The 109894-nt window shown below is 50.7% G+C and overlaps 3 protein-coding genes across 8 annotated transcripts; 1 reads left to right on the forward strand and 2 right to left on the reverse strand.

Annotated features, from left to right (window-relative positions):
• Nucleotides 1-4021: 4021 nt before the first annotated feature.
• On the reverse strand, nucleotides 4022-32499 carry GLYR1 (glyoxylate reductase 1 homolog). 6 transcript variants are annotated; one of them, XM_056866513.1, is made up of 17 exons: nucleotides 32427-32499; nucleotides 28895-28931; nucleotides 27860-27939; nucleotides 20395-20533; nucleotides 19654-19869; nucleotides 16153-16230; nucleotides 15473-15529; nucleotides 15259-15297; nucleotides 15068-15141; nucleotides 12580-12648; nucleotides 11416-11515; nucleotides 10028-10138; nucleotides 8786-8887; nucleotides 8444-8606; nucleotides 6578-6757; nucleotides 5702-5826; nucleotides 4022-4212 (listed from the first exon to the last, which is right to left on the reverse strand). In XM_056866513.1, the coding sequence occupies exons 1-17, from the start codon at nucleotides 32489-32491 to the stop codon at nucleotides 4138-4140; spliced, it is 1710 nt and encodes a 569-aa protein (XP_056722491.1). In that variant the 5' UTR covers nucleotides 32492-32499; the 3' UTR covers nucleotides 4022-4137. The 6 variants fall into 6 exon arrangements, with proteins under 6 accessions (XP_056722491.1, XP_056722489.1, XP_056722490.1 ...); XM_056866511.1 differs by having other exon boundaries at nucleotides 15247-15297; XM_056866512.1 differs by having other exon boundaries at nucleotides 16144-16230.
• A 5541-nt stretch (nucleotides 32500-38040) lies between these two features.
• UBN1 (ubinuclein 1) lies at nucleotides 38041-58173 on the forward strand. Its single transcript, XM_056866485.1, has 16 exons — nucleotides 38041-38325; nucleotides 39419-39505; nucleotides 41119-41214; nucleotides 42091-42225; nucleotides 43724-43827; nucleotides 44642-45080; nucleotides 45753-45823; nucleotides 46347-46476; nucleotides 47360-47478; nucleotides 47919-48047; nucleotides 48967-49110; nucleotides 53291-53341; nucleotides 53945-53987; nucleotides 54398-55636; nucleotides 57011-57263; nucleotides 58082-58173. Exons 1-16 carry the CDS (start codon nucleotides 38077-38079, stop codon nucleotides 58132-58134), a joined length of 3342 nt encoding a protein of 1113 aa, XP_056722463.1. The 5' UTR covers nucleotides 38041-38076; the 3' UTR covers nucleotides 58135-58173.
• Nucleotides 58174-62871: 4698 nt separating this feature from the next.
• On the reverse strand, nucleotides 62872-102940 carry PPL (periplakin). Its single transcript, XM_056866521.1, has 22 exons — nucleotides 102864-102940; nucleotides 84448-84547; nucleotides 82805-82959; nucleotides 80641-80761; nucleotides 80397-80522; nucleotides 79365-79406; nucleotides 78227-78388; nucleotides 76963-77070; nucleotides 76759-76854; nucleotides 76051-76173; nucleotides 75624-75770; nucleotides 74957-75108; nucleotides 74707-74804; nucleotides 74140-74297; nucleotides 73429-73607; nucleotides 71548-71686; nucleotides 70293-70486; nucleotides 68880-69030; nucleotides 68176-68259; nucleotides 67619-67735; nucleotides 67082-67174; nucleotides 62872-65555 (listed from the first exon to the last, which is right to left on the reverse strand). Exons 1-22 carry the CDS (start codon nucleotides 102923-102925, stop codon nucleotides 62892-62894), a joined length of 5271 nt encoding a protein of 1756 aa, XP_056722499.1. The 5' UTR covers nucleotides 102926-102940; the 3' UTR covers nucleotides 62872-62891.
• Nucleotides 102941-109894: the final 6954 nt, after the last annotated feature.

A 109894-nucleotide genomic window follows, 5' to 3' on the forward strand; every position in this document is an offset into this window, starting at 1 on the left:
TCCCCCACTTTTACAATAAACCTTATAAAGTCATTTTGTGGCTGTCACTTAGTACAATCTATTTCTCTGGGATATTTCTCTTAATCTCTTCCCCATGTGCTAGGCTGCACTGATGGTACCAGGTTATAAGTTATGTTGTTAGTGCACTAGTACTGTGCTGGGAGACTACCTTCTCAGCGGGTCAGTCTAGATGTTCTCAGGAGGTTTTGAGTGGTGGCAGCTGGTTACCAGGGTACTTTCCAGGGAACCCTTGGTCTAAGGGAGTTTCCCAGCAAGGAAAGGCACCGTTTCCCGCTCCCCCCCCCCGCCTGTAGCACTAGGTAAGGTGAAATAATGAAGAATTAAGCTTTGCTCCTCATAAATAAATAAAATAAATACTGCCTCTTGCTTAGAAAGACCTGTGCACTTCTTCCAAATGCACTGGGAAGCATACTCTGCAGGAGTAGGAACATTTTATTTTGGTGGGAGAGAAATGCTAGTTATGCCCTACTGAGAAATTCTGCAAGGGGGAATTCCTTTGAAGAAACTCTTGCTTAAACTGCCTCAAGTATCTATTTCTGGCTATGAGAAGGAAAGGTGGGGGGACGGATTAGCCACTGGACTTGATGCTTTCTGGCTTTTGTGCTACCACAAAACCAGCCTAAAACGTGGCACAGAAAACCTAGTGAAAGCAAGCGGGACCTTTAGTGAGATTGGATGCTGAAGGATGGCACTAAGTTACATAAAACCAGCTTGGGTCTTTGCAAAAGATGGCCATGGTGTCTGCTGTATGTTCTCAAATCGCTGCCAAGCCATGCCAGGTTGCTCTCCGAGGGGTGCTGTGAAAAATGTACTGGATGCATCCAGTATGCTGCACCAAAGGAAAACTATCTCTGTCATAAGGAGGATCACCGTTCTGCAAACTGATAGCTCGGCAGTGAAGTGAAGTGAGCTCCCAGTGAGGTCTAGGTAGTCGGAATACGGGAAACCACTGGGATTCTTTAGGTGTCATGCCCGGGGGGGGGGGGGAGAAGGGGCTTTAAGGAACAGACAAGTGGCGTTGTGTTACCAAGAAAGGTTTTATTTCCTTTAAGCCAGTAGCTTTGTTAATTGCACAAGGAAAAAAAATCATTTCATCGGGTTTTGCCATTTAATCATCACCACACATCCTATTTTGAATGACAAACGTTAATTAAAAACAAGGCAAAACATTTAAAAAAATTCACAACCTTAATTACCTATAGATCTGTGATTGAAAGAGGGGAGGGAGATGGGGGAATTTAAAAAGAAAACTGCTTTTTTTTTCTTACAAGCTTTTCACAAGTGTCACATTATTTTTTCCTCTTTTAAAAATGGAAAGGAACAAAAAAAAAGCCTTTGCTAAAACAGAAATCCTCATTTAAAAAAGGAACTTTACAATATTGCCAACAATATTAAGACAACAATGACTAAAGCCCGTTCCATTGTTTTCTTGAAACCCAAACGTATCCTCTTCCCCTCCACCCTGAAACCTAGTGGGATCTGAAGAGACCCAGGCCCAAGAATGCTGAACACCCGCCGGCTTTCTTTTGAAATGGCATGAACACCAGCCCACCTGGAAAAAACTAACAGGTCTACTAGGTAATTCAGAGCCCACGGCTGGCCCACAGGAGTTTATGCCGACACGTACCTGCTATCCTTTCAGGTGCCACGGGGGGGGGGGGAGGGACTTGGCTGCAAAAGGTGAACCCAGCAAAAGGTGAATCATTCTGAGGCAGCCCGGTACTTCGCAGGGCACTGTTTTGGACTCCCGGGCTGTCCTTTCTTCTCAGGCTTATTGGGTTTTGTGGGAAACACCTCGCCTGTCAGGCTGATCTTTATTCTCCTTGCCCAAGGAAGCTGCAAATCCCTTATTCGTTTTCTTGAGGGGGAAAAAATAATAAATTCACCCGGCCTTCACAGAGATACACTTGCTAATGGATCATAAGGCATCATACGCTAGGACTGCAAAGGATCACTAATGTAAGGATTGCCTGCGCCTGAGATGTCCTGGTAAGATCTCTGCGGAAGTACAGCTCCATTCTCCTGCAGCTATGTTACTTTCCCCCTCTGCACACAATAATTTCAGCGTATGAAATGGGCAAGACCCCCAGAAGGCTGGATTCTTTGTTTGCTTCCTTTTCCAGATGGATGGCTGAGGGGAGATTTCAAAAACAGGCCGGAGGAAAAGGAGGAGGGAGAGGTCCCCTGCAAGATCAGGCCCAGTAATCAAGATGGCTTGTGCTCACCAGCACTTCCACTCAACAAGCAAGAACCCTCAACAAGCAAGAACCACTCAACAAACAAGAACAGCTAGGAACGTACGCTCTGGCCCCACCCTGGGACACCAGCACTGTTCCTAGACCCCCCACACACCTGATGCACGCTTGCGTGTGGCATAAGCAGAGCTGCCTGCCTGCAGCCCAACGCAGGGAGGATACAATTGGCATGACGGGTAACGGCGCAGGCAGGGCTGATGCACGCCAGCGCTCGGCAGGCACCCATGCAAATGTGGAATTCAGCACATGAATGTCAGGCGGGGAGAGGCTCTTTGCAAAAATTAATACTGATGTGAGGGTTTCTTCTTTTTAAAAAAGACTTCTGAGTTTGAAACAGCATCCCTGTTTCCTCTGCTCGGAGTATATTTCTTTCCTTTTCCTTTGGGGAGTTAAAGGGCAACCACGCTACGGGGCAGCGTGATGCCTTCCACTGGGCCAGCCGTTCTGCCGGGGCAGGACACTCCCAAATTCCGTATGGCATTAAAAGTCTTCTGCTACCTGACGTGAGCTGAAGTTTTCAAACTGGTCGTCTGGGCCCCCAGTTTACTTTTTCTACAGGACCGACAAAGTAACAAGGCCTTAAAAAGCTTGACCTTAAAACAGCAAAGGCTGCACAGCATTTACTTCCGTTAGATGCCGCCCCAGACTCGACCAACTCGGTTGAGCCAGCTGACAGGAGAGTTCCCCACTGCACCAAAGAGACCGTGCTGCACCAGTGCAGAGGCTGCCGGGTATCGGACTGGCGGGTAGCTCGCTAGTCAACGCTCGCTAAAGGGGTTATCGCTTCCAATTTCAGCGATGGAAAAACTTGGGAAGTTGAGTTTCCAGCTGAAATCCCAGAGCGCCCTCAAGCCACACCTTCCCGCCACACGACTCCAAGAATTCTCCCGCCCAACAGCCTCAGGAAATGCAGGGAGTTATTGCACGGGTCTCAAAAGGATATGAGAGCTTACTCTTTCCCTCATCTAACACACCACACACACAATTTCATTGCCTGAATGTTTTAAAAACGCAAAACTGTTTTACAAATGATGCTTGGGGCAGATCAACCTTTTGGGAATCTGTGCATTCTCGGTGCTCAAGCTTCGCTGTCATACACCAGGGACCACATTCTTTAAAAACCAAGCTGCGTCGGGTGGGGAAGGCAAAGATCTAATTCTGCCATTCTTATGAGAAATATTTCCTTTGGGATGTTGGGTGCAGGGGGCACGGGTGGGGAACAGCTCCTGAAACACTTATGCCGAGTCTAGGGCCGCCGCTCTCCTGACCAATCCATTCCTCCAGGAAAGAAACAACCACACAGGAAACAGGTATCCCATCCCAAAGGCGGCCTGGAGCCATCTCGACGTTCGCAGGCAGGTGGAACCTCCGCCGGTCGACCATCCCTAGCGCAGGAGGGGGGCAGCGTACACATTACCCACGGCAAAAAAAGCAAAACAGCAGTTTAAAAGAAACAGGAACCTTGGGACACTCGTACAACCAAGTAGCAAAAAAGAAACCGAGCAGCAGATACCCCTACAAGAGTCCGGGGATTCGGGGGATGACCTGTCGCCAATTCCATTCTGTGACTCTCAGAGCAGGGTAACGGATTCACCGTCCAGATGGCAACGGCTGCGTCCGTCCTCACCTCCGATTCTTGCTCCCGCCGGCATGGGGAGGCTTGGCTGTCACCTGCTCTTGTGGCAGATACCAAAGAGGGTTTTTTATTTTGTATTTAAAAAAAAAAGAGAGAGAAGAAAATGGAGGGGGCGGGAGAAAGGAGAGAGAGAGACAGACAGAGATGGACTGGTCCAGAGTTGAAAACCCAGTATTCATCATCATAATTAATAATCATGGTATTAACAATAAGAACGGAGTAGCCCTAGTGGATGTAGGCCCTGTACACAGCGGACATATCGTTGTCTGATTGGTCCAATGCTTTCGCCCTTTTGTAGACCTGCGGGAGACACAAGGAGGAACAGAAGGGGGTCAGCCTCCCTTTCCAGAATCAGCACCGTCAGCTACCATCCAGCAGATGGCTGCTTCCAAAGAACAAGAAGCTTAAGAACCTCCAGAAAGTGGTCAAACACCTCCTCTGCAAGCGTCAAACCAGGGAACGAATCAGAACCCGTCCGTCTACACAGAGGGTAGCAACGTGAGGCCTCTGCAGGCCGTATCCTACCCCACGCACCTTGCCCCCGGGGGGCTTTTCACCGCCTGGCAGCAACAAGGCACTGTTCGGGCCAGATTTAGCCATAATCCTTGCACTGCCTCTCTCCGAGCAACGCAAAATATCAATAGGGGAGTGGTACCCAAAGCACATATATATAAAGAGAAAAAAATACTACTATACACCTGAATGTAATGGGAAGATGATCCTGAAGGAGCGACCCTTTCTCCAAAAAGAGTTTTACACAAAAGGTTTTTTGTAAGTTACTCGACCTAACTAACTTATATGCAAATTTAAGAGAGACCACTCTTTTTCTCCATGGGGGTGGGGGAACCCCTGGCCTTCCTTTCAGGCAAGCAGGGTAGTTTTAAACCCATGCAACAGTCTGAAGGACACATGATGGAGCAACAGGGCTGAGTCCAGATGGGAGACTGCCTGGGAACCTGACACAGAAGAAAGGTGGAAGAAACAGAGCAAAGATATAAATTCAATTAACTAGCAAGTGATATGTCAACATGCAATCAAATCCAATTCTGACGACCAAGTTCTACAGGCTTAATGCTAGCCTTGGGGAAAAAAACCTCCACCTTAATTAGAAAGTGCTTCTGGTCTAAACAAATACTTGAATTCAGAGAATGTGGCAGGTCAGCAAGTGGAGAAAAGTCCACTGGCTGCAGAACACCGACCTATGTGTGCTGACTCCCTAGATAAGGTGTGCAGAAGCAACTATTTCTTATTTTCGTTTACAGTCTGCCTGTCTCACTGGGGCCCAGTGCGAATTACAAGTACGATTAAAAAAAAAAAAAAACCCTTTTCCGTCAATCATAAAGATGTGATAACGTTTGATTCTAACAGCAAGCGGATGCTCTTGGCCTATCTTAAAGGCACAGGTGGTCACAGCCCTTTGAGTAACTACGGTATTTCCCGCTAGGGGGTGGTAACAGACCCAACCCTCACAACAGGCTCCCTTCCTCCATCTGGATGCTGTTTCAAGCCACCAGAACGACTCCAGAATTCAGTCCCTTTGCTTGACTTTGAGCCAGATAGTGTCTCTCATACTGCCTTGGAAAGACCGGAATGAGCAAACGAATTGACGTTACCATCTGAAAAACGCTTCTCTCTCAGAGAGGTGCGCATGGGGAAAAATGCCTTTGGAGTTCCAACATCTCCAAGACCACAAACAGAGTAGGCCTGCAGCCAGACCCGGAGATACTCTTTTTTCCAGAAGTAGACCCTGAGACAAGAATGAACCGGGGTGGTTCTGGACAAGCCCTACCTCGTTGGCGGCAGCTGCCATGGGAGTTGGGTGGTTGACGGAGTCGCCTAGTGCAATGGCTAATCTGAGATCCTTCTGGATGTATTTCAGGTAGAAATCTGGTTTAAAGTTTCCTTGCAGGATGTCTGGAAAAGAAGAAGGGAAAGGCAGCGCTGATGAACCCGGGGAAGATTTTTTTTACATTCCACTCTCCCAACTGCTGTCGACTGCTTTTCGCCTAACGGATTTCACAGCCACCTCCAAATCCCACCCACTTAAAGGCCACCTGACGGTGAGTCACGCTGCTGGTACACATCGCCTGCTGTTTAGTGGAAGGGACAGGCCTCATGTGGAGGTCGTTGCCACTACTGCTGAGGCCCTTTTCGCTCCAGGTGCCGAGGGCTGAATCTCCTCCTGAGCAAAGCACACCGCCCACTGCTGCGCTACGGCCTCTGTCATTACCTTGCCCGTTTAAGGCCCCAGCAGAGGCTGCTGCCCAGGGAGCGACATGCGTGCCTGGCCAGCAGGGTCCAAACAACACATCTCAACTTGGGCTTGGGGAGACCCAAGTTGAAGTTTCACTGCAACAAGTCTACCCTGCACCTCTGCTGGGAGCAGGGTTGCCAACTGCGGGGCTTGAGGAGGGGTGGAAACTTAGTGGGATACGAGGCCATAGAAGTTCACCCTCCACACCAGCCATTTCCCCCGCCCCCAAGGGAGCGGATTCCTGTAGCCTGGACATCAGGGTATCATTTCAGGAGATCTCCAGGCCTCACCTAGAGGCTGGCAACCCTAAGAGCCCCACAAGCAGTCTTTATTCCCCCCCCTTTCAATGCTACTCTGCAGCTGGCCAGTGACACTGGCCGAAAGAGGAAGAAGGATGGGAGGGGGTTTTACTTTGGCACTTCTGGTCCAAGAAGATGCTGGCGAGCTGTCCTTGGTTCAGGATGTCCAGAAGGGTCTGCTGGGACTGACCGGTCACTTGGGCCAGAGTCAGGCCTTCTGCTATGGTGGCCATGAAGCTCCCCTGGACCATGTTCACGATCAGCATCATCTTGGCGGCGTTGCCCACTTCCCCTGAGTGGAAAGAAGAGAGGCATCCTGCAGGACAGCCTTCCATAACGCCCCTCAAAAGGGTGAAGCCGCCAACCCATGCCCAGCTCGCTGGGATCCAAAAGCCTTTGGAAAAGTATCCAGTCGTACCCACTCTTCTTCCTCTCGTGAGTGAGGAGAGAGAGCCACTGAGATGGCTTCTCTCTTCCCAACGCTTTTTGTTCAATGAAATTGCCTGGGGTCAGTAGGAGGAAGAGATTAATGCCCAAAATTGTTTGAAAACACAATTCCTTGAGGCATTTATTAAAGCATTCCATCCGTTATAAATTGTTTCACGTTTCTTCCCATGGATCATAGATTTATATTTCCCTTTTGATTGGAGAAGATCCCAAAGAGATAGAGAGTTATGGCAACTCCTAAATCTTCGATGTTTGATTTGTATAACTTTTTTCATGGTCCTGCATTCCTTATTGAGCCATGGGCTATAGAAATTCTTGGTTCTTGATTGTGTGCAGGTAAAAGCTGGCCTTAAAAGTTCTAATAATTTGGCCAAAATTACAGGGGCACTTTCTATTTTCTGCCTGTTTTCCAGTACATTAACTAGTGCCTGGGCATTGGGAGCGGCTACTCTAGCTTCACATGGGTAGACCAACGAGCTGGCACTTTGGGGTCAGGAAGCAATCTTCCTCCAGGCTAATTGGCCAGGGATACTGGAGGATTTTTTTTTTTTTTTTGCCATCTTCTGGGCATGGAGCAGGGGTAACTGGGAGTGCGTGTGTGGGGGAGGTAGTTGTGAATTTTCTGCATTGTGCAGGGGGTTGGACTAGATTACCCTGGTGGTTTATATCTGGTATGTTTTTATGCTGGTCTTGGACCGTATTAAACTCTCTTTGTACTTTGTACCCTGGTGGTCCCTTCCAACTATGATTCCTCACTGGTCTTCAGCAACCCCAGTATACCCATCCTGAGCTCCTAACCCTGGTTGTCTCTAACAGGGTGGATTGTGGTTAAGATTATGATGACCGAAGGTACCGAAGGCCTAGATTACTACAAGCCCTTTGGTCTGTTCAAGACCAGCTTGTGAAACATCGTGGTTTTCCCCCCTCTCAATTATTTTCATGTATGTTAGAACCCTAGTTCACAGCAGCGACTGGTTCCATAAGCACAAGACTGCTTTCTTCCTCAGAAGAATGCAAAAACAGGTGGCAACATAATAATAATAATAAGAAAAAGAGTTGGTTTTTACATGCTGACTTTCTCTACCACTTAAGGGAGACTCAAACCGGCTTACAATCGCCTTCCCTTCCCCTCCCCACAACAGACACCCTGTGAGGTAGGCGGGACTGAGAGAGTGTGACTAGCCCAAGGTCACCCAGCTGGCTTCGTGTGGAGGAGCGGGGAAACAAACCCAGTTCACCAGATTATCCTCCGCTGCTCATGTGGAGGAGTGGGGAATCAAACCCGGTTCTCCAGATCAGAATCCACCGCTCCAACCACTGCTCTTAACCACTACCCCATGCTGGTGTATGTGTGGGGAATATTCAATTGCCTTCGGCCCACCGGTTTGAAAGAGCATGAGTTGAGAGCACTGAGTATCAAATTTGACCTTAATTCTAAGCTAAGTTCACGTGCACCCAAACAGAAGACTTTGTGGGCAAAGGAGCTTTGTTGGCATCTGAGCAAGACCTGCAATGGAATAGAGGGAATTACCTAGGAAAAAAGAGGTCTTCCCCATAGCCTGGAAACAACTACTGCAGTCCTCATACAAGCCTCTGTCCCCAGCAGCTAAGATCACCAGCATCCCATCGTTGGATAGCTGCTGATTCCCTGAGACGGGGGCTTCCAGGAAGCGGCCACCCCTGGAGACGATCACCTGGAAGGGGATGACAGAAGGAGATGAGTCACAACCCACTTCGGAGTCCTGACTTTGGAGTGAGGAACTGGAAGTCGCAACGCCTACAAACGAGCATTGTGTCGGCTATGAGCAAGGCCCACGAACAGCCACAAGGTCCACCCCGGGAAGCGTCAGACGTTCCAGTCCAGCATGGTTACCTGGGCCAGCTCCGTAACTGTTTCCGCGTCCACGGTGGACATGTCCACGTAGCACTTCCCCGGACGTATCCCCTGGAGCACCCCACTAGGACCAAGCACCAGCTGTGGGAACAGAAGAGCGGTAAAGCAATAGGGTGTCTGCAGAGCAAAGCTGACCTCACCACTGCCTAACGCGGATTCAGGTTCCTGGGAGTCTTACGTGCTCTCAAAACCAGAAGGCTGAGGCCGAAGGAATTCGGAGGTTAGATCAGGGGGTCCCCCAAACGTTTGAGCCTGCGAGCACCTCTGGAATTCTGACGCAGGATTGGGGGCACAGCCACAAAATGGCTGCTGCAGGAAGTGAAGCCACATACACAAAGGAACGTAAGGAAAGCCATACTGGATCAGACCAAGGCCCATCAAGTCCAGCAGTCTGTTCACACAATGGCCAACCAGGGGCCTCTAGGAAGCCCACAAACAAGATGACGACAGCAGCATTGTCCTGCCTGTGTTCCACAGCACCTCATATATTCGGCATGCTCCTCCGATCCTGGAGAGAATAGGTATGCATCATGACCAGTATCCATTTTAACTAGTAGCCATGAATACCCCTCTCCTCCATGAACATGTCCACTCCCTTCTTAAAGCCTTCCAAGTTGGTAGCCATCACCACATCCTGGGGCAGGGAGTTCCACAATTTAACTATGTGTTGTGTGAAGCCCAAGTGAAGGGGAGAAGGGGGGTCATTAAAAAATCCACCAGGAAAGAGGGGTGAGATTATAAAGCAAATGCTATGGTAGCAGCTGCCACTGAAATGTCATCTCCGTCTGCACAGAGAAAGAGATAGACACTGCACAGGACCTCCCACTTTTCAGTCACCTTTGTTAGAAACTAACTGAAAGCATGCAGCTGCCTTCTACTGAATCAGATCATCAGTCCATCGAGCTCAGTATTGTCTACACAGGCGGGCAGTGGCTCACCAGGGAGCTCTACCACCAAGCCGTGGCCCCTCCGCCAGTTTAAAGCAGAACTCTCTATTCCCCCCCCCGACTTTATAAAGATTTATTTCAATTGGTTAAAAGAAAATGGACTCTCAAATTTTTGGGACTGACATTCTGCAACATTAATCATAAAAAAAAGCACCAGAGAATTTATTCATCTGTAGCCAACAACTGCTGGAAAGGGTTTGGGAAAGACAACGATATTCCACGTTAACATCCTGAGACAGAGAGGTGCGCACAAGCAAAAAGAGGTAATCCTTACATCCTTGGCCGCCTTGGGATCGGAGACGCAGGCGAAAGTGATGTCACAGGTCGAGACCACTTCTGCGGGGGTTCTTCCCAAGCGTGCCCCCTCCTGGATGAACAAATCACACTGCAACAGACACAACAGTCAGAGGCAAATGGCACCAGGTCATCTGAAAGGGCCACTGCTAAAAAGGAGCGTGTCCTCTCTCTCCCTCTCCCTCACGCACAAGATGCAGTCCTGCATTTGCCCCTCCACAAGGACAACCCTCTCCAGTGAAGCCCCATCAGGAAAACCCACAGATTCCCAGGGACTGCTGGGCTCCAGAGCAGCTTAGCTGGGCCACAAGCTCAGCAGCAGAGACTGCGGGCAACCTTCTCCTGCGGGCACGGCGGGCAAACCACTCCCAGGGGTCGGGCCTCAGCTCTCAGGCTGCGGTGGTGGTGGTGGAAAGCACTGTCGAGTTGCAGCCGATTCGTGGTGACCCCGTAGGGTTTTCAAGGCAGAGGTGGTCTGCCATTGCCTGCCACTGAGTAGCAACCCTGGACTTTCCTAGTGGTCTCCCATCCAAGTACTAACCGGGGCCGGGTCTGGCCATCCAGGTCAGGGCACTCGGCCTGTGGAGCACCTTATCTGCCCTGACCGCTGGGAGAAGGCAGCCTGCTACTTTCCACTGCTACTTTCTCTCCAAAACCTTGGCGCCAACACAACGTGGGGGCAGCTGCTGCTGAGATCAGAAGGCAGACCTTTTGCTACCCGCCAGCATGAAAAATCGGGGTGGGGGAAAACCAAAAATAAAATAAAATACGAGGCCGAGGGAAGGAAGCTGTCGCCATGGCTACTGCGAAAAAGTGTGGCAATTTAAGCTAGCTTTGTCACAGCAGGCTCAGAAGCACACAACTCAAGCAGCCATTCCCAGCGCAACGGGCAGAGAAGCAAAGACAAGTGTCTCGAACTGTGGCCAATCGGCTTGTCTCATATCACAGCCCCCCTACGGGATCAGCTCAGTAAAACCCACCGGCCGGGCTCAAACACACTTGCGCCCGAGCCAGCGTGGTGTAGTGGTTAAGGGTGGTAATTTGGAGCGGTGGAGTTTGACCCGGAGAACCGGGTTTGATTCCCTACTCCTCCACATGAGCGGTGGAGGCTGATCTGGTGAACTGGGTTTGTTTCCCCCACTCCTACACACGAAGCCAGCTGGGTGACTTTGGGCTAGTCACAGTTCTCTTAGAGCTCTCTCAGCCCCACCTACTTTCACAGGGTGTCTGTTGTGGCGAGGGGAAGGGAAGGTGATTGTGAGCTGGTTTGAGTCTCCCTTAAGTGATAGAGTCGGCATATGAAAACCAACTCTTCTTCTTCTTCTTCTTCCTTGGCAAATGGAGGCCCCGCTTTGGCTACAAGCTTACCTTCTCTGCAGTCCGGTTCCAGACGGTGACGGTGTGCCCCATTTTCAGCAGGTTGGAGACAATGCCGCTCCCCATCAAGCCAAGGCCCAGGAACCCTATCCTAGGGAGGAGAGGAGACGGTTAGTGCTGGAGATCCACCTCAAGAGGCAGGGCACACACAGGGCTGCCCTTTCTTTCAAGACAGAAGTTCTTGGGGGTCCAGCGTCAGGAAAGCAGAGAGACCCACTGCCAGAGATCCCAGCCAGAAACCAAAGGGTGCAAAAGTAGTGCTTTTAAAAAATGATTCAGGAGACTTCCCACCATGCAGGCCTCTCTTTCAGCCTGGACAGATAAGTGAGCGTCCTCCAAGAAGAAGAATGTTTGTTTGTTACAGAGAACCACCAGCTCAAGGAGAGGCCTGGGATCAGCAGAGAGAGGAGTTACTTCAAAGCAGGGTCTTGGACTTGCTCGGGGGAGAAATTCGGGTTCAAATCTAGCTGACTTCTGGCTCTCCTTGGCTCAGAAATTCAGTGCGAGGATTATTTTTTAAAAAACCCCACCAAATCCACGTTTTGCAGGCTGAAAACTGCAACAGAACTGACTAGCATGCCCATAGGCAGCAGCCTCGAATCCCCTTGTAAAAAACTATAGTAAAGAACAAGAATTTGAAGGGGTGGTTCTATAGAAATTTGGCCCTTTCGGAACAGGATGTGACTGACGCACTCTGAAAGTTGTATTATGGGCCTGTGACTGGGGGTGGGGAGGGATGTTCCAAGATGCACACTAAAAGGGACCGACCAGCCACTGCCAAAACATACTGGTCTCACTTCTCACATACAAGACGTTCCCACCCCACACCATCTAGCCTTGACTCTTCTTCCCATTCCTTCATCGTTAACACCAGTCACTAATCCCACAGGGCTACGCAGCCCTCCCAGTGCAAACTCAGTCTCTTTGTGGAATATTACATTCTGTGCACAAGACTGATTGGAGGGGTACTGTTTTTCAATGAAATATCTGTAATCCTCCTCCTGTTATCCTATGTAAGGGTAACCGGAGACTCATTCCAAGCTTCTATTCACACCTTCAAACCAAAAAGAGCCTTCTAGCTGCTTAAAGATTTTTTTAAAAATTTTTTGGCTTTTGCTCCTACCGACGCACACGGGCCGTCCCTGCGGAATTCACCTGTTAGTGGCCACTCCAGGCTGGGGGTCAGGGAAAGGCTCCGCTAATGGGTCAAATTCCTTATCCAACCTAGCAACAGAAGAGAAAGGTGTGCTGTTGCACTCGGGAGGGACTTGCGTGCGCTTTCCAGTAAAAACGTAGGCAGGTCTACAAAAGAGGGCACCCGACTCAGACGCAGGAAGTTACTCTAAGAACCTCGCAGACGGGATGTGCTGCTGGTTGTCTTCTCATTGATGCCTCCAACTGGATCTGGACGAAGCGAACCACGGGCCCACGGAAGCTTCCTGTATGGCTGCCGCTCGGCTCACAGCCGGCTGCTCGTGCTGAGGTTACGCAAACCAACGGGATGGTAGTTGGGCAAGTCACTCCGAGGACAGCTCTGTGGCTGGGACTCAGCCAAGTTTTTCAGTACATCTTGAGATCCTCCAGGGAGCTGTGGTTTTTTTTGGGGGGGAGGGGGGCTGGTGCATTGTTCTCCCCTCCTCTGCAAAGTAAGTGAGGCTGAGGAGAGGAATGACTGAACAGCGAGCTTCGCGGTGAGTCGAGATTCGAACCCAAGCCTCCCCAAGGCTAGCCCAACTCTGTTACATCAGGCAGGCTGTCCATCGCCCTTCGTTGCCAGCTTATGGGTCGCTTGCTTTGTCCCTCCCTGTGCTATGGGGGGCGGGGGGAAGGGCTTACCTGAACGCCTTCATCGTTACTTTGGTTTCTCTTCAGCAGGGCTGTAAAACCGACATCCTGAGAGTCGGCGGCTGAAGCAGCAAAAAAAGTGGGTGGGGTCTGCTATTGTCGGCACAGGCGGGAAATCGCCTCCACGAGTGAAACAGGAAGTCTGGCTCCTGTCACTCAGGGTAGGGGACAGGAAGTGCCTGAAGAGTGAAGTGTAACAGAGTGTAACATTCCTGGAAGGTACAAGGAGGACCACCTCTTCCTTTGAGAGTCAGCTCTCTGACACACCGAGGGGAGGGCAGGGGCGGCAAGTTTGACAAGGCTCATGTCAAACGGAAGCTCCTGGCAGGTCTCTGCAGAAGAAAGCACACGGTGGCGGTTTTTATCACTCGCAGGCCTTTGTCGGTCCAGGAGGGGAACTCCCTGGAATAGCGCTCATGGGATTGCGATTATATCCTGCCCTTCTCTCGAGAGGCCCAGGGAAGGCAAACACGGGGGCTGCTCCAATTTGATCCACGTGCCTACCCCTGCGTGGCACAGTTTGGGTGATTGGCCCAAGGTCAACCAGAGAGATTCATTACCTGATTCTGGTCGATTTCGTCCAACCCGAGCCATTTTCAGAGAATGAGGGAAAAGACCATTGGAGGGGGGGGGGCAGATTACAACGGTAAACTCTGCCCATACCTATGGCTCTTCGCTGTTCCAGGGCTCTTCACAGCATACAGGAAGCCAAAAGCATGCCCACTCGTAAGGCGTAGTCATTTTTTTTGCCCGCGCTTCGCCAACCAAGGACTCAAAGGGGGCAATAGTGAATTCTATAATGTCCCATTTACAATAATCACACATGTGGTAAGCCACCACACCACCCACCACCACAAAGGTCAACTGTCAGTCCCTGGAATCATTCAAACACTAGCCCTCCACCCCATCCCATTCTAAAGAGTGTCACCTTGTATGATTTCACAGAAGCCAGCAATAAGGATGTCCCTCGTTTAAGTATTTGGAAGGAACAAAGAGCTCTAGATTGAGCAGTGACCAGTTTAACAAGCTTACAGGCAAGAATGACAAGGAGATCCTGACTGGGACCGTACTGGTGGAGATGCACGAGCCAATGGATGGGGCTCTTGCTGCCGCAATCCACCCCCACTCCGTGAACATGCATTCTCCCCATTGACAATGTCCGAAAAGGGCTGCTCTACCTCTGGGCTGTGATGGTCTCTCGACACAGAGAAAAGCCATTCCATCCAGGTCTCTCCAGTGAGGATTGGAACTGTCGTAAGGCCAGCTGTTGGGAGGGGGGGTTAGGCATGACCCCCGGCCAAGGAAACCACTGTGTCCATTATGCATGCAGATGCTCGTTGCCAATACCCAAGTGTAGCCAGGAGGTCCTGGCCCTCCAATGGCTACAAGGCGATGTAGTCGCGTGGCTAGTTCTGCATGCAAATTTTCTCAACCCCAGGAAGCCCGTCTCCTACCGAGACTGAAATCTCTGAGCAAACGTCCACGTCAATCGCCTGCAAGATCTATGCAGCAGAAGTCTATGGCACATGGACGTTGTTCATGCTGCAATGTTAGCTATCAAACACCTCTCCTTTGAGCTGGAGGGACGGACGCTCGGGAGTACAGCTGCCGGGGGCATCCTCCCATACGAAGTAGCACATGCTCAACTCAGAGTTCAAATGGAGGCGGGCAAGCAAAAACACGGGACCGTACTGAAGTGGGTTCAGGCCACTGGCTGCCTCCCCTCCCCCACCCGTCAAAAGCAGGCCTGGAAGGGTTAAGAAAACCCCCCACACACACACAAAAGGGAGGCTCTCACTTCTTATCTGTAGGTGTGATGCTGCCGTTGATCGCTGTGCTGTCTGCTGCCTGTATGGAGGTGGATCCGGTCTCCTGGCGGGGGGGAGAGAACACAAAAGAACCGTTTCACTTCAGAGCAAGGAAGCCGTCTATCTGGAGACGTCAACAAAGGCGGGTCAAAAGCAAAGTCTGCTGTACCTCTTCACACACCTTCAGCTTCTTCGAGATGGCTTGATAGCAAACAGCCGGCTGCATGGCAAGAGGGGGAAGGGAAAAAACACATTTTGGAGGAGTCCAACAAACATCTTTGCTCTGTCAAAGGCTGGCGGTTCGTATCCTTTGCCCCTAAGAACAAACCGGAGACCCACACCCCAAGCCTACTTGCCTCGGATTCTCATTCGACATCGCCCAAACCTGTGCTCACCTTTTCTGTCTGGCTAAGCAGGAAGTGATGGAAATGCGGGTCGCCGTCTTTCACAGGCTGTAATTGCAAAGAGGAAAACATGGCATCATCCTTTGTAGCCTAAGTTGGTATATGTAAAAGGACAATACAAAAGGATGTGTACCAAGGAGTCCACTGACTGAAGAGGGCAGGGACACAGCCAGTCTGAAAAAGGGATCTTTAGCATACGGCCCAGAAAAACCATTGAAAAAGGGCAATTAAATCTCAAGTGTATAAAGATTTTACATAACTTTGGACTAACCAGAGAATCCATATAGGAAGGAAGATTACCCTTAGACAACAGGCCCAGGGCAAGTGCAATCAGCTACCAGAACGGTTACCCACAGGAGTGTTCAGTTCAAGCATTTTCCCTGCAGGATCTGCCCTGCTGGAGGGGATTTAGTGGAGGGTCTGTAAACTCACGTGCGCTCCCCTGAACCGCTACCTGCCTTGGCTGGGCAATTACTGACTAGCAAGAATAAGGGAATACTTTTTGTTGGAAAAAGGAGGCAGGAAAGCAAGGAAGCGGGGGGTAAAGTCTCTTTCCCCATCCCCCAAAAAAACCCAGGCTTCCTGAGAAGGAACTGCAGCCTGGGCATGGCCCCTGGATAATTGGGGTCTACGGAACGGGGATGCTGATAGCACTGAATCACCTCGCTGACGCTGGGTGGCCATTTGAAGCCCGCCACGGTCCCCGTCATCATTCGCTTCACCGTGCTGGATTCTGGGATGGTCAGGTCCTGCAGAGAAACAAGGAAGGCAATCATAGTGGCTGCGTGGCAACGAGGCCTCAAAAGCTGGGGATGCTGATGAGCAAGTGAGCAAGCAAGAGTTGCGCGGAAGGCCGCAAGAAGTTTATCTCCTGTGCATTGCCCAAATCCCCTCTTAAAAGAGATTGCTCGGGGGGGGGGGGGGAGAGAGGAAGGCTATCTCCCCAAAACAGCAGAGGAGTAAGAGGCTTGCAAAACAGTACAAGAGTTGGGGGGACGGACGGACTCGCAGTATGACAGGTTATGACCACGGGGGAGAATGGCTGGACTGAACGTAAGGAGGGACTTCCATGCGTCAGGCAACCCAGTGGGAGGGGAGGGTTCGCCTGTACACTGTAACATGAGAACATGAAGAGACCTCAGTGCTGCAATATTGCCTTCCCCACATTTCCGGGTTTGTTCATTGGCCAACATGTTACTGATGCTGGCTTCGACGGCTACTGGTAGGCAGGCAGGAAATCATTTTCATCCTGATACTGTACTTCACTGTTTTTGTTTTTCTTTAAAGAAGTTAATTGTACTGATTTTTACTGAATGTGCATTTTAGGTACTGTTCCCTGCCCCAAAGCCTCCGGAAACAGTGAGGCAGAAAGCCTGCTGGATCAAATCAACTAAAATTAAGAAGAGAGACAAAATGGCAGCTTCAGATCGACGAAGTGATCCAAGCGAGGTGAATCCAAGTGCGGTCTTGTCAGAAGCGAGCCCCGTTGAGACTTATTCTCTCGTAAGGTTGCTTGAGACGGTGGCCCCAGCGTCAACACACTAACATGTGGCGGGGGTGCAGCGTCCGCTTCCCCAGCCGGGGTGTTGCTTATTCCCAGGCAGAAGGTAACGACTCCCTTGATTTTGCGCTGCGGTTTTTTTCTTGGCCACCATTGCCACGAAGAAATTTCTGAAGGCATCATGCAAGCAGGAAGAGGCAACATTATTCAAGAACTCCCCATTACGGACAAATCACATCCTGCTCTTCATTCAGTTGCTAAGGCCAGCGGAGGGGATGGGGTGAGCCTCTTCTGAGGGATGTAGGTTGACCCGGGTGGTGGTGGTGGCTGATTGGTGGACGACTTTAGGGGGAGGGGCTGTGGCTCAGCGGCAGAGCATCTGCTTGCCATACAGGTTCGATCCCTGGCATCTCCAGTTAAAGGTACCAGGCAAGTAGGTGATGTGAACGACCTCTACCGAGATCCTGGAGATCCGTTGCAGGTCTGAATAGACAATACTGACCTTGATGGACCAAGGGTCTGCTTCAGTATAAGGTGGCTTCATGTGCTCATGTGACCTTACAGCAAGGAGTCAGAGCAGACTGCCTATTCATCCCTCCTGGACCCAGTAAATGTCAAACCCGCCCACCTTTGCCACTGGAAGCCAGTCGCCTGAGACCCGGACAGGGCCGCGGCAAGCAGCAGCAGGAGCCTGCTCTTCTTGTTCTTCCCCCCTCTGGGGGTATATGTGAAGTTGCCCCCCCAACACAGGGCCCAGGGCGGCAGCCCGTCGCCCACTGGCTAAGACCCCCTCCGAATTTGAGGAATGGGGTATGTCTGTCTGGATGCCGCCTGTTAAGAGGTCACAAGTCACAAGGTTGGGGCGGGGGAGAGAAGAAAACAAGGCTAGGCCCAGAGTGTAGGGGAAGATGTCGGTGAACGCATCTCACTCCCAGACGTTGTTGACGTCACCTTGGCTGGGAGGTCCATACCAGGAGCTCCCTCAAGCTCCTCTGCAACACTGCCTCACTCCTTGAAAGAAGATGGGGCCCATTACTAGCTCAGCGGGTTTTTTAAAAAAAAGATCACCCAGTCGCTTGAGCCAACTTCCGTTCTTCCAGGGAACAGAGGGCTACGGTTACTAGGTTAAAGCCCGGACTACCCAGAGATGTATCCCTTCTACGAAAACAAGGCCGTGATCTGCACGCCGAGACTCTGGGAGGGTCAAACCAAAGCACAACTGCCTTTAGAGAAGGGGCGTTTCAGAGGGCAGTCGTGTTAGTCTGCAGTATCATAAGAACATAAGAAAGGTCCTGCTGGATCAGACTCAGGCCCATCAAGTCCAGCAGTCTGTTCACACAGTGGCCAACCAGGTGCCTCTAGGAAGCCCACAAGCAGGACGACTGCATCATTATCCTGCCTGTGTCTCACAGCACCTAATATGATAGGCATGCTCCTCTGATCCAGGAGAGAATAGGTATACATCATGACTAGAAGATAAGAAAGGCCCTGCTGGATCAGACCCAGGCCCATCAAGTCCAGCAGTGTGTTTACACAGTGGCCAACCAGGTGCCTCTAGGAGGCCCACCAAACAAGATCACAGAAGACTCCAGCCCAGCAGCACCTCAGAGACCAACAGGATTTTTCAGGGTGTGAGCTTTCGAGCTCCCTGATGAAGGGCACCTGACAAAGGGAGCTTTGACTCGCAGAAGCTCATACCCCCCAAAAAACGTGTTTGTCTCTAAGGTGCTATCGGACTCAAATCTAGAGGAGAGTTACAGAACCCCAAACGCTATCTCAAGCAGGCAAAGTACTGCTTCGAGGGTCACAGATAATGCATCGCAGTCCACACCTGAAAGAGCAATTGGAGATCAAAAGCCACAATGTCACAGGGCAAGGGGGGGGGGAAACGAAGCACAGGGAACAAGCTGACCGGGAACAGGCAGCATGTAATTCCTGCAAACTGTAGCTCTCCTATCATGTTATCTTTTGCCCAGATTTCAGGTTCAGCCCTGAGGAGCTCATTTATTCGAGTCAGTTCTTTGTACTGGTAAAATCCACAGCCAAAGGGCAAGCTTCCAACTTTCTGGAAAAGAACAGAGGCAGCAAGATGCTGGTGGTGGGTGGAGCCATCCAAGAGACCACAAAGGGGAAAATATCCGTATCAACAGCAGCCAGGGAACAGGAGCCCTCGGAAACCTCGGTCTTCTGGCTGGGCTATCCGCTTTCGCAAGCATTTCTTCATCCTTGTCCATAGTGCGGCTCAAACAACCGGCCCCACTCCATGTGACAGCACTGGAGGAGGGAAGGGGTGGGGGACCATAATCGGATCACACACACAGATGAGATGGACAGGCTAAACACCAAGTTTCCCTATGAACAGCCGGAATGACATCCTCTGGTTTCCTCTACTAGACGGAAGCCACCCCCAAGATGGAAACACAGGAGATACTCCTTGGCGGTTTCCCAAAAAGAAACAAAAGGGAGCGGCTCGAGAGCGATTCATACCCTGGCACTCGGCAAGAACCGACAACCAAGGCCACAAAACGACGTGATCGGCCGGTAAGACGTTCAGAGAGTCGAGCACATGCAACAGCCTCAACAAAGACGTCGTCCGCTCAGTCGGCTGATGAAGTTTATGTTCCACCCGGGCAAGCTCACGGGGAGCGGAGAGGAGATGCCAAACACAAACCTTCTCGTCTTTGGGGGGGCGCCCTCGCTTCCGAGGGCTCTGCTCGTACGTTCTCTTCAGCGGGGACTTGGAGCCTCGCTCCGAGGAGACCGAAGAGACTCTCTTTTTTGGCTTCCCGTCGGACAGCCCGCCTTTGCGTTTCTCTTCTCCTGACGATTTGCCCCTTTCTTCGCTGGAGTTCCTCCGGTTCTTCTCTTCAGCGGAATTGTGAGATGCCTGAGAGATTACAGAACAGAAGGGTGAGGGAAGAAAGGGGGGGCGCAAGCAGCAAGTGATCTCCTCCCTCTACAATGCAAGGAGGAGGAAATCTTGCCGGGCAGCTGAAGCACACCGAGCCCCCAAAATTGAGCGCAGACCAGGATCAAGGTACTAGTTAAGAAAGGAGATGGAAGAGAAAAGCAAAGCACAGCTATGTTTCCCCAGGAAAGGCCTGCTTTAAACAGGGGTGGGGGGGAAAACAGGCACAATTCTAACTCCAGAGGGGCACAGGCAAATTCCAAGACTGGGAGGATACATCTACTGGCCCTTCTGTCTCAGTGTACTGTAAGTACATCAGGGACTTTGCAGGCAGCTGCAGAACTTGATAGCTTCACAAATGTGATATTCGCCACTGTTGTAAAGAATGAATCCTGGAGACAATCGCCAGTCGCTTGCCCTCTCTAGCAATCCGCCGAAGGTCATGCGGAACTTAGCACCCGCCTCCATTGCTCCAAGGGCCCAGACTCCCTGGGAAACACTCACCTGGTCCTTGCCTTTGGCTTTCTTGAGGAATTCTTCCACTGCATCCACGGCCTGCTGGAACCTCTTGCCTTTGTTGATTTTGATCATCTCCTCTTTGTGGGCATGGTAAGGCTTCAGCTGCTCCACTTTAATCCAAGCACTGGGAAGAGAAACCACAAAATGCAGCGCTGCCCATCAAACACTCATCACTGGCGTTCCTGGCGACAGCAGAAACCCCTCTCGATCCAGCGAATAGCCTCCTCCTCCCCCCAAAACCAAGATTCTTGTTTTCATAGACAAGTGGCTATTCTGCTTAGCCGTTAGGGTCAATGCAGCCTTCTGCAGGAACACCCTCAGGCAGACAGACTTCAGCAAGCAACCTGCTAACAGTGCAGTCCTATGCAGAGTCACTCCGGCCCACGTCCACTGAAATCTATGGGCTTAGACTGAACTAACTCTGCATGGAACTGTCCTACAGGGATGAGCCCATGCTACACTCTCTCCTTAGCAACACTGATGCTCTGCCAGACTCCTGGCTTCAAGAAAAACCCAGGCCCTCAATCGCCTTTTCAGTCGAATGGCCACCCAACCCCCCAACATCTCTGTCAGGGGTACCGGTTTTTAAGCCCGGTCGCAGGCATGTGCAGCTTGGCTGGGCCAAGACAAGTCACTCTTGAACCAAGCACAAGAATGATGGGATGGAGGAAAACTCACCTCAACAGCGACCTCTTATTCCCCCCCCTCAATATTCTCAAGAGTATGACTATCATTAATGTATACCACCTCATCAAAATATCGTATTAAAAAACTCCTTCAGTGCCAAAGAAACTAGAAGCATGTTCTGGCACTGGAATATTCCGCTGCCTTCATTAAAATGTGCTTCTTCTACGTTCACTACTCCCCATTTTCTTCTTTAAATTATACATGCCGCTTCTTCTACACGAAGGAGCTGTCCTCTTTGGAAGCAAAATCTTTACAGCCAGCTTGCAAGACGTGAGCAATCTGCCACTAACCAAGACAATAGCCACAGAATTCCCAAAGACTTTTAAGCACTGCAATTCGGAAAAGCCACATCAATTAAATTCTGTAATGCCAGTGAGATCATCTCATCCTCCACCTGCTCCGAGCTTCTGGTGACAGAGGACTACAAATGCCCATAGATGTCTGGCATTCTTCTGTTAAAAGCATCTTTTTTAGAAACACACACAGATCATTTAACCTCGCAGTCAACAGAGATTCTACGGTTTTCCCTTCACCTTCCTTGGCAAAAGAACTCTGCAATCATCTGTTCCACTTAGCGCTGCCCTTGGTTCAGTCCCCTTCACAGGCGCAGGGACTGTGCTATATAAACTGGACAATCGCACATTCTGCTGTTAACACTGGCACAATCGTGCCTACTAACAACATTTCGTAAAGCCTTGGGAACTAGCAAATATAAAGACAAAGCATGCCGTTGAGCCGCAGCCGACTCAAGCCACCCCATAAAGGTCCAACTCATGGAGTTTTCAAGGCAAGAGATGAGCAGAGGTGGTTTGCCATTGCCTGCCTCTGCAGAGCAACCCTGGACTTCGTTGGTGGCCTCCCATCCAAGTACTAACCAGGGCCGACCCTGCTTAGCTTCCATCCAAGCTAGACTGGGCCATCCAAGCCAGGCTTAATAATTGGGTGTTGCCAGGTCGCAACTGACTCATTTGTGACCACAGGACCATGGGGTTTTCAAGGCAAGAGAAGAGCAGAGGTAGTTTTTGCACTGCCTTCCTCTGCATAGCAACCCGAGTCTTCCTCTGTGGAATCCCTGCTTAGTTTCCAAGTACTTATGAGACTGGGCTATTAGGGTAGCTACACTAGCAGATATGCTACCTTATTATCTTAAAACGTTCTTTCACTTCCTGATGTACCTCAGCACAGAAACCAAACACCTGCACCAAGAAAAGCTGAATTCTGAAGCCTGTGCCAACTCCAAAAATTTGCACCCTCCTTGTTATTTTGCATATTTTATTTAGTAAAAGAGGGCTTCTGAGATTTCCCAAGGCATTGGCCACAAATTTATCTTTGCAGACATCAGAGCCAAAAACTTGGTGGATTTTTAAAAAAAAGCAAACTAAGCTGTACAGGTTGAGTATCCCTCATCCAGACTGCTTGGGACCAGCAGTGGTCTGTATTTTGGATCTTTCTGTATTTTGGAATTTTTGCATATACATAATGAGATATTTGGGGATGGGACCCAACTCTAAACACGAAATCCATTTGTGTTTTATATACACATTATACACATAGCCTGAATATAATTTTAAATATTTTTAATAATTTTGTGTACAATGAACCATCAGAAAGCAAACTGGTATGTTGCTGAGGGCCTGTGAGGCAATGCCTGTATGCCAGCTCAAAAAAGTCCAGTTTTCGAGTCACTCTGGATATTGGATGACTGGATAAGGGATTCTCAGCCAGGAAGCTGAATTCTGTGGCAGATGCAACGTTCTTCAGTCCCTCTGCACAGAAACTGTACCTACGTACGCTTGAAGTGGGCATGGTAATTGCTGCATTTAACTGTACCGCGAGTTAAACTTCTCATACATGCTTACGGTGAGTTTTTGACATTTATATACTTTGTATAGCTTGACTAGAGACTGCCAACATCTCTTCCATCCATCTTTCTCTCTCCACACATTAAACTAGGCCACCGCACAAATGTTTTTCTCCTATCATATCCTTGAAAGATCCTTGACAGCTTCCACAGCTTGCCTGGCATTTCACAATACCCAGAACATTTATGTTTCAGAAATGTCACAGCCGGGAATGTTCAAAGGAAAGTCCCAAATCCTCCCAGGTTGCCGGCTGCTACTTAGTAGCCACTTGAGTCTCTAAACAAACTAAAGCTCTTAAAAAATTGCTTCTGTAGCCTTTGATAACCAAAGAGGCAGCCTAAGTTTTAAAGTAGATGGCAAGAACAAGGAAAATGGATGAATGAATCTGGGCTCAAAACCCTAAAAATTCAGCTGTTTGCCATGAGCTGAGTCATAAGAGCATAAGAAAAGCCATGGTGGATCAGACCAAGGCCCATCAAGTCCAGCAGTCTGTTCACACAGTGGCCTCTAGGAAGCCCACAAACAAGACAACTGCAGCAGCATTGTCCTGCCTGTGTTCCACAGCACCTAATAGGCCTGCTCCTCTGATCCTGGAGAGAATAGGTACGCATCATGACTAGTATCCATTTTTAACTAGTAGCCATGAATACCCCTCTCCTCCACGAACATGTCCAGTCCCCTCTTAAAGAAAACCAGTAAACAAAATGCAGCAGTGAGAACCAGAGACAGACCAGGTGCAACTCAGGTTGCTTTGAGGGGAGGCTCCAGCACCTGGTCTGTCTCTGGTTCTCGCTGCTGCGTTTTGTTTACTGATTCTCTTTGCTGCGAGTTTCTGAATTTTTCTCCCTGCTATTAATGTGATTGCTTATGTTGTAACTGTTCCAATTGTTGTTAGCTTCTGTGTTTTTTCAATAAGATTTTATTTTTGTTCATTAACAGAAATAAAAAAACAGAAAATAAAAACAGAATACAATTTCCTCAAAAGAAAAATATATATAAATACCATATGCTAAACAATAAATGATAATAACAATAATATTTAGGAGTAAATGGTGGTATATTAATAAACATTGAGCGGTGATGACCATAATAATAAAGCTAAGCATAAATTTCTGAAAACAATTTCCAAATATTGGGAAATAAATCCATATATAGTTGTCATCTACCTATTACTCATTCAAATGTGTTTTTTTCCTCTTAAACGCCTTTTAATAAGGTATAAAAAAAATAAACGAACAGTGCATTCTTAAGGAGAGTTACTCCAGTCTAAGCCTATTCATTTCAATGGGCTTAGACTGGAGTAGCTCTCTTTAAGAACATACATGAACATACATAAAGCTGCCTTATACTGAATCAGATCCTTGGTCCATCAAAGTCAGTATTGTCTACTCAGACCAGCAGCGGCTCTCCAGGCTGAGGTCTTTCACATCACCTGCCTGCCTAGTCCCTTTAACTGGAGATGCCAGGGATTGAACCTGGGACTTTCTACATGCCAAGCAGATGCTCTACCACTGAGCCACAGCCCCTCCCCAAGAATGCACTGTAAAGAATAGTACACAGCATATGACAATTCAGCTTCACCCTCCTCCACTCCCCATTTTATAAGAATAGCATGAATAACACACTTTCCATTTACGTGTCAACACAATGGACAGACAGAGCCATTTCAGCATTCGAAGATCTTTCTGGCTGGCTTTCACGCTGCGTGTTTATGGGTAAGCGGTTTCTCACTGACAGCAGTTCTTAGCCAGCTGAAACTCCTTTGGTTTCCCCCCCGCCTCTTGGTGGTGACCAATTTGAGCTCAGGGTGGAGTCGCTCCACTGCCTGCCTCTTCAGTTGAAGTGTTTCTTGGCACACACACTAGCTGGAGCTGTCAAGCCAGGATTTAATGCAGGAGGGCCCTAGACACCCGGGGGTTTTCCAAGGGGGCAGCGGCCATTTAGAGGCCGCTGCTGTGGGGAGCTGCTCGCGTTCTAGGCAAGCAGGTCAACACCAACTTCAGGCACCAGGGAAACACTCCAGGACTTTCGTTTCATCGACCCATGTTTTTTCTAATCCAAGAGATACCCGCTGTGGTGCCCATGAGTGCCATAGCACCTGCTGAAACTGCTCTTGGTGCCCCACCAAGGGTTTTTAGAAAGTGGAGTGGGTCGAGCAGGGCTCTTGCCCAGAAAGGCTTCTGATGGGCTGTGCCACTTGAAATAACATTGTTTCAGCGGCAGCTGCCATCAGTGTGTTGGATTCTATTCTCTCTTGTTCCTTTCCCAATGTGTTTTTTAAAATTACCCCTCTTCTCCCCTGCACTTGGGTTTCCTCCATGTGTGGGCTCAAAAAGATTGGGGATCCCTATTCTAATCCAACTAAGGCCATGGCATAGCCTCTGCTCAGCCATGCAGACTTCAAGCGTGTCAGGACCTGCCCTGTCCTAAAAGCACAGACACCAACTGTGCCCCTCCTGCCTGAGAAATGGCATCACCTGGCAAACGGAAGATCACGCAGGGCTGCCGATGCTGCGTTTCGCTTCCAATGTAGATTTGGGCAGGAAATTAAAGGCCTTTTATTACTAGCTTCGGTGCCGTGACAATTAAGCGTTTGAAAATTAGAAACTGGCCTCGGCAATGTTCAGTGCCACTGCTGTGGGCATGCGCCTCCCCCTCCCAGCAAGAAATTCTCACTGCTTTTGTTTGGTGGTTTGTGGTTACATCCCGCATTGTCACCAACCAGGATTCCCATCGTAGCCATGATCCTGAAGCTAAAAGACCACCCTCTCCCTACATCCACCCACCCAATTATTCAGAGCGGCCCACTAATCCCTTCCAGCCATGTCCTCAATCCACCAAGCACGGCTGGCTTCAAGGAGAGCCGCTTCTCTCTGTTATGCCTCCGACGCTGTGGAACAGCCTTCCAGAATGCACCCCCCTCCCTTCTGTCATTCCGCAGCGCGCACAAATCTGTACTCTCCCCAGAGGGCATTTGACCTGAATGGCATTAATCTCCAGCAGTTTTTGATTCTCTGCGTTGAGTTGCAGGACCGGGAGCGCGCATGGCACTTCAGTCTTACTATGGGTTTCACTGAGTGTACTTCAACTGCTTTCCTGAAGCTACTTCAAATTCTTTTGTACAAGCAAGGCTCACTCCCGCCGCCCCAGCAAGTCTTGGTTAAGAGAATGCTGGATTGGCATCAACCATGGTTAGTGTCGAGAAGCAGGTAATGGAGAACAAAGGAGGGGGAAGGAAGAAAGTGACACAATACATGTATTTTTTGCAAGATGGAAGCCGACCAGCTGGGATGCTCTAATCTGTAAAACTGTAATCCCTTTAGTTCAAAGCCCGAGACCACAACACCAGTAAAATGGATCCTAAAGCTCGATCCTCTGCATATTTAAAAAGAAGTGCCATTAAATTTATTGGGATTTAATTCTAGTCAACATGCATTGGGGGGCATGTTCCCCCATTGTTCTTGCTAAACTGCATGCTTTACTCTTTGCATAGGAACAGAAACCACTGATGAGGTTATCGCTGCAGTAGGAAACAGTAACGCACATGGAAAGAATCTCGTTCACTCCCTCTCGTACAAACTGGGGCAGGGATGGTGCTCGGGTCTGAATACAGAACTCATGTACACTACCGGACTTGGTCCCCGGAGACTGGGTTACAAAGACTTACGATTTATAACTATGCGTTTCATGTAGAACTGCATTCTGAATATGTACATCCGTTTTCAAATCACTCTCCTTCCTTCAAGGCTAACATTACTGTTTTTTCTAACAGAGCGGTTCCTCGGTGGAGCAGGTTTCCTCGGGAGGTGGTGGGCTCTCCTTCTCTGGAGGTTTTTAAGCAGAGGCTAGATGGCTATCTGTCAGCAATGCTGATTCTATGACCTTAAGCAGATGATGAGAGGGAGGGCATCTTGGCCATCTTCAGGGCATGGAGTAGGGGTCACTGGGTGTGTGTGGAGGAGGTAGTTGTGAATTTCCTGCATTGTGCAGGAGGTCGGACTAGATTACCCTGGTGGTCCCTTCCAATTCTATGATTACATGCAATTTCCAGCTAGACCTCAATGTTCGACATTGATTCAAGTCCAGGAGCACCTTAAGAGACCAACAAGTTTCTTGGGGCATGAGTTTTTAAGAGTCAAAGCTCCCTTTCTCAGGTATCTGACCAAGGGAATCTTGTCGGTCTCTGAGGTGCTCCTGGACTTGAAATCCAGCCGTTCTACTGCAGAACAACACTCCTACTCTCTGAAACTATGTTCAGCAATGTTGCTTTAACAGCCAACTCATGCTAAACCAGAAGCCTCAATTTGCTCAGCCAACACTATTTAACATTTATACAGTGCTTTAGATTTTCCAAAAAGCTTCATGTACACTGTTTCAAACTACGTTCTTTGAGGCTTCCAAAGTAAGATTTCCAGATTTCTCTTTGCCTCTCCTTGGCTTCCAAGGTCTCAGCAGACACCACTTACACAGATATCTTTAAATATAACTTTTCTAACCTTAAGAATGAGAAACTGGCCTTTTTTTGTTTTGTTTTTAAAAGAAAATAAAAACAGCTGTTCTCAGGAAGTTCAGTTCTTCACCTAACACAGTGTTATTTGCTCCACAGAAATGACGAGAGCCCTGCTTACATCCTGCTTTGTCAAGTTCGCCCCCAGAAAGAAACAAAAATGTATCATTGACATGGCACCTTAGGAGGCTGCCGGAGGTTTTTAGCTAACCCAGACTCCTTCAGTCCTGACCAAACGAGCTCTTTAAAAAGGTTCTTGCAGCTGGTTGATGTTTAAGACAATTTTTTGCAGGAAGCTGCGGCAGTGCCAGCCAGCACAGATCTTTCCCACAAAGGCCCTGGAAGTTTTAAAAATAGACATTTTCCCTAGGCAGAAAAAGATGTGGGTACATACTGATCTTCAGTCCCAAAAAACTTGACAAAGAAGCACTTCTTCCCACGAGGCTTCTTCAGGTCTTTAGGCGGATTAACGATCTGAGGAGCAAAAACAAGAAGCGGCAGTTAGATACCGTCCGGAGGAGGTAAAGCCTGGATTTCTCTACTGATCAACACTCCCACTGTCCTCACTCTCCTCCCACCTGCCCCAAGGCCTTAGAATCACAGAATCTTAGAGTTGGAAGGGACCACCGCGGTCATCTAGTCCAACCCCCTGGCCAATGCAAGAAATTCACAACTACCTCCCCCCACATCCCCAGTGACCCATACTCCATGCCCAGAAGATGGCCAAGATGCCCTCCCTCTCATCATGTTTAAAATTATAGAATCAGCATTGTTGACAGATGGCCATTTAGCCTCTGCTTAAAAACCTCCAGGGAAGGAGAGCTTACCACCTCCCGAGGAAGCCTGTTCCACTGAAAAACCGCTCTAACTGGTAGAAAATTCTTCCTAATGTCTAGATGGAAACTCTTCTGATTTAATTTTAACCCACTGGTTCTGGTCCGACCTTCTGGGGCAACAGAAAACAACTTGGCACCATCCTCTATATGACAGCCCTTGAAGATGGTTATCATATCCCCTCTCGGTCTTCTCCTTTTCATGCTAAACGTACCCAGCTCCTTCAACCTTTCCTCATACTTGTGCTATTTTGCTAAAAACCATTTTGGAACAAGGTTAGGAAGAAAAGCTTATAGAAAACACCCCGCGAGTAAAGGTGCACTTCAAAAAGCAAGAGCAGTTTGTGTTGAGCAAGCCAGAGGTCTAGATCCCTGGCTACCAGTCCTATTACTGCCCGAACCCCCTTGCCTGAATCTAAACCACGTTCAGTTTTTGGAAGTGCCTGAACAATTCTGATAGGAATTGCGAATGTGGCTTCCTGCAATCCATGGAGTGAGTACCACTGGATCTGGCACTAACGGAAATATCCATCCCAACCAAAACGCTGTGGTGAACACAAAAAAAGCAACGGAGGTACGTATTTAGGGAAACTTACCTTTCCTGGCCAAGGAGGATATCTGCCCAGCTTTCCCCTGTGGAAAAACCAGAAGTCAGCCGACGACTAACAAAAAGAGCAGCAACTCTTCGATACCCTTCCCCTACTCCGTTCTGCTAGACGAGAAAACCAAGAGCTATTAAAATCAGAGAAAGTGGAAATTCAGGACGTGACTCCCTAAACTAACGTGGCTGAGCCATCCCTGGGACAGCTGGAGCCTCCTCAAGGCCTTCCTGGATGCACTGGCCTCCCAGGGAATCGAGAAGCCTTGCAAATATGTCTGGGGGAAAAAATACACAGGCCCACGCACGTTTTTACTAGCTTGCCAGCTTGCACATCCCAGTGTTCATCATTTGAGCACTCAAAACACAAACCACTGGGAAGAAAACACCAAAACAACCACTCCCCCCCAAATGTTTGTAAAGCTGCTTATGCTGGGTTTCTGGAAGGCAGTTCAGATTTGCCACAGGCAATCAGGGCAGCAGATATCTGCAGTCCTGGTGACAAGCCTCCTAAGGAGCAGAACCAACAAGAAAAGCCAGCGGCCCAAGGATTCTGTAGCAAATGAGCCTTTTTCATACTTTACGAATAGCTAAAGTGCTTGTGTTCCTGTTGAGCTTAATATGGTTGGCTTCAGGATCACACAATCTTGAACAATCTACAGGCCAGTTCACACGGGACAGCTTTCCTATTAAAAGAATCTGCCATGGAGAGAAGGACCACACACCATCATGGCGGGCAGGGGAAGTCACACAGATGTTTGTGACCCCAATTATGAGCATCTGGAAAATAGTGCAAAACACATTTAATAGTGACCAGGTTGTCACGTGACTTTCAAACATGAATTCGGACATGAGGGAGGCAACAAAAAAAAAATCACCAAATCATGCCACTTATACATCCTGCACAGTTTTACAGGAAGGCAGAAAATCCCTTCAGGTGGTACAAGGTGGTATCACGACAACCTGGTAGAAGAGTTACTTGCAGAATACCACCGATCTGGGATTGTGCTGGTCACTTCTAAGTCTCTTCTCATCTCCTTCCAAAGCCTGAACTGTACGAATCACTTGACATAAAGCTGTGTTAAAGCAATGGTTTAACCAAAGAAAATGCCCAGGCTTAAAAAAAAATCTCAGTGTTGGTTAAGCTGGCACATACAAGACACGATGGAGACAGCCTGTTGCTGTGACACCCCAGGCTGGCTTACACAGAAGCAACGTGACTATTTACCTTGAGTTTAGACTATGAGAGATGCTGCACAGAGTCTGGCAAAGCGACCTTTGACTCACAAAAGATCATAACCCGAAAATCTTGTCGGTCTCTAAGGTGCTACTGAACTCGAAACTACCAGCGCAGGATGTTTACATTTATGCTTTAAGAGATTTATACATGTCCTTTCAAAGCTCAGGGTGTTTACAATACTTAACAAAACACACAACAAGATGTAGTTTACATAGGAAACCAACATGTCCAAAATGTCAGGTATCAGCCTTCAATAACCTGAAACACACTAAAGAGTCATTTGTAATGCAAAACAATTCTGAGGAAATAAATTCCAAGCCCTCAAAGGACTTTCAAAAAAAGCGCAGCCTTACAAGCCGCCTGAAAGGCAGAAGGGATGGGGCCTCCTCAACCATCTCGGGAAACCCAGTCTCACTTCCAACTACATGCACACTGCATGGCCTCAGGGGGGTTCACAGCCGCTCATCCTCAGACACCCAAAACACGGGCGGCAAACCAATGCACAAGATTATTGCGAGAAATCAAAATTTCCAACAATTACATATCAGTATATAATGTTCACATTCACTCCCTCAAGAGTCACAATTTTGCTGTAGGCACTTGCTGAAACTAACAACAATTAAATAATGATAACCCTGATAAAGGCAGTGATAGACACACAAAACAATAGCTTACAGGACTTATTTACTCTCACTCATGTTAGTTAACCTAACGAAATCAACAGCTAAACCATTTTGACTCCTGCCCGCAGATTCATTTAAAAGAAGAAGAGTTGGTTTTTATATGCCGATTTTCTCTACCTTTTTAAGGAGAATCAAACCGGATTACAATCTCCTTCCCTTCCTCTCCCCCCCCAATAGGCACCTTGTGAGACAGCTGGGGCTGAGATAGTTCGGAGAGAACTGTGACTAGCCCAAGGTCACCCAGCAGGCTGCGTGTGTAAAAGTGTGTAAGGAAACTGACCCGGTTCACCAGATTAGAGACCGCCGCTCACGTGGAGGAGTGGGGAATCAAACCTGGTTCTCCAGATTAGAGTCCACCACTCATGTGGAGGAGTGGGGGTTCTCCAGATTAGAGTCCACCACTCATGTGGAGGAGTGGGGAACCAAATACCCGGTTCTCCAGATTAGAGTCCACCGCTCTTAACCACTACACCACACTGGCTCTCTTGTTTAACAATACTATCTCACACTCACATTAGCCATTCTCACAACTAAGTGGGTTTTGGATCTGTTTGCGGTGATCCTAACAGCCATGCCACCATGTCACGCCAGCACCATTCTCCTTGATTTAAAAAAAAATTCCTTGCCTAAAGCCTTCACGTCTAGTTAGTGTTCAAGTTTTCCGGCTGAAGAAAACAACACGAGACTCAAGCTTTTTTAATTCTAGCGTTTACTTTCGTGGAGTTGACTGGAGTAAACCCACTCCACAGTACTCAAGGAAATGGTCTTTAAGTCCAAAAAAGCCAACACTAGAACGCACACGCGAGCTTGACAAAAATCGCATCACCTTGATTTGATTTTAAGACACAAAAGGCTTTAGAAGAAGGTTTCGCAGGCTTCGGCCTACTTCCTCAGCTGCAGAAGGCGGATCTCCCTCTGGCCCCGTCCACAAAAGCTCGCTCTGGAACGGAAAAACCTGCCAGCATCGCTACAAGTCGGCTGCGACTCAACAGCACTTTCCACGACCACCATCTTCCAGCTGGTTTTTGTTCCCTCATGGGGGGGGGGGCGGAAATCGAGAGAAAGGGAGAATAAAAAAAGAAGGGGGGGGAATCCACTCCTGCTCCTCCTGGAGCTACCAACTACAGCTTCTGAAAAGAGCAGCGACTCCATGCCGTAAAGGCTTGAGCTGGAACAAAATTGTTGTTAAGTTTACAAAAGGGGGCTGCAAGACTTTCACTTTTCTCCCCCCCCCCGGTTTTACCCCTTCCCTAAATTTCACAGCCCTCTCCCCCCCCCCATCCTTGGAAGGAAATATGTCCCCAAACTGACATTATTATTATTATTTACTGGTCCTTGATTGTTATTATTATATACTGGTCCTTGTCCAGTATAGCCAAAATTGACTTTCCTCCCCACTCCCTCCACACGCAGACCCCTCCTCCCCCCCCACCTCAAAAAAACAAGGCCTCCTAGTACTACTGCCTTGGCCTCTCCGACTGCCCGCAGGTTGATCAGGCCCGGCCCGGCCCCTTCAGGGCAGCTCCCTGCCCCCTCAGAGAGGGGCCGCCGCCCTTCACCCCGGCACCAGGCCTCTTTCTCGCTCGCTCCCTCCCTCCGGAACTCACCACACCAGATCCCCCAGCCGCAGGTTCACAGGAACCGGAGGAGCAGCCGCGGTCGCCGCCGCCATCTTCCCGAGCCAGCCGGCGTCGTCGTCGTCGTCGTCGTCGCTGCTGCGGACGCCGCCACGCCCCTCCCCCCCTTCTCTTCCCTCAGCCGCTCCTCCTTCCTCCTCCTCCTCAGGCGCAAGGGCTACCGGGAGGCGGTCTCGCGCTGGCGGGCTGCGCGCGCACCAACGGCTCTGCGCTCGCGCGCGCGCTCTCCCCCCCCTCCCTTCGCGTCAGGGACAGAATGATGTGACACAGAGAGAGAGAGAAAAAAAGAGAGAGAAAATGACGGCGCGCGTTGATTGGACGAGCCTCCGCGGCTCCTCCTCTTTCCCCCCGCCTTCTTAGGAAACGTCACTCCGGAGCCGCGCGACGCTCCTTTGGGGGGGGGAGAGGGAGAAGGGACGGGAGTGTGCGCGCTGATTGGTCGGCCTCCCGGGCGCGTGACCTTTTATTATTATTATTATTATTATTATTATTATTATTGTGTGTAAAGTGCCCTCAAGTCACAGCCGACTTATGGCAACCCCTTTGTGGGGTTTTCATGGCAAGAGACGAACAGAGGTGGTTTGCCAGTGCCGCCTTCTGCATAGCAACCCTGGTATTCCTCGGCGGTCTCCCATCCAAATACTAACCAGGGCTGACCCTGCTTAGCTTCTCTTAGGCCAGAAGCTTCTCTTAGCTTCTGAGATCTGACGAGATAAGGCTAGCCTGGGCCACCCAGGTCAGGGCAATATTATTATTATTATTAATATTAATATTATTATATAATAATATTAATTATTAATATTATAATAATAATATTACGTGACCAATTATTCTTGCTTCCAGCCTACCAAGTGAAAGCTGAATTTAGAACCAAAGTCTAGATTATGACACCTGGCAAGGTTGGGCTGGAGGCTGAAGATCTTGTAAAGCTGTCAAAATTCATATAGTTCCTTATGATTCATATGGTCCCTTCCACATCCCAAGCAATGATGTGGCTCCGTCTGTGGTGTGGATTTATTGCAGGTCGGTGCGTTTCAGTGCAGAATCGACCCTTTCCTGAGAAGAAGTATGTTATCTTATTCAGTAAGACACCTAATAAGCAGGACTCAATGCTTCTTACCGAAGTAACCTTCCTCTTGAAATGCTCCAATACATTATGAAAAGGATGTAAATGTATGTACAGTTTATTTTACAGAGTATATATGTATGTAGATGGTTACAAAGTCTTAAAAGGTTAAAACACCACAGCGACCGTTGTTTTTGCGTATTAACGCAAAAAAAACCCCTCCCTTTACGACACTACGGTAAGACTTTACGACACTACAATAAGATCCCGCCACCCCGCGCGCCGGATATGGTCCGCTGTCCCCATTCAGAGGCAACGAAGCCCGATTGGCCGGCCCTCGTCACGTGGGGCAGCCCCGCTCCCCCTCTCGTACTCCTGTCACGGTGGCTGAGGTGACGGGAGGGCGGGGAGAGAGGAGAAAGAAGGGGTGGGTGGGGCGCGTCGTCTCCGTCGTCACCGTCACGTGACACGGGCCACGCTCCCTCTCGCGGCCGTTTGCCCCCCCCCTTGTCCCCTTCCATGTGACGGGGGAGCGCGAGAAAGAGAAAAAGGGAGACTCGGACTCGGCGGCTGTCGGCCAGCGCCGAGTGTTGGCGCCAAGTAGACCCGGCGCTGTGAGGGAAGGGAGGAACAAACGGCCGGTAAGCTGCGGCCCCGGGCTCGGGTAAGGGGCGGCAGGAGGGACAAGCCTTCCCCCAAGGCGCTGCTGGGCGCCTCCCTCGTAACCAGGGGCAACGGGGCCTGCCTCGCCGGCTGGCCGCGCTGGGCAGCCCTTTCTTAGCCCCCCACCCCACCCCTCGAGCCGGGCCTGCCCCCCCCCTTCTCCTGCCCCTGGGTCTTCTCGCCCCCTCGCAGAAGGTAGCAGGGGTCGGGCTGGGTCCCCTTCTCCGCCTTCCCCCTGGGATGGAGCCCGTGAGGTTGGCGGGCGGGAATAGCGCTGGTGCATTGGAGAGCGAGGAAGTCCCTTGGGGGTTGTTAAGAATGGCCAAAAGGTGATGGGGGTGGTGGTGAAGGACCTGAAGGTGTTCCGTGGAGCCTCCATGTGCAGGGGCGGTGTACCTATGAGCAACGTAGGAGACAGGGCTGTCATTTTCTGTGGGTCTTAAATGGAGCCTCCAGCTGTAGAAGCAGTATACCAGGTCCTGAGGGGTGCAGGGTAGGATTCTGGTTCACGAGGAGCTTCTGAAAGGGAGTCTGGTTGGTCGTGGCCGGAGTTTAGCTTAATCAAAGGCTATGGGACTGGGGGTGGGGAGAGGATCTGAAGGTGTTTTGTGGAGCCTCCATGTGCAGGGGCGGTGTACCTTTGAGCAACGTAGGAGACAGGGCTGTCATTTTCTGTGGGTCTTAAATGGAGCCTCCAGCTGTAGAAGCAGTATACCAGGTCCTGAGGGGTGCAGGGTAGGATTCTGGTTCACGAGGAGCTTCTGAAAGGGAGTCTGGTTGGTCGTGGCCGGAGTTTAGCTTAATCAAAGGCTATGGGACTGGGGGTGGGGAGAGGATCTGAAGGTGTTTTGTGGAGCCTCCATGTGCAGGGGCGGTGTACCTTTGAGCAACGTAGGAGACAGGGCTGTCATTTTCTGTGGGTCTTAAATGGAGCCTCCAGCTGTAGAAGCAGTATACCAGGTCCTGAGGGGTGCAGGGTAGGACTCTGGTTCACGAGGAGCTTCTGAAACGGAGTCTGGTTGGTCGTGGCCGGAGTTTAGCTTAATCAAAGGCTATGGGACTGGGGGGGGGGGGAGAGGATCTGAAGGTGTTTTGTGGAGCCTCCATGTGCAGGGGCGGTGTACCTCTGAGCAACGCAGGAGACAGGGCTGTCATTTTCTGCCGGTCTTAAATGGAGCCTCCAGCTGTAGAAGCAGTATACCAGGTCCTGAGGGGTGCAGGGCAGGACTCTGGCTTGCGACGAGCTTCTGAAAGGGTGTCTGGCTGGTCGTGGCCCGAGTTTAGCTTAAATCTGGCTGGAGGGAATGCCCAAGGAGGAACCTGGGTATGTTTATGTACAGGGATGGTGTACTGAGTTGGTAAAGCTGCCATTCATGCAAAGCACTATTTAAAAAAATTCCACAATCTGATTAATCCAGCACCCATCTATCCGACGAAGCAGGCTGTGACCCATGGAAGCTCATATTGAAATAAATGTTGTTAGTTTTTAAAGTGATGCTAGATTATTGTTGTGTCGTCTGTTCTCAGTCTGGATATCCAAAGCTTTAGAAGGGACCACCAGGGCCGTCTAGTCCAACCCCCTGAACACTGCAGGAACTTCACAACCACCTCCCCCCCCACACCCCCAGTGACCCCTACTCCATGCCCAGAAAATCATCCAGAATCCCTGGCCAATCTGGCCTGGAGGAAAATTACTTGATCAACATTACCCTGGGCATGTAAGAAAGGGCCATGAGAGCCAAACACTGGCACAACCTTTCCTTTCCTCCCTCTCATGAACTGCCTAAGTTCATAGAATCAGCATTGCTGACAGATGGCCATCTAGCCTCTGCTTAAAAACTTCCAAAGGAGGAGAGCCCACCACCTCCCAGGGAAGCCTGTTCCTCTGAGAAACCACTCTGTCAGAAAGTTCAGGGGTTGAGTCCTAAAAGCTTTTCAGGGGTTGGGACCTATAAGTAGGGTTGGCCATGGGTAGTGCTTGGGTGGGACCACCTCTAAGGAAGACTGGGCTTGCTATGAAGAGGAAGGCAGCGGCAAACCACCTCTGCTCATCTCCTGCCTGGAATGCCCGTGGATGGGGTCTCCGTGAGTCAGTTGCTGCTCGAGGGCTTGTTCTCCTTCATCAGCCCTGAATGGAGCTTCCATATGCAGAAGCAGGGTACCTCTAAATACCAGGCGGTTCGGGGATAGGGTATGGGGAAGGACTGTTGCCTGAAAGGAGCTTCTTGGAGGGTGCCATGATGGAGATAGTTGGAGTTAGACTGAGTCTGACTAGAGCGATATGGTCTGATCTGGTAAGGATTTTTACTTCGCTTTCTTACAAAGCATGCTTGTGGATGGACAGTCTCCGTATTTATTTAATTATTGCCATCTCTGCACTCCTGTCTTCACCCCCAAAGTCCTCAAAGTGGCTTATTTTTTCAGAAAGGGGCTACTATTAAAGTGTTGTGAAAAGGGCATGAGCTAACATCGAAGAAGACTGTGTGGTTGGCCTGATGGTGGTTGGAAATTGAAAGGTGGGGGGCGGGATAGCTAAACGGAACCTCCATTTTAAAAGGCAGTCTACCCTTGAGCGCTAGATGGGGCACACAACGAGGAGGGGCCATCAGATTCATATCTTGCTTCTGAACTCGCAGGGTCTACCGAGGATGGATGATTTTCTCTAAGACTGTGAGTCTGAATGACACCTAGGTGTTCTGTGAATACTGGTTTCTATTACAGTTGTAATTGTTTTCCAAGGCTGGGTTGGGGTGCTTGGGGTGGGGTGCTCTGCCTGTTGACTGAGCGAGCAGCACTTCCAAGTGTCTCTTACGGTCTGAAATCAGTGCCGTGAAGCGGATTTCTTTTTCGATGGGCGCAGACGCTTTCTTTCCACTCCCCGGCTCCTGCCTTGCTTCTCAGGGGTTAATCGTTCTGAAGTCAGTAACCCCAAAGGAAACAATGCGTGCAAATAATGTATTCTCCCAGGTATGGTGTTCGTCTGCTTTTTCGTTTCCGTGCCTGGGGAAAACAAGGGGCTGTGTATTTGCTCTGTCTGTCCAGAGCACCGTTGTTCAGGGTGAAGTCCTCACTGCAAATATTTTGTCTGGGTGGGATTCTACACTGTAAATCTCTCTTGTCAACAGTACTAAAGGATTCCCCCTTTCGGTAAAGGATGGAACTTCTACATTGTTTTCTTTTGGCATGATACATGGCGTAAACGCTATATATAGATGGGGGGGAGAGAGAGAGCGTGTGTTAAAAGGCCTGTCAGATACTAATGCATCCCTGGATTGTCCTATACCCTGTGTGTCACCACTAGCCGCATGTTCTGCTTTTTGGTGGCTGGAACTTTTTGGTTTTCTTTTCTAGGTAAAAATATGAAGGAGCACCTTTGGAAGGACGTTTCAAAAGCCGTGGCCTCCGGGCAGTGAACCAGATTAATTTGGACTCGGATGTGAAAAGCCATGTATCTGTGCCTAGCGGACATCCTGAACACATGCGTTCGGGGTCCTTTACGTCATGCTCCGCCCCGGTATGGGAAATGCTCGAAGGCAAGGTGACGTCGCCCAGACTGACCTTTGTGGCCAAATTTGCACGGGACCCTGTTCTGTAAAAGCCTCTCCGTTCAGGAATTTCTTTCCCTTCCTTTTCTGCTGGGTTTTCTGTACTTTATTAAGGCTGTAACATCCAGGAGCACGCAGTAGCACACGAACAGCTGCTATGGGATTCTCGATCTTCGACAAAGCCAGGGGTCCTTGTCTTTTCAACATAAAAAGAGGAATCTAGCACCTGTGTTGGCTGCCGCGCTTGAAATCTGTCTGTGTGCTTCATGGTGAGATCCTCAGGACTACGCGTACGTGTGGCTGTTGATGGCCATGCCGTGAGAGTGACGTCGACGTCAGTGTAGCCATGACGGAACCCCACAGGGTCCAGCTCACTTCTCTGCCAGGCCCCCTGGGCACCACTCTGCTGAAGAAACCTCGCCGAGAGGACATCGCGGGACCGGAGCCCCCCCAGGAACCTGAGCCAGCGTCTGCAGCCGTCCGCATCGCCCTCACCCTTTTCGAGCCAGACCACAAGCGTTGCCCTGAGTTCTTTTACCCCGAACTGCTGAAGAACACGCGTGGGAAAGGGAAAAGCAGTTCTGCGGGAGAAAAGGTACGTGAGGTTTATTTGTTTATTTTGTGGTTTCTAGCCCGCCCTCTCCGGTCAAAGCTGGCTCAGGGCGGGTTACATCATTTAAAATTATACCAGCAATATTGAAACTGATAACAATAAAACCCAATTAAAACCAACAAAATTCAAAGATGGTGCAACAGTCCAGACATATTGGCCAAGCAAACGTACAGGCATCCCCTCAAGTCGATCTTATATACACACAGGAGAGGAGGAGGGAGGCCAGAAGTTGTAATATCTGTGGCCGCCCTCAACTGTAGGTTTGGTGGGAAAGCTCTGTCTTACATGCCCCGTGAAACTCCTTAATGACCCACAGGGCCCTGGTGTCCTCAGAAAGAGCATTCCACCAGGCCAGAGCCAGGGCCGAAAAAGCCCTGGCTCTCGTCGAAGACAGCCGCACATTCTAAGGGCCGGGGACCACCAGCAGATTATTAGCGGATGATCTTAATGCTCTTTGGGGGGTATACCGGGAGGGACGGTCCCAAAGATATGACGGTCCCAGACTGCGTAAGGCTTTAAAGGTCAAAACCAGCACCTTGAACCTGATCCGATACTCCAGCTGAAGAAGACATGGGTGGGATGAGGTCCCAATCTTCTCCCCCTTCTGCCAGCCTTGGCTCTTTCTGATACCAGAGCTGCAATCGGACAATGTATTAAACCGTGGTTTGATTGAACTTGGGTGCACTTTGATGTTCTTGTACCCAAAAGCTTCCTGGCTGGCTTCTGAGTGAGAGCCCTGGCCTCTAACTCCTGGAGCTGAATGTTCCTGTTCCAGTGCACACGCATACCCCCCTCTTTGCCAGTTTGAAGTCTGTTCTTCTTGTGCCTGTCTTCCCACACAGCGCCATCTGGCCTTCCTTTAAAACATCCTTCCCGGCAGCTCTGGTGTGTCTCTGTGTTTCTCCTGGCCTGTTTCCCTAAAGGCAATCATTTAAATTTGGAGCATGAAGTGGAACTTGTCTGCTGAGCAGCTCAGAGCGTTTCTCTCGCCGTCTGGGTGCAAATGGCTACTCTGTGCGGTAGCACAATGGATTTCGTTCTGATTCGCTTTCTGTTTTTCCTCCCCATCCTCCAGAAAAAAGACCCTTCTGATCCCTTCAACGATGAGGAAAGAGAGCGACACAGAGTGGAGGCGCTCGCCAGGAAGTTTGAAGAGAAATATGTACGGTTGTCTTTTATGCCTACGTTACCAGGGGAAGCTTCTTTTCTAAAGTTCTTTTGATAACTGTTGTCAAACAATAAAAAAAAGATTGCGTGTATCTTAATGGTGGTATCTTAGCAGCCGCAACAGACTGTGAGGTGTTAGGGTGGCCAAGATTATGATTCTGGTACGGAGGGAAGGGGCTGTGGCTCAGTGGTAGAGCATCTGCTTGGCACGCAGAAGGGCCCAGGTTCAATCCCTGGCATCTCCAGTTAAAGGGACTAGGCAAGTAGATGATGTGAAAGACCTCTGCTGGAGACCCTGGAGAGCTGCTGCCGGTCTGAGTAGGCAAGACTGACTTTGATGGACCAAGGGTCTGATTCAGTTTAAGGCAGCTTCATGTGTTCATGTGGAAGTGGTGCGTGTAGCCCCCATGTGCAGGGTCTCCTCTGGCTGTGTAGGGTGGCAAAGGCCTCTAGGGTTGTTTGTGTAATGTTTATAGATTATCAACGGTGGTTTTCCAGAGCAGATCATTTCACAGATAGAGATCAGGCAGGGAAATCATTCCCTGTCATCTTTGGAACTGATGGCGTGACCAAGGGGGACAAAAATCACCCCTGATGGTGATCTTTACCCAGCCACGGTAGCGGATTGCCTATGTGTTGGAAGAGGATGCCATCTTGTAAAATCTGTCCTCTACCAAAAAGCTCTGGCATCATCTGTGAATGTGTGCAGTTGCAGGTGAAGAGTTTGCCCCAGGCGAAGGGCCGTGGCTCAAACGGAGACCATCTGCTTGGCATGTAGATGGTCCCAGGTTCAACCCCCGGCATCTCCAGTTGAAAGGACCAGATAGGAGGTGACATAAAAGACCTCTGTCCGAGACCCTGGAGAGCCACTGCTAGTCTGCATAAACAATATTGACCTTGATGTACTGATGGCCTGATTCAGGATAAGGCAGCTTCATGTGTTCCATCGCGACGATATCTCCCCATTCTTTCAAAGAGCATGCGGTACTCAGGGCTGTCTCTAGTCCTCGCAGTAATCTGGTGAGGTTAGCCTAAGAGATAGCATCTTGGCCAAGGTCTCCCACAGCAGTGTGACTGAGTTTGAGGTCTCAACCTGGTTCTCTCCCATCCCGGTCCATGCTATGCCATGCTGACTCTCACCAAATAGATCGTCCACAGTGCCCTGGTTCAGCTCAGAGAGAACAGTGGCTCAGTCTCTTGCCTCGGTGCTGGAAGGAAGCTCTGTTGTTAGCAGAACAGTGCCCTGGGCCCCAGCCCAATTCTAACCAGAGCGACAACTTAAGTCTCTTGGCCTCGCTGGGCTAAGAAGAGTGTTGTTCTGCTAAGGTTTGCATTCCAGGTCTGTTGCCCCATGCAGATAACTCTGGGTAAACAGTAAAACTTACCTTTTTTTCCACTTGAAGACGTTTGAAGCCAAGCAATCCTAGAATGTAGATGGTGAAGGATCAGGTGGACGACGGTGTCCCAGAACTCCCATTCTAGGAATTTACAGCTCTCCTAGCTGCCAGCCCGGGGTTCTAGGGGAAGCACGTTTAGTGGCGGGGCGGATTCTAGCTTGCTTTGTTCTGTGCAGTGTCCCTCTGTAAAGGGCGGCCCGTCTCGTTTCAGGGTGGGAAGAAGCGCAGGAAAGACCGCATTCAGGATCTGATCGACATGGGATACGGCTACGACGAATCCGACTCCTTCATTGATAATTCGGAAGCTGTGAGTAGTGAGTGGAAGCCTTGGACTTCCGAAAGCAGCCCCCCACCCAAGTGCAGGTGATGGGATTGTCTGCCGTAGCAGCAGGGAGAGTTCCAGGTAGGGCCTCATCCACTGCCGCGGAGGCCTGGTACCATGGGAGCGTTTCCTGCAGCAGCACCGTTTCGCCGGTCTGTTTGTCCGCCAAGCAGAATCTACCCAGATCTTGGTTCTACATGGGCCAAAACTGCAGCTTTCCTCCTGCCCCAAGCAAGTTGAGCCCAGCGCCTGCAAGAAGAGGATTTTGGCAGCATGGGCTTCGAGCCCATGCTTTCATTTCCTTGTCACCAGCCTTGCAGCGTCACATGCCTGGATATAAAAATTTGATGGCAGGAGCTGTGGCAGCATTGAAAGCAGGGGGTCGAGGCAGGCAGTTGGCACCAGAATCGGTGGTTCTGGGCTCTCGTTAGCCAAGCCGAGGAAAGGATAGCTCGGGTTCATCGTGGCACAAGATGATGTGCATGTCAGAATCTGGTGTTGGGTGACGTCACGAGTGATTTCAGGCCTGTCCCCTAGCAAACGAGGTTTTGCTGAGTTTCTGCCCCCAGAGAAACATTGCAAGAACATCAGCGGATCTCTCCTTCCCAGCGTGGTGTAGTTAAGAGTGGTGGTTTGGAGCTGTGGAGTCTGATCTGGCAAACCGGGTTGGTTTCCCCACTCTTACACACGAAGCCAGCTGGGTGACCTTGGGCTAGTCACAGGTCTCTCAGCCCCACCCACTTCACAGGGTGTCTCTTGTGGGGAGGGGAAGGGAAGGTGATTGTAAGCCGGTTTGATTCTTCTTTAAGTGGTAGAGAAAGTCAGCATATAAAAAACAACTCTCTCTTTTTTTGTCCCCAGTATGACGAGCTCGTTCCGGCTTCTCTAACAACCAAGTACGGAGGGTTTTACATCAACTCTGGGACCCTGCAGTTCCGGCAGGCTTCGGAGTCTGAAGATGACCATATTAAAGAGAAAAAGAAGAAATCGCCAAAGGTAATGGAAGAATTCTAGAAGAATCGGGCGTCCTGTTTTGATTAAATAAAACTTAAACTACAACTAAGTAAAGTGGGATTGTGGTACATTGGAGTTTATTTGGGGGGGGGGATAGTAATAATAACTGGAGTAGCAATATTCAATGATATATTTAAAGGATATATGATATAGTTTTTACGGAAAGGTAAATAGAGAACGTTAGCTGACTGAAGATCAAGCGAATAGATAAGAATGATTAATATTATTGGCATAGTGCAAGATTAAGCAGTGTATTGTAAGATAGTTGAAAAGCCTTTTTTCCCCCTTTACCCTTTTCTTTTATTATTACCATTTTTGTAAGCTTGTAATGATAAAATTAAAAGGACGCCCATGGAGCCCCGTGGCGCAGAGTGGTAAGCTGCAGTCCAAGCTCTGCTCATGACCTGAGTTCGATCCCGACGGAAGTCGGTTTCAGGTAGTCGGCTCAAGGTTGACTCAGCCTTCCATCCTTCTGAGGTTGGTAAAATGAGTACCCGGCTTGCTGGGGGTAAAGTGTAGATGACTGGGGAAGGCACTGGCAAACCACCCCGTAAACGTCTGCCTAGTAAACGTCGGGATGTGACATCACCCCATGGGTCAGGAATGACCCAGTGCTTGCACAGGGGACCTTTACCTTTTAATGATAAATTTAAAAGGACGCCCCGGGAGGTGGACTATACTGTATGTATGGGAATGACTGAGTTTGTTATGTGTGGTTTTGTTTTTGAAATTTCAATAAAAATTATATAAAAAAAAAGACGTCATCAAAAGGTTTGGGATTATGAGCTTCTGGATGTTCTCAAACGGTGTTACGTGCAACCTAGTACATGTCTTGTAACTTGTATTTTTGTCAGCCGCTTTGGGAAGTGTCTGACCGGCGGGGAGGTGGTTATAGATCGCCAAATAAAGGGCATAGACAGCCTGGCCCTGCGCAGGTTTACTTGGGAGCAGGGCCTGCAGTGTTTGACAGGGTTTACCGCTAAGTATGGTGGTGTAGGAAAGCACAGGAATGGACTGCAGACAGGCGAGCAGCCCCCTTTGAACAGGCTGGGGAACGGCAAAGTAAACAGAGGCAAAGGGCACTGTTTGCTGTCGAAGGCGTAAAGTTCATCCATGTCCCCAGAACAGATCAGGAAGTGGAAGTTTGGTGCTTAACGGGTGCTCAGCTGGCCTTCTTCTGTTAAAGTTTACCAAAGAAAAATTCGAGGGCACCGACTTCAATTTACCATGTTTATCACCACATTCAACGTTTGGGGATTCAGGATATGAGAGGATCTTTCTTTCTTTTGTACTTCACGTCCCGCATGCCAAGACCTGTGTTAGAAGAGCCTTTTTTGCTCTCCTCCCTGTTTGCTTGTGGGAAACATTTCCCCTCTTTTGACATAGAAGTTAGTCTTTTAATGGCAAATGTCTATATGAATAGCCTTCCAGGCCTCTGCTAGATATCCATCTGATCCCTAGCTTTTTCTGGAATCCACAGAAACGAAAGTTAAAAGAAGGGGGTGAGAAGATGAAGAAGAAGAAGAAAGATGATTCGTACGACAAGGAAAAGAAATCTAAAAAATCCAAGTTCCCCAAAACCGGGTAAGAGGTTGCCATTTTGTACGAAAGTGGCTGTTTCAGCAGTAGGTGTGTCCATCCTTCTTTCAGCAGGGACAGATGAACCTTAACAAGGAGAAGAGCAGGTTTGATTGGCAGGTGGGGTGGAGGAGCGGAAGCTCAGATCCCTGTTGTAGCTCTGAAATCTACCTAGAGTGGTCTTCACCTCCACCAAGTGGCCTAGCTGATAAGAAAACGGGGGTGGTGGTGGAAAGGAGATCAGAGCTTTCCACGTGATGTGGAAAGGAACGCTACCGCTAATAAATGAGCTGGTGAGAAGGACTTGAGTGTCAGAACCAGTTCGTGTGTTCCAGCAGCCCTTTTCCTTGTGCAAACGTTGCTCACACCCGTAATCTGCTGGTGTCTCCTTCGTTGGGGACACACGGAAGGTAACCGGTCTTCCTCGAGGAGCAAAATGGGGTGGTTTTCTCCCTCAAATGATGGAAATAGCCATTAATAGCCATTCCGGTTCCCTACTTTAAGGTGTTCATGCAGACATTTTAAAAAAAGCAACGGTAATTTTCCTTGGGGTCTTTTCCCTTTTGGTTAACTTGAAAAGTCGATGCTGTTTCCCTTGCAGAGAGAGACCCCTGCCTGCCTTATAGATGGCCCTGCTGCACAATGTTCATTACCCACACAGGGGCCAGCTAGTTTGCTACTGAAGCGATTTTTAATTGTCCTGAAAAACGTAAGCCTCGTGCCAAAGTTAGACCTAGGGGACAAAGGACCACGAATCTTGCATCTCTCTTGGCCCGTTCTCCCTCTTTGCAGGCACCCTAATGCCATGTCCTCCTTATAGTTTCACAGCCCTGAATGCAAGCAAAGAGAAGAAGAAGAAGAAGTACTCGGGGGCCCTGAGCGTCAAGGAGATGTTGAAGAAATTCCAAAAGGAGAAGGAAGCGCAGAAGAAGAGGGATGAGGAGCCGAAGGTGGCTGTCCCCGCTCTGGCCGAAACCCCGGCTCCGCGTGAGGTGGAGAGCGTGTCCGACCCCCTCCTCTCTCTCTTCGGCCACGCCAGCGATAGCGACCTGCTGCAGGCGGCCAACGCCATGGACTCCCTGACAGACCTGGACCTGGAGCAGCTCCTCAACGACTCCCCGGAAGAGAGCCCGTTCCAGGACGTGGAGGACGGGAGCGACCCTCTCGGGGCGGCCCCGGAACAAGACATCAAGCAGCCCCTGGCCCTCCCCGACGGGCTGCCCGCGCCACTGGAGAAGCGCATTGAGGAGCTGATGCAGGTACCGCCAACCCGTGTGTGTGTGTGTCCCCAACCTTTTTTCAGCCTGCATATACCTTTGGGATTCTGACATGGAGTGGGGGATGCAGCCACGAAATGGCCACCACGGGAGGCGGAGCCAGCCACAAACTGACCACCATGGGAGATGCGCGCGCTTACACACATTGAGAGCCCTAGCACAGGGGAAAAGAGAAGAAAGTTAAAAAAATACACTGGGAAAGAGAAGTGAAAGAATAAAACCAACACTGTGGCGGCAGCTGCCTCCAAAACAGTGTTATTTTCATCTGCATGGCCAGATCTCCAGCTGCCACTCAGAAGCCCCGCTGGGCATGAGCCCCACTCACTTTCTAAAACACCTGGAGGGCGCCAGGGAAGATGCCGGCAGGCACCATGGTGCTCACAGGCACCAATCCCTGTCCCAGTAGGTGCGGTGATCACCTTGCCCATTCGTGCGGGAGGAGTCAGTGTGACTCCTTTGGGCCGGAAGAGGGATTGCCCTCTTGTTCTGACCCAGCAGGGCTGCTCTTACTTCTCGGTGTCAGTGGTGCTGGTTCTGGAGGCTGCGCTTGGCTTTGGCTTCCGCAGAATGTCTTTGTGCTTCAATTTTCTATTCCCCCCCCTCCTTTGTATCTCTCTGGCTGCTAACCGTTCTGCGCCATCTCTTGCCAACCAGGCTGCCAGGGCTGCGGAAGGCGAAGGGAAGCACAAGTTCTTCAACCAGGACATCAACAACATCTTGCTGGAGTGAGTCCTCTTCTCAAATCTTTGGACAATGAGCATAACCTGTGCCAGGAACGACCAGTTTTCAATCGCTTAGGAAACCCTGTCATATACACCCGGCCTTGAAGTGTGACTCCCTTGCCCTGCAAATCCTCCTCCTCCATGCTTATTTAGGAAGTGCATCCAGCAATCTGGTCCCTGTGCATTTCTTCCTGGACAAGCCCCCCGTTGTGGGGAGGGGAAGGGAAGGTGATTGTAAGCCGGTTTGATTCTCCCTTAAGTAGCAGAGAAAGTCGGCATATAAAAACCAACTCTTCTTCTTCTTCTTCTTCTTCTTCTTCTGTGCAGAACTCAAGTTAGGAGTCTGCCAGGTTCACTAGAGCCATTTTCACAGTGCCGGGAGAGAAGCCAGCACAGATGTAACTTTACCTTCCTAACCAGCAAAGCGCTTTTCAGTATCTCTGCCCTGGACTCTCTCATGATAGCATGGGAGGGGGTAGGAGGGAGGGGGAAACCCGTGCTTAAAAAAAAAGTCTGTCATTTTCAGCATCGAGCTGCAAACCCGGGAGCTGAACAGCCAGATCCGGTCGGGAGTCTACGCTTACCTGGCCGCCTTCCTTCCCTGCAGCAAAGACACTCTGGTCAAGCGGGCCCGCAGGCTGTACCTCTATGAGCAGGTGGGGATTGTGGATGGTCCATGCCGTCGGGCATTGCAAAGGACGGCAGCCCTAAACAAGGAAAAGCATATCTTGAGCGGTGCGAGACATCATGGCCATGAGCTCTCGTGCTATGCAGTTAGTGGCTAAGAGCGGTGGCTTGGAGCGGTGGACTCTGATCTGGAGAACCTGGTTCGATTCCCCATTCCTCCACATGAGCAGCGGAGGCTAATCTGGTGAACTGGATTTGTTTCCCCCACTCCTACACACGAAGCCAGCTGGGTGACCTTGGGCTAGTCACAGCTCTCTCAGCCCCACCTACCTCACAGGGTGTCTCTTGTGGGGAGGGGAAGGGAAGGTGATTGTAAGCCGGTTTGACTCTCCCTTAAGTGGTAGAGAAAGTTGGCATATAAAAACCAACTCTTCTTCATCATCCTTGCTGGCCCTACAGTGAGAGGAAAGATTGCTGTAAGGATTCCCACTTGCGAGGGCTGGCCTGGACTTCTTTTCCCTTTACCTTTGGGGGAAAGCATTCTTGTTGAAGGAAGGAGACTGATGCCAAAGGGCTGCTTCCCTCCCCATTACAAAAGCCACTGGGTCCTGTCCTTCATGATGGACTGTGGGTGGCCTCCCCCCCCCCCCGGGGAGGAGCTGTGGCTCAGTGGTACAGCACCTACTTGGCATGCAGAAGGTCCCAGGTTCAATCCCCGGCATCTCCAGTCAAAAGGACCAGGCAAGGAGGTGATGTGAAGGACCTCAGCCTGAGACCCTGGGAGAGCCGCTGCCGGTCTCAGTAGACAATACTGACTTGGATGGACTGAGGGTCTGATTCAGGATAAGGCAGCTTCCTGTGTTCATGACTCGCTCGAGTGTGACAATCGCTTTTCCGCTGTCCTTTGCACAGGGGGGTCGGCTGAAGGAGCCTCTTCACAAGCTCAAGGAAGCCATTGGCCGGGTGATGCCGGAGCAGATGGCCAAGTACCAGGAGGAATGCCAAGCACACACCCAGGCCAAATTCGCCAAGTAGGCTTCCAATTCCCTCCCCCACCTTCTGTGCCCATGCCTTCCAGACTCTCGGGGTTTCCCTTGCGGACCAGAAACCGTCGACGTGCCTGGCCCCTTTTTTCCTTCCACTGTCCGTCTCCATGAATTGCAGGCAAAGCTTCCTGTTGATGGAATCGAGTTGATGGAAGTTGCGTCGAGGGTTCTAAAAACATCCTTGTTGACTTCCTAGAGAAGACAGTGGCTTAAATGGGTTCTGAGAGAGCACGTCCCTGTTTGCTGGTGGGGGTGGGAGGGATGGGGCGGTCATGAGCTGGAGAGGGCTGCCTGTTTCCTGTCCTGTGTTGAGGGCCTCCCCCGAGCTGCCCAGCCAACCCCTGCAGGAAAACGGGATGCCAGGGCGGGGCGGCCGTCTCTCTCGAGATCCAGCGTGGCTCTTCCTTCCGCCTTTCTCCCCTCAGGATGCTGGAGGAGGAAAAGGACAAGGAACTGCGGGAGCGGGTCTGCTCCGACGATGAGGAAGATGACGACAAAGGAGGGAAGCGCATCATGGGGCCCCGGAAGAAGTTTCAGTGGAACGAAGCGATCAGGTGGGCCAAGGGGAGACGTGACAGAGGTCTATAAAACTGTGCATGGTTTGGAGAGAGTGGACAGGGGAGACATTTTCCCCCCTCTCTCATAATACTAGAACGCGGGGGTCATCTGCTGAAGCTGGAGGGTGAAGGATTCAAAACTGATAATAGGAAGTATTTCTTCATGCAGCGCATAGTTAAATGGTGGAACTCCCTGCCCCAGGATGTGGTGATGGCTGCCAGCTTGGAAGGCTTTCAGAGGGGAGTGGACATGTTCATGGAGGAGAGGGGCTATTCAAGGCTTCTGGTCAAAATGGCTACTAGTCATGATGCATACCTATTCTCTCCAGGATCAGAGGAGCATGCTTGTTATATTAGGTGCTTATGTTCTTATGTTCATTGGTCTGCTGAGGTTATCAACTTCAAGGGGATGGCTAGAGTTGTTGGGGCAACTTTGTCTATCATCAAAAATAAAGGGAATTTTGGAGGTCCCTCCTTAGCCAAAGGAAGAAGTAGTGTACCCTTAGCAATATGTAAGTCAGTAACAAACACTGGGTCTACTGCGATGGATTGTGCCAGTAAAATCTGACCTCAGAGAATTTTACAAGCATCCCTCAAGTAGCATTCATCAACCTGTTTTACTTGTTCAAGTATCTTTCAGCCTACGTAGTGGACATGTTCATGGAGGAGAGGGCTATTCATGGCTACTAGCTGCACTTAAAAGCTTGCCGGGTGACCTCAGGGCAGTCAATCCCCCCCCCCCCCAGCTTTGGAGCCGGCGGGTGCCGGACAGCTCCTGGAGGAGAACCTTTAGAAAGCTCAACTGTGTGGCGTTACAGACTGGATAACTGGGTGACAAATGCCCTGCCGGACCAGGTGAGCGGAGCTCTGTAATCCCGAGTCACCCTCGTCGCGAACCTTTTCTTCCTCCCTGCAGGGATTTGCTGTGCCAGGTGGTGAAGCTGAAGCTGGACGGGCACGAGCTGGAGAAGAACAAGGTCCAGCCGATGGAGGATTACGTGAAGACCTTCCTGGATGCCGAAGTCAAGCCTCTGTGGCCCAAGGGCTGGATGCAGGCGCGGTGAGTGGGGGCGGGGGGGCCAAAGAAACTGCCGGGCACCGGCTGTTCCCGCTAGAGAAACCCCCTCCCGCAGTTGGCCCCTCAATTCTGGCAGAGCAGCTTTGGAAGGGAGGGACTGGGAGCCCGAGTGTTAAATCTTGCAGTTGAGAGGAGAGGCCCGCCTGTCTGAAGAGCTCTCGTCCTGAAGGGCCGGCAGGCAGCTGGGTAAACACGCCCAGGATGGGGAAGGTGTCCAGGGCGGGGTGATAGGCTCTGAGAGGGGGGGCAGGGCTGTGGGAGACGGTGCCTCGTGTGTGGCTCGTGCAGATGAAGTCTGAAGGAAGAGTGGAACTCCCTGCCCCAGGATGTGATGATGGCTGCCAACTTGGAAGGCTTTAAGAGGGGAGTGGACATGTTCATGGAGGAGAGGGCTATCCATGGCTACTTGTCAAAATGGATACTAGTCATGATGCTTACCTATTCTCTACAGGATCAGAGGAGCATATCTATGATATTAGGTGCTGAGGAACACAGGCAGGATGGTGCTGCTGCAGCTGTCTTGTTTGTGGGCTTCCTAGAGGCACCTGGTTGGCCCCTGTGGGAACAGGCTGCTGGACTTGATGAGCCTTGGTCTGATCCAGCAGGGCTTTCCTTATGTTCTTAATCTCTGTTTTTGTTCGGCATTTCACAAGCCCCAAGATGCCCTAGCGGGTCTATGAGCGCTCCAGAAAAATGATATATGACAGAGCGGCTGTATTCCTTCCTCCTGTGCTGCTCAAACTGATGTTCTTTGTATTGTCGAAGGCTTTCACGGTCAGAGTTCATTGGTTCTTGTAGGTTATCCGGGCTGTGTAACCGTGGTCTTGGAATTTTCTTTCCTGACGTTTCGCCAGCAACTGTGGCAGGCATCTTCAGAGTAGTAACACTGAAGGACAGTGTCTCTCAGTGTCAAGGGTGTAGAAAGAGTAATATATAGTCAGAAAGGGGTTGGGTTTGAGCTGAGTATTGTCCTGCAAAAGTATTGTCCTGTAAGTATCAAGATAATGTGCTAATGAGGGTATGGTATGTTAATATGGAACCATTGTATCCTGAAGTGATCTGTTAATGTGTGTAATCCAAAACTAATCTGTATGGCTATTGTTGAATGTTGTCTTTGTCTGGAGGTTTTTCAGGGCAGGAAGCCAAGCCTTATTCATTCTTAAACTCTCCTCTTTTCTGTTAAAGTTGTGCTGATGTTTGTGAATTTCAATGGCTTCTCTGTGCAATCTGACAAAATAGTTGGTAGAATTGTCCAGTCTTTCAGTGTCTTGGAATAAGACCCTGTGTCCTGTTTGTGTCAGTCCATGTTCAGCCACTGCTGATTTCTCAGGTTGGCCAAGTCTGCAGTATCTTTCATGTTCTTTTATCCTTGTTTGTATGCTGCGTTTTGTGGTCCCGATGTAAACTTTTCCACAGCTGCAAGGTATACGATATACTCCTGCAGAGGTGAGGGGGTCTCTTTTGTCTTTTGCTGATCGTAGCATTTGTTGTATTTTCTTGGTGGGTTTAAACACTGTTTGTAGGTTATGTTTTTTCAAAAGTTTCTCCATCCTATCAGTGACTCCTTTAATAAATGGCAAGAATACCTTTCCTATGGGAGACTGTTTTTCTTGAGTTTTCTGATTTTTGTTTGGTTCAATGGCCCTTCTGATTTCATTCTTGGAGTAGCCGTTTGCTAGCAGTGCGTGATTTAGATGGTTAGTTTCTTCCTTGAGAAACTGTGGTTCACAGATCCGTCTTGCACGGTCCATTAATGTTTTGATTATTCCTCTTTTCTGTCGGGGGTGGTGGTTGGAGTTTTTGTGTAAGTAGCGATCTGTGTGAGTTGGTTTCCGGTAGACCTTGTGACCTAACTGAAGGTTTGATTTACGGATGACAAGGGTATCAAGAAATGGGAGTTTACCCTCAATTTCCTTTTCCATGGTAAACTGAATGTTTGGATGGATATTATTAAGATGGTTTAGAAAGTCCATTAATTTTTCTTCACCATGGCTCCAAATGGTAAATGTATCATCTACGAACCTGAACCAGACTGTAGGTTTGTAAGGTGCTGATTCTAATGCTGTCTTTTCAAAATATTCCATGTAAAAGTTTGCTATTACTGGACTGAGTGGACTTCCCATAGCTACTCCATCAATCTGTTCATAAAATTCTTGATCCCATAGGAAATAACTTGTTGTCAAACAATGGTGAAATAAGGCTGTTATATCTTCTGGAAAAATCTGGTTAATCAATGAGATTGTGTCTTTTACTGGAACCTTGGTAAAGAGGGATACAACATCAAAACTGATTAATATATCCTTTGGATTGAGTCTTAACGGATTCAGTCCGTTAAGACTCAATCCAAAGGATATATTAATCAGTTTTGATGTTGTATCCCTCTTTACCAAGGTTCCAGTAAAAGACACAATCTCATTGATTAACCAGATTTTTCCAGAAGATATAACAGCCTTATTTCACCATTGTTTGACAACAAGTTATTTCCTATGGGATCAAGAATTTTATGAACAGATTGATGGAGTAGCTATGGGAAGTCCACTCAGTCCAGTAATAGCAAACTTTTACATGGAATATTTTGAAAAGACAGCATTAGAATCAGCACCTTACAAACCTACAGTCTGGTTCAGGTTCGTAGATGATACATTTACCATTTGGAGCCATGGTGAAGAAAAATTAATGGACTTTCTAAACCATCTTAATAATATCCATCCAAACATTCAGTTTACCATGGAAAAGGAAATTGAGGGTAAACTCCCATTTCTTGATACCCTTGTCATCCGTAAATCAAACCTTCAGTTAGGTCACAAGGTCTACCGGAAACCAACTCACACAGATCGCTACTTACACAAAAACTCCAACCACCACCCCCGACAGAAAAGAGGAATAATCAAAACATTAATGGACCGTGCAAGACGGATCTGTGAACCACAGTTTCTCAAGGAAGAAACTAACCATCTAAATCACGCACTGCTAGCAAACGGCTACTCCAAGAATGAAATCAGAAGGGCCATTGAACCAAACAAAAATCAGAAAACTCAAGAAAAACAGTCTCCCATAGGAAAGGTATTCTTGCCATTTATTAAAGGAGTCACTGATAGGATGGAGAAACTTTTGAAAAAACATAACCTACAAACAGTGTTTAAACCCACCAAGAAAATACAACAAATGCTACGATCAGCAAAAGACAAAAGAGACCCCCTCACCTCTGCAGGAGTATATCGTATACCTTGCAGCTGTGGAAAAGTTTACATCGGGACCACAAAACGCAGCATACAAACAAGGATAAAAGAACATGAAAGATACTGCAGACTTGGCCAACCTGAGAAATCAGCAGTGGCTGAACATGGACTGACACAAACAGGACACAGGGTCTTATTCCAAGACACTGAAAGACTGGACAATTCTACCAACTATTTTGTCAGATTGCACAGAGAAGCCATTGAAATTCACAAACATCAGCACAACTTTAACAGAAAAGAGGAGAGTTTAAGAATGAATAAGGCTTGGCTTCCTGCCCTGAAAAACCTCCAGACAAAGACAACATTCAACAATAGCCATACAGATTAGTTTTGGATTACACACATTAACAGATCACTTCAGGATACAATGGTTCCATATTAACATACCATACCCTCATTAGCACATTATCTTGATACTTACAGGACAATACTTTTGCAGGACAATACTCAGCTCAAACCCAACCCCTTTCTGACTATATATTACTCTTTCTACACCCTTGACACTGAGAGACACTGTCCTTCAGTGTTACTACTCTGAAGATGCCTGCCACAGTTGCTGGCGAAACGTCAGGAAAGAAAATTCCAAGACCACGGTTACACAGCCCGGATAACCTACAAGAACCAATGATGTTCTTTGATTTACCTGTGTTAACACATTGCTATGCAGAAAAGCTTTTAAACTGTTGGGAGGGAGGGGGGGGAATACACTGCCAGCACATTTTTTAAACAGCCGTGGAGTCTGGAGACCATGAGGTCTAGAACTTTGGCTGTTTTGAAACTGACAGCTGGGATTTTGGGGGTTCCACTAGAGTGGCCCCAGGAGCTTGGACTGGACAGATCCTTTCCATTACCTGGAGGACTGGCCCCTTGCTGGCTGGCCAGTGCAGCCCCCCTCCCCCAACCGTTCACTTCTCCTTTTTTAGGACGCTGTTCAAGGAGAGCAGACGAGTCCACGGTCACCTCACGTCCATCCCGTGAGTATTGCGCGGCATTTGCCACAGCGTTCCGCTCTCTTGCCCCGAGTTGGGTGGTGACTCTGCAGATGTGTGTGTAAAGTGCTGTCAAGTCGCAGCCAACTTATGGCGACCCCTTTTTTGGGGTTTTCATGGCAAGAGACTAACAGAGGTGGTTTGCCAGTGCCTTCCTCTGCACAGCAACCCTGGTATTCCTTGGAGGTCTCCGATCCCAAGTACTAACCAGGGCTGACCCTGCTTAGAGATCTGACGAGATCAGGCTAGCCTGTGCCATCTACAGATGGCATTGCGTAAAAGAAGCATCCGTCTCAGGGCACGTGCCCTCAGGTGGGGCTGGAATGGGGCAGCATTGGTCTTACCCAGCCCAGCGATCGAAGGTTGTGCATGGGAGATGCTTGGGGTTGCACTGGGGCTTCACGCATGGGCCACTATGTGCCCATGGCTTTTATCATGGTTCTGTCTCTCGCGCCTCCTCTCTCGGGACTGAGGATCCCCTCGGGGGCATGCCAGAAGTCATCTAGCTGGCGGCCGCTTGTCCTGGCCTTTCAGTGCCTCCGTGGAGGGTAAAGTGAACACCTCTCTCCCTTGTGCCCCCCTCTACAGAGCGAAGAAGAAAGTCATGGCTCCTCCAAAGGTGAAGGGGAAGGTGAGCAATTTCCTTCATTACGTCAGGGAACAGCTGCAGTTAGTGAGTACCAAAACATCTGTCTCGGCCAGGAGTTTCTGCTTAGGGAGTCCTCTCTCCTTACCTGCTGCTTTTTGGGGTAACGTATGCAAAATTCTGGTCCCTGCCCTGAGGAACATGCAGTCTACCTTTAGGAATTGGGGGGGGGGGTGCGTCTGGCACCGGCATCTGTTCCTCCATGGCTGTCAAGGGCAAAGGAGGTTGAAACGTGTCAAATAAACCAAATTTAGGTAGTAAAAATATACAAAATAACACCAAGGTATATTTTATCCAAAATATCTGTGTGGGCAACACACTGGCTGCAAAGTGAACAGCAGGGAAACAGTTTAAACGTACTGCGCGTCTAATCATGACTTTGCGCTTTCTCTCAGGAGCCATCCGGCAAGCCGGAGAAGAAGGTGCCCCTTTCCATGCCTGTGATCCACGTGAGCGGCACGGTCTCGCTCTCTCCAGAGCCTCAGGGGATCACCGTCGGCCTCAGCCCTCAGACCAGGGAGCTCTTGGCCATGAGCGCGCCTTCCGCCCCGAGCAGCACGGCGGCCCAAGCCACCTTCAGCATGGACGACTCTCTGGACGAGGACTTGATCCAGAACGCAGCCTCCTCCTTGGAGGCCGTCTCAAAGGAGCTGGCAGCGCTGAACAGCCGCGCAGGGGACAGCCCCGACTTCACCCTTCCTGCCCCCCACAAGGCGCCCGCCGAGAAGCCCCCCGGCCAGGCTGCACCGGAAGAGAAGAAGAGTTTCGCCAAGCTGGGCCCCTCGCTTGCCCAGTCGCCCGCCGGCAGCTCTTTGCAGTCGCCCCTCAACTTCCTGGCCGAGCAGGCCTTGGCATTGGGCCAGACCCCGGCAGACAAGAAGGCGGAGGGCGCCGCTTACAAAGAGCCCCCTTGCCCAACTCCCCCCAACAAGCTGGAGGCTCACCTCTCCAAGCCCAAGCACCACAGCGCCCCGCGTGCGGCTCATGGGCCCCAGACCTCGACCCCGGCCCCCCCAGCGAAGGCGTTTCCTGTGGGAGGGCAGCAGCCCAAACCTTTCCCCCTTTCCCCTCCCTATGTCAAGCTGCAGGCTCCCAAGGCCACCTCCCCGCTGCCCCCGCGCCCCCTCCTACCGCAGCAGGTCAAGGGGCCCGCCAAAGCACCCGGCTTCCACTCTGCCCCCTCGCCATCCTCGTCGTCCTCGACCGTTTCCCTGGCGTCCGGCAGCTCCCACAAGACCCCCAGTTCCTCGCCTGTCTCTCTGACCTTCCTAGGGAAGCACTTGAGCGTCTCTGGCTCCTCGACGCCGTCCTACAAGTCGCCCTTCGTGGCCCTTTCCCGGCACTTGGCTCCTCCCAGCGGCTCCGCATCTGCCGGGGCCGCGAACCAGAGCCCCTCTGCCGGCAACCTGCTGCCTGGCACGTCTCTCCCCTCTCCCGGGCAGGCCCCCAGCCGCTCCTCGCCCAGCTCCGCCGCCGCCAAGAAGACGCCCGTCTCTCAGAAGCTGACACTGGTGGCTCCGCCAGGAGGCCCGAACGTCAGCTCAAGTGGGGGGACGCAAGGGGTGGCCAAGCTGCTGACCTCCTCCCTCAAGCCGGCGGTGGTGACCAGCGCGGCATCTTCTACCTCGGTGACGGTAAGTGGCCCCTTGGAAAAGCCAGGGTGTTGGTACAAGCATGGCTTTGGAATGTAAGGCCCTTGGGAAACGACTCGGCTGTCTTCTCCCTAAATCAGAGGTCCCCAACAAGTGTTTTAAAAAGTGGGCGGGGCCAGGTGGGGAACTTGCCCAGCAAAGCTTCTGATTGGCCACTGGAGACTGGATCAGCTAGGTAGATTAAAATGGCGTTTTTTTTCAGTGATGGCTGCCACCACGATATTGGTTTTATTCTGTCTCTCACTCTTCTTCCCAGTGTATTTTTTTTAAATTACCCCATATCTGACCTGCCCTTGGGCTTCCTCTTTGTGTGGCTCCACCTCTTGTGGCAGCCATTTTGTTTTTGCGCCACCACCCTGTGTCAGAATTCCAAAGGCGCCCCTGGGGTTAAGAAGTTTGGGGACCCCTGCCATAAATGATCACTGTATATAATACAGGCTCTTCCATAAACCTCCCTAGCCTTGCATGCCTCTCTGCACCCCTGCTTCTCTTGTGCGCCCCTTTTGTCCATGGGATATGTTGCCAGACCACCGTGGTTTGCTCTTGAAAATCCAGGCATCTTTTCCAGAGCTGGGGCTCTGCCGCAGTTCTGCGGGAGCACAGCGTTGGGTGGAGGAGTCTGCATCCTGAAAACGTCGACTTCTCTTGGCCGAAAATGGTGGCTGGCCATTTTGGCTGTTCGAAAGCACGTAGGGCCAGGAAAACGGAGATCTCAGAAGAGCGGCTCGTGAGCTGTTTAGTAACTTCTGGGGACTTGGGAGAGAATGTCCTATGGAGGCAGAACAAAATTCAAGTCCAGTAGCCCCTTCGAGACCCCCAGAATTTTCCAGGGTGTAAGTTTCTGAGAGAGAGCCCCGTGGCGCAGAGTGGTAAGCTGCAGTACTGCAGTCCAAGCTCTGCTCACGACCTGAGTTCGATCCCGACGGGAGTCGGTTTCAGGTAGCTGACTCAAGGTTCACTCAGCCTTCCATCCTTCCGAGGTTGGTAAAATGAGCACCCAGCTTGTTGGGGGTAAAGGGAAGATGACTGGGGAAGGCACTGGCAAACCACTCTGTAAACAAAAATCTGCCTAGTAAACATCGGGATGTGGCATCACCCCATGGGTCAGGAATGACCCGGTGCTTGCACAGGGGACCTTTACCTTTTTAAGCTTCTGAGAGTGAACGCTCACATGGTCAGATGCGAAAGCTTATGCCCTGGAAGATGTTGTGGGTCTTGAAGAGGCTACTGAATGTTGTCCTACTACTACTGATTTACGGCGGCTTCCCACCTGAAGCTGTCCTGCGGAGACGGGCTGTTTTCCACGGCCGCCTCCCCTGCTCTGCTGTCCTAATGGATGCTTCCTCCCCTTTCCAGAAAGGAGCCAGCGGGGCGGTGCTGCTGACCAGCTCGTCTTCCTTGAGCGTCCTGCCTCCCCCCTACAAGGCCGGCAGCGCCAAGCTGCCGCCCGCCCTCGGCTCCACCCCGCTGGGCATCCTCTCGCCCATCCACTCCTACCCTCTCCACGTCATCTCCTTCAGCTCCGAATCATCCCCCAAGGCCGGGATGTCGAAGGATGCCATCGTCACGGGACCGGCCCCGGGGACTTTCCATCACGGCCTTGGGCACAGTAAGTGCTTGGTGGGAAAAGGGAAGGGGGGGGGGGAACGGGGACTCGTGTTTGCCCCAGACCGGGATGTTAGCACCGCAGCGATCTCTCACGCACATGGTCGCCCTGGTTGCAAAGAAGACACTCATGGCCCTGGTGCAAGTTCTTTTTTCTTTCTTTTTTTAAATTTATTTTTATATATAAGGATACGGAAAAAAGAAAACAAGGGGGGAAAGAATGGGGGAAAATCAGAAAAAGAAATATGTCTGTGCCCAAGCTTCAACTTACATACACTTTCATCAACTTTAGGCTGAAATTATTGGCTTCTAATCCTAGTTATTAAATTAACATTCTTCTATACTATACAATAAAAAGCAAGGAAATTGTAAGCACTTATTTGATAATTAATAAAGTAATAGGTGGTACCATAGAATACATACATAGGCCTTTCTGTATCCATTGAACTAAAACTGCAAACTTCGAATGCTAAATACAGATTTAGCATACTGCCTCACTGTGTACTAAAAAAAACAGAAGCACTTAACGCACGTGGTGTAGTGGTTAAGAGCGGTGGTTTGGAGCGGTGGAGTCTGATATGGAGAACAGGGTTTGATTCCCCACTCCTCCACATGAGCGGCGGAGGCTAATCTGGCAAACTCTTAACAGAGCTGTGGCTTGCCCACGGTTCTCCAGATCAGACTCCACTGCTCCAAACCCCCGCTCTTAACCACTGCGCCACGCTGGCTCTCGGGGAAGGGAAGGCGATTGTAACCTCCTTAAAGGTTGAGAAAAGCTGGGTATAAAAACCAACTCCTCTTCCTCTTTCTGATCTCTTCCAGATACTCCCCAGCTTCACGGCAAAGGGTCCAGCGTGCAGCCGCGGAAGTTGTGACGGCCAGGAAAGAGGGCACCGCTAGCCCCGCAGGAGACCCAGACGAGGGTGCCCTCTGCCTGCTCGAGAATCGAGCCCCCATGTCCTTGGCCGCTTCAGACGTGTGGCTTTCCGTGGAGATGTGCGCCATGCTGTTGCGGGGGTGGGAGAGAAGCACTTAACCGGGCACAGCTCTGGAAGCCACTGGCACTTCACCCAATTCCGGGAAGTGGGGGGGGGGAATTAGATCCAGGAGCCAAGCTCTACGGTCTAACTCACTCCTCCTGTGGGTTGTCCTGCTCCTGGGCTTAATGCTCGGCAGAGATCCTATGACTCGTTCACCTGTATAGGCATATATTTCCCTCCCCCAAAAAACTGTACTTATAATTCAGCTGTGTTCATATTGACCAGGAAACCCTTCCTTCCTCTATGGCAGCTTTGTAAAGTCAATCAGCTCATCGGGCGTCCGGGGAGGAGAGAGGCCTGGGGACGCACCCGTTGACATTGGAACTGAAACCTGCAATTTCTTTGGTTGCTCCATTTTGCCTCCCCCCCGCCTTTTTTCTCTGTGTTTTTTGTTTCTCTATGTGCGCTCAGCCATCCACCCCACCCGTCATTGCCACTGAAAGCATTGGATTGGACGAGGCCCCTCTCCCCCCCCCCTGCATGTCATTGTGCATAGAAAAACCGTAATTCCAGTGCCTTTGATGGTGGAGCAAGAGAAAGGAAACCTTTCAAGCTAATTTGGGGGGGGGGGCTCCCTGAAGCTTTTTTTTTGGGACGTCGGTCCCTGGAGCTCTTTCGTTTTGTTTTTCTTAAACTGATCTGTATTTAAGATGCATTTGGCTCTATTTAATAGAGCTCTTTTTTTTTCCCCTGAGGGGGTGTACGTTACTGTCCACATGGAACCCGGGGAGGTGGCAAACGCCAAGCCAAATCGCACGACGTGCCAGTCTGCGTGAGCTTCCTTTTTAAAGCCATGGGCCCTGATCCGTGCAAAGGTTGTCAAGGGCTTCCCCCCCCTTGCTTGCTTCACACTCTTCAGACGTGAAGCTGCCCTTCTGTTAACCTGAAGGGGGGGCACCCATCCCGCCGTGGGGGCACCCCCCGTGTTGGTTTGTACCTGGGTCTCTGCCTGGGCATGGAGCCAGTGGATCCGGGCCCGGCATTGGATAACCAGCAGGAATTGGGCTCGACCCTCTTGTGTTTCAATGGCGCTTTGGCAAGAGATTTTCCCTGGTGGAACCTGCCTGACCTCTGGGGAGTAAGGGAGCGTGGCCAGTCGGGATTGCCTGTGATCTGGTGGCATGCTCTTCTGCGGCCCCCGGCGGACCACAGCGATCATGTTTCAGCAGCTCGGCCCCTTGAACGCCCCCCCCCCTCTTTCAGCTCGGTGAGTCAGGAGGCTGATTCAAGTGCAGCACCGGATGTAGTGGGGGGGGGAGACACAAGCCCTTCCCCTCTCTGCTGTGCCCCTTGCTATTCCCTAGAGAGGGAGAGGGCAGAAAATGCAGTGTGGGGGGAGTGGGCAGCGGCCCATGTGCTGGAGATTTCTCTCCCTTTTGCTGCTCACAGCCCTGTGGATGAGGCTCCTATGGCCAGCAGTTCCTTTAGCTACCAGAAAAACCCAGATGGGCCGAGGGCCAGCGAGACTAGGCCTGCTGGCTGCCAGTTGCCTGCGACTCTTAAGGTCTCCAGTGGCCCATCAGGCAAAAACTCAAAATCTGAAAACCTCAAGCGTAACTCAAGGGCTGTTCTTTACTGTAAAACTCACAAGGATGAGGCCCTTTTCCATCTGAAATGCCAGTCTGCCGTGCCTTCTGTCAAGACAGAAGCGCTTGGTTGGAAAATTATTTTAACTCAAGGTGGGGGGTTTTGTGGGCTTTTTTTATTAAAAAAAAAACCTGTTCTGGATGGGGGCTTCCCAACCGAGTCTAGAACTGGGTGCTTGCTCCCCCGACTGGGTCTATCCTGGATTCCAAGTATACTGGAGCGAAAAAGTAATGTCTCTTCCTTGCTCAAAAGAATGACGCTTTCAAATTCATTAACCACAATCAAATTTGTTTTTAGGGGAAAGAATGAATGGTAGGATGTAGCCGAAGAACAGCCAAAGATCAAATTTTGGGATGCTGATTTTGAAGCACGGGAGTCGAATAAATGGGGAATGGTTTCTTCCCCCGCCCTTCTGCTCTGCTCGGGTGGGTCCGGCTCAGTCCGCTTGGACATTAGTCGCCTTTTGAGGGCTGTTTCCCTCCCCCCCCCGGCTCTGGTGCTCTGCGCTTGGCAGGATTTGGGCCTTTCTCAGGACGTACCCCCGGGACGTCCCTGCCGTGACTGCCACCCAGAAGGGGCTCCTGCAGCCACACCTTTGCTCCAGCCTGTTGTTCACAAAACCTCTTGCCTCAGGGAAATGATGTGACGTGGTAGAAGTTCTGTGTAATTTCTTCCTCCCCTGCTTTAGTTCCCTTTCCCCATTTCCACCCCCACCCCCCTTTTTTGGTGTGTGTCGGCTAAGCGAGAGAACGGAATCAACAGAGAGCCACGGCAGGACGAAAAGAGCGGCGGTGGGCTGGTGTGCCGAGACAGCAAAGGGCCCGTGGTGTTTGTTTCGGCCTTGCCAGGAGACTTTCTTTTACGGTGGGGGCCTGCGCCCCACCAAATGGCACTTAACTTAGAAAAGCAGTTTCTTTTTTTCTTGCGTGGGAAGAGCTGCGATTTATTTTTTGGGGTGTGTGTGTGCGTGGCTGGGGGAGGAGGGGATAGAAGGGAGGGGCCTCTCTTGAGGAGGAAGAGGGGCATTTGAAATGGTTACTCTTGTATACAGCAATTGAATAAAATTGTTTTGCAGTTTCCAGAAATGCTTTTTCTTTTAAAAAAAAATCTCTTCCCAAAGGAGACCCTTTTTTTGAAGGTGGGACAAGGCAAATGCAGTAGCTGCTTCCAAAGTATCTAGGACAAACTCCACCACGGCTGTCGTGGAGATTGTCGGCTGACGTGTGCCACTTGGTGTTTTAGAATAGAGTTGGAAGGGACCACCAGGGCCATCAAGTCCAACCCCCTGCACAATGCAGGAAATTCACAACTACCTCCCCGCTCCACAACCCTAGTGACCAGAAGATGGCCAAGATGCCCTCCCTCTCATCATCTGCCTAAGGCCACAGAATCAGCACTGCTGACAGATGGCCATCTAACCTCTTCTTAAAAACCTCCAGGGAAAGAGAGCTTACCACCTCCCGAGGAAGCCTCTCAGAACCAAGCGGAGATCAGTTCTGTACCTGGTATACCTTTTAGATGCATTTGTATAATTCTGTTTGTGCAAAAGGACCAGGAGCTTAGGAGAAAACTCCCCAGCCCACCTCTGGAAGTCCTGCTGCATCTCCTTCTGGTTCCAGGCATCACAAGGACTAGAAACTTGGTCTTCTTTTTTTTAATGAATGAAGGCCAGCATTCTGTGGATTCAGGCAGCCTTACAGAGCTCCCCTTCACCCTGTGCCATTTTATATATAAAAACCTTCATAGCAGATACAGCAAACCTGTGAACATTTTCATCCTTTTATATGAACTAAATGGAAGAAATATCAAAGGGAGGGACTTCCGAGGCTTAGATCACTGCATTTTTATTATTATTATTGTGTTGGGTATAAATAAAACTTCCCATTCCCTTCTACAGCGAATACTTGAGAATACATAACAGTTGAGTAGAACTAAGTCAGCAAAAACCACCAGCACAAGTATCGTACTACCGTGATATGGGAAAGAAGATATTGGGGTTAGATATTGTGACGCTATTTCTTAAGTCTTCCACCCTTTTTAGGGAGCAGGGAAAATCCCTTCGAAGGTAAAACTTTGAAGACCTAAACAGTCATCTTTAAAAAAAAAAAAAAACTGGCTATTTTAGTACGTTTCTTTTCTTTTTCCTGCTAGGTAGGATAGACGAAGGCACTCCACTAATCCAAGATTCCTCATCTTTTTGACTTCATTGCTAGTGCGAGATGCTGGATTGTACTGAAAGACCATAGGGTGCTTAGAGGTGATCTTTCCTTTGAAGCTGCTACAAAGTCATCCAGTAACCAAAGCTAAAAGCCCCTGGCCTCAGACTTTTTAGGCTACCACCCATACTAGCAGATGGTTATTGTGCTCTCCACCACTGCTCTGAATTTGACTGCGTCGTCTTTTTTTCACGCAAGCTTGTCTGTGTCTTTGGAATAATTCCATGGCTTGGGGACGAAAGGAGAAGAGGTAAAGGGCTCAATGCGATAAGAGCACTTAGTTTCCAAAACGTTTCACGTACACCCCTAGCCTAACAACAGCCCTAGAAGGTAGGCCAGTATTATTCCCAAACTGGTGACGGAGGAGCTGAGAAAACTCGCCAACTTCATGAGATGGGGGGGCGGTACCACAGTTTAGTACCCAAACCAAGGGCATGTGGTGGTGTGGAGGCTGCTTTGAGCTTGGGGGAGGGTGTATAAACGGGGGGGGGATACACATTCTTAAAAGCATATCAGGCAGCAGATGGATATTCCCCACTAGCTCACCCTCCTGACTGCATAAGGTAGTTTGACGTCACTGGCGGGTGGTATTGTGTGACCTTGAAAAAATGCAGCATTTGAGGGTGGGGAGGGGGAATTAAGGCCTTAGATTTTGGGAATGAACCCCTGGGAGGCAGGCAATAGGCAGCAAATGGCTGAGTTCGTAACAAGCAGTGCGGCTTCAGGCCGCGGACCGCTTCACAACAGTTTTTCCCCCCCTTCCCCTTCTCTCTTGGAGAAGAAAGCAAGCTATTTCTGTCCAGACACCAAAACGGCCAACTCCTGGATGGACATCTCCTTGTTCAGGTAACCGTCGTACTGAGCAGGGGTCAGCCTTCCGCTCTTCAAGGCGTCTTCGATGGAGAACTTCCTCCCCGACTTCCTGTCGAGGATGACGGAAGACTCGCCGCTGGGCCCTTTGACGGTGATCTCTTCCCAGTCGCACTCCTGGTTCTTCAGCTTGACGTACAGGCTCCACTCGATCAGGCCGAACTTGTGGGCTTCCTCGGGGGACATCTCTTTGCCGGTGTCTGGGTCTATGACCACGATGGAACGCCTCAGGTGGTTCTCCCGCTGCTCCCGCTTGATGGCCACGGTCTGGAGGCGGTTTTGGAGCTGCTCGATCTCCCCGTCCTTCTCTTGAGACAGCCTCTTCAGTTCTTCCAATTCTCGTTCTAAAGACTGGAAGCGGGAGTCCAGGTTCAGGTTGCTGTCCACCTGCGACATGTTCCGCAGATCTCGGGCTTCCGTCATGGTGAGCTCGATCTCCGACTGCAGCCTCCTCGTCTCCAGCAAGAGGTTCTTCTTCTCCAAGTGCAGCTTGTGGTTTTCTTCCCTCAAAAAGTCCAACTCTTTGGAAGACTTGGAGTTGTTGAACTCCACTTCGGACAACTTGGCCTCCAACCTGTTGATGTCTGCGTCAAGCTCCATCTTCCGCCGGTTCTCCTCCTCCAGGTTATTCTTCAGCTTCTGGATCTCGTACTCGGTGTCCCCTTTGTCCACCTGGACGCTCTCGGAGACGACCACCTTCTCTTTGACTTCCATCTTCTCCAGGGCCTGCAGCTTCTTCCGCAGGGCCTCCAGCTCCGCCTGCAGCACCTGCCGCCGGTGCTTCTCCTCCTCCAGCTCCAGCTTGAGTAGGGCGTGCTCCTTTTCCTGCTGCGGGTCTTGCTGGAGGATCACCTTCTGCTTCACGGTGACCCGCTCCGTCGTCTCCCGCTCCTGCTCCTCCAGCTCGCTCAGCCGCATCCTCAGCCGCTGCACTTCCAGCTCAGCCTCTCGGCGGGCCTGCCGCTCCTTCTCCATCTCCTCCAGCTGCCGCTCCAGCTCCGACCTCCTCCGCTGCAGCTTGCGCATCTCTCCGCGGAGCGTGTCGATCTGGTTCAGCTCCTTCTCGATGCTCTGGGAGAAGGAGGCGACCTCGGCCTTCAGGGCGGGGTCCTGCTCCAGCTTCACCACCTCCTGCTGCACCACCTTCTCCTTCACACGGGAAAGTTCTTCCTCCTTCTGCTGGATGATCTCCTCCTGCCGCCTCCGGTCCCGCTCCAGGTCCATGTGCTTCCGCTGCTCTTCGGCCAGCTGGGCCCTCAGCGACTCCACCTCTTCTCGCGTCTGTGGGTCTTCCCGGAACTGCAGCACCTCCTGGACTACTTCCTTCACCTGGACCTGAGGCGGGGCGCCCTTTAGCGTCTCGATCTCCTGCTTCAGCTGGTAGATCTCCAGGTCCGCCCGCTCAATGGCCCTGGTCCGGTCCACGATCTCGTCCCGGAGCTGCTGCAGCTCCGCCTCGGTCTCTGGGTCGTTCTTGTACTTGATGACTTCCTTGATGACCTCCTGCACTTCCACCTGGGGCCCCCGGTTCCGCAGGGCAGCCAGCTCGCTCCGGCAGTCCTTCAGCTGCTCCTCCCCGCCTCGGAGCTTCCCCTCCTGTTCCACCAGCTGCAGGCGGAGGTTGGCCACCTCGTTCTCCGCCTGGGGGTCCGGCCGCACGATCTCCCGCACCTTCTCCTGGACGATCACCTTGGCATTCTCCTCTTCCAAGGCCTGGATCTTGCGGAGCAGCTCAGCCTTCTCCCGCTCGTTGGAGCGCCCCTTGGCCTTCTCCTCCTCGTATAGGCGCCGCAGCTCGTTCACCTCCCTCTCCGTTGCCAGGTCCTTCTCCACCTTGAGCACCTCCTTGACGGTGATCTTGCCCTCAGCCATGGCCCGCTCCTTCTCCAGCCGCTTCAGCTTCTCCTGCAGGGAGCGGAGCTCTTCCTCCTGGCGCTGCCTCAGGGCGCTCTCCCTCTGCTTGCTCTCCTGCAGCAGCTGGTACTCCGTCTCCAGCTGGGGATCGTTCTGCAGCTTCACTACTTCCTTCTCAGTCACCTTCTCCTGCTCCACATTCTTCTCCTCGGACAGAGCGGCCACCTGCCTGCGCAGGGCGGCTGTCTCGCTCTCCCGGGACCCTTCCTGCCGCCTGAGCTCCTCCAGCTCCTCCTTCAGCCTCAGGATCTCCTCCGCCTGTGCCTTGTCGGGCTCGATCCTCAGGACCTCTTTGACCACGTACTCCTGCCCGCCTTCTTTCCTCTCGCGCTCCAGGACCCGCAGCTTGAGCTTCAAGCCCTCCACCTCGTCCTGCAGTGCCTGGTTGTGCCGCTGCTCCTCGGCCAGGCTCTGCTGCATCTTGTGGAAGCTCTCGTCCAGCTGCGGGTCGGGCACCTTTTTCACCACCTCCTTCCTGACTACCGACTCCTGCGGCTTCTGGTTCTGCAGCAGGACGATGTTCTGCTGGATGGCCTTGATCTCCGCCTCTAGCTGCTGCCGCCGCTGGCTCTCGTCATCCAGCTCCTTCTTCAGCTTCCAGATTTCCTCCAGTGGCCTCTCAGAGTGGCTGGTCTTGACCGACTCCTGCGTCATGTGGACATCTGGCTGCTATCGAGGGGGGGGGGGAGAAGAACAAGAAGAGGAGTTGGTTTTTTATATGCCGACTTTCTCTCTCGCTTAAGGCAGAATAAAACAGGCTTACAATCGCCTTCCCTTCCCCTCCCCACAACAGACTCCTTGTGAGGTAGGTGGGCCTGAGAGAGTTTGGAGAGAACTGTGACTGGCCCAAGGTCACCCAGCAGACTTTATGTGTGGGAGTGGGGAAACCAACCCGGTTCTCCAGATTAGAGTCCGCTGCTTCTAACCACTACACCACGCTGGCTCCATGCTGAAGAAAATTTAGAGTCAACTCGAGATTCTACTCCCATGACAAGATATTTTGCTCTCATCCTTCTCTGCCCAAAGTTGGCGGCTCTGCCCCGTGGCTTTTTTTTGGCAATGAGTTCCTGCAGTCTGCCATTTGTGGCCAAGAGGATGAATGTGGTGCCGGCGAGGGAAAAAGAAGTCCCACCACCTGCCTGCGGCTTTGCGTGAGCTAGGGACGTGCCGTGAGCTGAGCAAGGCAACCGCACTTGCTTTACGCCATAGCCCTTGTGTACTTTGTGCTGGAATACTAAGTGGAGGGTGATGGCTTAGCACAGCAGTGCAAATGAGAGCCTGCATTGTGCACAGTTGCAGAGGGAAGGGTTTTTTGTTTTGCTTTGAACCGAGCCAGCAGCATCATTAGGGGAGGCTTAGTGGCAGAGCCTCCGCTCTAGTTCAGTCCCCTGCATCGCCAGTCAAAAAGGGACCGGGTGATGTGAAAGACCTCCGCCTGAGATCCCAGAAAGCCACTGCCAGTCTGAGTAGACCTTGATGGGCCCATGGTCTGATTCAGCGTAAGGCAGCTGCTTGTGTGACCATGACGTTTAAGTCAGGGCTTATTGGCTGGCTGGGCCAGGTAAATGTGTGAACAGACTGCTGGACCTGATGGGCCTATCCATGGCTACTAGACAAAATGCATACTAGTCATGATGCATACCTATTCTCTCCAGGATCAGAGGCGCATGCCTATGATATTAGGTGCTTTGGAACACAGGCAGGACAATGCTGCTGCAGTCGTCTTGTTTGTGGGCTTCCTAGAGGCACCTGGGTGGCCACAAAGTGAAAAGACTGCTGGACTTGATGGGGCATAGTCTGATCCAGCAGTGCTGTTCTTATCTTCCTTCCCTCACTCCTTTCTTCTCTCCAGGATGAGAGGAGCATGCCTATTATATGAACATGGGCAGGATAATACTGCTGCAGGTCTTGTTTGTGGGCTTCCTAGAGGCACCTGGTTGGCCACTGTGTGGGCAGACTGCTGGACTTGATGGGCCTTGGTCTGATCCAGCAGGGCCTTACTTCTGTTCTTACGTAAGGCATCTCTTCCAATTTCCCCCTCCCCATCAGGCTTCAAGTGCAAGGTCTGGATTCTGGCCAGAGGAGCCCCTTCTTTTCTTTCTTTCTTTCTCTCTCTCTCTCTCTCTCTCTCTCTCTCTCTCTCTCTCTCTCTCACTCTCACTCTCACTCTCACTCTCTCACTCTCACTCACTCACCTGTCTCAGGAGGCTCTGGGCAAACTCCAAGTTTTGTAACCTCTGTCTGTTGACAGCATTCACTTCCGTATACTTGGCAGCCAGGTGAGCTTCCTATGATGACGGAGGGAAAAAGAGAAGAGAAACGCAGGAAATAGTTTCAGGTGGGTAGCCATACTGCTCTGTAGAAGGAGAAGACAATTATCGAGCCCGGTAGCACCTTAAAGACAAGCAGAATTTTCCAGGGGTGTGAGCTTCTGTGACTCAAAGCTCACTCCATCCGACACCTGGTAAATGCCCACGCTCACCGAAGATACCACGCTCACCATCTTTGTATTTAAGGAAGTGACCTCTGGAACTGACAACCCTATTGGGAGGATAAAGGGGGTGGGGGCAGAGAAGTCCCTGTTGCTCCACGCTCTTTGGTGGAGGGAGCAAGATGCGAATGCCAAAAAGCGATGGTGCAGTTTCATCTGCTACAAGGAAAAGGGGGCTTCATACTCGGCAGGCGGGCCATTGTAAGGGCGGGGGCTAAAGGCATGTTCAGGACCAAGGTACCTCCTCTTTCACTTTTGCAGCAGGAGACTGGAGCCTGGGTCTCTTGCTCATGAACCCGTTGCGGCCGTTTTCCAGGTCCAGGATGGATCTCAGTTTCTCCGCTTCGAGCTCGTAGTCCTGGGGAAGGGGAGGAGGAGAAGGCAGAGAAAGGGCATGAGCGTACCGGGACAACCACGCCCGCAAAAGGCTGTGGTGAGCCAACCCCCTTCCTGTCCTTCGCTGCCCCTTTGTCTCTCCCTCCCGACTTTTGACGAGAGTAAAGACGCTGGCCGACATTACAGGGCTGTTGTAAGGACGAGCATACTAATGTGGGGAGAGGACCTCAACACCTTCCAATGCACTGCACGGAACAATTCATAACATTAGTCAAAGTTACGATGCAGCTGACCTCGAACGTTTGGAATTTTGGCTTTTTCTCTCTCAGGGTTGTGTTGTCTCAATGGGGTTTTGGTCAGGAGGTCAAGCTTTTAGGCCTCTGAAGTCGCAGTGCTTCTGTCTGCCAGACCTACTGTCTGAACAGGCAATTCTGATTCCTCTCCCCATTCCTCCCCCCTTACCTTCACTGCCTGCTGGTAGCGCTGAGCGTCCGTGGAGACCCGATAGATTTCTTGCTCTCGGCTTGCAATTTCTCCCAGCAGGGCCTGAAAAAGTGGACAGAGCAGAGAAAGGTCAAACAGTGAGAAGCGTTGCTTTCCTTGGGCTCCTGCTGACGCTGTGGTCTTTTGCTCCCTGCAATTTGTTATGTTGTACAGGCACTATGGGTAACCCCTGACCTGTGGGCTGCCAGTAACCTGGAAAGACTATCTTTCTGATCTAATATTAAGGTTGCCAACCTCCAGGAACTAGCTGGAGATCTCCTGCTATTTAAACAGATCTCCAGGCAACAAGGGAAGGTGACTGGGGAAGGCACTGGCAAACCACCCCGTAAACAAAGTGTGCCTAGTCAACGTCGGGATATGACGTCACCCCATGGGTCAGGAATGACCCGGTGCTTGCACAGGGGACCTTTACCAGGCAACAAAGATCAGTTTCCCTTGAGAAAATGGCCGCTTTGGCAATTGGACTCTACGGCATTGAAGTCCCTCCCCTCCCCAAACCCTGCCCTCCTCAGGCTCCGCCCCCAAAATCTCCAGGTATTTCCCAACCAGGAGCTGGCAACCTATCTTCCCCCACCCCCCGCCCGTCTCCAGCCTCCCATTCCAGCAAGCCTGTCGATCGGGGAAGGGACAGTCATCACCCAGCGGGGATGGGCGCTGATTACCCTTTGGCTCTTCAGCTTGCTTTCCACATTGGCCACGGTGTCGGTTTCTTGCGGCTCATAGTTGGGCACGTTGCAAAGGAAACGGCTCAGGTTGTCGTAGCCGGCGCGGTAGTCGAAATAGGCTGATTTGGCTTTCTGGAGGGTCTGAGACCTATGGAGGGATTGCAGCGAACCTTGTTAATTGCGGCGATCAGCAGCACGCAATTCTGCTAGTTTGGAGAAAGACGAGGTTGGTTCCAGTTTGAGTGAGGCTAGGGACCTGGGAGACCCAAATTCAAATCCCCACTGAGCGACCTCGTAACACTCACAGCCTAGCCTACCTCGCAGGTTGTTGTGAGGACAAACCAGGCAGGTGGGGAGAGCCGCATACCTGCCCAGAATTCCTGGGAAGAGGGGCAAGATTAAAACGACTGGATTGTCCCTGTGTAGAAGCACGTATTTAGCCACTTCGTGGAAAAATTAGCCCAAGCTCTCGGATTTTGTCAGCAGGAATCGCCGGATTGCGCGGCTTCCTTAAAAGCACTTCCTGCCCAGGAGAAGTCCCTTGAAATATTCTGGAGGGTGGAATTGTCTGCCTTCGAGAGAGGACTGAAGAAGGAAAATTGCTCCCAACAATTACCTGTAGTCACGACAACTGGATTGTATGGAAGCTGACTCAGCCTTCCATCCTTTCCAAGGTGGGTAAAATGAGGACCCAGCTTGCTGGGGGTAAAGTGTAGACGACTGGGGAAGGCACTGGCAAACCACCCCGTAAACAAAGTCTGCCTAGGAAACGTCGGGATGGGATGTCACCCCATGGGTCAAGAATGACCCAGTGCTTGCACAGGGGATATTTACCTTTTTAATGATGTAGGGTTTTTTTTTTAAATAAATTTTTATTTTTAGTTGGTATATTGCATTGGCTGCATTGGGCCCTCTTTTGGGGAGGGCGGGGTATAAATATTGCAAATATAAATACAAAGAAGAAGAAAAAGAAGCAGAGTTGGTTTTTATAAGCCAACTTTCTCTACCCCTTAAGGGAGACTCAAACTGGGCTACAATCACCTTCCCTTTCCCTCCCCACAAAAGACACCCTGTGAGGTAGGTGGGGCTGAGAGAGCTCTAACAGAGCTGTGACTTGCCCAAGGTCACCCAGCTGGCTTCGAGTGTAGGAGCGGGGAAACAAACCCAGTTCACCAGATTAGCCTCTGCAGCTCATGTGGAGGAGTGGGGAAATCGAACCCGGTACTCCAGATTAGAATCCACTGCTCCAAACCACCACGCGCGCACGCGCGCACACACACACACACACACACACCCATTTAATAAATAGTTTCCCCTGCCCTCAATTGCCCTGCCTTCCATTGCCATCGCTTCCCATCAGTTTGCCATTCCTTTTTGTTGTTGTTGTTTTGCCCCAGGCTGGACCCTGACCTGTGGTCGATCTGCTTGCTGAGGTTGCCGAACCTCTGGTTGAGCTTGTGAAGCTCGGCCTCCTGGCGCTCGATGTCCGGGCAGTGCTCCTGGAACCGGTTGGCCAGGGCGCTGGAGCACTTCTTGGCCCTCTGCAAGTCTTGCTCCGCCTCGTTCAGCAAGGGCTGGTGGGACTGCAGCTCCGAGCCCAGCATCTGGGGGTGGGGGAGGGAGAGAAGGCAGTGCCGATTAGCTTGCTCGTTTCATTGTGTGCACATGCAGGTGTATGCGGGGGAGGGGACTCGTACATTTGCAGTGTATGTAACCATCCCGATTTTGGGGAGATGCCGCGGCTCAGGGGTAGAGCATCCGCATATCATGCAGAAGGTCCCAGGTTCGATCTCCAACATCTCCAGTTAAAAGGATCTGGCAGTAGGTGATGTGAAAGACCTCTGCCTGAGACCCTGGAGAGCGGCTGCCAGTCCGAGTAGACAATAGTGACCTTGACAGACCAAGGTTCTGATTGAGTAAGAGGCAGCTACATGTGTGATGTGCTCTGTGGCATCTGCCAATGGGATTCCAGTCAGTGTCGAGGCAGGATTTGTTCCTATGGCCACAATGTCCCCCAATGCGTCACTTTACTTCCCTCCCCCCATAGATGAAACTTATATGGGGTAATATTAATGGAGCATTACCCACTCAGACCATGAAAGTGGGGGGAGTTAAACAACCCCCATGTCACCCCCCCACCCAAATTATTTATTAGCTCAGTAGTAGAGCCTCTGCTTGGCGTGCAGAAGGTCCCAGGTTCAATCCCCGGCATCTCCAGTTAAAGGGCCTAGGCAAGTAGGTGATGGGAAAGACCCCTCCCTGCCTGAGACCCTGGTGAGCCGCTGCCAGTCTGAGTAGACAATACTGACTTTGATGGACCAAGGGTCTGATTCAGTAGAAGGCAGCTTCATGTGTTTGTGTATTCTATCCTCAGCATTCAGAGGTTTGCTGCCTCTGTTCATGGAGGTTTTTGTGCACGGAGCTTTTCTTTTAAATCATGTGGGGAGAACACTGTATTGTATGATCTGCCGCCCCCTGCCCACAAAGTCCAGGGAACAGTTTGAATTCAGAAACTTTGCTCTATCCCACCCAAGGATTCTTCTCCCCCACCCCCATACACACACACCGGGGGACATGATGAGGTTTTTCTGACCGTCCTGATAAATCAGGGCAGTGTGAAACCTTGCCGTGTTGTGAACCCGCCGCGTGAAAAGCCAGTGCTCACCTGCAGCTCCTCGTCTTTGCGGTCCAGGGCCCGGACGTCTTCCGGGATGGTATCCTCGATTGCCAGCTTGTTCTCATAGCCGGAAAGCAGGTCTCTCCCCTGTTGCAGGCTCTTCTCAAGGCGATTGGCCACGTCAACTCTACCGAGACACAAAACGGCCCCTTTAAAGATGCCACCGGTACCAGCCTGTGCTCCCGGCAAGCCGAGGATGCCCCTTCCTGGTGCAGAACTTTAGGGAATACACCCGATCCCTGTTACGATGCCTTTATGGAGCGGCTGCACTGGGCACCTGTGGCTGGTAATTGACTCTCAAGCTCCTCTGTCTCTTGATCTGCCCTGTAGGATCAACAAGTTGCTCCTCGGCAGGGAGCGAAGCACCAGCAAAGTGAGATGGTAACGGTAACAAAAGAGGCAAAGACCCAGGGAGGCAGCTGAAGATGACTGCAAAGTCCAAGCAAAGTCCCTCCGCTCCGGGGCAGTGGTTCGGTTCAGACATCACACCAAGGCGTGACTTCATGAAACTGTGGCTGTTGTGGTTGGCTGAATGTCGGTCATTCGACCCATTGTGGTGAGGGAAGGTATGTCATACCGGGTTCTGCAACCGCGGGTCGTTGGAGTTTGCCGTTTAACCCCAGAGAGTCTTAAACGTGGTTTTATGTGTCATATGAATGTGGATCTCCCGGTTTGTTGCCTCCCCAGTAAAACCGGCCACAATCCCAGGCAGCTTTCTGCTGGGAAAGAGGGAAAGTGATGAAACCAGACTTTGTAGAGGCAAACTGGGATTTGCTAGCGGAATCCCAGTTTGACAAACTAACCCTGGTTTCATGCAACGCCTGAACTGTGCCAGCCTGTTGAAACAGGGCTTCAGGGGGAAGCTTTCTGGAAAAGAGAACACCTTTGTTTTCCATCTGCTTTTGAATCTTCCTTATCTGGTTTGTTTCTTTTTAAAAGCGTTTTATTGGCCCTTTGGTTCCCTCCGCCGGGGAAGCTCCCTACATCGGTTGTTAGGCCACAGCGGAGCTCTGGGAAAGAGCCCGGGTAGATCGATGGGATGCCACACTGGCTGCGTGAGGTTAAGGAATGGGAGAAAAAGACGCCTGGCTAAACGCGGCTCACATGTCTGCGTTGCCAAAGTGCCTTAGGTGGAGACACGCTGGAGGGGCCAATTCCCCGTCACCAGGGCTGCATAAATCTCCAGCCTCGATGTCGCTGTACTATTAAGTCAAGGACAGGGCATGAAGGAGCTGGTTGCAGAGCAAAGACCTTTGCTTAACTCGGGCAAGCGAGCCAGGTTTCCTTCTGCACCGCCACCTGAGGAGAGGAACTCAGTAGCCAATAGAAGGAGAGCTAGCGTGGAGTAGTGGTTAAGAGCAGTGGTTTGGAGCGGTGGACTCTGATCTGGAGAACCGGGTTCTCCTCCACATGAGCGGCGGAGGCTAATCTGGTGGATTTGTTTCCTCACTCCTACACAGGAGGCCAGCTGGGTGACCTCGGGCTAGTCACAGCTCTCTCAGCCTCACCGACCTCACAGGGTGTCTGTTGTGGGGAGGGGAAGGGAAGGAGATTGTAAGCTGGCTTGATTCTCCCTTAAGTGGTAGAGAAAGTCGGCATATAAAAACCAACTCTTCTTCTATTGGAAGACAGATGTGCCTTGTGTCTGAACCACAGCTCTGAATTCTAGAAGTGGACTGCAGCTCATCTGCCACAGCAGTCTCTACTGAAGTGGTGGCTTTTCCTTCTGGCCCAGCTCAGGGACTGGAGCCCCCTCACCACCACCTCTACACCCCCCTCTGGGTTCACACCTTTGCACCAGCAGGTCTCTCTCCTAAAGGGTCCCTTCTCTAACCCGGCTCGTGGTAAGGCAAGGCGGGGGGGGCTTACTTTTCCTGAGCGGCGCTCAGCAGCTGGACCACGTGGTTGTACTTGTTGTTGGTCTCCTCCGCCCGGTTCTTGAGCAAGGTGGCGCTGCCCGTGTCAGGGACCGAACCGGTGAAGGCTTCGCACTCCTTGATCTTGCGCGCTTTCTCGGGCTCGATGCGCCGGAGCTCATTGGTGATGTTCTGCAGAAGGAGGAGAGGGAGTGTCACAAAATGGACGAGCGGGAGGGACGGGCACCCCCTTTCTGTTGTTGGTCTCTGGTCAGCCAAGCGTTGAATTGGGATCCTGCTGACTTTCACGCCAGTCCTCCCACCCCACCCCACCGTGGTCCCTGGTGGTTGCCAACTCTACCCAATGCTCAACAGATGTAAGATTGCAAAGGAGCCGAGCATAATCCAGACAATGTTTTGGCCAGCTACACAGGATGCTCTTGCAGCGCCCAGGGTGTTTGCACTTAGTTCCCCCCTGCCCCTCCTGGGCCATGAACACACATGAACTCATGAAGCTGCCTTGTACTGAATCAGACCCTCGGTCCATCAAAGTCAGTATTGTCTACTCAGACCGGCAGCGGCTCTCCAAGGTCTCAGGCAGAGGTCTTTCACATCACCTGCCTGCCTGGTCCCTTTAACTGGAGATGCCAGGGATTGAACCTGGGACCTTCTGCATGCCAAGCAGATGCTCTACCACTGAGCCACGGCCCCTCCCCATCTTTACCTTCAGCTCCTTGGAACGCTCGGCGCTGTCTTGCACGGCCCGGCTCTGCTCCAGCGGAGGACGCAGGTTTGCCGTGATGGCCTTCTCCTGTTTGTCTAACTCGCTGTTCACTTTCTCCAGCCCCGCCAGCAGCTGCCGCCCCTGTATGGACACTGCGTCTAGGGGAAGACGGAGGCGGGGGGAAAGGTTTGTTGATGTCCCTGGTCAGCGACTCAGGCGGCTCTACCTACGAGTTCTAAGTCTTATCGCTAAATCCGAAGAGGAGGCCAGAGGTTGGTCGTGTACAGAACAAAGGGACGTTCGGAGAACACATGAACACATGAAACTGCCTTATACTGAATCAGACCCTTGGTCCATCAAAGTCAGTATTGTCTACGCAGACCGGCAGCAGCTCTCCAGGGTCTCAAGCAGAGGTCTTAAACATCAGCTATATGCCTTTAACTGGAGATGCCGGGGATTGAACCTGGGACCTTCTGCAAGCCAAGCAGATGCTCTACCACTGAGCCACGGCCCCTCACCAACTGGGACCAAGACCTTCCCCCCACCCCAGAGTTATGGGGTCCCCACCTCCGATGCTGTCCGCCTTCATGTTGTCGTGCCGCTGCTGCAGAAGGGTCTTGGTGCCGGCCGTCTTCTGCTTCACGCTCTGATACTGTCCGGAGATGCTGCGGAAGGAGAGGAGGCAGAGTCAGCTGGGCGAATCAGGCAGCGCTCTTGCGCTCGAAGAGGAAGGGCAAATAAAAGGGAAACGTGCCCTTATGCTGTCCCACCGCTCACCTCCGACCGGGGGGTCGGGGGTGGGGAAGGCCATGCTTACTTGTCGGTGACGGCCAGCGATTCCGGATCTGTAGGGGGGATCATAAAGCAGACGCCGGGGGCGGTGATGATGGTTCCTGCGCTGTCCGCCACCTCCCAGAGGTCACCGTTGTTCTTCTGCAGCATGTAGGTGGCTCCGCGAGCGATCTGGCACTGGGGTCGGAAAAGAGTTTGCTGCCAAAATGCACGCGTCGCTTCCCCACAGAGACAACCCGGTGATAGCGTCCGTCTCCTGATCGCTTCTGTTTCACACCGGAGGGGTAGGAAAAACTTGTAGGGAAGAATGAGCGGGTGGGGACGTGCCCCCCCGCCACAACGGCTACCCGTTGCAATTATACAGACACACTATTGCCCACGTTGTGAGCCCCTCAGGGGTCAATGGAGATGTGGAATTTGCTGCCAGAGGAAATAGTGACGGCCTGTAGCACAGATGGCTTGAAACAGGGATTAGACAGAATTCACAGAGGATAGACCTCTCAGTGGCTACCAGCCGGGATTAAAGGAAACCTCCACATTCAGAAGCAGTCAACCTCTGAATACCAGTGCCAGAAATCAACATCAGGGGAAGGCCTCGGCCTTTATGCCCTGTTTGGTGGCCCTCCAGAGAAACTGGCTGGCCACTGGTCTGATCCGGCCGGGCTCTGCTGATGTCCTTAGGAGACTCTTACCTGCTCGTTTTCGTAGTCGCAGAGAGCTTCCACCGGAATGGGCTTGAGGGGCGTCTCCCGGCGATACTTCAGCGGGAGCACCTGCTGGCTGCGTCTCTGCAGGGACTTCACCACATCTTCGTACTTATCCAAGGCCTTCTCTTGGTCCTGCCCGAAGAGGAAAGCACAGGTAACGGTGCCGCAGGGGAAGGGAGGATCGGAACCGTCCGAGATAGAAGGGCGAAGATAGGTCAGCAAAAGCAGAGGCCGTGGGGCAGCCTCCCCCAAACCTCAACAGCAGGGAGTCCAGGAGACACCATTGAAGAGAATCCCCAACGCCCATGACAGGACGTATCTGTAACATGCAGCTTTCCAGATGTTCGCCTGGTTCCTGGATTTCTGGCCCAGTGTTGCTGTGGTCTGGTCGGCTGTCGCACTGGGTACTTACCTCCAGTTCCCGTAGCAAAGATTCGATTTGGAATCTGTCCTTGAAATCTGGGCTGTACTTCTGGTCCAGGTCTGTGTCCACTTTCCTGAGCAGGTCCTGGGCATCTTTCGCATCTTTCTGAAACTGTGCCAAAAATAAATAAAAGACAGTCAAGTAATTCTTTATTGATACAACACCGCTACTTTACATGCATCTGTTGTGCCGCTCACAAGGGGGGAAAGGGTCGCACTGGCAAGGAGGAAGAAGAATCCCTTAGGCCGAGCGTGTTGGTATAGCGTACCTTGCAGGGGCGTTGTGAAAAAGAGGGGAAGGACTGATCACTCCGAAACTCATTGAAGGAGTGGGGGGAATAAAAAAAATGTAATGGACGGACTTTCAGCTCAGTGGGTGAGACCTCCCAGATTTTAAAGCCCGCATCTTCAGAAATGATCAACTGCTCAGTTATCAATTCTCGTTCTCCTACTCTCTTGCATACATGCCCTTTCCGAAATCTGGAAATTTTTCTAACATAAAGAAAGAAAGGGAGGAAGAAAAGAAGGAAAAGGGATAGAGAAAGATGTCCTCCGCTTTGCATTTTCTGGTCACAGGAAGCAAAGATTCTTGCGCTGCTTTGGGGTGCTTGTTTTGTTCCTGCCTCAAGGCCTTCCTTCTCCCCACCCTGTCCCTAAGTTGACCACTCATGCCGCTGAGGCCTTGGTCCCCAAGTACCTGATGGTAGTCCTCCATAAACTTGAGGTGGCTCTCCTCACAGATGAGCAGGTTGAGATACTCCTTCCAGTCGGCGTGGACCGCCTCCACGTGAGCCTGCAAAAGATGGCAAGGGCAGGCCTCAGGGGATGCCGGATTCTCTTTAGGGGAGCCCAGGATAAGATTCAGAGCAGGGAACGGAGATGGGGGGCTTCTCGAGCTCACCTCAATGGGGATCTTCCCAGGGTGGTTTTGAGCCAGCAGATTATCCCCGTCTTTGTGAAGCTTATTGATGGCATCTTCTTTCTCTTCTAACTTCCGATTGATGAAATTCTAGAAAATGAAAATATGGGGGTCTTTCGCATAGATGTGTCAGGTCTTTGGCATAAGGTAGATTGGCATAGAGCTACTTATATTCTACGTCCAGACAATCCTTGAAGTCCCACTGATTACATAAAAACATCATAACAGCCCTCCTGGATCAGACCAGTAGTCCATCGAGTCCAGCATCCTGTCTCACACAGTGGCCAACCAGTTAGTCTGGAGGTCCAGCAGCAAGGCACAGAGGCCGAGGCCTTCAATCGTATCCTTTGCAATTGTACAAGGAGGACACATTTGGTCCCCCCCACCCAGCATCCCCCCAAACTTAGGGGGCCAGAACACAATGCCTGCAGAAGGATCAAGGTGTTGGACCTCAAAGACCCCAATAAGGTACCCACAATCTCCCATTACTATGTATGGGTGTAAAAATTGGACAATCAAGAAAACTGGCAGAAGAAAATTAGTTCATTTGAAATGTGGTGTTGGAGGGGAGTTTTACGGATACCGTGGACCACCAAAAAGACAAATCAGTGGGTTCTAGATCAAATCAAGCCTGAACTCTCCCCAGAAGCAAGAATGACTAAACTGAGGTTCTCGTACTTTGGTCACATTATGAGAAGACAAGACATTAATGTTAGGAAAAGAGGAAGGCAGCAGGAAAAGGCTGGAGAAGACCTAATATGAAATGGATAGGCTCAATCAAGGGAAGCCATGGCCCTCAGTTTGCAAGACCTGCGCAAGGCTGTTAACCATAGGACATTTGGAGGCCATTCGTTCATAAGGTCACCACAAGCCGGGAGCAAGCTGATGGCACTTAACACTCCAAACAATGGATCTTCAGCTCTTTGGAGGAAGGACCTCCCTTTCTCCACTCTTTCAGCCCTTCGGCATCTCTTTGAGCCTGCGAAAAAAACTACCAGCTACTTACTGCCTTTGCTGGTAGGAATCAGCTACAAACAAAACCCTCACCTCGTACTGAGGCACATGTGCCACAAGGCTGTCACAAATTCAAAAAACTACCAGCTACTTACTGGTAGGCATCAGCTACAAACAAAACCCTCACCTCATACTGAGGCACGTGAGCCACGAGGCTCTCACAAACTCAAAAAAACTACCAGCTACTTACTGCCTTGTGCTGATAAGAATCAGCTACAAACAAAACCCTCACCTCGTACTGACGGCGCCGGCTGGGGTAGTCGAGGTTGCGATCGCTCCAGTCGTACTGCATCCGGTCCTTCGCCTGCTGGTCGAGCCAGTAGAGCTTGTTGGTGCAGCGCTGCATGTAATCCTGCAGCGAATTCAAATCCTGTTGCCTCTGCTGAGATGCTGACTGTAAGCAGAAAGGAAGGCAGCTGAGCGCCCGGACCTGGAAACTGGGAGCCGCGGAAGGCTCCTCTGGAACGAAGCTATTTTATTCTCCAACCGGGGTATTCTGTCTGTCTATAATAGCAATAGTGATTGTGTGCTGTCACGTGGGTGACGTGGCGACTCCAGGACCATGGGGGTTCTTGAGGCAAGAGACGAACAGAGGAGGTTTGCCCTCACCTTCCTCTCGTAGTAATCCTAGGCCATTGATGCATGGGAGGTTTCGCCTCGGATTCGCCGCTCTTTAGATGCACATTTTCCCCATCCAGATTCTCAACACTCAACAATAAGCACCCGTGCAGAGTTTTGAGAATTCGGATGGGAGGAAATGTGTGTCTAGAGAGCGGCAAATCCGAAGCAAAACCTCCTATGCATAAATGGCCCTAGACTTCCTTGGCACTCTCCTATCCAAGTACTAACCGCGGCCGACACTGCTCTCCCAAGCTCTGGACGAGATCGGGCTAATCAGGGATATTCAGGCTGCCATCTGTCTGTTTAGTCGGTTGTTATTCTACACTTCCTCCATGGAACTCAAAAGTAGCGCACCCAGTTCTTTGCTATTGATTGATTGATTGATTATTTTCGATGTCTAGCCCACCACCACCCCCCAGCAGAAGCCGGGCTCCGTTCCCTGCTTCCCCTCCCCTTTCGACCACCTTTTGAGGTAGGTTAGGCTGAGAGCGGTCGACTGAGTCAAGGTCACCGGGTGAGCTTATTGCCTGCGTGGGGGATTTGAACCTGCATCTCCCAGGTCCTAACTCAGCATTCTAACCGCTAGACAACGCTTGGTTCTCATCCCGTTCCCAACTGCGCCTGGAAAGGTGGCGAGGAAGATATGGAAGACACTAGCACACACACACCCCGTAACCGATCCACAACGGCAGCTACGAACATAGCAGCTCCCGCCTATCCCAAAGCCAGGGCCCCCGACCTTGTCTTACCAGTAATTTCTGATATTTCATCTGCAGCCCGCTCATGTATTCCTGGAAACGGAGAGAAGATGATGGACGTTGTTTAGAAGCACACCAGAAACCGAAGGTAGCTCCAAATTTTAGGCTGCAAAACTTATTTACCTATTTACTTCTTTATGTTATTTATACTTTGCCTTTCTCACAGGGACTCAAGGCGGATTACTCATAGTGAGTCAGTATAATTTACAAAATGGGACATTGAATAGCCAGTGTATTAGGATTTTAGAGCGTGTTTGCTGCAAGGCGGAGCAACGTAACAAAAATAAAATAATGTGGGTTGCTTCTGTCCGTCCATGGCAAAATCCAAAAGCAAAAGCCACTTAATTCCCTTTGTTAAGGCCAACCCAGATCAAGCTATGTAAGCTTTCGGGGGGGGGGGGGAAACTGAGAAGATAATTCGAAGGTTTGTACGCCATGTTGTGATCTTTTGGTTGGTTGTAGTATAAACGGTATCAAGTGACTTCCGGACATAGTAGAGGTGTGTTTGCCTTCGCTGAGAGGGGATGGAAACGTAGGAAAAGATGTGAGTCATGTATGGGGCCAGCAAGGCACGAGCCAATTGGATCTGTTCACTCCTCATCCTGGGTAGTACACATGAAGCTGCCTTATATTGAATCATGTGAACACACATGAAGCTGCCTTATACTGAATCAGACCCTGGATCCATCAGTCAGTATTGTCTACTCAGACCGGCAGCAGCTCTCCAGGGTCTCAGGCGGAGGTCTTTCACATCACCTACTTGCCTAGTCCCTTGGACTGGAGATGCCGGGGATTGAACCTGGGCCCTTCTGCATGCCAAGCAGATGCTCTACCACTGTGTCACAGCTCATATTGGTCTGTTGAGGTCAGTAGTGTCTACTCAAAGCAGCAGTGGCTGTCCTGGATCTCAGGCAGAGGTCTTCCGCATCACCAACAGCCCGATCCTTTTAGCCAAAGACGCCAGGGATTGAACCCTGGACTTCCTGCGTGCCAAATGGATGCTCTACCCCTGGGCCACTGTACCTTGTCTCCCTCCTTGCTGATGTGCGGTCCAACAGCCATCACCTCGTTGTGGAAGATGTTGTGCTCTTCCACCTGCCCGTTGACAGACGGCAAGTCGGTCTCAAAGCCCTGGCTCTGCAGTTTCTCCTGGAACCAAAAGAACGCTGTTTTGCAGAACAGCCTCCTCAACCCACACGCGGGAGCGGACGGGGCTGTCCTGGAAGAATGGCTCCTCCCCGGTGCCCTCGAGCCGACGCCGCTTTACCTGCTTCTCCTCGATCACAGCGGACCAGTCGACCTGCGGTTCGATCTCCTGCGGGGTGAAGTTGTAGATCTGGTCGTGTTTCATGCGCAGGTTGGACACCCTCTCCTTCAGCTGCCGGATGCTGAGGGAAGCAGAATAATTTTTTTTTTGGGGGGGGAGGGAGTCCAAAGAGCAACGTGCGAATGAGAGGCCTGCCCGTCCCGGGTCTCCTCACCTCCTAGTCCTGCACCTAAACCCAGGGGTTCCCAACATGGTGCTCTCCTGGGCAACATGGTGGCCGCCAACATCTTTCTTGGCACCTGCCAAGTGTTTTGAGGATGTCAACGGGGCTAGGTGGGGTTTTTGCCCAGCGGGGCTCCAGATTGGCCACCGGAGATCAATTTGGCTGCACCAGATTTGTTTTTTAAAGTTCCTTTGGCAGCAGCTGCAGTCGCAGCACAAAGAACTTCACTGCGTGATCAAAGGTAAGCTGTGTGTGTGTAAGAAAAAACATTTTAATATGTTCATTTGAAAAGGCACCCTGTTCAACCTTTCAGGCAGAAGCTCTGTTTAAGAGTTACTGTTCGAGTTGCCATTCAAGAATTTCCCCCTCTGCTCTAACAAAGCTGATTACAATACACATTGTAAGGAGCCCCGTGGGGCAGAGTGGTCAGCTGCAGGACTGCAATCCAAGCTCTGCTCACGAACTGAGTTCGATCCCGACGGAAAGTCAGTTTCAGGTAGCTGGCTCCAGGTTGAATCAGCCTTCCATCCTTCCGCGGTTGGTAAAATGAGTACCCAGCTTACTGGGGGTAAAGGGAATATGACTGGGGAAGGCGATGGCAAAACCACCCCATAAACAGAGTCCGCCTAGTAAACGTCAGGATGTGACATCACCCCATGGGTCAGGAATAACCCGCTGCTTGCACAGGGGACCTTTACCTTATACATTGCACCAGTACATCCTTTACAAGCATTCTTCACAACATCCCTTCCCGCCTTCTGACTTGGATAATAGGACTCATCTCCATTTCTACTCTACTGTGTCTTGCGAAGGGAGCTTTGACTCTTGAAAGCTCACACCCTGAAATTCTTGTTGGCCTCTAGGGTGCTACTGGACTCACATCGAACTATTCAAGTTTATGCGTGGCCTCGCTCCGTAACATTTTGTGGTTGGCCCCGCCTCCGATGGTTGGGCCCACCACCCTATGTCCAAATCCCAAAGGTTCTCACAGGCTTAAGAAGATTGGGGACCCCGCCTGCTCTAACCACTGCCCCACACTGGCTGTAACGCTGCTTAGGATTGCTTTGTTGGTTGGGGTTGCTAGGTTGGGGTTGAGCAAACATCTGGCTAGTGATGGAACGGTTCGGGGCGGTGTCTTTTTTCCACCTGCTTCGGGGAAGCTCGCTAGGTTTCCCCCCCAGTGGTATACTTGTACAAGGAAGTTCCTTGCCGTCACTGTGCCCAACGGACATCGCTAGACCTGTCCTCCTGTTTTTCCTGTCGAGCCACTTCATATGGATCGGATGCCACCGTATCCTGTGGCCATGAGCTTCGTGCTGTTATTGTTCGTCGTGTTGTGTCAATCTGCATACGGACAAGGGCGCAGCTCTGCTTGGAAAATAAACAGGAGCCCCGTGGAACCGTGAAGATAGAGCCCGCTTCATCAAGTGCTTAAGAGTGGGGTCCTTGCTAGACATGCATTTACTGTATGTTTCTGTGTATAAGATGACCCTTTTTTCTAAAAACATTTAGGAAAAAATTGGGGGTTGTCTTATACACGGAAGGTCGCTCTCTTCCCCGCGAGTCAGCTGAAGGGCGGGGAAGAGAGTGGGCCGGGAAGAGCTCGGTTGCCCTGGCCGGCCGGCAACCGGCCTTCCCAGGATCCCCGCTCTCTTCCCCGCGCATCAGCTGATGGGCAGAGAAGAGAGTGGGCCGGGAAGAGACCGGTGGCCCTGGCCGGGCGGCGACTAACCTTCCCAGGGTCCCTGCTCTCTTCCCCACTGGTATTTTTCCGTACGCCCCCATGTATAAGACGACCCCTGATTTCTTAATTTTGGGTTAAAAAATATAGGTGTCGTCTTATACATGGGGGCGTCTTAAACGCGGAAAAATGCGGTATATATGAGGTTATAAAGGAGAAAAAAATTACTATTGCCAGGGCCCTTTCCCCCCCAGACTCACTCCTCCGAGATCATTTCCCCCTGCGGGTGTTTCATGTGCCGCGCGACAGCCGCGTCTCCGTCCAGGACATAGAGGAGCTTGTCGGATTGTATCAGCTTGTCTGACGTGTAGTCCTGAAACCTGGCAGGCTGGCCGGCCTTAAGTTTGTGTAGATCCTGCAGGGGAGAAGGGAAGAGAGGTGACGAAACGGGGGGATTTTACCCGTACAGGAACGTTCTCCCTTCCGCTGGTCCTGCTTCCAAAACCTATCCTTGGCATCTGCTGGGGGTGTTCTGGGCACAGGGTCCCTGGGGCCCTGGTTACAACACTTCTCTCCCCTCTAATTGCAATTGATTTCCCATCTCTGTCCAATTTTTGTCCTGCTCTTTCAGGAAGGTGAGGGCAGCAGAAGTTGTTCAACTCCAAAATCCAGGTTGCATATAGGGTTGCCAGGTCCCTTTTCGCAACTGGCGGGAGATTTTTGGGGCAGAGCCTGATGAAGGGGGAGTTTGGGGAGGGGTGGGACTTCACTGCCATAGAGTCCAATTGCCAAAGCAGCCACTTCTTCCAGGTGAACGGATTTCTATTGGCTGGAGATCAGTTGTAATAGCAGGAGTTCTCCAGCTAGTACCTGGTAGTTGGCAACCCTAGTTGCATATTACTCAAGTCTCTCTGCGAGGCTCACAAGGCCTCAGCTCTGAACATTGAAAGAGCCCTGCTGGATCAGACCGTCGGTCCATCTAGTCCAGCATCCCGCCTCACTCAGCGGCCGACCGGTTCCTCTGGAGATCCCACAACGGGGCACAGAGGCCGAGGCCTTCCCCTGATAAGAAGAAGAGCCCTGCTGGATCAGACCAGCGGTCCATCTGGTCCAGCATCCCGTCTCACTAGGGTTGCCAGGTCCTTCTTCGCCACTGGCGGGAGGTTTTGGGGGCAGAGCCTGAGGAGGTAGGGGTTTGGGGAGGGGCTTCAATGCCATAGGGTCCAATGGCCAAAACGGCCATTTTCTCCAGGTGAACCGATCTATATCGGCTGGAGATCAGTTGTAATAGCAGGAGATCTCCAGCTAATACCTGGAGGTTGGCAACCCTACGTCTCACTCAGTGGCCAACCAGTTCCTCTGGTGGTCCCGCAACAGGGCACAGAGGCAGAGGCCTTGCCCTGACATTGCCCCTCGGCAACATCGGAGGTTTCTTGCTATCGGTATTCGGAGGTTGACTGCCTCTGAGCATGGAGGTTCACATGCCTTCGGTGCCACTCAGACATTCCGTTTGCTTAATTATCTAAACATTTTATAGCCTGCTATTTGATTCGTTGACCTCACAGGGAGGCTAATAAAGATGTACATACTTAATTGCAGTCAGGGCTGATTCGCTCTGGTGTCTGTCTGAGTCAGCTCGAACCGGGGCACTCAGCTCATCGATGGAAGGCATGAGGGGAAGCTACAGAACGCCACCCTTTGCATATCAGCGACGGGATCAAAAACCCCACCCTCCAGATATTTTTTGCGGAGGCAGCACAGGAGGGATTGAGGGGTGTACCTCGCTTGGGGGGGGGGGGTTAGACACCTCAATCCTGCCCAGAAGACGATGCCGATTTCAACAACAAAGCCCAACAGACAACGGAGTGAGGAATCGGCCACGGTGCTGAGCGAAGCAACTCACGTTTTGCATTTTGGTGTCTGCTTCCACAATGTTCCTCTCCACCTGGTCGGCATTTTTCTGTAGCTTCTCGATCAGCTCCGACAGTTCCTTGCTGGAAATGCTGCGAAGAGACAGAGGGAGAGAGCGCAATGGGTTTCAAGGAGGGGGAGAGATGGCTGGGGTCCGCTGGGGAGATTTAGCTCCAGGAACCGCTTCTGATGCCACGGGCCTGGGATCACGAGAAAGAGCAACCAAAAGAGGTCCTCTGAGCACGGGCCAAGCACCTGCCCCCCTCGCCACGGAATAACTATGGCCTGCTTTCAAAAATCAAATGTATGTTTTAATCAGGGGTGGTTTTCATGTTTCTGTGATGGATCTGAAAGTTGCGACACCAGTTCGAACTTGGACTGTTTTAATGCCCCTTCCTGCCATTTTATTGAGGCCAGGAAGAATTTTCCATTAGAGTCTGAGAAGAGTTAACAGTGCAGTCCTGGGCAGAGTTACTCCACTAAAAGCCCACTGAAATCAATGTGCTCAGGAGGCAGGAACTCAGCAATGGATTGCACTGAACACTTGTAAACCAGATAAACCATTATAAGCCCGTTCTATACCAGTTTACAGTGGCAACGGGAACCTGTTCAGGATCCAATCCTTGGCATCGGACCAAGATGTCCCTGTGATGGATGAGCAAAGGATTATTCACCCCCTCTTGCAAATGAGAAGGGCCAGTTCCTGACATTTCCTTCTTTTGAGCCCTAATTCACCATCCCAAATAGTATCACTGTTTACACCCATTGCAAAAATGCAGCCTGGTATTACTGGAAAAGCTTCCGAAACAAAGAAGTCAGTATTCTTGGAGGCAACCAGCAGATGACGGTAACGATACGAAAGACGTTACGTTTCTCCCCACTGCAAAACCTGTTTATAATGAGGTTGATTTAACAGAATCCAAGGAGATGAGTACAGGATTGCATCCTCAGCAGGCAAAGACTACAGAGGCACAAGATGCTGTCACGCTAGGCTTTTTTCCTCCAGAAATTACATAATTCATTCACTTCACACTTCCTGGCGAATCAAAACAGCATCACTGCCAAACCAGTGTTGAGAGTTTTCCCTGTTGTCCTCCCACCTTTATAACTGCTTGGTTTGTGGCGATTTCCCCCCCCCCACTTATTAACAGCGCTGGCGACAACCGGCCTGTCACTCGTGGACGGGCAAACGTTCCCGACTCATCTGTTGCCGCACACCGTCCACTTCCCCAAATCCGGGAAGCCTGATCTGCAGATCATGCAACTAACAGTTAGCTAATTATGCAAATCAAACCCCTTAATTATCATATTGTCTACTTTCTGTTCTTGGCAACTGCGACAAAAAAGTTGGGAAGGGTCAGAGGAAGCATCCTTTTGACATGACTTATCTACCCATTCCGACATGCGCTCGTCTCGCTCTCTTTGTGGACAACAGTGGGGTTTGTCTGAGAGAGAGACAATGCAGCATATCTTTTTTTGCATGTCAAAAAGGATATTGCAGAGCTGGGAAAAAGCACAAGGGAGGGCAACCACGTCTATTAGGGGGTTGGATCACCTTTTCCATAATGAAAGGCTGGAGAGCCATGGCCTTTTCAGTCAAGGAAACTCTATTGTCTACTCCAGTGGCTCTCCAGGGTCTGAGGTCTTTCACATCACTACGACCTGATCTTTTCAAACGGAGATGCCGCCGGGGATTGAACCTGTGACCTCCTGCGCGCGAAACAGATGCTTTACAAGCCACAGCCCCTCCCCGCCTCTGTTTTTATTTTCTTCTTCTCGTGCTGTGCTTTTAAGAGGCCTTCTGCTTTGAGGCGTTTCTCAGCGCTTGACATAAAACCCACCTGCTTTTTTTATATTGCTACCCTGAATAGTGTTATAATTGCTTTATCGCTTTTATCGGAGCGTGCTGTTTTATTTGTGTTTATTGCACTAAGGTTTGTTTGTTTTTTTAAATTGGTTTTAGAAATTGCTTCAACTGCCTTGGGACAGAACCCGATGGAGCCGACAGGTAGCGGATTCAGGACAGACAGAAGGAGAAAACGCTGTCGTGCCAAAAGTAATTAAACTGTAGAATCCCCTCCAGCGGGATGTAGTGATAGTGATGTAGTGATAGATACTTGAGTAGGCTGCTTTAAAGGGAGATTTGACAAATTCATGGAGGTGACATCAGTCGATGGCTAGTAGCCATAATGCCAAATTAGAACCTCCATTGTCAGAGGCACTAACCTCAATATCAGTGGTCGAGCAAGGGCCTCTGTGCCCAATTGGTAAGCTTTCTGGGGGGCATCTGGCTGGCCGCTGCGTAAAACAGGATGCTGCAACTGGATGCGCTATTGGTCTGATCCAGCATGGCTGCTCTTATGTAAAGAGTGGGGTAGACATATTTGGAATGACATAAATGGACGAGAACAGGTGTGGGGGCTGAAACTTGGCTAAAAGTGAGGCATCCTCCGACCTACGAGAAGCCTGCTCTCCTGCCTTCTGGAATAGATCAATAATACCCAACGTTTACACAGTATTTATTGTTTAAAAGACATTGTAGATGTGAAAGTAACACCAGATCTGTAAGGTAGGCCAGTATCTCGCAAAGCTGCCTTTCCGCAAATCCGACCGCTGGCCAATCAAGCTCAGGGCTGTCTATTCTGACCGGCAGCCACTCACTGGGATCTCTGGCAGAGCTTTTTTTCCCCATATAGTTTTAGCTGGCACCGCTGGGGATTGAACCGGGGACCTTCTGTGTTCAAAGCAGATGCTCTGCCATTATGCATTGACCGTGCGTCGGAGAAAGTAGGAGCAGAGGCTGAGCTAAATTGTTTGCCGTCAGGCCTCCCAATGTGTACCGGGGGGTGGGGGGTAACGCTGGCAGGACACCTAGGAAACTCTGCACCTGCTCAGAGGCACCCCCGAGTCCTGATTTGCACCGGGGAAAGGGCTGGCTGACGTACTAACGAAAGCCAGATGTAGTAGGACCGTTCCAAAGGAACGGACGGCGCCAGCCTATTCGACTGGTATTAGTTTTCAGTTAAAGTGCAGATTTGGCCGCTGTTTCGTGGAGGGGAACGGAGTTTGCTGTTTGTTTATTGGAAGGACACCCCGGCCCTTCCTATTTTATGCAAAGGCAGGGGTGGAGTAACAGATGGGTTCAATGCCAAAGAACACTGGCGGCTATTCAAAACAATTACTCATCCTTCCCCAGGAGAAACTGCTTACCACCACGAACCAAACTGCAGAGAAGCACTTTGCAAACTCTGCTTCTTCATCTTATTCTCTCTCTCTCTCTCTCTCTCTCTCTCTGCAAGGTTGGCACCTGGTTGACCACTGTGTGAACAGACTGCTGGACTTGATGGGCCTTGGTCTGATCCAGCAGGGCTTTTCTTATGTTCTTATAAGGTAGGGAAGATGAACCTCCCCACCAGTTAAGGGACACGGAACCGAGGGTGAAGATTAGAGATGTGACCGAGGCTCACGTGACGAGTCTAACGCAGGAGCGAGACTCAAATTCGGATCCGCGCTCCGGCTCTTTAGCGCCCAGATCACGTCGATGTTTTAAAGAACGAGGAATCGGCTCTGGAACGGGCATGGAAAAGAAACAAGGGTTCCTCTTGGCCCCAGCCCGACACATCTGGGCCATAAACAGAAATATCTGGGCTTCCAACTCAGAAGGCGTGACTCAGAGGTGGACCGAATGCCCCCCACATGTTGGAAAATAAGCATCAAATGAAGGGATCGTGAAGCAGGGTTGGCATCGAATCTAGGCCTCCGGTCAGGGATTTTGTACGTGTGGATTGTCCCGATATCCAGACTATGGCTGCAGGGAAGGTGGGTGGGAACGGCCTGCTCCCCTTGCCCCCTCCTACGTATTGTTGACATGACGCGTGAGGAAACTCAACTGGGAACAAATGGTGCACAGACAGGTTCTTTTTGTGCAATCCGGACTCCCGAGAAAGCATGCAAAGTCCCCTGCTGCACATACAAAGCCTTTGCGTGCGCACGCCCTGGCCCTGTTCTTAAATTAGGCTGGACATCATAAGTGGGGGAGGGGGAGCGAAAGGTCCCGATCCTGCCCCCACGTTCAGCGACCACAGCTGTAACATCTGCACAAGCAACCGACGGCTACAACCAGCGGAGGCCGGTCCATTACGCTGAGAGGGGCAGCGGCCCCCCAACTTGGGGGGTCTCCGGCTAGGGTTGCCAGCTCCGGGTTGGGAAACACCCGGAGGTTTTTGGGGGGTGGACCCCGGGGAGGGACCCCTCTGAAGCAGCCATTTTCTCCAGGGGAACTGATTCTCTATTGCCCGGAGGTCAATTGTAATAGCAGGAGGTCACCAGGCCCTGACTGGAGGTTGGCAACCCTACCTCTGTCCCTGTCCTGCCTTCCTCCTGCCTGTTCTTTGCAGGCAGTTTGGGGGGGGGTGTTGCAGGCTGCGGGCTATCTGGTGGGTTTCTCCAACTACACTGAAAGCAAGCAAGTCCCTCCCTATAGAGATTTTAAACCAGGCCCATCCCAGTACATTTGTTCATTCATTGGCGCTCCTCCCGCTTGGTTAACTGGTTTGTAAGAATCCATTGACCATGCCTATCAATCTTTCATCTTTCCCAGGGAGGGGGAGGGGGAAAAATAGGTCCCATCAGGGACTCTTTCAGATGGAGAAATCTCACAGGTACCAAGGTCTCACTGGACTAGGGTGGTCTCATTAAAGCCTCTATGTCCCCCCACCTCTCCAATTCAGAACCAGTCAGATGCAAAAGAATGGGGGGGGGGTCTTTCTTCTTCTTTTGGCACATGCTAGTTTCATTCACAACACTTTGCATTGCTCTTTCAGAGCCAAGAGGAGGAAGAACCTTGCTTCTGCTAGCCAGAGGGGGAAAGCCAGGAGAAGAGATTCAAAGGTACACGTTTTTAAATTAAACGTTGCAACTGTTCTCTTAGGGTGATGGAGGGGGGAAAGAGTAGTGTAGGTATCGGCCAGCCTTTTGCCTGGCCCGAAGGAGGGTGGGGGAATCCCGTACACGCTTACTTGAGAGAGAATCCGGTTCTGCCGAAGGGTGCGTAAGCTTAAACCCAGAGTGGTGCATTAAAGCCACTGGGCGCATGCGCTCAATCGCTTTTTTTTAACAGGGCTTCTGTAAAACGCGGCCTCCAAAAAGCCGCTGTAACTTCAGTAACAAAATTATAGCTTTGGAGGTTCTCTTCGGTGCTGGCCCGAGCCGTACAGGTGAACCGAGAGACATTTAAAACTCTAACCAAAGTATGCAGCCGGTTTAAAGAACAGCCGCCCTTTTGTCTGGAGGGCGGCGCGGAGGTGGTAACCACGCTGGCGCAAGCTTTTAATAACCATGCCTTTATCTGGATTGCTTTTAAAAAAAGAAATGGTAGCACTTTGCTGAAGGCCTCAGCAGGTGAAGGGGTGACTATCTCAGGTTTCACAGAAAGAATGAGCGGGTGTTGAGTCCTTACAAGGTGGCTGCGGCTCGGAGATCTTGGAAAGTGAGCAACAGCAAATTGGGTAGTGCAGAGAAGACAGAGGATCAGGCAGCGGCCAGTCTGAGTAGACAATACTGACTTCGATCGACCAAGGGTCTGATTACGAACAAAGCAGCTTCATGTGTGTGTTCATGTTTACTCTAGAGTAAGTCCCAGTATAATGGCTCACCCAGGTGGCCTCCTGCATTCAGCAGAAGCAGCTTTGTCTAATCTCCCTTGAAAGCTAGCTGTCCACACCAGTGGTTGACCCCGAAATCTTGTGGCAGCGAAATCCAGAAGTCCATGATGCGTTGCAAAAAGCTGTACTCTCCATTGATTGCTGGCTCTCACCCTACTAAATACAAGAACACATGAAGCTGCTTCTTCTTCTTCCTTATACTGAATCGGACCCTTGGCCCATCAAAGTCAGCATTCACTACTCAGACCAGCAGCGGCTCTCCAGGGTCTCAGGCAGGGAGGGGTCTTTCCCATCACCTACATGCCTAGTCCCTTTAACTGGAGATGCCGGGGATTGAAACTGGGCCCTTCTGCATGCCAAGCAGATGCTCTACCACAGAGCCACAGCTCCTCCCTAAATAATGTACACATGAAGCTGCCTTCTACTGAACCAGACCCTTGGTTCGTCAAAGTCAGTATTGTCTACTCAGACAGGCAGCGACTCTCCAGGGTCTCAGGCGGAGGTCTTTCACATCACCTCCTTGCCCGGTACCTTTAACTGGAGATGCCGGGGATTGAACCTGGGATCTTCTGCGTTCCAAGCAGATGCTCTGCAAACTGAGCCACAGCCCTCCCCCTGTATATCAGCTCGACAGAGCAAGTCGTTCATCATTCCACAAGCTCCTTAATTTAACAAACGTTGATCCTGGGTGTTTTTCTGCCAAAGTTAGTCCCAAGGAATTCAATGGGGTTTGCTCCCAAGTAAGCGTGCATAGGGATGCAATCTGATAGTGCCATCCTGAGCAGGTCTACTCAGAATCCTACTAAAGTCTACTCAAGGGGGCTTACTCCCGGGAAAGCATTCTTAGGCTTGTAGTCTAAGTCACATTTATTCTGAAACTGAGAAGTCTCGAAGGTTGTGCCCTTAGCTGGAATGTGTTTCAGCTCTGTGGTCCCTTTTATCACCCTCTTTGGTACCTTTCCTAACTCTACCATTTTGGACAGTCGAGATTATTTATCATGGATTATCTGCCATCCTCTCACCTTTGATTTTTGCCTAAAATCTCCCCTTCGTTTACCTAAAACTAAGAATAATGCAGCCAAACTTAGGTATAGCTATCATCTCTACAACTGCTGACAAAATGAATAAATGAACAAACAAACGGGAGATTTCTCCAACACCTCCTGTGGTGAGATAACCCTAGCCAACAATGGAAGAGCTAGGTCAAGACGAGCTTTGCAAGAGGTCACTTGCTTGCTCCCTTCACAGCCAGAGAGAGATGCACAACCCATACGCAGTACTGTTTGTTACGTATTTGGAAAGCCTATAGGCTGCCTTTCTATATAAAGATTATAGGGCAGAGAAGAAAAATAAAACCATGACAATAAGAACATCAATAAAAATTATCTGAGCCAAAGAGCAAATTGGGGGAGGGAGAAGATCCCCATATCCAGCAACCAACCAGACACAGGAAAAGCCTCTTTGCAGAAACAAATCTGTAAAGCCAGCTTAAAATGGCCAAGGTTCAGAAGGGAGCCGATCCATAACTGTGGAGGGGGGCCACCACCAAGAAAGGCCCCTCCCAAGCAGCCAGTAACCTGACAGATCCATCTTATCTCAGAGGATTCTCTGTGCCAGTTAAACTTGCCCACCATGGCAGTCTCCCCCCCCCCCCCGCCTCCTCACTCAAACAAGGAACAAGATGTAATAACTTTGATCCGGCCTCAGATGGAGCCGGGCATAAAAGAATTCCATCTTATTATTTTCCAGACCACTTTGTCAACACACCTGCCCGGGGAGATAAATATTTGCCAAGAGCGATTGTTAGGCATGTTAATAATTGACCGTCCCCCCCCCTAATATCTCGACCCTGCTCAAGAACAAAAACAGGATAGTATATTTTTGTATTTTTGTTTTGTTTTTTAGTTATTTGTTTATATGATTTATAATTTGTGATGTTTTGATATTATTATTGTTTTTTATTTTATAAAAATTAATATATTTTTTTAAAAAAAGAACAAAAACAGGATAGTGGAAAGACTTTGTGGGAAAGCCCCCAGTTTTTTCTGTCAAAGAGGCAGAAGAAGATAGTTTTGTTGTTGTTAGGGGCTGGTTTTGGCAGGGAGACAAAGAGGAGGTTTTGCAACCGGAGGAATCCAAAATGCAAGGCGTCATGGAGACCGCTTGCTCTGTACCAACTCCTCCCTGTCTTCCCTGGGCCAAACTCCTGGCCCAACAAACTCCTTGCAGGTGTCACACCTGTGCTCAGGTATGAAAGGTACTTGGAGATGGAATCCAGGGGTGTTCACTCGCACTCGGGCACATTCCAGGCATAGCAAATATTTTGGGCCGCTACAGGCACCTGTCCACTGAAAAACCCTCGAACGCAAAACCTGAACACCCAGAATGGAAATGCTGGAGGACAAACAAGAACATTCTTAGCAGCTGCTGAGCAAACACAAGGAAGGCCAAGAGAGAGTAACGGGCCCAAGGTCACCCAGTGAACTTCCTGGCTGGGCGTGGATTGGGACCTGCGTCTCCCCAGGCCTCGACTCCATAGTTAGGGTTGCCAACCTCCAGGTACTAGCTGGAGATCTCCTGCTATTGCAACTGATCTCCAGCTGACAGAGATCAATTCACCTGGAGAAAGTGGCTGCTTTGGCCATTGGACTCTATGGCATTGGAGTCCCTCCCCTCCCCAAACCCCGCCCTCCTCAGGCTAGGGTTGCCAGGTCCCTCTTTGCCACCAACGGGAGGTTTTTGGGGCGGAGCCTGAGGAGGGCAGGGTTTGGGGAGGGGAGGGACTTGTGCCATAGAGCCCAACAGCCAAAGTGGCCAGGTGAACTCTGGCCTCTCCAGGTGAACTCTGAACTCTCCAGGTGAACTGACCTCTGTTGGCTGGAGATCGGTTGTAATAGCAGGAGATCACCAGGTAGTACCTGGCGGTTGGCAACCCTACCTCAGGTTCTGCCCCAAAAACCACCTGCCTGTGGTGAAGAGGGACCCGGCTCCCCAGTGAGGGGTCAAGAGGTGGCCAGTTCTGTCCCTGACCCACATAATTCATTGGAAAGGAAGTACGCCTAGGGCTCTCTCCCTGCTTTTTTTGGGGATTCCCTGTTGGGGAAGAGAACGTAAAGCTTGTGCGCACACAGGAATTCTGCACACCTTTCAATGAGGGCACCTAGGCCAAGGGCAGAGATTGCAGGAGGAGATATACAATTGCAAGGCCTGAACTCTGCTTTATGGGCCCTCTCGACCCAAATCTCCCCTCGCTCACATGCCTCCCCCATGCCTACTGGGAAGAATTTGCACCCATGCTCTGCGACGTTCACTGTTTGCTACGTGTGGGAGACAGGAAATGCTAATTTCGAGTCCAGTAGCACCTAAGAGATCAACAAGATTTTCGGGGAAATGCTACTGTGATCATAGCAGATAAGTTCTATGTAGATTACTGGGCGTCAGCAGCACCCACACTTTCCCCCCTGAGGTGCAGGCACCTTTAGGGTTCCCTGCTACAGGTTGGGAAATACCTGGAGATGTTGGGGGTAGAGCCTGAGGAGGGTGGGGTTTGGGGAAGGGAGGGGCTTCAATGGGGTATAATGCCACTGAGTCCACCTTCCAAAGCAGCCATTTTCTCCAGGGGAACAGGTCTCTGTTGCCTCTGTTGAGATGCACACATGAACACATGAAGCTGCCTTCTACTGAATCAGACCCTTGTTCCATCAAAGTCAGTACTGTCTGCTCAGACCGGCAGCGGCTCTCCAGGGTCTCAGGCAGAGGCCTTTCACATCACCTCCTTGCCTAGTCCCTTTAACTGGAGATGCCGGGGATTGAACCTGGGACCTTCTGCATACCAAGCAGATGCTCTACCACTGAGCCACGGCTCCTCCCCGGGAGATCTACAGCCACTGCCAAGAGGTTGGCAACCCTACATATTACACATGAAAATGACCCAGGTTTTCCACCATCTATACACTGAATGTGGACCCAGTCGTAGCTGTACTGTACATGCGGGGGGAGAAACCTTGTTAGATGCGCATCTAAAAAAGGGGGCTTTCACATGATCTTGAAAAGGCAGATAAAATAAATGTGTTTCCACAAATGCTCAACAGGCTTTTGAGGGGAGGGGAGTTCTGGGCTCTAGACCTATCGGACTCCAGATTTTGGTGCTTAGTCATACCCAAAAACGTTCACTCTTATTCTTTCCTGGCTCTACCAGCCACACAGTTGTGTTGGATCGGAACGGGCTGTTCATCTCTGTAATGGGAACAGCAATTCACGGCTTCCCCATCCAGCTGAGTATTAATCACTTCAAGTTGTTACGGAGTATTATGGGAACTGGTCAACATTTCACCCACTACCCCGGGGGCACAACTTAAAGTAAAACATCTGTCGCCCTAGGGGGTAAGATGATAAACTTCAGGGTGACTCCCTGCTGAGCCAAAGGTGTGCCACAAGGGACTGAAATAATGTTTCTGCCCAGCCCTCATCCACACAACCACGCCAACCATAGTCAGTTAACGTAAAAACCATAGTTTAGTGATGTCTGAACCGAGTCGAACAAGACTGGCTGGTGCCCTAAAGAAATCGCCGACGGCTTTGCAGGGGCGAGCCAAGAACGGCTATTTATATCCTTCCCCATAATTCTGGCAGGTTCTTGAATCAAAACACACTGGGTTTTAATTTTATTTTTTTTTAAACCACCAACCCAGGACATGTTTGGCCCTGTCGTGCCGTTCTGCAGAACGTGAAACGCGCACACGCGAAACCGCCGTATCCTGCTAGTCCGGTTGCCCGATATTATCCATTCTGACTGGCAGCAGTTCTCGGGTGGAGTCCTACCACCGCCTGAGATCCTTTTAGCTGAAGACACCTGCGATCCGTACCGGAGGACCTTTCCGCATGCAAAGCAGTTGCTCTGCCCCATAGCTATGGCCCCTCCCTGGAATGCAGCAGGAGGCCAAGAATTATCACGGAAGGCAGGAGCGTCGGTGAACTGTCAAATTTCTAGCTCCCGTGGAGTTAAAAAACCATTTCTGGACCCAGACACTGAGACCTTAATCGGTTGTCCGGCGCCGGTTTCTCTGAACGCAACCACCACCTTCCCATCAGCTGGATAAGAATAATACAAATGGTATCAGCATTCGCGTGGCTCTTTTTCAGCATTCGAAGAGTACCGCAGCCGTTAACTCAACCATCTTTACAACAGAGCTATCGTTTCCAGGTAGAACATCAGCACAACATCCCGGAAAGCGGCCAGCCGGCCAGATACTTCTGGGAAAGACCCTAAGAGGAGCATGAAGGCAAGAGTCTTTCCGTGGACCTAGTGCCTTGTATTCACAGCTATACTGCCTCTGAACCTGGAGGTTCCGTTTAGCGGTCGTGGGTAACAAAGCGCCCTGCTTTACAGGCTGGAGGGAGGTGGTGGGCAGAGGCCAAAGAAAGTCTGAGCAGCCCAGCTGACTGTCTTACAGTGCCATCCTAAGCGGCGTTACACCGTCCTAAGCCCATTGACGTAAATGGACTTAGAAGGATGTAACTCTGCTTAGGATTGCATGGTTAGCCACTTGACATACTCGTTTCTTTGGCTTGAGCGCCGTGAGTGAGCCATTCACGGAGTATGCGCAAGAGAACTTCCCATAACATTCTGCCCTGAAGCCGAACCTTCGGCTGAGGTCTAGGAATGGCACCCTGGAACCCTTCCCATCAGCCCAGGTCAGGTTTCCCTTCATTTTTCCCACTGTGAGAAGCCCTGTTTTGGCTAATCAGCTTCTTCTCACAGTCAGAAACACTCGGCCCCATTAAATTACAGCTTTCTTTGCGGCGAGATGATTGGCGACACGCGTTTTGAAACGCAGGGCGTGTCGGTGCGCTTCCTGTCGCCAACCCCCTGATCAGTGGGGCAATTACCCCCAACGCCCTTCTCACTGAGAGCATGAAACCGCCACGGAGCGCTCTAGGAACATCCATAAAACAGTCCTCAGTCTGGAAGCAGGTCGTGAAACAAGGAAAAAGACTTCTAAAAAACTTTACAGCTGACTTTTGGAACTTGCTGCTACAAGATTTAGTGACAGCCATTACCTTAGATGGTTTTAAAAGGCCCAGTAAATGGAAGAGAAGCCCATTAGTTAGGGTTGCCAGGTCCCTCTTTGCCACTGGCAGGAGGTTTTTGGGATGGAGCCTGAGGAGGGCGGGGTTCGGGGAGGGACTTCAATGCCATAGAGTCCAAGTGCTACTTCTGCATAGCGACCCCGGTTGCAGATGGACAACAGGAGTTAGGGCAGAGGCGAAACATACTCCCTTTGTCCCTCTCATCATCTCTGGTCAAACAGGTTTCCAAAACCCTACAAAGCCAGGATAATAGCGGGCAGGGCTGCCCCCGTCATGCCGTCCTCAAAAATCTTTTTGTTTCGTTCCCCGCCGCCGAGTAATTACTGCAAGACGGCAAATGCAAAACCAGTTGGCAATCGGTGTCTGCAGGCACGGGCCACTGTATCTCTGCCTGAAACACCGGGGCTGGATGAACCACTACCGTAAGCACTTTGCGGGTTGTACCTCTAACCCTGTTGGCATCCTTATTCTCAGAGAGGGATTGGGGAGTCTGCTGTCCTAACGGCGATCGCGTTCCCAGATTCCAACCTGCCTCGCTCACAAAAATCAGCCCGGTCCCTGATCCTAATTTGCAAACACCGATTTTGTATCGGAACCTGGATCGGTTCCAGTTTCCCCTTCTCACTACAATGAGTCATTCAGCAAAAGGAGTGGCGATATGCCTGTTTCTGCTCTGGCTCGAAGCATCTTTTTTTCCATCTCCGGCAGTCCAGCTTGCCCGTCCCCTCTCTGCTATGTTCTGATCCAGGTCTGGCAGGGCGAAGACAGTGGAGCAAACAGTCCATCAGCTGGACTGTTCAAACAAAACACATGCACGACTCCAGGTGCTCTTTGCCTTAGACACGAGAAGCGTCGCTTTTCCTCCCACCGCTCCATAGCAGGAAAAGCTGTGGACACTATGTCTCCGGCTCCTGTCAATCAGAGGTAGAGAGGTAGAGGTAGTCCCCTGTGCAAGCACCGGGTCATTCCTGACCCATGGGGTGACGTCACATCCCGACGTTTACTAGGCAGACTTTGTTTTTACGGGGTGGTTTGCCAGTGCCTTCTCCAGTCATCTTCCCTTTACCCCCAGCAAGCCGGGTCCTCGTTTTACCGACCTCGGAAGGATGGAAGGCGGAGTCGACTTTGAGCCGGCTACCTGAAACCAACTTCCGTCGGGATCGAACTCAGGTCGTGAGCAGAGCTTGGACTGCAGTACTGCAGCTTACCACTCTGTGCCACAGGGCTCTACTGTCAATCAGAACAGGGACAGAAAAAGGTGATAAATGTAAGGGATTTTTCAATATTGGGGGGGGGGCATTGCCTTCTGCTAAAGCTCCTGAGAGAGTGGGCAGAGGGAGCTACCAAAGCTTCAGAGAGAACTTTCTCTCCTGCCCCCAAAGTACTAGATCTCTGAGGCATCCCGTGAAGCCGATGGGCAGCAGGTTCAGACGGACGGAAGGAAATACTTCTTTACTCGACTAGTGATTAGAATGTGGGGTTTGCTGCCAGAGGATGTAGCGATGGCCACAGGCCCAGACGGCTTTAAAAGGGGATGAGACAGATTCATGGAGGAGAGGCCGATCAGTGGCTAATGGTCATGGTGACCAAAGGGAACCTCCACGTTCAGAGGCAGTCAATCTCTGAGTACCAGCACCAGGTGGCAACATCCGGGGGAGGCCTTGGCCTCTGTGCCTTGCCGTTGGACCTCCAGAGGAACTAGCTGGCCGCTGTGTGAGACAAGATGCTGGACTGAGTGGACCACTGGTCTGATCCAGCAGGGCTCTTCTGATGCTTGACGTCCAGCTGCCAGATTCTCACCCACAGGTATGGTCCCCATACCCCTTGCATTCTTTTACGTACACACTTTTTGTCCTCCTCATTCCTGCCCTTCTTTCGTTGGGAAGGGTCTGCAGCTAAAAAGGGGGTCTACCTTTCTCCTCCGCTTGCAGGACAAAAGCGATCTACAAATCCCCTCTCTTCAATGTTGCTTCCTCATAGAGCTCTGTGCCTTTTGCGGCATAACTCCGGCAAGTAAAAAATTCCCGGCATGTAGCAGCAGGGCCAGCACTGGCCAAAGACTGGCCAAAGTATGCAAACGCCTTGGAGCATTTATTATCATTATCCCTAGTATTGCATGGTATACCGCTAGCTCAACGCATTTGTTTATGGGGGTGTGTGGAAGATCTCCCCCATTATGTCCTGGCCTGTCCTTTATACACTGAACCCCGGAACAAGTTTCTGGCAAACATTCTTTCAGGGTCACAATTATCATCTGATGTTGACAGAGCAATCTATTCGCTGTCAGATAAGAACCCGTATATTTCCCAAAGAATGGCACTGTATGGCCTACAATGACATAACATCGCAGTACATTCTCCCCACATTGTCGTCCTTTCCTGGGAGATCGGAAGAAGCTAAAGTTTCCCTTCTCTTAGCACACTCCTCTCGGGAGATAACAACTCAAGTAGCCAAATTTTTGCCTCCGGTCTAGTGGGATTCGTAAACTGCTGATTGGAAACTTTTCCCCATGGAAGATCTTTCCCCCTCTTCTTCAAATCGTCCCTCCCAGAATCATCCACTTTTATTATTTTATTTTAAACCTAACTTTGGTTTTTATTCAGAGCTGATATTGTATCGAAATAAAATTTGATGGGTTGGTATGGCCTGGCGGCCAAGAAAATCAGGGCGAAGATATCCATGAAAGGTGGTGAAGCTGGATAGAGCCGAATGGGAGTATTTTAATGCTTAATTTTTGTATCCTCTTAATGATTCTGTATATTTTAACCTTTCTGTAGTACTGCAGGGGGGTTGGGGGGTGGCGTGCAAGTTAAATTGGACAAACTGCCCGGCTGAGCCCTTCCGGTTCAGTTTCATGTGCGATTGAGCCGCTTGCAAGGAACAAAGTGAGAGGAGAAGACCGCAGCTCCACCCTCCTGCTGGCTGCTTCCCCATAACACCCACCCCACTCCCAGACAAGGACGCATCGGAGCCCACACCCGACATGCCTCCCTGGCCCCTCTTGTGACAGGGTTCCCCCCCAAGAAAGGCCACGTGGTCGCCTCCACAAAACTTTTCCACATGCTTGTTTGGAGCTATCGGGCCAGAAAGCTCCTCTGGGGGCTCGTAAGGAACGAGGCGGACTGGATCCCCGGCTTATATGGAAACTTGGAACTCCCGAGCAGAAGATGAGAAAGGAGGAGCCGGCAAGAGGGCTTTTGAGGCTCAGGGGGTCAACTTGAATAGCAGTGCGGCAGATGAGTTCAGCCGGCGCGGGTTATTATGCAAGGGTCGCAGAAGCTTCACCTGATGAATTTCCTGCTGGGCTCGGACCTTTGAAAGCATAAGGGCTCTTAATGAGCCACCCTGAGCTGGGAAGGAGAGGGTGTAATCACGATTGTGGTTAGCGGAGGGTGGGGCGGGAGGACAGGCACTCTGCACATGTCCCAAGGCATGCTGTTTCTTGTCTGAGAAAGGACACGCAACCTGTCATTCGGGGTGTTGTAAGGATGGCGTGACAAATGAACCTTTGCGTTCATTCACGCATGAAACTGCATTCCACGGTACTGCAAGGGGCGAGGAAATGCAGTCAAGGCTAGTAAGTAGTACAAAATTAGAGGTGACCGGGTCATTACAGGGGCCCGCAGAGCTAGGCGATGTTCTGCTGGGGGATATTAGCTGCATACCAGTTCTAGCCAGTTTGGTATTGTGGCTAGAGTGTCGGATTAGGGTCTGGGAGACCCAGGTTCGAATCCCCACTCTGCCATAATGGAAGCCTGCTGGGCGACTTTGGGCCCAGGCAAACACGCTCAGGCTAACCTTCCTCACAGGGGTGTCGTGAGGATCAAATGGAGAAGAGGGGAACCACGTAAGCCGCTTGGATCCCCCAGGGGGGAGAAAGGCAGGGTATGAATGGGGGGGGGGAATCCAGCATTTGATATGCAGCATTCTGAATGGGTTGGGGGAGGCAAGAAGGAATCTTTGGGGGCAAGGACACATGGTGCCTCTTAGCAGCCCTGAATGTCACATTTCCTCCCTGAAATTCAACACTGTCCATTGAGGAACATCTGTATATTTATTAAACTACAGTATGATTGGTTGGAAAAAATCTAAAGATCTCGCAAAAAAAAAACCTCCAAATTTTGACTTACACACTATTTTCCCCCCATCACACCCTTCCTCAAAGGAGCCCAGGGCAGCATGCAGGATTCTATCACCCCTGTTTTATCTTCACAACAACCCTGTGGGGTAGATCGGGCGAAGAAAGGGTGGCTGCCCCGACTGAGCGTCGAGACTGGAACCCTAGTCTCCTAGTCTGGCACCTTAACGGCTCCGTCACGCTGGCTTTCATGGTGCAAGAGGATGGCAACCCAGGAAATACCCGAGTGTATCAGGGCACCTGTTAAGCCACAGAGGAAGGGAACTCCTTTAGGATGCAGTTTTCACTTGTGTCACACCAAGCGGAGGCGGGGTGCTGGGAAGCCACCAAACGCCAAACAGCGGTCACCCACCCAGTGTTAATTCTGTGGTGCCCGTTCTTGGCAGTAAGGAACGTAGCGGCAGGCAAGGATATGGTGGTTTTAGTCATTTCGTAGCGAGTGCGTGGCAGAGCTTCATCTCCCCTAATTCCCTCTTCTACAGAGCGAGTGAAGGTACAAGAAGCCTGGGCTCCTTTGCACTCTAAAGAGGCAATTTTTCTCTTTCACGATGCTGAGCGCTGTATCTTGCTAGCATTTATTTTTAAAGCCGAAGTCCCCGGCACGTGCGCTTTGCCCCCACCCAACATAAAGCATCTTTTTGTTGTTGTTTCATTCCCCATTTTGCATTTGTACGCATGCATTTGCTTATTTCATACACCACTTTTCTCCGCAGTCGGGACTCAACATTGTTCTCCCCTTCTCCATTTTCTCACGACGGCAACCCCTTGAGGTAGGCCAGGCTGAGAGTCTGTGACGGGCCCAAGGTTACCCAGCAAACTTGCCAGGTCTCTCTTTGCCACCAGTGGGAGGTTTTGGGGGCGGAGCCTGAGGAGGATGGGTTTGGGGAGGGGAGGGGCTTCAATGCCATAGAGTCCAAAGCCGCCATTTTCCTCAGGGGAACTGATCTCTATCGGCTGGAGATCAGTTGTAACAGCAGGAGTCTCCAGCTACTGCCTGGAGGTTGGCAACCTTAGTTCCATGGCAGAAGTGGGGATTCGAACCTGGGTCGCCCAAGGGTTCTAGTGCGCCACTCTCTGGGGGAGGTGCTGTGGCTCAGTGGTAGAGCATCTGCCTGGCAAGCAGAAGGTCCCAGGTTCTATCCCCGGCATCTCCAGTTAAAGGGACTAAGCAAGGAGGTGATGTGAAAGACCCCAGCCTGGGACCCTGGAGAGCCGCTGCCGGTCTGAGTAGACAATACTGACTTTGATGGACGGAGGGTCTGATTCAGTAGAAGGCAGCTTCATGTGTTCGTGTGTCCACCACATAACACCGGCTCTCTGTTTTGTGAATTTGCTAGCAAGCCTTTCTCATAACTCTGGGGTGCGGTGCCTTTGGCCAGCCCTTGCGTGCACAGGAGACGTTAATGAATTAATGCATTAAGTCAATTAAATTTAGAGAGCTGTCATGTCTGAGGATACAAGATGCCGGGCTACAGAGCTCAAGCGTCTGACTCGATGGAAGGCAGCAGAGTCAATCCAATTCCTGTTTTTTATCAAATCAGCCTGGGTTGCTGTTTTAATTGGGATGCATCCGGACATGTTACTTGGCTCTGGGGAAAGCAGCAGACCAGGTGTATGCCAATATTTCAGGAGAGGAGAAACAGAGAGAGGGGGGGAGAGAGAGAAAGAACGAGGGTGCAAAGGGCCACACCCTGAGAGATTAAATTCTGGAATGTGTCAACAGACTCCCAACAAAAATGGGCCGGAGAGGAAAACGCAGAAAGCAATCCTCTTGCCTCCTCTTCTGAGAGTTGTTCCCTTCGACACAGAGGGATTTGCGGTTTGAATAAACATCGCCGGCTGCCGAAAGGAGAAAGCCAGAGCTGAATACGAGGGAGGCTTACCCTATGCCGGTGTCAGAGACTCAACCCCCGCTGAGCATATACAGAGTGCCTCTCGTGTGTAAGTGCAACCCAGCATATATAGGAGTCGGGGTTTCCTGGGCTAGTAAAGTTGCCATGGTTTTTCCCTGGCTCTGCTGTCTTGTTAAGATCCAGAAATTCATCCGGAGAAATGTTCCCCCATCTCCCCATCTCCGCACCAGGTAAATTCTGACTTGGTGTAGGTTTCTGTGGGGTTGTTATTAAGGACACAGGATCAGGGCCAGCCAAGAAAAAACCCCAGCAGCTTTCCTTCCAATCTCAGAAACTCAGTCCTAAAACTTTCAGGGGTGCTACTGCAGAGCATGTACAGAGGATCCCTGGCACAGTAATACACAGGCGAAGGACGAAAGGTTTTCCGAGCACTGAGTCTCTACAGTCAAAGGCACGCGTGGAGAATAAAGTAAGTTTAACAGCCAGTAAAACAAACAGCGCTGTTGATGTGGTTACGCTGGAGGAGGTATATGCAGCACGGACACAACCACCTCTGCTTGAGGCTTTGCACGACAGATCTGGAGCCATCCAGGAACTCAACGTCCCACAAGCTGCCTGGGCAGGTGCCGAACCCCCCCTGACAAACCCCGGCCGGGACACTCACCTCTTCTTCTGGACGGTAGGGCTGTATTTCCCCTTGTTTCGTTTCTTGAAGAGCGAATGCATCCCGCCACCTCCGGGAACCAGAAAAAGGAAATCTGGTCTCAGGGCAAAAATAAAAATAAGAATTAAATAATAATATAATAATCGAGGAATTGTCTGCTGGCAGCTCTCCTTCCCGTTTGGCAGAAGGCCAGGTGTCGTCCGCTGCTAGATCCCACAGGGGAAGGAGGGCTCGGTGGAGAGGAGAGAGCAAACTTTGCAGCTACCTGGGCTCCTGCGCCTCTGTCACTGCTGCCAGGGGAGGCGTGAGCGTGTAAGACAGCCTGGGACAGCCTCCTGCTAGGGAGGTGCGGCTCTACCTAGCACACATGTCAACAACACAGGCGGAGCTAGCCGGGACTGCAAGTTCCTCCTCTCCTTTGGCCGGCAGGGCGAGTTGCAAAGGGAACCCATCTGTGGCCGACTACCCTTTTCTGCCCCTGGCAACGTTCAGAGTTCCCGGCATTTTTTTTTTTAATCTTTTTAAATTTTTATAACATAACACAAAAACAAATACAATAAAAAAAACCCATAAAAATACAAGAGTATCTATATATAATTTTGTAATCATGTACGTATAAATAAGTATATATAGATACTCTTCCCGGCATCTTTTAAAACACTACTCACTCTGTGCCCGTGACTGTCACGCCAGGCGGAAATTCAGCAGGTGACGTGGGTGCGGAAAGCAGCCCTTTCCTTCCTCCGTGCACGCTGGATTCCACCTGCAAATTGCAGTTCTAGCGGATGTGTTTTGTGAAACTCTAAAAGGCTGTTAGAAATAATACGGTTTCATTGATTTAGCTAAGGTTTACCGTACCCCCTCCCTCCAAGCAACTGGCAGTGGCAAAACTGGGAACGATTGTGCCCCTTCGTCCTCACAACAGCCCTGCGTGGTAGGCCGGACTGAGGAATAATAACTTTATTTTTCATTTTTCGTTCTCATCGCCCGCTCTACCCCAAGCAAAGCCGGGCTCAGAGCAGCTCACATAAACGGCAAACACACGATAAAGATGAAATCATCTCAAACAGCAGATTAAAACAACCTTTAAACAATTGAACCCCAAGGTTTAGCCAGTGAGATTCATGGCTGAGCTGGCAGAGATGAATCCCAACTTTCCCCCCCAGTCCAAGTTAAAAACTCTAATAAGGCCAAGAATGCCTCTGACCATTTGCAGAGTGCGTTTCTTTCACCCACAGCCCTCTGTTTCCCAGTTAGAGGTTTTAATTCCCGGGTGGGTTTCCCCTGGCAAAAATGTCTGCTTCGGAGGGGGGGCTCTGTGATACCCTACCGAGGTCCCTCTGCTCCCCAAACCCCACCATCCCAAGGTTCAGACCACCGTCCCGAGGCGCCCACATCTCCAGGGCTTTCCGAACCCAGAGCTGGCAACCCTAAACCTTGAGGCAGTCGGTGGGGTTGCCAACCTCCAGGCACTAGCTGCAGATCTCCTAATGTCACAACTGAAGGAGAAATCAGTCCCCCTGGAGAGAAATGGCCGCTTTGGCCGCTGGACTCTACGGCACCGAAGCCCCTCCCTGCTCCGAACCCCGCCCTCCTCAGGCTCCGCCCTCCAAATCTCCAGGTATTTCTAGGCATGCCAACTATCTGGAGATCTCCTGCTATTACAACTAGGGTGGCCAGGTCCCTCTTTGCCACCGGCGGGAGGTTTTGGGGGCGGAGCCTGAGGAGGGCGGGGTGTGGGGAGGGGGAGGGACTTCAGTGCCGTAGAGTCCAATTGGCAAAGCTTATTTTTGGCAAAGTTTCCTCCCGGGGAACTGATCGCGATCGGCTGGAGACCGGTTGTCACAGCAGGAGATCTCCAGCTAGTACCTGGAGGTTGGCAGCCCCAAGAGCAGCTCACCTGGAGAATACCTGGCCGCCCTAGGTACTTCCCAACCCTCGCAGAAGGGAATGTTTGTAGGGTTGCCAACCTCCAGGCAGTAGCTGGAGATCTCCTGCGATTACAAGGGATCTTCCGCCCTCCTGCCGGTGGCGATAGGGTTGCCAGGTCCCTCCTCGCCACCAGAAGATTTTTGGGGGGGGGGGTGGAGCCCGAGGAGGGCGGGGTTTGGGGAGGGACTTCAACGCCATAGAGTCCAATGGCCAAAGCGGCCGTTTTCTCCAGGCGAACCGATCTCCATTGGCAGGAGATCAGTCGTAATAGCAGGGGTTCTTCTGCTTTTACCTGGAGGTTGGCAACCCTAGGTGGCGAAGAGGCAACCCTACATGTTTGGAGTAGAGGGTGCGAACGGCCCCTTTTTTTGGGGGGGGGTTCGCTTTTATAACTCGCCTCACAAGGGCTTTGCGTTGGAGGTGGTTTCCCGCTAGGCCTCAGCGAGCCCCAGCCAGAGTTAGGCCCGTTTGGTTGCTAGGCAACGCCCCTGTCCGGTCCCGGGGAATATTTCTGCTCATCACTGACGGCGCAGGAGTGACTTGAAGCCGAGACTGAATGAACAGGTTTGGGGAGGGCGTTGCCTGCCGACGGGGTGCGACGCCAACCTTGATACAAGAAGAATTAACACCCCTACCTTTTTCTTCTTCCATCATCAAAAAAGGGATACGAGCTGGGCTTTTTTAATTATTATTATTATTTGCTGGGGGAGGGCAGGGTATTAATGCAATAAAATGGTTCGATGCAATAAAAAATAAGCCCATCTGACAAGTGTCCCTCGGTTTTAGAGGCGGCGGATCGGAAGCCCCGGGGGCCCGAGGGCCTAGTGATGCCGCGGCAGGAAGGACCGCGCCAGATTTGACCCCGGGCCGTGCCTCGGAGAGTTGTCTGCGGCACAAAGCCTGAGAGATATTCAGGTAACAAGCAGAGATTGTCGAAACGAGGCATTCGTCTCTATCTTTTTGCCCATAGCTGTCCTTGGGGAAGCAAACGTCACAGACAAAATGGCTTGAAATGTTGTGGGCTTATATGCGTCGAGACACCACCCCTCCAAAATATATATGAATAATAAGTATTCGACTACGGTAACATGTTATGTTATCTGCCTTTCCTCATGGTTCACCATGGCTTAGATATAGGGTTGCCAGGTCCCTCTTTGCTACCGGTGGGAGGTTTTGGGGGCAGATTTGGGGAGGGCAGGGGACTTCAGTGCCATAGAGTCCAATTGCCAAAGCGGCCATTCTCTCCCGGGGAACTGACCTCTGTCGGCTGGAGATCAGTTGTAATAGCAGGAGGTCTCCAGCTATTACCTGGAGGCTACAAGAAATAAAGGCTCAGTGCTGTAAGGATAATTGGAGCAACCCAAAACAGCACTATGGCAATATAAAGCAAATAAGTTAATTTTATAAAGTGCTGAAGTGAAAAAATATATACAACATATACAAGTAAGTTGTACTTGTATATGTTGTATATATTTTTTCACTTCAGCACTTTATAAAATTCACTTATTTGCTTTATATTGTCATAGTGCTGTTTTGGGTTGCTCCAATTACCTGGAGGCTGGCAACCCTACTTAGATATAACCTCTCTTCTAACAGAGAGAGCCAGCAGGGTGTAGCAGTTAATGTCGGGCTAGGATCTGGAAGACCCGGGTTCGAATCCCCACTGTCATGGAAGCTTATCGGCTGACGTCAGGCTGGTCACTCTGAGTTTAACCTACCTCACAGGGCTGTTGTTGTGAGGATAAAATGGAGGTGGGAAGAACAATGTTCTAAGCGGCTTTGGGGGCCCCAAGGGACTGCAATGCCGTAGAGTCCAATTGCTAAAGCGGGCATTTTCTCCAGGTGAACTCATCTCTATTGGCTGGAGATCAGTTGTAATAGCAGGAGATCTCCAGCTAGTAACTAGAGGTTGGCAACCCTAGCCGGGCCAGATGACTGAAGTTCTCCCTGACCCTGTGTGCTCCCTTCTTTGCAACCCACGCGGAAATTGCAAACCAGGAAATCTTCAGGACACTTACACTTCGTTGTAATGCCTAAATTAGACGCTTTAACCAACGTCTGTTTCTTTCTTGCTTACCAATCAGGATCCCAAGCCACGGTTTAATCCTGGCTTGTGGGCGAGATGCAAACGGCCATTCCGTTAATGAAAAGCTCTCGGAAGTTCCCTCAAATCCCTCCTCGAAACAACCTGTCTGTAATCCTGGGTTGCCACAAATACCAGAGTAAGCTTGCGCTTGCTAATGGCACGAGAAATGGCACCTTTTATCTTCCCATTTCCAGGCTCAGATGAGTTCAGTTTAGAAAAGGGCCACCTGTGCCAGCTGTCGACCCAATTCTTTGCTCTTGCCAGTGGAGCGTTCTTGCCTGAAGAGCCCTATACCTGTGTTGTTTAGGTACAGGCCCGTCTGTTTGGAGAAATATATTCTCTGAGCCAAGTGCTGTTTTGTTGATCTGAGCTTTACTCTAGAGCTTTTAGAAGAGACCTGCGAATTCTCTCCAGCATGTGTTGGTGTTGGTGCACGGTCCAGGCCTAAACTCTAATGACATCGTCACTTCTAGCACTTCTAGCCATTCATCATTCAAAAGACCAGCTTGGCCTACAGCCCAAAGCTGGCCTTTCGTCCAGCTCCCTGCAGAAATCCAATGTCCAATTTTATTTTTCCAAATTGGAGAGCTGATAAAGGAGTACTATCCATGCCTACAGATACTTTAACGAAAGATTCCACACTTTGCCCTTTCCTGCGTGTTTTTTTGCACGCAGGTCTGGCAACGGCAGAGTTTGGCATCGGCAGAGGCTGCATTGGTTTCATTTCAGTGAAGGGAGCCGAGTGCGAGGGAATTGCCCGCTGATCTAAACAGAGCTCAAAAGCGACCCGTGTTCTGCTCCTCCCAACAGGAAACCCGAGGTCGCCCCAAACTAGGATTGCCAGCTTTTGGAAACAATAGGGTCACAGCCCAGCCCTTTAAAAAGCCTATGCACGGACGTTATCCAAATCAGCTCACGTGCAGACTACAGAAATCATGCAAGCATACGCAAAGGTAAAATTACGTTTTATTTGTTTGTGCGTTTGTTTAGCTTTTGGATAGTTGATGAGTGTGGTCCGACCCCAAATGGATCCCCACAGTTTTTTGGAAGGGGAAAAGAAAAACAAATGGCGGGTTGGAGAATTTCCTCCTATGCTTCGATAGAGCTACCATCTGTCTCCCTCTCAGGCATGAATATGCTCCCCAATGCTGCCTTTTCATTACATGGGAGAAAAGGGCACCCATTAGAACCCATGCAGAAATCACATCCTCCACACACTAAACTAAAATGGCCACATAACCAGTTAAGAAGCTCACATTTCCCCTTATACGTCTGCAACGAAAAGGGCTAGGAAACTTTAAAAAATGAAAGTTGGGTATTCAGAAGAGCTAGAAGATCATGGCGATAGTTGGTTGTAATATTATCATGCTATAGCAATGTTTCTTTTTTAAAAGACTGACATATCTCCAGTGGTGGGGGGGGCAGATGCAAGGAAAATGGTGATTGGCAGATGAAAACATACACAAAACTACCATGTGGATATCCCATTGCCTGTGTGAATGGCTCTGCATTTGCTGTGGCAAGGAGAGGGAAACAATCTTCGCTGCAGGGATACGGCCCTAATGAATCCTGCAGTCATGTTCAAACAACTGCGGCTTCAGTTTAGCAAACCGTCCATAAGCCTTAGACACCTTTAAAAAATAAGCCACCTCTTAGCATTAGCAAGGGGAACTGAGCATGGGCAAGATAATTCTCGGGCCTTAAGTGACTTGCCCAGGGCCATGCTGGAAATCAGAGGTAGAGATGGCACCTCAGAGTAGTGAGAGAGAAGCCCCAAAGGGCAAGCCCAGCCTTCTTCTTAATTAAAAGATTTTTTTTAAAGAGAGAGAAAGAAATTCAGACAGGGAGAAGCTCCAGGGTGCCTTGTGTAATCGGCAGCAGTTGCTGATGCTCAGACAGCAGCAATAAACAATGTGGCAAGAGCTTGCAAAATGCTCTCCGTACTGTCGGGAGACGTCAATCCCCCCTCTCCAAAACCGCTCCAAGGTCCTGGGTAAGCCCCTCGTGGATGGGTGCATCAGAACTGAACGTTTGCTTTACCGGACGAGATAAACAGGGATACCACCTATTCTGGCATCGGGATTTTCCGCTGCATCCGGGAAAGGCTCAAGGAGGTTGTGACGGTGATAGCCGGGTTACTGGTTTTCAGCACTGGATAGGTAAAGGGGATGCTCTGCCTCTGAACTGAGGCTGGAGTTTTTATTTCCAGCAAATCCCGACTTTGTGACCATTGACTGAGATACCTGCTGTTATTTAGAACCGCTGGATTTGAGCCCAGTAGCACCTTAGCGTTCAACAAGATTTTCTGGGGGTCAGCTGTAGAGAGTAAAAGTTCCCTTTGTCAAATAAGGGAACTTTGACTCTTGAAAGCCTGTGTGTGTGTCAAGTGCCGTCAAGTCGCAGCCGACTTATAGCGACCCCAGCAAGGGCTTTCAGGCAATGGAGAAGCAGAAGCAGTTTGCCATGGCTTTCCTCTGCAGAATCTTCCTTGGAGGTCTCCCATCAAAGGGCTGACCCTGCTTAGCTTCCGAGATCTTATGAGATCGGGCTACACCATGCTGCCTTCCCTCCTCCTTGAAAGTTAGTACCCCGAAAATCTTGTTCTGTTCTACTGTAGACCAACATGGCTATCCTCTGAAACGGTGGTTATTTTGTTTTTAGCCTGAAAGGCAAGACAAAAAAATATATCTTCCCAAAACAATTTAAGAACATAAGAAAAGCCCTGCTGGATCAGACCCAGGCCCATCATGTCCAGCAGTCTGTTCACATAGTGGCCAACCAGGTGCCTCTAGGAAGCCCACAAGCAAGACGACGGCAGCAGCATTATCCTGCCTGTGTTCCAATGCACCTAATATCATAGGCATGCTCCTCTGATCCTGGAGAGAATAGGTAGGCCCCATGACTTGTGTCCATTTTGACTAGTAGCCATGAATATCCCTCTCCTCCATGAACAAGCCCACTCCCCTCTTAAAGCCCTCCAAGATGGCAGCCATCACCACAACCTGGGGCAGGG

The sequence above is a fragment of the Euleptes europaea genome, chromosome 21 (assembly GCF_029931775.1).
Source record: "Euleptes europaea isolate rEulEur1 chromosome 21, rEulEur1.hap1, whole genome shotgun sequence".
Lineage (NCBI taxonomy): Eukaryota > Metazoa > Chordata > Lepidosauria > Squamata > Sphaerodactylidae > Euleptes > Euleptes europaea.

Coding starts and splice junctions, on each gene's coding strand:
- GLYR1 (XM_056866510.1), bottom strand. CDS start 32,491: ATGGCGGCGGCGACCGCGGCTGCTCCTCCGGTTCCTGTGAACCTGCGG. Junction 20,534..27,859: donor TTTTTTGGGACTGAAGATCA/GTATGTACCCAC, acceptor TTCTCTTCCCAG/TGCTTGGATTAAAGTGGAGC. Junction 12,649..15,067: donor ATCACACCTACAGATAAGAA/GTGAGAGCCTCC, acceptor TTCTGTTGCTAG/GTTGGATAAGGAATTTGACC.
- UBN1 (XM_056866485.1), top strand. CDS start 38,077: ATGACGGAACCCCACAGGGTCCAGCTCACTTCTCTGCCAGGCCCCCTG. Junction 46,477..47,359: donor GGCTGTACCTCTATGAGCAG/GTGGGGATTGTG, acceptor TCCTTTGCACAG/GGGGGTCGGCTGAAGGAGCC. Junction 53,342..53,944: donor GGTCACCTCACGTCCATCCC/GTGAGTATTGCG, acceptor CCCCCTCTACAG/AGCGAAGAAGAAAGTCATGG.
- PPL (XM_056866521.1), bottom strand. CDS start 102,925: ATGCATTCGCTCTTCAAGAAACGAAACAAGGGGAAATACAGCCCTACC. Junction 84,548..102,863: donor CCTACCGTCCAGAAGAAGAG/GTGAGTGTCCCG, acceptor GTCTCTTCGCAG/CATTTCCAGCAAGGAACTGT. Junction 70,487..71,547: donor GCAAAGACGAGGAGCTGCAG/GTGAGCACTGGC, acceptor CCCCACCCCCAG/ATGCTGGGCTCGGAGCTGCA.